This window comes from Passer montanus, unplaced genomic scaffold, assembly GCF_014805655.1.
Source record: "Passer montanus isolate IOZ18808 unplaced genomic scaffold, ASM1480565v1 scaffold236, whole genome shotgun sequence".
NCBI lineage: Eukaryota > Metazoa > Chordata > Aves > Passeriformes > Passeridae > Passer > Passer montanus.
Genome location: NW_024366993.1, coordinates 61,902 through 205,204, shown reverse-complemented (window position 1 = coordinate 205,204; position 143,303 = coordinate 61,902). Strand labels below are relative to the sequence as shown.

Genomic DNA, 143,303 nt, shown 5'->3' with positions numbered 1-143,303 from the left:
CAAACAAAAGCAATGGACAAGGGTGCATGTGGATGCTGAGGAACTCACCTCCACATCACAGAGTACTTTGAACTGGGAGAGCAGTGTTGCACTGTCAAGAGCATGTAAACAGGCTGTGAGGTCAGGATTTTCAGAATTATTTACAAAGTGCTGAGCTTGTACCTTCTGAGGGGGAGATCCCCTAAGATGCCATTTGGCACGATCTCCTAGGAAGGCGAAGCATCTCATTTTCCTCATCAGCAACCCCAAAATCTAGAGATGCTTACTTGCTAGAATCAGTGTGTCCCTCAGAGGAGGGAATGAGCTGGGTGCCAGATTTTTCCATGCTGTCTTTTTGACATTACCTACAAATCCCACAGTGTGCCTTGCTTCCAGGAACTGCCAAGCACTTTACAAGGAAATAGGATACATAATCCCTGGAGAGGTAGAACAGGAGCTACTTTGACCCCTCTATTGATGCTGGGCTACTGTCAACCCAAGATCATGAACGTCACAAGGCCAGAGAGCAAGAATAAGCATGACCTGTGACCCAGATTCCAGATCATCTAGTTCCATGTGATTTGTGGCTGGTCAGAGGAAGACTATAGCAAAGTTGAGACACAAGTCCTCCTGAATCATAGAATAGTTCACCACCCTCATTGTAAAAACCTTCTTCATTATATCTAATCTGAATTGATCCTCTTTTCTATGAATACTTATAGTTAAACATAGAGGGAAGAAAGAAGTATATCAATATAGGAAGAAAGAGGCCAAACAAGTTGAAATTACAATTATTTTAAAGCAAGCAAAGCAGAATGGCTAAGTTATTATTTAAAAATTCAAAATAAAGAAGTGATGACCAGATTTGACAGGTACTTAGGTACAATAATTATTCCCTTCCTTGGAAAGTCCAAATGACACAGAAAAAGTCCTCTCCACATTAGCTTCCTGGCTCAGGAGTCCCTACAGCCCCACCTCCTCTTTCAGTGGCCATCTCTGTTGTCTCTATTTCTCTTCTTCTTCTTTCTTAGCCTGCTACTCTCTTTGGCCTCAGTTCCCTTGTAGAAACTCTTGCAATCATGTTGTATCAGACCTCTTTGTGTCTGGGATGTCCACATCCTTTGGCCAAAGACTGAGATGGAATGGATTTCACATCTTGCTGACAGCATGTGTGCAACAGCACAGAGGTCAGAGCAGCCCTGGCACACCACGCTGATGATAACAGGCTCTGCCCTGCCAAACTTTAGGGCTGGAGCAGCAGGGAAGTTTAATCTTTGTTGAAAGCATTATTTGGGTAAGGAGGCCATCTACCACTTCACTTTCATTTGTATTGACCAGTGTAGAGCATTAGGAGTGTTAGAAGCATTAGAAGTAATGAAACCCAGTAACAAGCAATGCCACTGGACACTGGCGTCTGTTAAGAAGGAAGAAATATTCATCACTTTGGCAGGTCATGCTAAAAGTGGCCTCACGAAAGATCTTCTGAAGCCTATTAGCTAAGGCACATCCTGCAGGAAATCCTCTTAGAGCAGTGGAGGTGACAATGTAGCTGATATTACTGTTCCCAGGACTGCAGTCACAGAGAAACAGGGCTGCGAAGGGGTATTAAGAGGTCAGTGGGGGCATGCCCTTTATCTCAAGGCAGGATCAAGTCCATCCATGTCATATGTCACCAGGCAGATGTGATATTAACATGCCCCTGAAGACTTTCTATGATAAAGATGCCACAACCATCCCAGAGAATTTATACGTCATGCAAATTGTAACTCAAATTCTCAAGGATGTACTTTGGCTCATGGCTTTTACCCCCCATCCAGTATGTGAATGAAGATAAGGTTATCCCCTTCTCTGCCTGTCTTCCTGTTGTCATATATCATGTCTTCTCGATCCACAGTTTTTCAGGCCAAACCATGGCTAAACCATGTTTATTTTATGAGTTGGATCTACTAAAATCTCCATAATAATCACTATCAGAATGGTTGCTTGAGTGTACACAGACTTGTATATTTTGATGATCATCTCAACTTCTGGAATTGGACAACACAGGATTATGAGGATTTCCATGAGTCTGAAAGTACTCCAGCACAAAAGAGCTGATAGAAAATGACCGGTGAAAAGAGGAATTCCCTCCTTCCCATTTATACCTCAAAGCTGTTGATCTGGTTTTGGGTGTCCTCAAAACACTGGTCCATATTTGGCCAAGAAATTTCTCATGTGGCAGATCACTGAAAAGACCTGCAATGTGGTCTAGTTGAAAATATCTCTGCCCGTGGAAGAAAGGGGAGTTGGAATAGATGATATTTCAAGGTCCCTTCCAACCCAAACTATTCTCTGAATCTATAATAAACTTTTCTTAGAACATTCAAGAAATGCGGGATGAGATGAAGAGTCATTCAAAGGCTCTGTGGAGAATAAAGACAACCTCAGGTGAACTAGATTAGTTTTTTGTCCTTCAGCCCTAGGATGGCACCAAGAAGTACCACTCTTACTCTGCACTTCCTGGCCTGTTCCTGCAGCTGTGGAGTGCACAGGGAGCATCTGCAGAAACAGTCTGGTTGCAGTCAGCGTGACTCCCTGGTGAATAAAGGGTTGCAAGACTGAGTCTGGCTGGTGCCTACACATCCATGTGTGGAGCAACTCTATGGGGATTTGCAGGAGTTGTGAAATGAAGCTGGCACCTCTTCCTGCAGACTTTGTTAATTCTTAGGTTTTATAGTTTTATATTTGATTGTGATTTGATTTGATTGCAACCCCCTAAATTTAACATCACGGCTCACTCAGGCAGTTCTTGTCCATCACATGTAACCTCTACATCAATTCCTGCAGTAGCAGGGCTGTAAAAATATTATAGAAATTAAATGCTTTCCACACTTCAAGCTATTCTAACACAGTGGGGAGGTTCAGGATATTGCTCAGATTGGCTGGCCCAGGATGAATTAAGATTCAACCTTCCACAGGTTGTCCACAAACCCTTTCTGCCATGCAACATGCAAAGTGCAGTGGGGATGGTGTGTTAGCTTCCTTCCTGAGGGAAGGAAAGGAATTCCTATTGCAAGATCCTTTTTCATTTGTAATGAGGAGGTATTTTCAACCATGCATGGCTCTAGAGATGTGCTTTGAAATTCAAGAGCCAGCATAGATCTATCCAACCAAAATATCCAACCATGCATGAGTCAAAGACTCAAAGAAAAAGGTGTTTTGGCACCAGAGCTTGGTCAATGATATTTTCAACCATGCATGGCTCTAGAGATGTGCTTTGAAATTCAAGAGCCAGCATAGAATATCCAACCATGCATGAGTCAAAGAATAGTCTACCATGCAAGACCCAGAGAAAAAGGTGTTTTGGCACCAGAGCCAATCTGGTTCTTTTGGGTTCTTTTAGTAGCAAGGGGTGCTGGAGGGTGTCCAGAGAAGGAGCTGTGTAAGGAACTGGAGCACAGATCCTATGAGGAGTGTACAGAGGACCTAGTGGGGGGCTCAGCCTGGAGAAAAGGAGGCTCAGGGGGGACCATCTCGCTCTCTACAACTCCATGAAATGAGAGTGGAGCCAGGTGGAGGCTGGCTAACACAGTGGGGAGGTTCAGGATATTGCTCAGATTGGCTGGCCCAGGATGAATTAAGATTCAACCTTCCACAGGTTGTCCACAAACCCTTTCTGCCATGCAACATGCAAAGTGCAGTGGGGATGGTGTGTTAGCTTCCTTCCTGAGGGAAGGAAAGGAATTCCTATTGCAAGATCCTTTTTCATTTGTAATGAGGAGGTATTTTCAACCATGCATGGCTCTAGAGATGTGCTTTGAAATTCAAGAGCCAGCATAGAATATCCAACCATGCATGAGTCAAAGAATAGTCTACCATGCAAGACCCAGAGAAAAAGGTGTTTTGGCACCAGAGCCAATCTGGTTCTTTTGGGTTCTTTTAGTAGCAAGGGCTGCTGGAGGGTGTCCAGAGAAGGACAATGGAGCTGGGTAAGAAACTGGACCACAAGTCCTATGAGGAGTGTACGAAGGACCGAGTAGGGCTCAGCCTGGAGAAAAGGAGGCTCAGGAGGGACCACCTGGAGAAAAGGAGGCTCAGGGGGGACCATCTCGCTCTCTACAACTCCATGAAATGAGAGTGGAGCCAGGTGGAGGCTGGGCTCTTCTTCCATGGGACAAGTGACAGCACAAGAGAAAACAGTTTCAAGTTGTGGAGGTTGAGGTTGGATATCAGGCAAAATGTCTTCACCAAAAGGGCGGTCAGACATTGGAACAGGCCGTGGAATCACCATTCCTGAAACTGAAAGGTGTGTGGTTGTGGCACTTGGGGACATGGTTTAGTGTTGCACTTGGCAGTGCTAGGGGATTGGTTTGACTCAATAATCTTAGAGGGCTTTTCCAACCCAAAGGATTCTATAACTCTATGACTCTCTTCTAAGAAGAAACCAGGCTGCAGAAGGAATATCAGGAGAAAATCAGGTAGGTCCTGACACTTTGCTCTAAGAGTTCTATATTTTGTCTCTTTGCATCTGCATTTCCAATTTTGTAATTGAACATTTAATTTTTTTTTCTGTGCTAAAATAGCCCTCCATTTTAATTGGTGTGGTGGTTGCTGAGCATCCTTGCTCTAAAACAGCACACTAAAGCATTGCAAACAAGCCCTAAAACTTTTCTCCATCCATTTCTGTAGCATAAAGATGCAGCTTTTTGTAAATAGAGGTATACTTCAGGGCAAGAGCATTTGTGCCATTTGGGTCTCCCAGACCACCAACAGTGATGCTGTCCTGCATTCAGAGGAGAGAGCTCTGAAACAGGGTGAAAGGAGGCAAAATAATCCTTGCAAGGCATAATTAGCAAGCAGGGGTTTCATTGCAGCTGTTCTCAAAGGTGAAGGCTTCTAAATGAGCATCTGCAGCAGATCTGGGGCCTCTTTTGAATGTCCTGCTAAATTTCTCATATCATTATTATTGATTTGTATTGGTGGTCCAAGGAGTACCACAGTAAGTTTTGATTTGGTATCACAATTCTGTCTTGTAGCTGGAAGTTGCAGCCAGACTTAGCCAAGGGGGGAAATTGGTGAAAATACAGGGGGAAAAAGGTTAAATCTCTGGGAGAAATGGTGAAATCAGACTTCCAACATGCCTGGAGAGGAAGAGCATTCTTGAGAAGGAGACTCACTCAGACTGAGACCTTCCTGAGTCCCCTTGTTTTGCTTCCAGCCCCTCATCAGCAGAAACCATTTTATTCAAGACCCCAAAAGTCAGCTTGGACAAACTAATGTGGGCCTCTGCACCACCCATAAAGCACAGGTAGGTGGGTGACAGTGTGTTCCCAAGCCTGTGGTCAGACCCACATCTCACACAATGGGGAAAACGGTGCAGCAGATGGCCATGTATTTTTTCTCTTGCACCTTTCCCCAGCACAAAGCTCACAGAAGTTCTGGTCCTGCAGACCAAGGATGGGCTAGGGCAGGTCAGACTGGAAGTTTCAGCCTCAACATTTCAGGGCTAGGATCAAAGAATCATGGAATCATAGACTAGTTGACTTTAAATCTCATCTGACTCCACCCCCCTGACATGGGCAGGGACACTTTCCACTGTGGCGCGGGCTCGGGCAGCGCGTGGCAATGGTGGCTGGGCCCAATGGGAAGGGCTGGAGGAGAGGCCTTGATCCACAAACCCTGGGACAGCCGGTCCCGGTGCTGGAGGAGAGGCCTTGATCCACAAACCCTGGGGCAGTGATCCCAGTGCCCCAGCAGGACTCTGGGAAGCAGCAGGCTGGAACAGCAGGAATGAGCAGAAAATCCCGGGGTGGTGGACGTATCAGATGTATCAGAAGTTCCACAGCAAAGAGCTGGAACCAGCAGGATGTCCTGGCAGGGCAGGGGGCTGCGGGGCCCAGCAGCAGCAGAAAGGTTCCCCGCTGGGTTATGGTGGGGACAGCCAGCTCCTTTCCCCAGGCAGCAGGTCTGACCGTCCTCCTTCGAAACCTGGCAAAGAGAGAGCATTCCCAACTCTCCAGTCCTCATCTTTTTACCTGCCTCTATTCTTGCAGTATCTGTTCCCGCCCCATAGCCCCTTCCCCCTGAGAGAAACTCCCAAAAAACCCGAGGAGTTCTTCCTCCCTTCCCCCCTCTCCGCCTTCTCAAGCACCCAGCTATCAGTGCTTCTTAGCAACTCAAAGGGGAAAAAAAATTCCACAAGTAACAAGGAAAGAAAAGAAAAAACCCAACCCCCAACAAGTGGGAAGCCATTCCCTCTTGTCCTGTTACTCCAAGCCCTTGGCCAAAGTCCGTCTCCAGCTCTCTTGTAGGTCCCCTTTAGTATTGGAAGGCTGCTGGAAGATCTCCCCTATCCCTGTGCTCTCATGCGTATCCCCTTCCTCTTCTCCTTTGAGATCCACATGCTGCGGGTCATCCACGTCCAGTCTTCACCTCCTCTCCTCCCACTGAGGCAAATCCCTAGATGTAGATATGAACTTAACAACAAACCAATGTTTGTGTGAAAAATGTTTTTGTGATATGTGTCAATTGGTGATGGAATCAGCAAATGCTTGTATCTGCTGTGTCAAAAAAATATGCAAAGAACGGTTTTGAAACTTTCTGACAGAATAGCCAAATAAAGCTTCAAAATAAAAGAAGTCTCGTAAGGTAAAAGACCATGAGGTAGCAAGATGACTGATGCTTAGAATAAAATAGAGGAAGTTGTGGTAAAGCTAAGAGATATAGCAACAAAGCATCTAAATGTTTATGTATAATAAAAAGCTTGATGCACCTGATAAAATCATGTAGCAGACACCAGTGTAAGGCCTCCCTCCAGATGACCACAAGAAGGACAGGAAGCCAACGACCACCTGGAAAGATATCAAATTGCTGATCTCAGTTTATTGATATTTGCTGATTCAGACTAACCAAGCACACTGGAAAATGCTTTGTAGACTTAAAACCAGTATATACACTCAGGTGAACTTGTAGTGGTGTGTGCTGTTAGGGGAGCAGTGACTCCCCGGCCACCCAGTGCTGCTTGCTTGCTTTCTTTACAGTAAAAGATATAAAAATGAAATTCGGTTTGGCTATTGAAATTTTGTAGCAGTCTGTTGCCTCCAAACTACACCTTCCAGTTTGCAGTCCTAAGGACCCCTTCCTAACATCTTAAAAAGTCCACAAGCATCCTCCCCGTAGGAGGGATTGTTCTTTCTAAAAACCTACAGCTTTTCTTCAGTGAAGGGAAGAGCCAAGCAGCCGACAACATGGAGCAGAAATACACCAGCTTAAGGGAGACAGTCTCCTAAGAAACAACCCACAACCGTTTCTCATGGAGCAGACGTGCCCAAAACATGTTGTGCTACAACCTGGAGAAACCAAGTGCCTGTGAGCAGTGGGGAACTTGTCTCTCTGCCACCTAGCAAAGTGGTCTCTTCTCACCAGGCTGCTTTGCAAGGCTGGGGCACATCTTTCCTTCTTCCCTGCTTTAAGTCATCCTCTGCTCTGTGCATGGCTGAAACCTGCAGGGAGGAGGATTGCAGGAATCTGGAGCAAGGGGAGGGTTTCCCAGTCTCTGCTTTTCTCTGCAAAGGATGCTGGTGCTGCAGGGGCCTCAAAGCACTCAAAGAGGTTTGCTGCAATTGGTAAAATCCTTGGAAGCTGGAAGGCACAGGATGTGCTAATTCCATGAGGCAATTCTTGGATATGTCCTTGCAACCTGCAAGAGATCTGTGGGGTAAATTTCTACTTTTTTAAATCCTTTTTTTCCTTATGATCCTGGGACTGATGGATCCTCCACAGGGTTTGGGGCCACACCTGTCATGCCCAGGGTGGTGGAGAGCCCTTGAGAGGTGTGACTGGCTGAAAGGCCGGGGGGGAAGGACAGCCTTGGCTAATAGCTTCTTATTGGCCCTTGCTGTGCCCAGGGGATGGAGGGTGTATGATGTTTTTGCTAGGAATTTGTCTGGCTGAGAGCTGGGATGGAGGCAAGGAGGTGCAGAGGAGCACTTGCCTCGGCTTCACCAGAAATGCATGGTCTGTGTGTGGCTGGTCACCCTGCCAAGATTTATGCCTCAGTTTCCCCACCATGGCTATTTGGTTGCAAACACAGAAAAAAACCACAGAGGTTTGTGGAATTCTCAGGGAAGGCTTTAGGAAAATGCAACCTTCATCATGGGCAAGAGCTGAAAATGCTCATTTTTAAAGTATAGCAAGATGCTTCCTAAAAGATCATTAAAATCTCCCACCCTTCAATAATAACTTTTTTTTTCCTATTATATTTAACCACTTTCCAATGTCTCATTCTCCCACACCCCTCTTAGCAAAGAAAGCAAACCTATTTAAGAAAAACACTAAAATCACCTTTTTTGGTGTGTGTGTGCCAATTCTTGTTTTACAAAACACCCTGCAACTGGATTACAAGTGGAGCTGGTCAATTGTCCATTCGTAATTTTCCACCTGGTCTCTCTCCTGTGCTGAAGTAGTGCTCATTCAGCACAGGGACCAAAGTTCTTTGGACATACAGTTAATTTTTAGGTGCTCTAATTTTAGACTGCAGCTAGGCAGCTCTACCGTGACTTGCGGCCAACAGCCAAAATCTTTGCTCCCTGACTTGCATCAATCTTCCTATCTGTCTGCTGGGGAAAAGTGAGGGTGAGACTTAAAACAAAAAAAAAAAAATTAATGCCCTCTAATACAAAGTTCACTGTGAAGTATCTCTCTTGCAGTTTTGGCCTGAAGTTTGCTTCCACTTGTGAAAAAGAGGAGGTGTGAGTGCAGCTTGGAAGGGGAAGAAATGGCTACATTTCAAAGCCTCTGTAAATGTTAAATTACTTAACTACAAGAACAAAAAAGGCAAGTGCTATGAAAACAGCTGATGCCAGCTTTGGGCTTTGAAGCAGTTGTACCATTAACCAGTGAGTTGCAGAGGAAATACTCTTTGCTCCAGTACTACAAAAACAGTGGCTGTGTACACTGAGCATGGAGGTTTGCAGCGTTGGTGCTCCTACCCCAGACAGTACCTAATAGGTGGTGTGGCATCAGAAAAGATACAGAACCAGTATCCACCAGGTGGACAGAAGAAATGTGGCATTTCCTCCTGTGCTGGGCACTGCTGAGGACCTGGGGCAGTTCTGGGCCCCTCACTCCAACAAAGACATTGAGGGGTTGGAGAGTGCCCAGAGCAGGGAACAGAGCTGGAAAAGGGTCTGGAGCACCAGGAGCACCTGAGGGAGCTGGGGGGACCTTTTCACTCTCCCCAGCTTGCTCAGAGGAGGGTGGAGCCAGGTGGGGGTCAGACTGCTCCCAGGGAACAAGTGACAGGACGATAGGAAGCAGCTTCAATTTGCCCCAGGTGTGGTTTAGGTTGGATATAAGAGAATCTCTTCCCTGAGAGAGTTGTCTGGCATTATAGTAGGCTGCCCAGAGAAGTGGTGGAATCACCATCTCTGGAAGTGTTTGAAAGGCATGTGGATGTGGCACAGGGAACAGGGTTTCATGGTGGCCTTGGCAGTGCTGGTTTAACAGATGGATATGATGATGTTAGAGGCTTTCTTCATCCCAAATGATTCTGTGATTCCATGCTCATTGGGGTTTTACCCTCTGCTTGTCCCTTTCTTGCATCAGTGGTCTGCTCATCGGTCAATTTGCTTTTAACACAGTCTGGATAAATTCAGGCTTTGCCCCACTAGCTAAATAAATGCTTGCTCTTCCTTAGTTTCTTTCCTGAGGATGTCCTAAGATGCAAAAGTCCCAGGGGTGTGTTGGTAGGGGTTTTGAACAACCTGGTCTAGTGGAAAGTGTCCCTGTCCATGGCAGAGGGTTGGAACTGGATGATCTTTAAGGTCACGTCCAACCTAAACCATTCAGTGATTCTGTGATTTTGTGTGTCAGTGTACTCCTAAGGTGCCCATAGCTGCAGAAATCCCTCTAGAGAACAGGGTTTGCAAAGCTCTGTCATGCAAACATCCCTTTCCAAACAAAATCTGAACAAGAAGGGTGCAAAGCACAAATTGGCTGAAAATCAAGCCATGGGCTGGACAATTTTTTGCCATATGATGTGGATCCTCCATATGCAAAGGTCAACCAGTTCAATGATCATGGTGGTGCTCAGATGTCCACAGGTACCTCAGCATGGGCTCTGCTGAGGTCTCCTGAGGAGGGAGGCATTGCCCCCTCCTCATTCAGCTCTTTCTGGCTCTGGACATGGTAGTGGATGTCTTTGCACCCTGGCAAAACATAAGCCAATGTCACTGGACTATGCCAAGGACCTGGCACAGAATGACTTCATGCATCTGTAACATGTTGCCCTGTTATGCTCCTGTTAGAAAGTGTATGATGGCTTTAAACTGAAAAAGAACAGGTTTAGAGTAGAGATTAAGAAGAAATTCCCATGAGGCCTTGGCACAGTCTGTCCAGAGAGGCTGTGGCTGCCCCATCCCTGGAGGTGTTTAAAGCCAGGCTGGATGGGGTTTGGAACAACCTAGGAAGTTGCCCCTCTTTATAGCAAGGGGGCTGGGACTAGAAGATCTTTAATGTCCCTTCTAACTCAAACCATTCTGTGTTTTTATGATCCTGTATTTCTATGATCAGTGGTTGTCATTTGTACAGCAAAGAATGGCCATGCACAATTTGTTAATGGGTCCAGAGATACCCTGGTTGACACTTATTTTGCATGTCTGAAGTGTGGCTGGTTCCTGCTCATATGGCAGGCACTTCTCTGGTGATGGAGCATTGGAAAGTACCAGTCTGGGCTCCTAAAATCATAACACCTAGTTCAGATGAATGGACAGGTGATGATGTGAACCTGGGGTGATAGAACACTTCCACCCAGCCACAAGAACAAACAGGACTTGAAGGATCTTACCAGAAGCCACAGTCAGAAGCAGGAGAGACCAGGGAGAGCTTTGAAGCTCAGGAATTCAAGACTAAGGAACAGGGTGAAGGGCCAAGCGTGAAATTCTAACTACCTAAATCTGCATTGTTTTTTCAAACAGCTTAGTTTGAAAAAAAGCTTAGCTCCCCAGTAGGCTTGTGCCTCAGCTACCTCCATACCCTTGGGTTACACAGCTTTTGGGTTTATTTGAAGTTCTGTAGAGAAGCAGGTGACGTGTGGAGATGTGGAAACACATCTCTTCTCCCTTATCTCAATATATTTCTAATCTATTACTTATGACTGTTTGCTGATTTTCAGTGTGTGGGATGGGAGAGGAAAAAAGTTTCAGGACAAGTACTCTTCAAAGAAGTGAGATATTGCACTGCACTGCTCAAGTAGTGGGAGTCAAAGAATCTGAGAGTGGTTTGGGTTGGGAAGTTCCTTAAAGCTCATGTTGTTTCAACCCCCTGCCAAGGGCAGGGTCACCTTCCACTAGACCAGGTTGATCCAAGCCCCATCCTACCTGCCCTTAAACACTTCCAGGCATGGGGCAGCCTCACCACTCTCACAGAGAAGAATTCATTCTAACCCTGCCCTCTCTCAGTTTGAAGAGATTCCCCTGATTTTGTCACTACATGCCCTGGTGAAGGTAGAGGCTGTTCTGGGGCTCAGTTGTATCATCAGGTTGAGGCTTGTGTTTTCCTTCCTCACAAGAAACTTGGTGACACAATTTATGACTTCAGGTCAGAAAGCAGCTGCTGAGGCTGAGGCTGTCTATGGTGGTTGCATCTTTACTCCTGGCAGTTGTAACAATCCATGAAGCACTAAAGGATTTTATTATTATTAGTTTATTTATTTAAATTTTAATGCATCCATCTAGGCTGGGATACCATTGCAGCATATGGAGCAAGAAAAGCAGCCCTGAAAACCCCCATGTCCTGGGCTTGGGCTGATGCCACAGTTATTTATTTAAATTTTAATGCATCCATCTAGGCTGGGATACCATTGCATATGGAGCAAGAAAAGCCGGCCTGAAAACCTCCATGTCCTGAACCTGGGCACAGCCATGGGCAGCAGGGGAGCAGCTGATTCTGCCCCACTCAGGTGAGACCCCACCTGCAGAGCTGCCTCCAGCATCAGAAGGACGTGGAGCTACTGGAGACCTCAGAGCCTCTGCCAGTGCCTAAAGGGACTCCAAGAGAGCTGGAGAGAGATTTTGGACAAGGTTTTGGAGGGACAGGAAGGGAGAATGGATTCCCACTGCCAGAGGGCGGGGTTAGATGGGATATTGGGAGAAAATTTTTGGCTGTGAGGGTGCTGAGGCCCTGGCAGATGTTTCCCAGTGTAGCAGTGGCTGCCCCATGCCAGGAAATGTTTAAGGGCAGGTAGGATGCAGCTCAGAGCAACCTGGTCTGCTGGAGGGTGTCCCTGCCCCTGGCCGGGGGTTGGAAATGGATGAGCTTTAACTTCCTTACAACCCAGGCCATTTTGTGATTCTATAATCAGGATTCAGAGAATTTGCACCAAAATATATAAAAGGTGAATATATAAATAGAAAGGATCTGGACAGATAGTGATCTCAGCAATTCAGCTATTTTCCATTTGTCTGTCTCATGCCTATCATGACCTAGCAGTGTGATTTTTTTGCAGGCTTTTCTTTTACTTACAATAAGAAGAGATACCTCAGCCCTTCTTTGCTTGTAGGTAACTTTATTTAATTCAACAGGGAACACAGGCAGGCAGGAGAGCATTATCTTTTCACTCAGCAGGATGCTACAGTGATTTATTTGGGTTCTGGGCTCCCTTTTGGAGGTCTTAGCCAAGACCTGTTGGTCAAGACACTTTCTTCAGGCAGACTTTTGCAATTTTACATTATTGTGCAGATTTCCACAGGCCACTACAAGTGTTGGAACACAACCTTATGGCCTAATGGGGAGCAAACCAGTCCTGGTGCTATTTTGATTCATAAGGATAGGTGTGGGAATGCCTTGGGACCGAGAAGAAAAATAAACTGTTCTTTCACCTCTGAATCACAGATTTAAGCTCTCCACAGCAGAAAATATGACCTTTTTTTTTCAATGAAACACACTGCTAGACATGTCTGTCTGGGCCAAAAAGTGGATATTGCAGCAGCTTCTCCAGAAGCAACTGGAAAGAAAAAGTGGATATTGCAGCAGCTTCTCCAGAAGCAACTGGAAACTGCTGACTGCTGACACAGCTAGACATGATCCTGCTCCCACCCAAAAAACTAGTCAAAAGTTGAAGCATTTTCATATCTGTTTCAGTTATGATCCCAAAAAACTAGTCAAAAGTTGAAGCATTTTCATGTCTATTTCAGTTGTGATGCTACTTGTTCTCTGCACGTAAGAAGCTCTACATACTCAATGTTTTCCACTGGCTTTTCTTTGAGTGATGCTGAAGTGCTTCTTAAATACAGATTATTCCATTTTCTCCAAATTACAGAAGATGAAACTGAGATTAGGGAAGAGACAGGGGCCTGATCCTTTGTCCAGAGCTATAGCAAAGTCCCTCCTTTACCAACTTACCCAGACATGATATAGTTATAAAGGATCTGGTTTAATGTCACAGGAGCTGGGACAGACCCATCTGTCTTCAGAAATCTCAAGTGGCAAGTGCAGCTACATTAAAACTTTGGTGCAAACCTAAATAACATCTTGTTTCTTATGGATGAGTTGAATAGACCCTTAAACATGTTGTTAGAAGAAAATGAGGCTTGGTCAGTGATTTAGACATTACCTGTAGGTTATCTTAATGAAAATGATACTTAATGAAACCATTAGAGCTTCTGTTAAGTTTTAATGTTTTCATTAATTCCATTTTCATTAAAATTCCTTTTAAAATGCATCAAAGTGACTAAAATTTCCTCCTTTCTACCCTTTATCTTAATTTCGTTATTCTTTCAGGAACCCAGAACTCCCAAAGCCAACTGGGGAGGATAAAATCAGCCAAGAGTGGAGTGGGAGAGCATTTGATCAAGAAAGGGCCATGGTGTCTTAAACAGCCCATCATTAGTAGAGGAATGCGGTGATCCCCTCCCCACCAATGAGGGAGAAAATGGATTGAGAACAGCCCTGAAAATGAAGATTTGGATGTGCTGGTGGACAAGAAACTGAACATTCCCCAGCCATGTGCTTTGCCAGCCCAGAAGCCCCTGTGTGCTGGGCTGATCCCAGTGTGGGAAGCAGGAGAGGGGGATTCTGCCCCTCTGCCCCACTCAGGTGAGACCTCCCCTGCAGAGCTGCTTCCAGCCCTGGTGACCAACATCAGAGTGACATGGAGCAGCTGGAGTGCATCCAGAGGAGGTCATGGAGATGCTCCAAGGGCTGGAGCCCCTCTGCTCTGGAGACAAGGCTGGGAGAGCTGGGGGTGTTCACCCTGGAGAAGAGAAGGCTCTGGGGAGACCTCAGAGCCCCTGCAAGACCCTAAAGGGGCTGCAAGAGAGCTGGAGAAGGACTTTGGACAGGGACCTGGGCGTACAGGACAAAGAGGAATGGCTTCCCACTGTCACAGGGCAGGGTTAGATGGGATATTGGGAGGGAATTCTTGGCTGTGATGGTGGTGAGGCCCTGCACAGGTGGCTGCCTCACGCCTGGAAGTGCTCAAGGCCAGGTTGAGTGCGGCTCAGAGCCGGTTCTTGTCTTGTGGAAGGCGTCCCTGCCCACGGCAGGGGGCTGGAAACGGATGAGTCTTAACGCCTGTGCTAATCCAAATCGTTCTGTGATTCTGTAAAACATGAAACAGGGCATGAAACAGCCTGTACAGGGGGTGGGCCTCTGCTTGGTCTCCCCGCTCCTATCCCTATCCCGTGCAGAAATCGGCATCGCCGGGACCAAGCGCTCCCCCCACCTTCAGGCCTGGGCTGAGGGACCCGGCAACCCGGCCGGGCTGGGCCGGGCCCGCCCCTCCACCCTCCCTCCGTCTCCTCCTCCTCCTCCTCCCTGGGCTATATATGGATACACGGCTCCCGTCTCTCCTGCTCGCTGGCTGCACTGGGGCTGCGGAGCGTGGGGGGCTCCTCCATCCCATGGCCCTGCCCGAGTCCTGACCGCGCCCCCCGCCATGAAGACCATCATCGCCGCCTACTCCGGCGTGCTCCGAGGTACCGGCGGGGACGGGCGGCGGGAAGGAAGGGCAGGAGATGGGTGTTCGTGCCCGGAGGGGGATGCTGCGGTGCGGAGCAGCTTTCCGGTGGCTCAAGGGCTGGGGTGGGAGCAGCACCGAAACACTCGGCTTTATGATTTTCTTTTTTTTTTTTTTTTTTTTGGCCGCAGGAACGCAGGGGAATAAGGAGGGGGAAGAGCGATGTGCAATGGCGGGGAGGAGCTGTAGCTTTTCTTGGGTTGAGGATTACAGGTCTCTGCGCAGGTTTTGTGTTTCGGGGTGCGCTCCTGGGGCTGTTGGAAGCCGCTCTAGTCGGCCTTGTACACCTTTGCAAAATGTGGGCGTGGGGCACTTGCCTATAAACGAGTCTTCCCTTCCCCCCCAGCCCCCTCCTTCTGTCGTGCTAGGAAGACAAGTGTCGCTTTATCGCACTGATAGAGTTCAGTCTCGGCTTCGTGTTCGTACAATTTCATTTAGCTTGGAGAAGGCCTCGTTAGCGAGTCCAACCGTTTCGTAATACTGTGTTCCCCACACCTACATCAAGGGGAGAGGGGGAAAATAGCAACATGTTGCTATTTTTATAATGAGGTGGTGAGGATTGAGTGCTCAGCCGGAGTTTCGTGGTAGCCGGTTCTGCCGGGTTTCCTTTAGCAGCCCTCCGTGCTGGGAAGTGACTTGTTGGGAGAAGTGGGATGGGTGTCAGTGGCTGGCACCCATCGTGGACAGAGCTGCTGCAGACACCGAACACGGCCCTGCACGCCGGGACATGTTGGTTAAAGGCTTTGGAGAGAGCATAGGAAGTCCCAAACCACAAGCTACCTTGCCTGCTTGTAAAGGCATCTCAAAGGATCTTCTAGGAATAAATTCAGCAAGTCTAAATGTTTTGCTAGATAAGAGTTTTGTATCCCTTCTGCAGGGGTGCTTGTCTGGAGAAAGGTCAGGATTAGCAGGCGGGTGAGAATGCAGTTGGACAGCCTGTGATTTGTGGAGAATCCTTGAGCGATTGCTCTGTGTTGTGAAAGGCTTTTTGCCCTCAAAAAGCAAACTGCTAATACGTCCTGGGATGAAGAGACCTGTGAAATGTTTTATTGATTAAACAAATCATTAGCAGAGCTGTAAGGACACGAACCTGGTGAATTAACCTCTGAAGTCTTGATTTTGTGCTGTCCTGTCCGGTCCTGGGTGCAGAGCTGCTGGTGCTCACCTCTGCCAGGATATTAGATTGATCTGAAGGATCGGTTGTGAACTGACTGGGGAGAAGATCTGCATGTGTTTCCTGTGTTCAGATCTGTTTCCTAAAATAACTTCGCTTGCTTGCATGACTAACAGAGGACAAGTTATAATTTCAGTTGAGAGAGGTTATTGGAATTAGCATTATCTGAACTGTTGTATTGAGAGTTAACTGCAAACTAAGTGCAGAGACTAAATAATTCAGGAAACCTGTAAAATATGTAGGGTTGACCTGAGACCTCAGCAGCCACCTTGTTGGCACTGGCATGTTAATGATGGATCTAGGACACATGCATAATTCAAAATGGACTGTGGTTTAGGGACAGTGATTGGCCTCATCTCTAGATAATCCTGATTAGTGATGGAAAGCTGTCTTAACTCTCCTTAGGTCAGTTTTCCTTTGAGGCACCTCATGGGGATCCTGCAGTGATATTTGTGGTTTTTAATTTTATTTAACTGATTTCTGCCTGGGGAGACAAGGGATGTTGCCTTGGTGACTGCAACATCTACCAACCCCTTGCCAGTGCTGTAGCCTGCATGGGTAGGAGAGCACAGGATTGGCTTCAAAGCCGAATCCAGGTGCCTCCCAGAGGAGCTCTGGCTTGAACTGGGTATGGAGATAGTGGTGTGGGACCCTGCAGATCAAAACTGGCAGAGGTGATGTGGTGTGGAGGTTCATTCATGAGACCTTATGTACTGCTTGATCATGTTGGACAACTTAATCTCAGTACAGATGTGTAGAACAAACCCACTAGATTTTTCTTCCTATGTCCCTGAATATTTTTTTCCAGGCATCATGCTTCTGCAAAGGGCTGATGTTGAGGTGAGCATCTGAATGGCTCGTACTATCCTTTAGTCTTATTGTTTTCCTGGCATCTAATTTTGCTCTGGTGCTGGTAAAATTTGGCTGAATTAAGTCTGACCCTATTCAAAAATAAGCGAAAAAAAAATAGAAAAAAAAGAGGTGCAGGCATCTGCCTCTATATCCATCCCTGTATGTATGCTAAGGAATGTCCTTTGATACAAAAAAGAAAAAAAAAAAAAAAAATGTGCAGGCATCTGTCTCTATATCCATCCCTGGATATATGTATGTATGCAGAGGAATGTCCTTTGATATCAACCCAGTGCTGCAAAAATCAGAGCAGACCGTGGGCCTAGGGTTGGATGATGCTCTGATACACCTGGTTGGGTAGGAGGGGTTGTGGTCTCCTCATCTTGAGCTGCCCCACTTTGGCCATAGGATGCCCAGGAGGTTGTCTCCTCGTGTTTGGCAGAGCAGCAAGGAGGTCTGTCTCATCCCTCTCCCCTGAGGGAAGATACTGGTGTGGCTGGAACCTTGAAAGGCTGTGCTGTGCTGAAATGTCTTTTCTAATGTTACTTCATCAGCAAGAAGTTTGGGATGAGGAAGATGATCTCTCTCAGCTTTACCTTGGAGTTAGTCTTACACTGCATGTGAGGTTTACCAGAGCTGAGTTCTGCTCTGGGGCGGGCAGCCTGGGAGCTCCTGTTTTGGGAGAACAGCATCACAGCTGGCTGCAAGGAGCTGTTGTCTCTTGACAGAGTTCCTTGGGAGGTGGAGGTCTGGGCTTCCTCATATGAAACCCCTCTTTCAGAGTTCTCATGTGCTCTGGACACACTGATGAGCTGTAGTAGGCTGGGTCGTTTTCTCTTGTCCAGACCTGTTTCAGTGTTGCTAACTTAAATCTGAGCTTGTTGGCTGGGCTGGGACAGTGGGGTCTTGTGGTTACATCACTTTAACATACATACTGCTGTGAGTGTGGAGGCTGAGGGCTGAGTTTAGTGCTGTGAGTAAATCCAGAACTGACATAAGTCATCATGGCACATTTGTTTCTTGGGTCTGGAGAATCCCAGCTCCTTTCTAAAAGAGCTGGTAAAAATTTTTATTTGCACGTCCCTGTTCAAAATATTGTTGATCTCCAGTTTAGGCACACTGTACTGCAGATTATATGTAATTAAGTAGCTTCCTGGGACAGGAGCAAACTGTTCTAAAGCTGTGTATGTGGCAGGATAACTACTCTGCACTGATTACTCACTATTTTCTTAATAAATTGTTTACTCTATAGTGAATATGCTTGTGCTTGGGGCACCCAAGTAAACCCAAGACACAACCCAAAAACTTGTGTTGCTCAAGGGGTTTTACAGGTGCACCTGCATGCTGTGTGGGCTCCTGCTCTTGCATGGGTGGCTAAGTTCTCCTGAATATTCTGGTACTGGTCTGTTTTTCTTACCTATCTTTGTTCCAATTTCTGCTTCTCTGCAAAATATGTGGCTCAAAATGTCCACTTGTAGCTTATGCTTTGATGGATCTAATATGGTTTTCCTCTAAATAAGCCATGTGCAGCAGGTTAATTATTGGCCAAGAATTAACATGCTAATTGTGTGGAAAGGGTGGCAGATGAAGCTTGGCTTTAACAAGGTTTCAGTGTATTTTTAACTGTATGTAACACTTGTACTTTTTCTCGGTTAATTTCCTTTGCTGGCATTTAATTAAGTCATGTCGGTTGGGTTTTTCTGGTACCCATGTGTGAAGTCCTGTTTGCTTCCACTCTTGGGATCTTTGATTCTGCTTCCCTGCCTAGATAAATGTTGTTTGTGTAATTTATCTGAAATAAACAGTTGTAGAGGAGCACCGGATGCTGAGTCCGTAATGCAGCAGTCGAATGCTTCATCAAACCATTTGCTGATTCCAGGATCTCCTTGGTAGCAACCCCTGCATTTGATGTTAGATGAAACTAAATTATAAAAACATGCTGAGCCCATCACCAGTTGCATGATAGCAGGCTAATGTCCCTGCGCTTCCGTGGAAGGCTGCAGATGACTGCCATCTCTGAGCAGCAAGGAAGTCTCCTGGAGAAGTTGTTACTCTGTCCCTTGTGACAGGGAACGTCCTTGAGAGCCATGCATGGCTTAGTGCAGGGAGTATCCCATCAGTACTCCAGGGAATGGGCTGCAGTGTGAGCTGGAGACCAGCTTATCTGAGACCAGGAAAGCTTTGGTAAAGTATGTCTTGTGTAGATGTGGTGTGCCAAGGCTGACCCCGACAGTCATGAAATGGCTTGGGTTAGAAAGGATCCTAATGATCGTCTGGTTAAGGCTCCCCAGTCAGGCTTTCCCATTCTGGGAAAGGTACCCGGAAAATGCCCCAGGGGCTGTGCTGTGTGGCCAGCACAGGATAAGCTGCTGTCTTCAGTGGCAGAAGATAGGGGTTTGGCTTTCTTCAGGATCCAGGATATTTCCTTGGGGGAAGACTGATAGGAATGTATACAGATTATAGTTCTGTCTACTGGGCCCTTTTAAACTAGGTTACAAGGGTAATCTGTTCCCTGAAAGCTACAGAAAATGCATTGGGTTTTTAATATGTGAAAGGTGCTTGGAGTGGGCCTGCAGGTGAGCCATTAGGAGGAAGTGTTTTCTCTAATGGACTGAGCTCAAGTGTCAGTGTCGGATTTTTCTTCTGTGGCTGAGTGCCAACCCCCCCTTCTCCCCCATTTCAGCTGACTTGTCAAAACTCTTCCACTCTGTCACTAGTAACTGGCCTGGTTCTCCAGAGCATCAAGGGTCTTTCCAAAAATGCCTCCTGGCTACTGAAGCTGAAAGGAGATAAGGCTTGCCTGGGGGGTTGTGTGTCAGTCTGACATGATGAACAAGAAGCTCAGGACTGTCTGGAAAGGATTGTCTTGGCACTAAAGTCTGTAAATGCATGGTTGATGAAATGGGTTAATCTGGAGCCTGCAGGTTTGGTGCAAAGGTAGACCTGATGAACTTGCCAGGTTGACTGACCTTTCCCATGGTCCTTTCCTTTGCTACTGGGCATCTTTCATTTCTTAACTGGGAATTAAATGCTAATATTCAGGCCATGGTAACTACTGACTTTCCTGATGTCTTGGTTTGAAAAGACAAGTGTCTGCTGAGGCAGGCAGGAGCCTCCCCTGAAATGGAAACTGTAAACCCCCTCCCTCTGAATTTTTATAAATTTGAAATTAAGGGGGCTCTCAGGCAAAGATACGGGAGCAGGAATAAGTTCTTTATTAGGGAAGAAATTAAAAATAAAATAAACAATGCAGTAATACAAAACAACACTGACAGAGTCAGAATACAACCTGACCAACCCTGTTGGTCAGGGTGTTAGTAGCAGTTCAGTGGGAATTGTGGCTGCAGTCCTCCTGAAGTGGCAGATGTGGTTCTGTTGGAGCAGTGACCCTGTAGAGGGGTGTAGTCTTCCTCTGAAGATCCAGTGGAAAAGGCAGCTGTTGCTTTGGGAATCCAGTGGAAAGGCTGTTCTGGTATCCCAAAATCTCAGATTACATCCAGTTAGGAATGCTTGGCTCCTCCCTCTGGGTGGAGTATCTCACAATGGGATGCTGTAATTTTTATCAGCCACGCAGTGACACTCAATGGCCCATTAACAGCAGGTGTCTCTCCAGAGGGAGGATTGGTTTGTGGAAGAGATCAAGAAAACTGCCCAATTAACAGAAGAAACTGCCCCACCTCTACCAGATTGCAAATAGAGTACACATTGCCTTGCAATCTGGGACACCTGATCAGCAAATAACTGACCCAGGACGTTTGTCCAAGGGCAGGTGCTTAGAGCTGTCTGGCAAAGCCTTGTTTCCCTCTGCCTGCAGGAAGTGAATGTGAGTTTTATGTGGCTCGAAAAACGAGCTGACAGGTTGACTTGTGCCACTCAATATTGGTCTGTTTGCAGGGATGGCAGGCAATGCCTACAATTTGTTCGAACGTGTAGAAAATGCTGAAGTACAAATTCTCATCTAGAGGGATAAACAGCTGTTATCTTTGGTAAGAGGATAGGGATTTAGCTGATCCAAGGCTGGAGTGTTTGGTTTATGAAGCCACAGAGGTTTGGTAGTGTAAATGCAGGTGCTGAAGGAAAAAAATTACATGGAGCTGGGCTTTTATTGTGAGTCACAAATCATCTCTAAGATTTTTGGCTTCTTTTGGAGGACATAGACATTTGTCCAGTGACACCACTATTGCTAAATGCTTTCTCTAAACTGGTATCTAGTAATCCTCAGTCTATATCAAGTCTGTCCACATGCAATTTTGGAAGGTTTTTGGGATAGCAAATACCTGGAGCTGTGGCCCCTCAGCAAGAGTTGAGCAACCTGGTCTAGTGGAATGTATCCCTGCCCATGGCAGGGCATTGGATTGAGATGAGCTATAAAGGTCTCTTTTAATACAAATCATTCTAAACCCAAAGATTTCTTTTACACTTGAACAGGCAACTGGCTTTGTAAAAAAATACGGTGAAGTTTGTCCCTCACCCCAAATTTGGGGATTTGCTGCTAGATTTTACAACATGGGGTTTCTGAATCTCACTGCTTAGATACTCTAGTGTGGCAAATCAATGCACGGTGAAAGTTTAATTCAACATATTCTCCTGTCTTGCCTCAGAAACGAGAACTACTTGCTGGATTAATTCTTAATACTGCACTATATTATTTTGTAAAGAACTGCCTACAGCTCTAGCTGTTGTTTGAACCTGGATTAGTGCTGTAGGTTTCAGTTTACTTGCAGTTGTAGTGGTATGATCTATCCCAACCTAAAACTTGGTCTGCTTAGAGTAATTAATGCCCAATGCAGTACTGAGATTGTTCATGTAACAAGGACTAAGCAGAACCAAGAGTCTGAACTGGGTGGTCTGGCTCTAAATTTAGACTGCAGCCTTTGGTGTGGCTCCCCCCGAATGTTGCCAGGAATGAGGCATCTCTGGGTAACATGTGCCAGTGTTTTACCACCCTCATATAAAAAACTTCTTCCTTACCTAATTTAAATTGACCCTCATTCCTATGAAACAGTTGCTTTACATATTTAAAGGATTCACCAGTGAGAGTATATTTGTAGAAACTACCAAAAATCCTAGTGCCTGATTATACCTAGAGAAGCCATTTTCAGTTGTTTTCATTTGACTGTGTGTGAACACTTGCTATGCTGTTACCACTAAAAGGTAATATCTTGTCAGCAAGAACTGAACCTATTCAATGTAGCTTCTTTCATAGTCCTAATAACAGGCTGTTCCTTAAATACAAAAGAAAATATATAAATACACAAGTGATTTGTATTTTGGTCAGTTGTTACAGTGCTTGTAAATAAAGTAATGAAGAAAAGTGAAGGAAAACCCACTTGCAAGTGCTTCTTTCTGGAGGCTGTGTATACTGTCAGAAGCTGCAGTGGGTGGTTCTTTGTACAGAAAGCAAGTGTTTTCAGTGTTTTACCCAATTTTGGCTTTTTTCTCTGCTTGAGTATCTTAAGCTTCTACAAGAGTGGCTTTCAGCTCCTTCTTATTTACTGCTTTAGGAGTGCTGATAGCATTCCTTCCTCCTAGAGCTGTGGATCCTCAGGGTTGTGTGTTGAGGTGTTCAACCAGTACTTGGGCTGTGCTGGGGAAGGCTGGAGCACAGAGCTTTCCTTGAACAGCACCGGGAGTTGTGCAACACGCCTTGTGGAGGGTGGATGAGAATAGCTCAGACCACAGCCAGGTGTCTGCTTCCTGTGGTTGGAGGCAGCTGATCTTTATCTTACTGTGAGCTCGTGAGGTTCCTTCTTATCAAACACCACTTAGAGGAGCTGGCAGTGTGAGCTTGAGGGTATGTGTTAGGAACAAGCGTTAACACCCTCTGCATTTTTATGGTCAGGGTAACAGAGGCTTGCTCAGGTGGGTACTGATGATCACTCATTAATCCCCTCCAGTATTCTGAAAAAAGCTGGATGTTGGCAGATGGCAATCCTTCCTCTTCCAGGATGCCCAAACTCCATGGAAAATATTAGCTTTTAGCAAGCCGTGCTGTAAAAGCAAACCGGAGATTTATCTGAAACCTCTTACTAAAATAAGTTGGACTTAATGACCCTTCCTTTTATGATTCTGTTTCAAAGGAATAATATTGTTTGCTCAGTGTGCAAATGTAACTTTATTTCTTTTATTTTCTTTTCTTTAGGCACGGGATCGAACATTCTTTCTGCTCTGCAGGATTTGTTGTGGCTATTGAAATCCAAAGTAGAGAAACAACTCCAAATCATCTCTGTGCTGCAATGGGTTCTCACTTTCCTTGTCATGGGTAACATCTTTTGGACTAAAGCAAAGGGGTTTTGGCTGTAATTCGGGATGAATTTTAATGCAAAACGTTAACTTCTTCATAAGTGTTAATTAGTACTGCAGACGTGTAGTTCCTGGGATACATGGATATTGTAAACCAGTTACATTGACAATTTCAACTATAAATTACTTTTCCTGGCTCTAGAAAACCATAAGAGCTATAGAAAGACTGACTGATGTTTAGGTTGTGTCAGTGTCTACGATGCAAATGAGGCTGAAACAATTGGAAATGTCTTACTTGGCTGGCTCATGGGAATATCCACAGAGGTTTCTTAGGAGCAGCTGGTAACTGATGCAAGTGATTGCAACAGGAATGCCTTCCTCTTGGTTTGGTCTGCTTCCAGGAGGTATCAGAGATGAGCAAGAATTGTTTGTGTTAGACCAGTAAAAGAGTAAAACCTGTTTATCCCTCGGTACTTAGATTATGTAAAACCTCAGGCTGCTCTGCTCCATTGGATTGTTAATAATTAAGCTGGAGAATGACTGCTCTCAGCATCTGTCTCGCTCTACCTTCCCAATTCAGTTTGTGCTAAAATGACAATGTCATTTTTGGGTGGGATCCTTGGCACCCTGGTGGGATGGCTGATACATAACTGGTGTAACCTGTGGAAGATGTGTGTAGCTTGTGGGGGGAATGTGGGGGGAAAAAGCTCATTGGTGTGGGCCACAAAGAAATCTTCATGCTCATCAAGTCTGATGAAGCAGCTCCCTACCTGGAGATACAGGAGATGCCTGGAGACACCATTAAGGGGAGGTTGAGGTTTTCCAGAGCTCTAGAGGAAGCTGCCTCAGCCCTACATAAGGGGTTTTTGACCAAATCCAGTTTATTTGAGGATTAATGACATCAGACTGAGACTAAGATTTCAGCATAGAAGAATCAAAAGGCAAGGGGTGTAAATGGACATCAAAACCTGATGCAATCTTGTTTTCTTCTTTCTTGCACCTCTCCAGGTATTGCTTGCACTTTAATCCTCATGTATATACTGTGTACAGATTGCTGGGCGATTGCTGCTCTATATTTAGCCTGGCTGGTATTTGACTGGAATACACCAAAGAAAGGTAAGTCTTGCAGAACAGATACTTGTTGTTAAAGTGTCCCTGTCTCCATATTTGGACAAAGAAGCTCTTCCTTGTAATGCATGACTCTTCTTCTTAGTGGAACTTGGCTGAATCACTGACCAAAGGCATTATTCAGTGAAGCATTTAAATGTCAGCCCTCAGCATGAACAGTGACTGAAGGTTTCACTGATGCTGAGTGCAATACAAAATTAACATTCACTACTATTATGCCATTGCTGGCTTTTACTAACATTTATAAGGCCTAGGTTCTTTCTTTACTTCAGAAAGATCTAAAGATTCAAGACCTTTCTGTCCTCTCCAGCTCTTGCAAGGTTCAGATTGTGATGTGATTATCAAGGTGTGGCTCCTCTGTAGAGTCAGTGTTGCTACAAATTAAGCAGATGACTTTATTTCAGAAAAAAAAACCAAACCCCAAACCTATAGAAGCCAGCTCTGGGAACCTGCAGTGGTTACAAGCTCTGGCAACTACTTTTGTAGCCAGATGAGCACAGTTCTCCATTGCTGCAAGATAACTGAAACCATCCAGGATTTTGGCCTTTCCCAAAGGTTGAATTGGAGTGTTTCTAGTTGGAATTGTAGAGTTGTCTACTGTTAATTTGCAGTCAAGCCTTAATTTGCTTGAAGTACCTTGTATTCTAGAGTGTGCACTGATTTCAGTGAATGATGCAGGTCTCCCACTTGGAGGAATGAAAGTGTTGATTCCTCTAGTGAGATGGCAAATGCTGGAGTCCTTTAGGCTTTTTGATGGACATTCATGTGGAAAGAGCTGTAAAGACATGATTCATTTTTTTCAACAGGGGGAAGAAGATCCCAGTGGGTGAGAAACTGGGCTATATGGAGGTACTTCAGGGATTATTTTCCAATAAGAGTAAGTAAAAGTTTAACTCTGTACCCTGGGGTTTAACTGCTTTCGTGTCTTGTACTGGCACTAGTCTATCTATGACACTGAACTATAAGCAGGACATGGCTCAGTTACTATTGCCATACTAGTGCTTCTGGCAGCTGTGGTTTGAAAATCTGAAATGTATTACCAATGGTGGCAATGTGGTTGCCAGAAGCTGCTGTTTCTAGTGGTTGTACCAGATTCCTGGAGGCAGTCTGCAATCCTTGTTCATCTCTCCAGCTTCTCGAGACACTGGCACAGGTCGTTCCAACAAGTAGTTGCCTCATCCCTCAAAGTGTTCAAAGCCAGGCTGGATGGGTCTTGGAGCAGCCTGGTCTAGTAGAAAGTGTCCTTGCCCATGGGAGGGAATTGGAATAGGATGATCTTTAAGATTCTTTCCAATGCAGATCACTCTGTGATTCTCTTCTGTGCTGCAGCAGTCCTGTGTAGTGCCTGACCCTAACACTGTTCCCCTCTCATAAATCATAAAATCTAGCTCAGTTTTTGCCTGTTTTCCAGTAGCATTTCTGCTCTGGGATGTATTGGGACAGAATATCTGGGACCTCTGTGCACCAAAAGTCACAGCACTTCACAGGGAGCAGTGAAATTTTGCTTTGGAGAAGTGGATTTTCCAGCAGTGGGAATAGCTTGAGTTCTCCAGCTTGTAACTTGCTCACCACATACTTGTATTTTTCCTACTGATTCAGACATGTTGCAGAAAGAGGACAGGGCTGCCAGACTGCTCTGGGACCACAGAATTAGCTGGGTGACTTGGAAGGGAGCAGGGGTCAAATTCGGCTAGGAGGGAACTCGATCCTCTTTGGAAGGGCACACAGCTGAAAGGACTATTATGTAAGGTTGTTGGCAAGTTCTACTCAGCTTGAGCATGAGGGAGGGACCTTGATACAGCTTTTGAGCTACCTATCCCCAAGATAGTCTAGCCTCAGAAAGGAACAGGGAATCCAGTTCCAGCAGGATGCCAAAGCGGCTTAGACTGGATTCTTCCTTTGCAAAGACACTTGAACTCTCAGGGTGCCTGAATGTGCTGCTGGTGAACAAGCCTTTTGTTGTACTCTGAGAAGCATAGAAACATTTAGGTTGGAAAAGACCCTTAAGAGAGTCTGGCCATTAACCCAGCACTGCGCAGTTCACCTTTTGTTGTACTCCAAGAAGCATAGAAACATTTAGGTTGGAAAAGACCTTTAAGAGAAAGTCTGACCATTAACCTAGCACTGCCAGGTTCACATGAAACTTGCTGTTGTTAACAGGTAATTCTTGGCAAGTCTAAGTGTACATGGAAAAATTCACTATGCCTGGAAGTCAGCCTGGGTCCCATGGCTGACAGAGAGCTGAGCAGGCTCTGCTGTTGAAGATGGGTCTCAGATGTGTTGTGTTCTAGTACCGAGTCCTTAGTGCTGCGCTAAACACTGCTGCCTTGGATATTGCTGAAATGGGCTCTCTTATGCTGGGGCCTTGGTTCTAAAGGGTCACTTGTAGTGCTGGTTCTGCTGTTCCATCATTCCTTGGATGCGTTTATCCTTGTCTTCATGGAAATATGCTTTGCAGAAGCCCTGCAGATCAGATTCACTGTGGATGTTAAAAGTTTGTCAAAGAGCTGGGTTGTTTAGGTAGGTTTAGAGATGAGATGGGGTAGATAAACTAAACTTTGCAGCAGTTTTTAAGTAAACACTTGCTAGTTCACATATCTGTTTGTGGGAACTCCTTATGTGTGTAATTCCTTTGCTGCTAAGGGGGAGGAGTTGTGCAAGGTTTATGGATCCACTGGTATTTCACATGCAAAGGGCAGAACAGGAGGGCTGACAGCTGAGAGATGACTCCTGCACGTGTTTTGGGGGAACAGCCAGCTGGCTGCAGGGTTGGGAAAAGCTGCTGCAGGGATCTTAGGGTAAATAGATGCTAGAAGTGTTTTTCTGCAGTTACAGGACTGATGCATGAACAATGCATCAGTATAAACAATGAATAATGTCTCTGGATATTAAGAATGGTACCAAGAACCAGAATGCCTTGGGCTTGCTAAGAGCATGAGAATTCCTGGGTTAAACTAGTTACCTGTTCTTGTTCAAGAGGGAGACAGGTCTACAGAGAATCACTTGTTTAAATGTTCTCTCTGCAAAAATAATTTTTACTGGATTCTGATCTGTGTAATGGCTCAGGAGGATTTGGTTTGTGCCCCAGGCTTATGGTTTGTCAGGACAGTCCTCTCTGTTGCAACTTGTCCTGTGCAATGTGTCTGCTGAGCACTGCAAGGACAGACCACACCAGTGCCAGGCACACTGGTGGCACTTGTAATGCTGAACTTGCCTCCAGCAAAGTCTGCATATAGAGCTGTGGTAGCTGCATCCATAGCTGCACAGGTACCAGCTGTGTTGGGCTGTCAGCTCAGATTTAACTCATAGAATCACGCTACAGCTGGAAGGGACCTTAAAGCTAGTTTCGTTCCTCCCCTCTGTCATGGTCAGGGACATTTTCCATTAGACCAGCTTGCTTCAAGCAGGCTGTGTATCCTGGCCTTGAACACTTCCAGGGATGGGGCAGCTACAGCTTCTTTGGGCAACCTGTGCCAGGGCCTCACCACCCACACAGACAAGAATTTCTTCCTATTTGGTTTGCTCTGTTAGAGCAGCTGCATGAGAATCAAGCTCTGCTCCAATGTTTGTGCTGATTAGGCTGCTCTCACTAGAGTCAGCAGTGCCTCCCAGCCTGAAACACCAGGACTATTGTACCCATACCTGAAAATACGAGGTCATGTTTTGTAATCCCAGGTGGATTTGGAAAGCAGCCTGAATCTGGCTCAGTTACTCAGCATGAGCTGAGTTGGCCACATTCCCATGGACTTCATGCAGCTGCTCTGATAATAACCTATTTTAGGGCACTAGAAACTTAAGTTTGTCTGCTGGTTAATGGCTGGCCTTGTAAATAGTGCTTTAAGCTAAGCAGCACGTGAAGTGGCTGAGGAATGTTCCAGTGAACTGAGTCCTGGACCTGAAGTGGCAGGTGAAGCCCAAGCCCTTGCATGGGGCTGCACTGGAGCAGACATCACCTGCACACACAATCTCAGTCTCATGCTGTTGATCCCAGCAGCCTCCTAAGCACATGCTGATCTGAGGATGTCATGCTGGGAGTGCCATGACCTAAAGGTTTTGTTTAGGTAAGAAGAAGCTGTCACCTGAGCATGTGAACATCTCCACTAGAAGTAGGGCTCCAGGTAGCCAGGGCTTCACACCTTTGGCTTACCTTTGTCAGACTGTGAGCCCTTCAGGTGTCTGCAGGGAGATCTGCTCACTGCAGGGGGAGAGTGGGCATCTAGCCAGAGCAGGAATTGCTGCCAAAAGTGTCTTTTTTTTTCCCCTCAATTTGTCTTGTATGCTGTGTCTTGGCTAGCTTCCTGCAAAGCTCCTCCTTAGCTGTTGATTGTTGTACATGATTTACAGGTTGGAAATAGAAGGGTTTGATTGCTCTGTCCTAACCTAGTATAGTGGAAGGCATTCCAGCCCACAACAGGGAGTTAGAACAAGCTGAGCTTTAAGGGTTTTTTGGGTTGGTCCCTTCTAATCAAAGCCATTCTGTGAATTTGTGACATATATAATATTGGGAGCCTGGCGAGGGGTATCCAGGTCCTGGGTATTAAGGTGAGATAATTCCTTCCATTGTGCTGCTGGGTGTGATGTGGTTAAGTGCAGTTCTGGGGTTGTTTTGCAAGCTTACATGGTCATGAGACCTGCTGCTTGGATCCCGCAGGATGAGCTCTGGTTTTCTGCTCTCTGTGTGCTTCCAGTCAGTGCTGCTCAGCTCCCACCCAGACAACGGATTTTTTTCCTGCTCTTTGGCTCCTGGTGCTGAGCACCAGTGGTTCTGCAGTCCTCTTTCTCCACTGCTGAATGCGCCACTGTTCCTAAAATAAAATTGGCAATATGGTTCTTTAGCTGTATCTGGCATTCAAATATTAACACTCGTTTTCTTTACACTACTGCACTGGCTTAGTGCTTCTGTAGGCTGGCTTAGTTCTGTGTAAAGAAATCTGTTGTTATTAGACAGGTAGATGGACTTTGCTCCCAGAGAAACAGGTTTGGTCTCTTAACAGCAGCTGGGAACAGGTGTGTTAGTGCAATGGGGTCAAGGTTCATCTTCACTCCCAGTACTGATTATCCAGCTGAGGTGCAGCAGGGATGTGCTGACTTGGCCTCATCATGGGGACACTGAGGCTCCAAAGAGCTGTGTGGGAATGGAGAAGACTGTGGAGGAAAAAGGAAAAACCAGCTGGAGGCCCAGAACAGAGTTGCAGCGGTGTCGTTCAGTGACAGCTACAGCAATTCCTTGGGGCAACCTGATAACACTGTTTGCTTCTCAAAGGGGGGGTTCAAAGAACCAGCAGTGAGTGATCAGTCTCCTGAAGAGAGGGATGGTTTGGGCTGGAAGGGACCTTTAAATGCATTCTGGTTCCAAAGCCCTATCTTGTGCACTTCACTATCTTCACTCTTGCTTGAGACTAGAAATACATGATTTACACTACTTCAAAAATTCCTGCTTCTAGATTAAATTTAGGCAGAGATGAAGGTATTGGCAGGTCATACCCTCCCTGGGCTGAGTTTGTGGATTAGCAGATTCAAGACCTCTGCTTGCAGAGAAGTGCCCAGCCCTGTCTGATGTCTGTTGGTCTTAGGTTCCCTGGCATGACTTGGGTGGAAGAACACACAGAATCACCAAGAAAAAATTCCTGCTTCTAGATTAAATTTAGGCAGAGATGAAGGTATTGGCAGGTCATACCCTCCCTGGACTCAGTTTGTGTATTAGCACAAAAGACCTTTGCTTGCAGAGAAGCGCCCAACCCTGTCTGTCTGTTGGTCTTAGGTTCCCTGGCTTGACTTGGGTGGAAGAACACATAGAATTACCAAGGTTGGAAAAGACCTTGAAGATTGAGTCCAACTATTCCAGTGCCTTTTTCCTAATGTGTAATCTGAATCTCCCTTGGTGCTACTTGAGGCTGTGTCCTCCTGTCCTGTCACTCCTTATCTAGGAGAATAGACTGAACCTCAGCTGCACCCTCCTTGTTTACCTTCTGTGAGCCTCTGTGTTGTGGGACAGTTGTAGAGGGCAGTGGCAGCCTGCATGGGGCAAACAGGGGGAAAGCACACATGTATGAATATGAGGCTAAATCTCAGCCCTTCTCCCTTGCCTTTGTTTAGTTGGATCCCTGCATACCCCTTGCCCAGCTCCTGCAGTGCTGTGGGTGATTGATTGTCATGGGTGTTGCCAACTCTGTGGCTCCATAACAGGAGCTGTTGGAAAACAACCACGGCAATAAGGCTGCAGCTTGGCTGGGGCTCCTGTTAGGTATCCAAGCAATGGGCTACACTGGTATCTGGGTGTCCTTGCATGTGGTGGAGGGGCTGGAGGAGGAGAACAGCGTGTCTTCTGTATGTGTGGCTCTGCCAAGCTCAACATGCAGATGCCTCGTGCTCCAGAATGATAAGGACAAACCTTCCTTCAGCTGTCTTTCCTATTAAAGGAGCTGTGCTTGGTGCAGGTGAGAGATGAGGCGTGGAAATTGCTACCTTGTGCTGACAGGAGCTTTAAGGAAGGAGTGTCTGCTGCTTGTGCAGCCAAGCCACGTGTCTGTATCTGCCAGGCCTGTAGTCAAAAAGTCAGAATATTGTCTAGGTTGGAAAAGTCCCCCAAGATGATCAAGTCCAGCCATTCTGCTAGAAGTGCCAAGGTCACCACTAACCCATGTGCCCAGGTGCCACATCCACAAAGCTTTTAACTCCCTCTGGGCATGTGGGGTCCACCACTGCCCTGGATAGCCTGTTATAGAAGTCTCTCTGCACCTGAGCAAGAATTGATAGATGGAGGGGTTGCTTACCATATCATTACTTTTTTCCTGGAGGTAGGTTTTTGGTCTTTAGTGTGTGATCCGTGTTTCTTGTAACTGATCAAGGCTACAGCCTTTCTATCCTGGGAAGTGAAAGCAAAGCCATCTACTAATTAGGGAAGAATAGACAATGGGGCTCTGCAGAGCTGTTGCAACCAGAAGCCTCTGTACCCTCTTCCTGGAGTTCTACATGACCTCAAACAAGAGGAAGTTATGAAGAGGGCCAGTCAGCTTGCAGAACCTGCTGCTGCATCATGCTTTTATCACAGCCACTGTTTAAATAGCACAGGAGCTGTGGCTTCATCTGGGGGCAGGGCTGAGAACAGGGAGAAGGGAATCAAGTTTCTGGGCATGCTGCTTTAGTGTGTCGCAATGGTACTTCAGCTCCCTGCAGCATGATCCAACAGAATGAACTTGCATCGTGCCAAAACACTCCTTGCCCAAGGCAGTGGGGTGGGTAATGCTGGTGTGACATCTTGGAAATCTATGGGGTTTTTTTTCCTGTGGGAACTGATGGCCTTTGAATATACAGTTTGAGGGATGGGGTGCCAAAGCTTCAGCCTGTAGGTCTGAGAGCTGCTGGGGTGTTGTAGTTGGCAAAAAGTGGCACTGTTGCAGCCTGGAAAGAGGAGATGTTTAGATTAGATATCAGGAAGAGGTTATAGACTCTTAGGGTAGTGAGGTCCTGGCAAAGGTTGCCCGCAGAAGCTGTGGCTGCCCCATCTGTGGAAGTGTTCAAGGCCAGGATGGACAGGGCTTGGAGCAGCGTGGTCTAGAGAAAGGTGTCTCTGCCTGTGACAGAGGTTTGGAACTGGATGATCCTTAAGGTTTCTTCCAACACCAACTATTCTAGCATATGGAAAAAAATGAAATTTGGTCTCTATTTTTATAGGATGATGCAGCAGCCCTGCTGTGTTTTGTCCTGTGTGCTTCCTCAGACTGCATGTGTACTGCCTGGGAAAGATGCTCTGACACATGGGATGCTGCTGCTACCTATAGCATCAGAAAAGCCCCCTCTGGCAGTAGTGGTACCAGGGAATGGTTGTTCTGTGCTAGCTAAGACAGATGTGGAGAGTCCATGCTTTGCAAACAGTGGAGCAAATGGTTAGGAATATTGCACAGCCTGAAAACAATGTGATCAGGACTCCTAATGCATGCCCTGCAGGAATCAGAGGTGGCTTGAGGTCTTGTTGACCCTTTGGCATGTGGGCCAGGGCGGAACCTCTTACAAGGAGGGATAATTTCCAGTGGTTACCACCCTTCTGCACATTTTCCCACTTGGAAGGTGGCCAACAGGCCCATTAACTGTCTGGCTCTTTTTTCAGGCATTAGGTGAACTTGCTTCTGCTGTGAGACAGTGATGTTTATGTTCTTTTCCCCTCGTACTGGGATGTGAGCCACTAATGTGCTGAGAGGGCCTGGAGGAGGTAGCTGTGGCTACAGGACTGAAGAACTTGATTGGTTTGTGCAAGAGGTGTGTCAGAATATCTTAGGAAGGCAGAGAGAAGCAGAAGGCTGCAGCAACCCATGCCCTATTCCTGCCTGGCTGGCTGGCTTCTTGTGTCCGAGATCAGCCTGTTTATCTTGCTCCCTCTGCTCAGGAAACTGAGGTCTAAATGCTGGTCCTACCAGAGTCTCTGAAATCCAGGAGAGCCTATACATGAGCTCTTAGGCTGTTCTCCCTGATAGGAAGAGAGACAAAACCTGGGGGATATGAATTTTTTTTTTTGCTTCTCGCACTATCTGAAAATATCCATCTTCAATTGAGCTCTTTTTTCTTTCCTAGCTGGTTAAAACCCACAATCTGCTGACCACCAGGAATTACATTTTTGGGTACCATCCACATGGCATCATGGGCTTGGGTGCCTTTTGCAACTTCAGCACAGAGGCCACGGGTGTCGGCCAGAAATTCCCTGGGATCCGACCATACCTTGCTACCCTGGCTGGGAACTTCAGGATGCCAATATTGAGGGACTACTTAATGTCTGGTGGTAAGCACAATCACTCTGTGCCATTTCTGTTTATGTTCTTGGCTCTGAGCTGTCTTCACCTCTGTCAAGTGAAAAGCTGTGTTGGAAGCTCATGTAACCACTTCCTGCTGGTAGCATCACCCAAACATTGCTTTCATAGAGTTGTCAAGAGGAAGCTGTGAATAAATGTGAGAAATCCTGTCCAGTGGAAGGTGTCCCTGTCCCTGGCGTAGGGTTGGAACTGGGTGATCTTTAAGGTCCCTTCCAACCTAAATCATTCTGTGATTCTGTGAATATGACTAGTTCGGGCTGCAGGCACTGCTGTTCATCCTTAACTCTAGGATACTCCTGTCCAAAACCATAATAAAGATACCTGACAGCTGTAGTTGTGAAAGGTGGAGGCATGGAACCAAGTTGTGCTAGTTATTGTGTGAAGGTACAGGAAGAAGTTGCACTGGCTGAAAATACTGAGTAACCATGGCCAGCTCAGCTCCTGGGCTCACTGCTACATCACTTGTCACACATCTGTGTTTCGTGGTGGTGGTGGATGCTGTCTCCCCCAGTTTCACTGCTGGGTGCCTGCCAGGGGTAAAGAGTCTGAAGTATTGCATGATGCCAGCTGTTGACAGACCCCCTTCCCTGAATGTTTTCGTGTAGATGGATCCCACAGATTATGCAGTGATGTGAGTGTGCCAAATTACATGAATAGGTCTGTTTTAATGGAGCCCAGGATTTTAATGCTGGAGGATTTGTAAGTTATGACTGGGCAGAGGAAATGGTGTTTAAAATACCAATGAGGTGTTCTTGCATGGCATGAGCTTCCTTTTCGGAGTGAGGGCGCCTGTCAGTTAGATAGAGGTGAGGGAGTAACACTTAAAGGCTGTGAACTGAACAGTTCAGTAAGCTGTTTTCTGTTTCTGGAACTGATTAATCAATAAATGACTTTAAAGCAGATATCTTAATAAGTACCATGGCTGGGAAGACGATAGGAGTAGCTGTACCTGACTCTGACTTGTTAGAATTTACTATTTCTGAGATTACTGTCTTAATTGAGGAAGAGAAAAACTAACTGGATCTGATGCAGAGAAGGTGTTTGTCTCTATCTAGAAAGGGCATATATCAAGATGGTTTTTGTCTTCTGGTACTGATGTTAGTTGCTGTGTGAAGCCCATAATTTGGGAATTCCCAGGACAGCAGTCCATGAGAAGTTGGGATCTGCTTTCCAGTCTGTCACATTTGTAAATTTAGTTGTGTTGCTTAAGTTTCCATGCAGCCTTTTTATATTTTAAAAAAACATGTTTAATCTGTTCAGTATGACTGGCAGACAAGTCTTGTGGCCAGCCAGAGCTGCTTTCTCCTCTTTGGAAGGAATGTGGGAGTAGGCATTAGCAACATCATTGCTGGCTTGGCTATCCCTGAGCATTGTGCTTAAACCAGAGGAAAATGGTGCTTCTTTAGTTCCTAGGATCTAAGCAAGTTTAGAGGTGTCATGACATAAACCTTCTGAAAGCCATAATTTGTCTTCACTTTCCTATACTAGAACTTAAGGGTGCTGATACAAAGACTTTAACATCACTTGGAAAGTACTGATAATTCCCTCAATTCTTTTTTCTATGGATGAACTTCCAGGTGGAATTATAACAAATCCTAACACTGTACCAATACACATAGCTGGTTTACAAATAGTACTAATTCTTAATTTCACAGCCTACTAGAGGTTAAGGTACAACAGGGATCCTATAAGGCATGAGGGCATGACCAGAAAACCCTGTATCCTGTGTGAATGTGCTGAAGAGCAGAATTTTGTTTATTGCCACTTGTCTCTGTGTCTCATTGCACTTTCTGAAGGAACTATTTGGTGCTGTGAGCAGCAGTAATCTCCCTCTGCTAACAAGTGAAAGAGCTGAACATAAATCTGTTACCAGGCCTGTGTAGCCAGCATGAGCCTTTGTGTGGAGAACGGGACAAAGTTGAAGCAGTGAGTGTAGCCTGAGCCTTTCAGAGGAAAAACAGTCAGAGAGATGCAGTTGTGCTGAAAGAAACTAATTCTTCATCCTCAATTCCAGCTGATCTGTCTCGGGTGTGGTCTGCTCTGTTCTTACCTGGAGCTGGGATAGGTGATGACCCTGATGCCCAGATAGACATCAAGGCTGGCAGACTTGTCCTGTCTAAGTCCCCAGGGCCTGTTCATCATTTAGTTCTTGGCTCAAGCAATTAATACCATGAGTGTAATAGGGCATGACCCAAAGTACTCAGATCAGATGTGTTGTGTTATGGGAATGTAAGTGATGGCATCCCATTTTTCCTTGGCTTATTTTGGCCAAAAAAGTGAGGCAGGAGCGAGCTTGGACACCAAAGGGCCTGTTCATCATTTAGTTCTTGGCTCAAGCAATTAATACCATGAGTGTAATAGGGCATGACCCAAAGTACTCAGATCAGATGTGTTGTGTTATGGGAATGTAAGTGATGGCATCCCATTTTTTCCTTGGCTTATTCTGGCCAAAAAAGAGGCAGGAGTGAGCTTGGACACCAGTAGTAGGATAAAGGCAAGAGTTTATAGAGCAGACAGTCAAATTTCTTTACATGTTCTAAAGCAATACAGAGGAAATTAAAGGTGTTGTCTTTGGGTTTTTATTTTCCTGGAGTGGGGACTGGTGCCTTAGGGCAGAGATTGCTTACTAAAAGTGAAGGGAGGTCCTGCTGTTTCCAGTGTGAAATAGAGGGAAAGATCTTCATAGATATGGATTTATGATTTAATATGAATTTAAAATGAATTACATAAGCACAGAGTATGGATTTACATAAGCACCCTGTCCTGTAAATTGCAAGAGCTTGATATTATTTCAGATCTGTCTTAAATGTTTGTCCATTTATTCTTTGTATATTGCTAAATCTACTCCACTACCTAATTTTGCTGAGGAACTGGTCAATATCAGGCTCTCATTCATCAAAATAACACAACTGCTTTCTGCCTTTTTAAAGGTAAACCAAATCCTACTGTAAAGTTTACATGGAGGGAGGATGTCTGACACCAATGCCTTTGATATCACTAGATATAGAAAATCCTTGCTGAAGCCTTTTGATAAAGGAAAGAGAGCTGATGTTTGTGGAGTTTATAGCTAGGTCTGAACTGTTTGTTTATTTGAGGAATAGGTTGCCTGCTAATACTACCTGCTCTGACCAGAGGGAGGTTGGACAGCTCAACTTGCAACTGAGGCATAAACCTTGTGCTGCAAGTATGAGAAGATCCTGAAGTCACCAGTCAATCTTGTAGCGTGACCCTTGTGTCTGTCTGCTTAATCCAGGTATATGTCCTGTGAACCGTGACAGCATAGACTACATCTTGTCCAAGAATGGCAGTGGCAATGCCATCATCATCGTGGTGGGAGGGGCAGCAGAGTCCCTGAACTGCACTCCAGGGAAGAACTCCGTGACGCTGAAGAACCGGAAGGGATTTGTGAAACTGGCTCTACGGCATGGGTAAGGGGCAGCCTCAGGTACTGCTACACTGGAAGGTGCTTTTTCATTTGAACAACTTGGTCTAGGTGATGTCCCTGTTCAGTGCAAGGGTATAGGACTAGATGGCCTTTAAAGGTTCCCTCCAGCCGAAACCGCTCTGTGATTCTGTTCCCTGAAGCAGCTGACACCTTGGAGGGATTCTCCTTTCTGCAGTTCTGCTGTGTTGTGTGGGTGTTTGCCCAGAGCATCAGACATGAGTGTCCTTTGGCTTCTGCCCCTGAGCAAGGTGCAGGGGTTGGGGGATCCCTGGGACAGCAGGAGGCTTCTACAGCAAGGAGAGGCAGTGTCAGTATGGGGTGATGACCTGTGCAGTCCCCCTGATCCCCATGTGTCTGAAAGGAGATGGCCATCAAAAACAGGAGTCGAGTATATATGGAAGTGTGTCCCATACCTGACTGCACAGGCCCATTGTCAGTACAATTCTGTAGTATGCCTTCAAAGTATATCTATTATGTCATGCCAAGTCTGGCTGGCTTATGTCAGTACCTTGTGCTGCTAAAAAAGCTCTGGGCAATGGTAGCAGCACCTGTGCAGCCTGGCAGAAGTGTGTGGGGCTGCCATATTGAGCTGCAGTCCAGGGGCTGGGGGCCTGAATCTTTCTGTCTTTCTAGAGCGGACTTGGTTCCTGTCTACTCCTTTGGGGAAAATGAAGTGTACAAGCAGGTGATCTTTGAAGAGGGTTCCTGGGGAAGATGGGTTCAGAAGAAGTTCCAGAAGCACATTGGCTTTGCTCCATGCATCTTTCATGGCCGTGGCCTCTTCTCCTCCAACACCTGGGGGTTGTTACCCTACTCCAAGCCCATCACTACTGTTGGTAAGGTTTTGGTATAAACATGCTGTGTGCCTCTCTAGGTAGCAGAATATTTGAGTCTATGCTGTACACCTGCTGTAGTTTGGTATTGGAGTCTTGACTATAAAATGGCTTTCCCTTCTATATAAAAACCTTCCAGCAAAACTGAGAACGAGCTAGAAGAGTTTCCAGGGGTTACAATCCTTCAATCAATCTTCTCCTTCCAGGCAATTTTGCAAGAGTCCTCTTTTTTGGGGGAAAAGGCTGTAGCTGTACTTTCTTTGGCCTTGGGTAGCTAAAGTCAGAAGCATCCTGGCCCCCTATATTCCAGTGGGGTGCATGTCTGACAGTTGAGTATTTAAAGCCAACCGTAAAGCTTGCGTTTGAGTCTTCTAACCCAAAGCAGCAGGGCTTTAAGGGAGGAGGGAAAAAAGGTCAGCTTAGCTTTTGTGGTGTGTATAGGGGAATACCAAAGAAGAACTGACTCATAGCTCATGTTATTGAGGAGGGATTTATCACTCTGCTGTAAACAGAAGGGGGACTTTCTAGCCACCTTGAACAGTAGGCGCATTTGTATAGCCAAAGCAGATCTGGTGTAGCTGCAGATGTGGTGTGTGTACTTGTTGTGGGACAGTTGGGCTTCAGAGCCTGGCAAAACTGTGAGGAATTGGGCAAACCTCTGCTATAATGGCAAACTGTGCTGTGCCAGAATGGATGTGCTGAACTACCATAGCTGTGTCCATAGAGGACAAATACTTCAGGTTGTAGGAGCATTTAAGCTAATGTGGATTTGTCCCTTTTTTATCAGTTGGAGAGCCCATCACCATCCCCAAAATTGACAGTCCATCACAGAAGGATGTGGACTTCTACCATAGCATATATGTGGACTCACTGATCAAACTCTTCGACAAATACAAGAGCAAATTTGGCCTGCCGGAGACTGAGGTCTTGGAAGTCAACTGAAGGCACTGGCTGAGCAGCACCTCTTCTCTCAGAACCAACACATCGTTTCCAGGAGTCCAAGTTGTCACTGTGTACTTGAAAGCATGTGTGGGTGTATGTATTCTTCAAAGCAAGTGTTCAAAGTGTTGCTAAACCACTTTAAAAATAATAAAGGCTTTGCTTTAGAGAAATCCCATTACAAACATCTTTTTATACAAAAAATAAAGCACAAGTCCCCATTGCTGTGAGGATTTGGATAAATGATTGCCTTTGTAATCAGCTATATAATGCTGTTGGATCACCAGCAATGGATTAAAAAAATTCCTACAGCTACTGTACCCACTGGCACAAGCAATTTTGGGAGAGTAGGATTCATCTGGTTTTGAATTTAAAAAGCAGCAGGTTGATTTGAGCAGCATGGCAGTTTTACAGGTATGTTACACAAGAACCCTGTTGAGACATGCTTATGTAGTACAAAGGTATTTCTGCTTTGAAAAAGCCCTTTCTGGAAGTACAGTTGGGCTGCAACCCCTCTGGTGTGGCATCTATGCTGGATGGTGCAGAGAGAGTCCGGTGAAGCTTGATCCATAGTGTAGTGGATGATTTTGTGGCTGCAAATTCACCACTGTATTTAAGACGTCAGTTTAGAAGCAGGTACATCCCAGGTGCTGCTTGCACAGAGGCTTTTAGCTGGAAATATGAGACTTCTTCATAGCCACAAACCTCCAAGGATGAGCTCTAGGAGCAATGGGGTGGTGCAGTCGTGTAGCCCTGGTGTTGCAGACTTTTAGGGTAGACCTTAGGGGGAAAATGCAGTGGGGCTATTGATGCAAGTGCTTTGGATCCCAGAAGTATGTGGGGAAATCTAGAGGTTACTTCTGGCCTGAAGATGGCTTCTAATTACTCCATCCAGTGAATGTAAAGGAGTAGCCTTTGCACACATAGGATCTAAAGTGAGCTACTTTTATAAAAGTATTTATAAAATGTTTTATGTGGATGTTAACACTGCTTGTAGTGAGATTTCTTGAGAGTACAATTTGTTATGTATAAACCTGAAACTGCACTACTTGCATGTCTGACCTGCCTTTTCAACCATTCAGTTGAGTGTATCTTGAGCTGTAAAATGTGCCTTTCTTCCATGCAAGAGGATGGTACTTCACATTCCTGGAATCTTGCCTCTAAAGACAAATGTTCATCTGTCATATTTGATAGATTATTGTATTACAGAGTATCAATTTTTGTACAAATTTCTAGAAATAAACTTGGGCAAAAATAGTGGGCTGCTTTGGTCCCTTCGGTGTTGCAGGGTTTGTGGCTGGTATTACAGCAGTAATTTATATGATTGCAGTTGTGCCTTTTTTCCTATGGGGAAAAAATGGTTTGTCTGTACAAAAGCAGACTCTCACCAAAATCACCATCTCTGTAAGTGTGTAATGGTAGACCTAGAAGAGATAGGTTAAGGGTTGAACTTGACATTAAAAGTCTTTTCCAACCTTAATAATTCTGTTCTACCATCTGCGTGCTACCTGCATGGGGCAGCCAGGATAGTTTAAGCAAATCTTTGTGGTTTAAAGTTGGGGTTTTGCCTGGGACTGTACAAGGAGCTGAGGCAGCCTCCCTCTGTGGACCTCCACTGAGCAGATACAGAAAGCACATGCCCTATTGCCCCATACAGCAGATTACTTTGGGTTTTGTTCCTGCCTCAAACAAAAAATGCTGGATTGCATCCCTGCTCCTCAGGTGAAGAAATCCTTCCAGCCCCTTTCAGTACTTGAAAGGGAGCTTCATAAAAAAGAGTGATTTTCTATACAGAGTGCTTAGTGAGAGGACAAGGGCCAAATAATGACTTCTATAAATAGGCAATAAACCTAATAGAGAAGAGATTTATACTGGATATTGGGAAGAAATTCTTCCTTGTGAGAGTGGTGAGACCCTGGCACAGGCTGCCTGAAGGTCTTGCTGCCTCATCCTTGGAAGTGTTCCAGGCCAGCTACATGGTTCAGTGGAAGGTGTTCCTGCCCCATGGCAGGGGAGTTGGAATGAGATGAGCTTTAAGGTCACTTCCAACTCAAACCACTCTGTGATTGTTCTTGTCAGAGCCCCCAGACTTCTACTACTGGAGGTGCAAGGTGCTGCAGAAATAGCTCACAGTGCTGAAAAGTTCATGTGGGCTCTTCTAGTAAGAAGGGAGGTTTTGACCTGTTGTTTTTGGAGTGGGTTTGACCTGTGAACCATGGAAGTGATCAATCAGTGCTGGCTGACTTCCACAGCCTCACAATGCTGTTCTCCAAGGTGAAAGCCAAACTTACTCTTTGCCCTTTTCAGGTGTGGCAAATGGAATTTTAAGTCTCCTGCTCAGGAAGATAAACCTGGTGTGTTGCTTGCTTCCCCTTTTCCTCACCCCTAGTAGGATTGATTTGTATCTCTTGTGTTCTGCTAGCTGACATAAAGGTTGTGTTTCCCATGACTTCTCTGGAAATAAATAGCAAGAAAAACTCTGTCCAAACCACTTATAGCTACTTGTGACATGTCACTGGAATCCACCTTTGAGGATTCTATGAACTGGAGGAGGTCAGTTCTTGCAGATCTTTTTCCAAGCAGTGTTTTTGATTATCAGGATTAAGATCAAAGCATAGCTGTAGACTGAAAATCCCCCTAACACAGAGGAGGGAGAGAGATATTTCAAACAAGGCTCCGTTCTTGCAAAAAGGGATATACTACTGAATATCCTGTGATTTTCCATACTGTAAGGTTGGACCAGCTCTGCTGAATTCCTGGCTGTGCTAGGAGCGTAACAAGAGATTGACACTCAATATTGTTGTGCTATGACCAGTCTATGAAAGAGGAATTTTTGTCTGATCTCAGCTGTCCACTATAGACCAGCTCTGATAAAGCTGTTCTTACAATCTCTGTTGAGAAATGAGCATCTTTTCTTTCCTGTGGACCTGTCTTGCCTTCAGCTCAGTAACTTCCCCTTCCTCTGCTTTTGTTTAGCTTGATATATGAAGTAAATTTGTACTTCTCTGGTTCTTTAAGATCCCCTAACATTCCTCATTATACCTGCAAGAATCCTGATAAATCTGTCCCTCATTACAGGCTGGAAGAGGGGACTTTCCACTTTCACCAGTTTTTCCTCATGTGTTTATACATAGTTACTGTCCTATTTTGTCATCTTTGCCTCAAATCAGAGCTCTCCTTCTGGCAAACAGAACAAAAGGGTACATGACTCAATGGAAGTTTATGGAAAAGGCATGGCAGTTGGATGCAGGCCACTGCAGTGATTTATCCCTTCCTTGACTGCCAGCCATGGGCATCCTGAGCATGTTACATGAATCCTGGGTCCAGTTTTGAGCCCTTCATGACAAGAAGGTCATTGGGGGACAGAAGTATGTTCACAGAAGGGAATGCAGCTGGGGAAGGGGCTGGAGTGCCAGTAGTGGCTGGGGGAGCTGGTGGGGCTCAGTTTGGAGGAGAAGAAGCTTGGGGGTGGACTTCACTCTCTACAACTCCCTGACAGGAGAGTGAAGTCAGGTGAAGGTTGGGCTCTGCTCCCAGGGGACAAGGGACAGGACAAGAGAAAATGGCCTTAAGTTGCACCAGGGAAGGTTTACATAGCATATTAGGGAAAAATTATTCACTACAAGGGCAGTCAGGCATTAGAACAGGCTGCCAAGGGCAGTGGCAGTCTCCACCCCTGGAGGGATTTAACAGAAGTGTAGATGTGGTGTTTGGGGACATGGGTTAGTAGTGGGCTCGCTATGGAGTGGTTGGACTCAATGGTCTTAGGGGGCTTTCCCAATCTTTGTGATTCTGTGGGTTTGCTCAGCTGTTTTTTCCCTCTCTGTGAAGCAGGGCAGCATTATTTCCTGCAGCACCAGCTATAAAGGTGGGATATCACCAGCTTGCTTTGATCCCCTCGTTAATTAGCATAGCAGAAGCAGAATAATGCTGTTTGTAGTGTGTACACAGCTTTTTTTTTTTTTTTTTTTTTTCAGTGTGGAAGCGAATCCGGGTTATTTCCTGCAGCACCAGCTATAAAGGTGGGATATCACCAGCTTGCTTTGATCCCCTCGTTAATTAGCATAGCAGAAGCAGAATAATGCTGTTTGTAGTGTGTACGCAGCTTTTTTTTTTTTTTAATTCAGTGTGGAAGCAGACCTGGATCTAATGGAGATGGAAAAAACAAACAGAGAGGACGTGCTGCCCCCATAAGGTGCCTGTCAGTAACTCCATGATAATGTAACAAAGCCCCCAAGCATTTTGGGGAAACGCCAAGTAGCAATGCCAAGAAATCACTCACTGAGACTAGAACGACCTTCTTTGAGTAGGCAGAGACCAGAAATGGATGCATTACCCTCTAAATGAACTTCTTGCCAATTTAGCCCAAGCGCCAGTACCACAAGGAATAACAAATTCTTTTTCTACAGTGCACATTCTCAAAGCTTCGTGCTGTAAAATGATCCCCTTGAAAATGGTTCTGTTTGGCAACAGCTTAGATAATTGAAGTTTTTCCATTTAAAGAAAAATCCATATTATCACAAAAATAGGCTTTTTCTTGCCTGCTTCTACCAGGGATTCAAGGGACCACATTAGGCAGCTGAGAGGGCAGAAAAAATGCTAATGTAGGGATTTCTCTATTTTGCTTTGTGGTTATCTTTTTTTGTCTCAGATGGGGCTTTTGGAGTGAAGGTGTTTTAACAGGTTGTAAAAGGCCATAATGTAAGCCTGGTGGGAATTTGAACTCTACCCATAGTCTAATTATTTAATGGTTCCCTGATTCCTTTTGGATCTGGTCCACACTTCTAGCTAATCATACATTGGGAGCTTTTTCCCCCAGTAGTTTTTGTCTTTGCAGTGTGCTTTCTGCTGTGCTTTGATCAAGGTAGCACAGTGCAGGCACATTTGACTGAGCCAATATCAGCCCTTGTGCCAAAATGTCATACTGCCATTACGTGAAATCTTTGGAACGGTTGAGCTTGATGATATGAGAGGTCTTTTCTAACCTAAATGATTCTGTACTTCTATGCAAATAGGTTGTACAGCATCAGCAACAATAGAACCCATCCATTCTTCTTCCTTGTCACATCAGAAGGTCTGGATATCCCACATTCTTTTTAAATAGATGTAAAGGTTTCATCAATGAAGAGTCAGTCAGAATATTATGACCTACAGATGATACCTTATAAATATCAAAGATCAAGAAAGTCTTAGTGGTTTGGTATAATGGCATTATATTGTCTGGGAGATGCTTATAGCCAATGAAAGGACAAAGTTTTGGTGCAAATGCTGTCCTGGGGAGGCTTAAGAGCCAGTAGGCTTCAATTCTATGGGTATACTGATTTTTTTCTCTTCTTATGTATATTTAGCTTTCATCAATGCTTCCATCTGGCAGAAACTTTTCATTCAAAAGGCTTTAAAGGTCTCTATAAATATTCCAAAGAAGGATCTACTTTTCCTATAGATTAAATGCAACCACTTCTGGAGCGGAAAGCACCAATCATGACACATCAGATTAAGTGATAAAATCACATTACCACCTCTGCAAGATGAAAATGCAGGTGCAGTAAAGGGAGGGACTTTATTTCAAGAGAATTCAGAAATAAATTTCCTTCAGAGACTTAAGGTAATGTACCAGGAGATATTTCATGGTTGTACTAACATGGGAGCTTAGGAATTTTGCATCTTGTTTGGAAGACAGCTCTTGCAGCAGCCTGCAGTCCCAGTGCTTATTTGTTACATGGGGTCGGTGGGCAGAGACAGAGACAACACACACTTTCAGAGATCCATGCAACAACAATGAGTTTTATTGTGCAGATCCTCTTTATATAGGGGGTTTGAAACACCTTGGTCTGGTTTTAACACCACCCAGCTCTTTGACCAGTGTGATGTCTGTGGCTTAGACAGAACATGATTGGGTGAAGTCCCTGTTTGGGTTTGAATGTATCCTATCACTGTTCACCGAGGGACCGGTTTATGGAATTCTGCTGGATTTCTTATTTATAGCTGAATTAATTGCCGAGCCACAGACCAGCTGTGACACTTATTCAGTTGTGAACCACTAGCTTTTGGCCTTGATCTACCCACTGAAATCAGAAAGCATCTTCTGGCTGATTGACGTGGACTTTTAATGTAGTCCCCAGTGGTAGCAACCACTTTGAGGCTGGGGGGTGTGATGGACCCCATGTGCTGTTCTCCTTCATTTAATTGTCTTCTCATTTAAAATATATTTAGGTTTGTAGAATTACAGAATAATTTAAGTTCTAAAGCCTTTGAGACCAACTATTCCCCCAGCACCACCCAGCCCACCACTAATTCATGTCTCCACTGCCACATCCACATGCACTCATCTGTTAAATCCCGCCATGGATGTGGACTCTACCATGCCCTAGACAAACTGTTTCAGGGCTGGATGACCATTTCCATTAAATATTTTTCCAATATCTAACCTAAACCTCCCCTCACACAACTTGAGGCCATTTCCTCTTGTCCTGTCCCTTGTTCCCTGTGAGAAGAGCCTGACTCCCACCTGGCTCCATCCTCCTGTCATGGAGTTGTAGGGAGGGAGAAGGGCCCACCTGAGCCTCCTTTTCTCCAGGCTGAGCCCCCCAGCTTCCTCAGATGCTCCTTGTCACACTTGTGCTCTAGTTCTTTCACTACTTTCCCTATCTCATTCACAATATACATTTAAAATACATGTTTGAGTCTGAGAAGGAAGTTTTTTCCATGTAAACAATAGCCCTTCTAAGCACCAGGAGAGTAACAGATATTCTAAGCATCATTTGCCTTCCAAAGCACCAGGAGTCCTCTTCTGTGTCCTGCGTGGAAATTATCTAATGGTTATTAGCTGACTTGAAAATGTCTTCTACTGAAAGTGGATCTCCTCTGCGCACATAATGTGACCTAAACAGCTTGATGGTGTGTAAAAAAGACAGTGAAGTGTCTCTGTCTGAGGTGGGGTTTATCTATAATGGGACACTCAGGAAACTTATGATAAATTAATTAAATCCGTTTTAATAGCCCCATATTTATGTAGCTGATGGTGATGGTAAAGTGCAAACAATGGCCATTTGTAAATTAATACAGTCCCCCTTGGAGTTTATTGCATTAAAGACTTATATTACTATTAATTTAAAGCCAAGGGCCTCTACATTAAAAAGACCTGACCTTTACTGTGCTTTTCACTGTGAGCTTCTGATACATTGCCTAGGGATTACCAGAACACCTTAGGTATCTGCAAGTGTCTCAGCAGTTCAAAATAACCTCTGTGAAGGGAGCAAACATATTCAGCTGCAACTAGAAATACAGATCCTAAGAAATACCTCGGACACAGACAGGTGCAAAGTTCAATGCCCACAAAAGCAGTCGTTATTGCTCAAGATTGATCTCTCTCAAAGCAAAGCTAAACAAACTCTTTTAACCCCACATCTATAGCTGTAAATTACATTATTTAATACCCATTCAGTGCAGAATTTGTCCTTTTTTCTCTTTAAACAGTTTACAAACTTGAAGTATTTTGCTCTGCATTTGGAATGCTTCTGCCCATCAGTGAAGTATGTTGTCTCACTGGAGGGATTTTGCCATGATCTCATACCCCAAAGAGAAGCATATTTGACCTGATCTGTGGCACAAGTAGGAATTATTGTTAGCCACAAGGTCATTTCTTCCCTTCCCAAAGGTGCTACCCTGCCAAAATTTGCAATAAAGTCCATTAAATAATAACTTGCAGGTAGTATCTCTCCACCATATGTCATTTTGAAGGACATGAGTCCATGTATCTCAACTTCAGTGCAAAAAGACTACTGATAAAGTAGTGCTTCTAGAAATGGCAATTAAATATTCCAATGTAATTTCTGGCAGTTCCTCACTGGCACTTCATCCAGCTTTCTCCAGAGCTTTTTCAAAAATAGACTTCATTCTGCAGGAGTCTTTACCAGATTTTGTTAAAACTGCTTTTTGGAATTTTGTTAGTAGTAATTTTAATTATCTTCTGGTTTTGCTTAAAAAAAAAAATGTCCAGAAGAAATGCCCTCTGGTATTCCATAATGTCAACATGAGGAGCTGCCAGTATGAGTTTAGACAACACATAAACATGAGACAGAGTCAATAATCTGGTGATGTTTTTGACTGTTGAATTCATCTGAAGAAAACTGAAGATCACAGAACCACAGACTGGCTTAGATTGAAAGGGACCTTAAATCTCATCTTGTTCCAGCCCTCTGCTATGTGCAAAGACGCTTTCAAAGACACTTTCCACTAGACCAGGTTGTTCTAAGCCACATCCAGTCTGGCCTTGAATACTTTCAGGGATGGGGCAGTCACAGCTTCTCTGGGCAGCCTGTGCCAGAGCCTCACCACTCACAGGGAAAAATTAATTTGAAATATCCAATTTAACCTTGCTTTCTGTCAGTGTGAGGTCATTCCCCCTTGTCACAGACTCACAGAGTCACAGAATACTCTGAGTTGGAAAGGGCCCACTAGAGTTATTCTGTCATTCCAGGCCCTTGTCCAAAGTCCCTCTCCAGCTCTCTTGTAGCTCCTTTAGGCACTAGCACAGGGGGTCTCAGGTCTCCCTGAAGCCATCTCTTCTCCAGGCTGGACACCCCCAGCTCTCCCAGCCTGTCTCCAGAGCAGAGGGGCTCCAGCTCTCAGGCCACCTCTGTGGCCTCCTCTGAACACGCTCCAGCAGCTCCATGTCCTTCTGATGTTGGACTCCAGAGCTGGAAGCAGCTCTGCAGGTGGGGTGTCACCTAAGCAGGACAGAGGGACAGAAACCCTTCCCCTGCTGCCCTGGCCGTGGGATCAGCCCAGCACATGGGGGGTTCTGGGCTCTCAGCACACATGGTCAATCCTGTTCAACTTCTCACCCATCAATACTCTAAAATTCTTCTCCCCCTTGGCTGCTCCCTGCTCATTCTTTGCCCAGACTGTGGTTTGTGCTTGGGATTGCCCTGACCCATGTGCAGGACCTTGAAGGAATACAGCTGGAAAGTCAAGCTGGGAGCACTGTCCAGCTCATGACAGAAGTGGATACGTTAGCAGTAGTAGGCTGCCAGCCTTGGCAACAGAAAGCAGAACCTTGAGGAAGGAATGCAGAATTTAGCAGTGTGCTTGGTATGATCTTCTTGATAAGCATAACCTATATGAGATAACACATACCTGCACTAGTTAGTAGGAGGCTCTGAATTAAGCAATGTTACATAGTTACATAAAAGTTATAGTTGTGCTGTTTTTAGCAATTGCTGAAAAGGTATATAAGCTCAGCTTTGTGAATCAATAACAGCTTCATGCATGCAAACCATGGAGTCCGCATATCTTTCGTCAATTGCCACCAGGACCTTGGATGTGATCTGGTTGAACTTCACAAGGTTCACACAGACCCACTTCTCCAGCCCGTCCAGATCCCTCTTGACAGCATCCCTTCCCTCTACACAGCAGACACACCACTCAGGCTGGGTGGATGGGGAGGTTATAGATGTGGGATGCCCACAGTGCTCCCATGTCCATAACCTCCCCATCTGCCCACCCTCAGTGGTGTGTCTGCTGTACTTGCTGCAGCTGCAGGAACTTCATCTTGTATCATAACACACTGCAGGAACACCCATGGGGACATAACAAAGGTTGTACTGTGATCTTCAAAATGATGCAGACAGATAATGACAACCTTTTGATTTGGTTAAAAAATTCAAATGACAGTTTCCTAGGGCATCAGTAAATTACACAGGGCCCTATGCAATGCCATATACACGGATGAGTTGGGCAGGACTGCTCCAGCATTACTGCCTCCAGTGACTGCTCATAATTAGGGGCAACAGAAACCACTGTCCAGCTGAAACTTGCAAATACTCTGCTTAAAATTATCCAACAATCCTAATGAATGAATGAATTATTGTAGGCCCTATAATTCAGGAACAATCTGGGTTATTAAATGCCTGTCATCATGTTGAATGGTCACTGTGGTGAACTATACAAGGCAGGTACTAAACCTCTCAGAACCCATGAAAATCAGATGTAAATCTGAAACCTTATCCCTACAAACTTCTCATTTTATAATGCCCTTGGAAATGGTTCTTTTTCATGCTGACATAACAAAACCTAACAATAAATATGAAATTTAGAATAAGGCCAAAGCTTGAGCCAGTGTGAGCTGGAAATCTGCCAGGACTTTTTTGCAGCTGTACGAGTTCCACTGCTCCAAAATCAGCAATATATACACATGGATTTTGGGGTCATATCTGAATTTTTCTGTGAGCAATATTTTACTTTTTAGTCCCTGAATTGTGGGCTAGAGCTCTCAGTCTACATCAAGCAGCAAATGCAATCTCCATATACACATCAGGTGAACTGCTATGGTAAATAAATAATATGACTTTTCTAAACACCACTATTTTATCATCACAGTGTGGTCCTGTGGAAAAGAAGAAAAGTAGGAAAATCCCGCTATGGTAATGACATATGGACTTAAAATTCAGCAAATGTCACTATGTAAATTAGTGTCCTGGTGTTCTCTGGGATAGAGTTAATTTTCTCCCTAGCTAGTAGCTGGTATATGGTTGTGTTTTGGATTTAGGATGAGAATAAGGTTGATAACATGCTTTTTATAGAAGGAGAAGATGAAGAAGTGGGGGAAAATCAGTCACAGAAGCATCATGTTTCATCTGAGGATGGACTTATTTTTTTTAAACGATGCTTTGGGTTTTTTATATTTTGGGCAAACAAGCAGTGGCATCTTCACACTGCTTCCATAAATTGTTTTTAGTGCTTTATCTCAGGAAAGACTATTCTTATAGCTGTGATCATCTTTGATTTTATATCTAAGTCTAAGCTAGAATTAGTTTTGCTCTCTGGAGGAAACATATCAAGAGACTCAAAGGCAGAAAGCATTCTCAAAATTTCTTGATGTTTAGATAATTTTATCATTCTGAATGCATTTTTCACACCCTGAGCAAAGAAACCCCCAGAATTAATCCTAAAAAATCAAGTTTCAATCATTCAAGGTGAAGATGGAATGCTTAAAAGCAAGGAATGTCTTGTACTGAACCAGAAACCAGGAGGCGAATCAGATACAACAGGTCCACAATGACTGTGTTTGGACTTCCTGAGCTCAGCATGTCTCAGGAGTCTGGGTGCTTGAAAATAGAACACTGGCTGTAGAAAATACTGAAATAGAAGGTTTTTTTGTTTTTTTTAATCAGAAAGAAAAAAAAAATTGAGACGTGCTTTTTCCCAGAAGATATTCCAAAAAAGGCCACTGTTTTTAATTAATTTTCCTGATCAGAGACAGCAACATCCTGTACTCACACACGCCAGGCTCAACGGTGTCCAAAACTTAAGCTTGAGGTATTGAGTTTATTTGATACCTACATGTAGAATCAAACAATTTTGGAAAATAAGTCCATATAGATGTGTTACTATGGGATAAACCAGGGAATCACGCAGAATAAAAGTTTAGCATCTCCATTTCAACTAGGAAGCATTTTGGAGAAAAGCAGACAATGGTGAGCAGCTGCAAAGGAAGGAGCAGGATGGAAGATGACTTCATGCTACAAGGATGGCCATCACACCCCAGAAAACTTGACTTTCCATTCCAGTTTTAATTTTACTTCCTCTTTTTAACAAGTTCACTGTTGAATACCCTAGACCAAAATAAGTGCTGAAGACAGTGCTGTTGCAACACCTCATGGAATATTACAAACCGAGGAGCACTGCAGGTGAATGGAGGTTCCTGGGTTCCAGCAGGATGGTCTCCATGGTGTGAGAGATGCATGGTCTGCTGTGCTCAGGATGGATGCTGCCTGGGTGGGGTGGGATGGAGGTAGGTGCTGAGGGGATGGTTGCACTGGGCTTTGGTGTGTGTGGGCATCATGGCTGGTCTGGTGTGAGGCGAGCTGGCCTGATGTGGGATGGCTTGGCAAGGAATGGGGTGGGTCCACGTGCTGTGGGAAGGGTTTGTCTGATATGGGGTTGGTTGGCACAGTGAGGGGCAGGTTGGTCTGTTGTTGGGCAGGTTGGGGTGGATGTGCTGTGCAGAAGGCCGGTGTGATGCGAGGCAAGTGGATGTGATGTGGGGAAGTGTCACTGTAGGACACGAGATAACACGACGCGGACACGCCGCTGCTCTTAAGGCAGGAAAAAGGGAAGTTTATTTTCTGACTCTAATATTTATAGATTTTTAAAGGTGACAGTGGATTGGAGGGTGAAAGTGCCACCTCTCCAATGACACTGGATAAACCAACAGTCTGTCACATTTCTCTTTTTCTATAAAAGAATGCAAAACAATAAGTTGTTTACAGAAAGCGTGTGACAAAGTTTGCTACAAGAATGCAAACATCAAAAAGCTTAGAAAATCTTAAAAAATCAAAACAACAGGGAAGGTTCATAGAACCATAGAATCATAGAATAAGCTGAGTTGGAAGAGACTCATCAGGATCATCAACTCCAGTTCCTGGCCCTGTGTAGGACACCACAACAATCCCACTGTGTGCCTGAGAGCATTGCCCAAATGCTTCTTGAGCTCTGCCAGATTTGATGCTGTGACCACTTTCCTGGGGAGCCTATTCCAGTGCTGGACCACCCTCTCAGTGAAGAACCTTTTTCTAATATCCAACTCAAACCTTTCCCAGCTCAGCTTAGGCCATTCCTTCAGGCCCTGTCGCTGCCCGTGAGAGTTTGGAGACTGGTTTTGGACTCTGCTTCTCCTCCTGAGGACACTGAAGACCTCAGTGAGGCCTGCTCTTGTTGTTCAGTCTCTTCTCCAGGCTGAACAAAAGAAGTGACCTCAGTTGCTCCTTGTAAGGCTCTTCAGACCCTTTGCCATCCTCATGGCCCTCCTTTTGACCCTCTGCAACAGCTTAAAGCCTTTTTTATATTGACGCGACACAGATGGATGTGGCACTGTGCACAGGCGGGCCTGTTTCGGGGCAGGTGTCACACGGGGCAGGTGGATATGTGTGGGGCAGGTGGATATGTGTGGGGCAGGTGGATATGTGTGGGGCAGGTGGATATGTGTGGGGCAGGTGGATATGTGTGGGGCAGGTGGATATGTGTGGGGCAGGTGGATATGTGTGGGGCAGGTGGATATGGTGTGGGGCAGGTGAATATGGTGTGGGGCGGGTGGGTGTGGTGGGGGGGGGGTGGGTGTGGTGTGGGGCAGGTGGATGTGGTGTGGGGCAGGTGGATATGTGTGGGGCAGGTGGATATAGTGTGAGGCAGGTGGATGTGGTGTGGGGCAGGTAGATGTGGTGTGGGGCAGGTGTCACAGGTGGATGTGGTGTGGGGCGGGTGGATATGGTGTGGGGCAGGTGGATACGGTGTTGGGCGGGTGGATACAGTGTGGGGCAGGTGGACACGGTGTGGGGCAGGCGGCAGCCCTGAGGAGGGGCGCTGACAGTGACTCCGGCTCCTCGCTCAGAGCCGGGCCCAGCCCCGCAGCCCCTGGTTGCCATGGCGACCGCCCCCCCGCCCAACCATTTCCCGTCCCACCACGTGATGACAACAGCTCCCGCACACGTGACGGAGGGCACGCCGTCAATCAAACTCGATCTCCTCCAATCACCGCCCGCAGTCGGGGCGCCGTCCCGCCTGCCGGAAGCGGACCCTCTAATCGGCGCCGGCGCGCGTTCCAGCGGTTTGACAGGGCCGGCGCGGCGGGGCGTTGATTGGCGTCAGACTGAGCCAGTGGCGGCTCGGGAGGCCGCGCGGGCTCCCGCCCCTGCGGCGCCGGGACCAATGGGCGCGCGGGAGGCGGAGCCCCGCCCACCCCCCGGCACTGCGGTAATATGGCTCCGTAGCGGGCGGCCGGCTCGGCGCTGCCGCCGCCATTAACCCCTGCGCGCCCGGCGGCCTCGGGGGAGCCGAGCGGGCACCCTGCGTGAGGATGACCTCGGCTGCCGGTCCCGCCGCGCTGCCGCCCGGCTCCGCCGCCCGCGCCCTGCATGTGGAGCTGCCTTCGCAGCAGGTACGGCGGGGCCTCGGCGCGGCGCTCGGAGGGCGCTGAGGCGGTGGAGGTGAATCAGGGGTGTCCCCTGAGGTGCGGGGTGTTCCGAGGTGAAGGGGATGTGCTCTTTTAGGGTGGGATGCCCTGAGGTGAGCGCAGGGGCGTGCTCGCTGAGGTGTGGGCTGTTCTGGGGTGAAGGGAGGTGTTTCCTCGGGGAATGGCGTGCTCCCTGAGCTGAGGGGCTGGACACTCCATGGGGTGTCAGGAACCGGGTCTGGGGGTTCCTGAGGCGGAGTCCCCAGGCTGATGGAGTCCCTGGGGCGAGGGGCAGTGTGAGCAGCTTTCTCTTCGGCTGGCAGGAAGGCGAGGGAAGCACGGGGCAGGGGTCTGCGCCTTTCTCCCGGGGCAGTCCGGTGCTGTTTCCTCTCCCAGAACACTCCCCCTGTGCCTGCAAAGGATCTGGAGCAGCCTGAAGGTGGGAGTTGCAGCGGGAATAACACCGTGAAGATCGGTGTTAAATGTGGGCACCTCGTGGGGCCGGAGCAGCTGGGGTGTCCCCTCCTCCCTCCCTTGGCGGGGTGGGAAGCAAGTGTGCATATAACATGAGGTGTGTTGTGAAAAGTGGTGAAATGTTCTCTCCCCACTGCATCCTTCCTTCACCTCGCTCTGTTTTTCCTGTTTGCTGAGAGTTGGCTTTTGGTTTACTGGGCATTTGTCCCACACTTTCATTTTGGAGAGCAATGATTTTAAGTGAGGAAGGAAGACTCTGTTCTGCCTGAGCATTTAGCAATCCCTGTCAAACCGACCCTGTGCCCTTTCCCCTCGTGCATGTGGTGACCTTGATTGTACAGGAGCTGGAGTGGTGAAAGCAGGAGTAATTAGCAAAATTTTGCTTTTCTTTAGAAATAGTGTAAGATGTGAATGTTTTGGCTCATTGGCTCAGTGCAGTGGATATTATTATGAGATCTGTAATAGACAGATTAGACACACAATCTGTTTCACTTGACCTACATGTTACCAGGTGGGAATATAAAGAAAAAACCTAGAGAAAAAAATCAACAGATGTTAACTTGAAGTGGATCTGCAACTGCTCTTTTGTTAAACATGTTCTAGAAGACATCCACTCGGGGGCAAAGGGGGGGAAATGGAGGTGGCTGTTAGCCACCTGACCCTCATTTGCCAGCAAGTACTTATTCTGAAATGTGGGTCTCTCTGTGTTAATAAATGAACATGAATGCTGCTCTGTATGAACAGGAAACAATGCATTGTCCACGAGATCAAGTCCTTCTCCTTGCTGAATTTTTGGTTTTATTCTTTCTCAGGCTTGTGCAAGGACCGAGTGCAAGGATCAGCTGCAGGGAGAAGCCTGAGTTATTAGTCATTGGATTTCGTTTGTGAAAGTGAGACCAAAACACAGCCTTTTTCTTCTAGGAGCAGAAACTTTTATAGGAGTTCCTAGGAGCAGAAACTGAGTCATCAATTATAGGACGTTCCAGTCGAGTAAATATTTAGCGAGGATGCTTGTATGTTAACTGTAGCAAGTGTAAGGCTGTGACAGAGACTGAGGTATTCTGCTGTGTGCTCTGCTAGCACAAGGAGCGTGTGCTGAGGGACTGGGTCCTGTGTCTGCACTTGGAATCAAACTGAGAAGCTCAGCTGAACACGCTGACAGCAAATCACCCTCTTTCTTGGTATTATCTGAGCTCAAAAGTCTGTTACTGAAGTTCAGGATACCTTGAAGGGACTCAGCACTTTTTTTCACTGGAGCTATTTTACTGCAGAATTATGGAAAAGATAAGTCATTCCTAGTCTATTGTGCCACCTCTCTAATTGCATAGTCTGGTTGACCCAAGCTGTGTGATGCTACGTGAGGCAAGGTAATTGTTTGTTGTATGCTAGCACGAAATCAACTTAGTGATTTGTTTCAGTGGGCAGCTTTCTCTAGGACACCCAAAGCTACATTTCTTTGACTAAGAATTGAGAGCAGGATGGTCTGAGTCATGGCTATAAATCTCTCCAAAGACAAATTCTCAACTGTGAATTCAAAGTAAGTGTTTTTAATGACTGAAGTGACTTTTTAGGGGCAGAAGTACTGACAGTGTAATTTGGATTTAGTCTAGCTTTAATTGTTCCAGTGACATTCACATTGATTAGAAAACAACGTTCCTGCTGCTGACACTTTTGCAGGAGAGCAAAGTTAAGTCTGAAACCTTTTGCTACTGTGTTGACACTTACGTCAAAAGTGAGTGACCTCTTCTGTAACTTGTTTGTGTAGTGGGATGATTGGGGCAGAGAATGCTTTTTGCTGTTGTATTCTGTATTTTAAGAAAGAGAAATAGAGGATATGACTGTAAAGAAATGCATCTGATTATAAAATTCCTATTTGAATCCCTTAGTAATTGTGTCAGGATGTTGTTCTCTTTTGCTGTAAGTGTGCACAACAGAGCTGAAAATGTGAAATAATTGCACTTCAGGAGCAGAGATTCTTTAGTAATATCTCTTCACAGTTGCTCGAGGCAAGAAAACGGAGTGTCATAATAACTTAAGGATTTCTGAATGCTCAAAACAAACTTCAATCCTGTCATTATAAGCAGTTCAAAGCTGTGGAGGGGTTGGGTGACCCAAACCTTTCAGACTCTTGTATATCCTCAGTGGAAGGGATTGGACAGAAGAATGCAGCCTGAATGCAGAGAGGCAGTCATGCCACAGTCAAATGATCTGTTGAGTGCTGCTGTGCTAATTGCTGGCCAAAAGAGATTTCGTGTGTGGCTGTCTAGTGACAGGAAAGCACACAGTCATGGACTCCAGAACCAGTGCCTGGGAGGGTCTGTGTGAGGGCGGGAGATGGATGTGCTGAGTATGGATGTGCTGGTAAGGAGGGAAGGGGTAAATTGTGCCATTGTGCGGAGCCATCAATTGTGTCAGACCAGGTGACTCAATATTTTCTGTATCTTTCAGTTCACAACCATTCTTGATAGTGAAAGTTTCTGTGGAGAGGAGCTACAATGAGGTTTCAGCTACAGGTGTCAGAAGTGTATTTAAGATAGAGCAAAATAGGGCAACCAGTTAGTGAAACTTCTCAAGGATACTTTGTAGCCTCCATTAACATTCCTAGAGGTCCAGTTGGAGCTTTATGCACTTGTATGAGTCCACTGAGTCCAAGAGCAGTGCTCATCATGCATGGCTCCTGTGGCTTCCACACCAGCATCTCTACCCTCAGGATTTGACTGTCTAACCAACTCCTTATCCATGTAACAGTCCACTCATCAAATCCATCACTCCGATCTGGAGAGAAGGATGTTGTGGGAGACTGAGTCAAAGGCTTTACAGAAGTGCAGGTAAATGACATCTGTAACCCTTCCCTTGTCCACTGATGTAGCCACCCCATCACAGAAGGCCACTGGGTTGCTCTGGCAGGACTTTGCTTTGCTGAAACCGTGCTGGCTGTTGAATCACCTCCCTGTCTTCCATGTGCCTTAGCACAGCTTCTCAGAGGATCTGTTCTATGATCCCAGGCTATCACAGAGGTGAGGCTGACAGGGTGGCAGCTCCCAGGGTCCTCCTTTCTGGCCTTTTTAAAGATGGGTACTGTGCTTCCACTTTTCGATCACCTGGCACTTCATCTGACTTCCAGTATCACTTCCAACATCATGGAGAGTGGCTTGGCAATTAAATCAGCCAGTTCCCTCGAGACTCTGAGATGCCTCTCGTCAGGTCCCATGGACTTCTGCACGTTCAATTTCCTCAGATGGTCATGAAGCCAGTCCCAGTCCCCATCCTGCTATCTATCCATTCAGGATGTGCAGGAAGAGAGGTTGTCATTGGAGATGGAGGCACAAGAGTTGTTGAGCACCTCACCCTTCTCATCAGTTGTTACCAGTTTCCCAGCATTTTTTATCAGGGGGTAACACCTTGGCTTTCTTTTTCTGGGTAGCATACATGGAGAAGCCCTTCTTTTGTGTCCCCTGCCAGGTTCAGTTCCAGATTTGGCTTGTGTTTCTTTCTTTAAAGGTGTGCATCACTCATACACAATGTTTTGGGTAACATGGCAGAAAGGGATGATTCAAAGTGTGCTGGCAAATGTGTTTGAAGGGTCTTGTGTAGGAAAAGTGAAGAAAGTTACTGTATGGGCCCAGGGCTGCACCTGAATGAGACTTTAAGCTAAACAATAGTATCTTTTTAAACATGAGTTTTCTGTTCCTCTTGTTATATATTCTCCTGGGTTATATGGAAAATAAAATACCGATTCTTAAATATTTTACTTCCCATTTCCTACAAAATAGGGGGGGAGGGGGGCAATCATAATAATGGATGGAAAGAGTTGTATTAGAATATTGCTTTCACTTCTCTTTGGCACACACTGTCTTTAGATGCTGAGTGGGAGGGCAGTGCTGCTCCAGTGAAAGACCACAGTGTGAGTTGTGACCTGCTGATCTTACTCAGTTGTATCCATACCCAGCTCTATCAATGTTTAGTGTTTGTTAGAGATAAATTAGAAGGAATGGTTGTTAAAGTTACTGGAAAATTGTAATTTTAGCCTGGAAGACTGGCTGTTAAGCTGGGGCTAGAATTTTGCTATCTGCAGTGTATTTTCTGTATTCTGTAAGGGATGCAGGGGTGTTTTGCAAACCAAATGATCTGTTGATAAGTTAGACTGTTATGTCCAAAAGCTGTACTAAATCAGTTTTCATGCTTTATTTGGGATGTTTGTGGTGGGTTATGGAATGCTCTTAATTGAGCAACTTGCTAGCTAAAGACCGAAGTCTCATTTATGAAGGGAAACTGACTTTTTTGCTCTTGATTTATCAAGCAGCAACAAGATAAGCATAAATATGCTTCAGGTTATTAATCATCATATGCTGTTTGCTTGTGCAACCCAGAGTGTCCTTTAGTGCTTCTTTAAGGTCAAAATTGTCATTGTTTTGATTTTGTTGTTGGTTCTGTAAGGCCCTGTTTACTTTTTGGCTGCTTCCTTCTGAGTATCATCTTGATATTCCCTGGTTATTCCCACAGCAAATGTGGACCAATGCTCCCTTCCTCAAGGTCATGTTAAGAGGCTTAAGGGACTTCTCTCAACTACTGCAGTGTGTTATTAATGAGATGGGACTTGCTCCCTGATGTCCTTTCCTGTCTGGTGGGTTAGTTCCCATGCTGTGTCAAAGAAGCAGCTACAGATTCAGTCTATCATCTTGAGATTAAATACTTACTTAGCCTGTCTCAGAGAAAAGCATCAATAAGGAAAGACATTATTTCTAGCTACCTCTTCTAAAAGGTTTTGGTTAAAGATGGAAAGACTGTCTAGTTTCCTGTTATTTGCATCTTATGTAAACACCTATCAAGAAGAGCTTTATCTGGCCAGTGAGCAATGTTTGTAAGATTTTCTTAGCCATACTTTAGAGCAATTTTTTAGGGTGTGCTGACAAGTTCTTACTCTTTGGAGCTGTGCTGTTTGCCAGCTCACTGGATCTGTTGCTCTTGATGTTACAGTGACCAAAACCAAATACAGCTGTTGCAGCAATACCCAGAAAGAACTTTATTTGCCCAAGACCCTGCATAGGCACATGATTTGGCTTTTGAACCCTTCCGGCTAACATTATGTTTAAGTTAATTCTGTGTATTGAGTCTTCTTTTGCCACGCCTAAACGGCTATGTTTGTGTCCCAAGACTGAATGTGTCTTCTGTACCTGCCCCTACAAGATGTTTTAAATAACAGGCTTTTACAATCTTTCTTCAGAAATTAACACCAAAAAAAAAGATGCACAAGATTAGTGAGTCATTTGAACATCATGAGCTTACATCAGTTTTAGTCTTAATTTTTTCATTCATTTTGGACTCTAAGTGGTGTAGATTTTCTACATATGATTCTGGGGTACAAAGAGAAGATTTCTTGTGCCAGCTGAACAGTTACCCGCTGTTTACATCATTTTGTGGGGATAGAAGTTGAGTTCTGAGTTGCTTCTCAGTGAAAATGCAATTACTTAGTAAGGAAGTAGTTTAGAGGTTTAGCTAGTAGGAAAGGGTGCAGGGAAGGATAGACCAGAGAAAGCAGCTGTCTTTCAAGAGTAATACATAGTCTTAAGTTTTTTCAGTTATAGTTATCTGTTTTAATTGTTTTCTGGTGTGACTGTTGCTTTAGTTAGTATTAAAGGAGCAGATAATACCATAGATGAACATATTTTGTTAGCTCTAACACTGACTTCAGATGTTCATTCTTTAACTCCATACTGACCTTGCAAAGGGCCGTTTTACATTCAGGTAGCTGGAAAATAATTATACTTCTGCATGGACCATGTCAATTATTGAGATACTTCCTTATTCTTCCTGTTTCACTTTCTCTTTGTGTGAATTAGGGCAGACTTGATGTCTTTTGAACATCTTCCATTTGCTGACTGTTCCTGGTGAAGCTCTCCGTGCAGTACAGAAGCAGGAGTAGCCACAGCATGGGATATGGAAGATTAGAAAACTGTATTGACCCTTGATGTGTTCATGTGAAAGGTACATTGCTGTTTTCCTTCTTAAGGGAAACTTTCAAAAGCCTTTCAGATGTCCAGAAGTGCAAAGGAAAGGAGGCATTTTGATTGAAGGATCTGTAAACTAAAATTCACAGTTGTGCATCTTGGCTTAAGGGAAACTTTCAAAAGCCTTTCAGATGTCCAGAAATGCAAAGGAAAGGAGGCATTCTGATTTAAGGATCTGTAAACCAAAATCTTGAAAAACTTTGATCCCATGTTGATGAAATAGCTTTGATTTTTCTTGTGGTCATTTAAGCTTTAACTTTTCTTGTGGTCATTTAGTTTGGGTAAATCATTCTACACAGATTCATTGTATCTGGTTCCTTGCATAAGATCTTTGGGAATGTGAGGTATGTCATGTATGTGAGTGTGTTGCACCTTCACAGGAAAAAAAGTGTAGTTGTGTTCCTACAGTGCATCTTCCAACTGGTGTCCTCGGTTCTGATTCCTGGTAGAAATAGTTTTCTTAAAGGTACTTGCAAGAAAGTAGCTTAATCTTAAAAAGGGAAAGGAGTTCCTGGATGGCTGTTGATCACTTGACATGGGGAAATGGAGACAGGAAGGAGGCACAGTTATAAGAACTACAAATGATTCATTAAAATAATTATGGCTGTATATGAACTAATTATGGCTATGTAGCTTTGAGGGCCTTGCTGTCTTCAGGTGTGTGCTGGAAGACATTAAAGTAGAATTCCTTAAAATTCCTTATGGTGTCTCCCACAGAAATTGCATATCAAATGCTTCTGCTTTCCATCAGAAGTAGATCTGAAAGCCCATTTGATTCTCTTGACTCTGAACTGTGGAGAACTGTTAAGTTGCAAACCTCATAAGTCTTCCTAGCGAGTGTGTAAATTAGAGTACAAGCATTTCCTTGCCCTTCTTGTGGTTTTAAGTAGCCATACATCTGAGTAATGCCTAAACTTCCCATGTACTTGGAAGTTTAGGAAGTTTTCTTGGATATTTATGTTTTGCAGCAGAGGTGACCCAAACCTTCTGCGAGATATGCTCCACTTTAAAAAAAAAAAGGGTATTAAATTGGAAAATGGCATCTTGAAAACGTACGTAAAATTAAGTGTGAATTTTTCTCTACCACTTGACTTCCAAGAGATTGGATCATGTGATTGCTTCATAATATTCCAAGTGGTATGGAGAGGTAAAAGCAAAGAGTGCAAATCTGAGGAAATTGGAAGCTGCAATATTGAAGTGTAGAGCAGTGCTGTGATAATAAATGCTCATGTTGACTAAATATAAATCCTATTTTGATAACCTTTTTTTGTTTTAGGGCTGGAGGTTTTATACTTCTTAAGAAAAAGACCCAGCTCAACCTGTCTGCTATGAGCTACAAAGCACACAGAGCCCTCTGTTTTAATGTGACTTAATTCTGACAAATATCCAGACATCTAAATAGCTGACATTGCAAGCTCAGGTTGGTTCAGTTCAAAAACAGTGGATTTGCTGTAGTAACATTTGTGTTGCTAACTAATCTCTGCCTTCTGCTTTAATGCTAAAATAGTTGGAAGGATTTTGTTTAAATTCTTCCGCAGCTTCTGTGGGTCATAGAGCAAGGAACCAAGCTATGAAATTCATGTGAAAGCCAGGTAAAAACAGAGTGTGTGCCATGTCATACAGGGGTCAAAGCTGATCCTGATCTGAAAAGAATTCAGGGAATTTACTTCCTTGACAGAATTGTGAGGAATGCACCAGTCTGAAAACGGAGATGGTGCCTAGAGATGGAGACTGTCTTGGCATGTCTTGATTCAAAACTGTTTGATAAGCAGGGAGCTCTGTTAAAGGCTAAGGAAGTAGACCTGGTGCTGAAATTTTAGTTGGTGTTGAAAGTTCTTTGTTCTGGAAATACGATAATTGCTTTTCAGCTCATCAGGCCTCTGAGCAAGCCCTGAGTGGTGATATAATTTTGGTGAATTTGGGCTAAGTAATTTACATAAACTTCTGCTTTGCTTGTACAAGATGATTTCCCAGCTTTCTTTATGCTGGTTTTACCATTGTATTTACATTTCAGGCAAAAGTTAGTTTCTGGTTACATGGGTTGTAGGGAAAGTCATCAGGAATGGGATGGGTGGGGCAGCCTTTTTCAAATTCAGTCACAGATATATAAAACCTTCTCCTTGGGCAATTGAATTTAGGCTTCATTCTGGAAAATGTATTTCCATTTGTAAAATTCTTTAAAAATCTGCCTGATGGAATTTCTAAAACTTGCTTATGGCCATGGGTGCAGTGAGCCCACTGTCCCTTAGTAACATCTGGAAGTTTTCAGCCAAACCCTCCATTCACAGAGGGGGGTGTTTGATGGCACCTTGGACGGTTCTTGCTGGGAGAAACCAAACTGCCTGCCTTGCTTAAGTTCAGATACTCCCTTGACACCTTTGCAAATTTATTCAGCATGTCAAAGGGCCTGCTGAGAGTAGAATTCATGAACAGCACTGCTAAAAGAACCAGTGCTAAAGAGGGAAGACCGTGCTACTGGGAGAAGGCAGATGTGGGACAAGGAGAAGACAGACCTCCCCTTTTCCCGGCTGTGAGCCATTAGATCATCCCAGCTGCCGACAGCATGATAGACTCCATGTGATTAGAATGGGCTTTGCTGTTGCCCATATTAGTGACCTGAGCTTCACAATTGAGACCTGGAGCTGGAGTCGGTGTGATGGCTGAGTACCAGAAATAGAAAACGGTGTTTGGCTGTGTTCTCATCCCGCCTGGATATACTGACTTTTTTTTTTTTTTTTTTTCCTGAGGGTCATCAAATTCTTGTAAGGGAATAATGAAGTGGTTAAGATGGAAGAGGAATCACAACTCTCCGACTTTTTTTTTTTTTCCTGAGGGTCATCAGACTCTTGTAAGGGAATAATGAAGTAGTCAAGATGGAAGAGGAATCATAACTCTCCATGCTTGCTTTTGCTACCCATTATATGACCTTGAACAAATAATTCTGAAATTCCATGAATACTTGAGGCTGTTGTAGGTAGTCCTGTTCTCCTGCCATGAGCAGTCCAGGCCTTATGTTAACAACAGTGCACTTCTCTCTCATTTGACTAATTCCCTTTTCTTACCTCCCTACTGTGTCATCTCTACAGTGATTTTTATTAATTATACCAGATTATTAGACAAAAACCAGTGAATAGCTTTATCACTTTTCTTTCTCAGGCCTGGAGGAAAGCAAAGAGTGGTATCTGGATAAGCTTAAGCCATAAAGAAACTTAAGTGATGACGTCTGCCTCCTCTGTCCTCTTCGGTGGTGGGCACATCTGTAGCTGTAGGGAGCTGAATTGGAGGAATTTAGCCAGATGTTACCCTTACTAACCCAGTTAGTTACCCTTACTGACTTTTGGTTTTGGCAGCTTTACCTTGGTTTAATTTTTTGGTCCTCACTATAAGACTGCACAAAACACATTGTGCAAAATGGGAAGATGCTGAGGGTGGCATTCTAGGCAGAGGTAGTGAAAGATTGTGGTATCTTTGTGTTGAGGGAATAAAAGCATGAAGGGACCAGACAGTTTCAGTCCTTTAGGCCTCAAAAGATGTGGCAGACTGTCTAGAATCATCTGATGAAAATACTTGATTCTGGAGCAGTCTGATTTGAGTGAAGCTGATCATTGCTGAGCAGGGATGGTGTTGCTGTGCTCCACAGCAGCTCTGTTTGTTAAGATGCTGTTGTAGTATTCTGGGAAGATGCTGTTCTGCCTCTGCAGGCATGAGGGATGAAACTTGATGGTAGATTCTGCTCTTCAGATCTCTCCTACAGCTTTCCTGATCAGACTTTCTGTGTATCTTTGGGATAGCTGTCTGCTTATGACCTGTGCTATCTTTACATGCAGCAGTGTTTTTAAAATACAAGCTACTCAGGATTTCTCCTAATGGGAAATAAGTGTATCTCTTCTCCTGCTTTGTAGTCATTTATCTTCAACATAGAAGGAAGCACTAATTTCTTTCATATCAATCAACATGTAGTTTCTATATAACAGTTGCTTTTAATCAAATGCAACTTAGAATGGCCATTAAAGCAAAGGATGACCAGGCCTCTAATGTAATTTCACTGCTCCATTGGCTTTCTTGGGAATTGCAAAGGTCTAGGACAATTGTTACCAAAATAACTTGTGTCACAACCCCCTGAGAATGACCTGTTGTACTACTGAGCTATGCACCGATCCAGATATGCCCCTTTTAAGGCTGCATGTGCTGAATTGAGAACTCTTGGAAAGGTTAAACAACCTTTTCCATGGTATTAATTCTGCAAAAATAACTTTTTTTTTGCTGTAGGGTATCTCATTGAGATACTTGCTGTAGATGCCTCTCTGAAGTCTTCCGTCCTGTATTGCTGGTAACCTGTAAACTCTTTGAGGAGATAGCAGTGATAGTGAGCTATATTCATTGCATATTTTGCTCTTTTTTTTAAAAATGAAAACAGGTCTTTCACTGTCATCTTGCACTCACGCTGGCCTTTTTGAAGTTAAGTGACTCATGAGGCTGCCAAGGTGCTTAGATTATTTTTTAGCCCCTTGTATTTTGAATTTTAAGGTGGGCTTTTTAGAATGACTGTTCTGGCTGCAGAGTGTCTTATCCTGGGGGAATCCTCCCTCACGGTGAAGAATTTCTTGACACTTTTACAGAAAAAGCAAAATAGCTGAAACTTGTAGCTAAAAAAATAGGGAGCCTTTTTAGCACTTCACCTAGAAGGAGGAGGAAATGAAAGAATTGTGTATTATCTGCAGCTGCTGTATTCAACACAGAGTGCACTGGTTTATTCTCTAAAAAGAGTTGCTTTTGGAGTTTGAAATGCTCTGGTACCTCATTGTGAAGTGCATTCTCCTTGGCTCGTGGCAGTGCCAGGCTCTTTTGCTCCACGTGCACTTCAAGCTGGTGGTTTCATTCCAGCCATTCCCTGCCTTCAGCCTCTTGCTGCTGCATTGTCCCCTGCTTGTCCAGCTGTACCGAGGAACTGAGCTGGTGAAACTAACCCAGGAAAAGGGAGAGGTGGTTCGTGTCCATCCAGAGTGGTTCCCAGATATGATTCTGTGAGCAGCTGCACAAGTGCTTATTTATGGTGTAACGAATAAAGGGTGATGCAGTGCTGGGGGTTGGCAGTGTTTGGCTGATGCTGGTGCTAGCTGAGCTGCAGCACACTGGGGTTTTTGTTTTGTGTATTCCAACGTCTCCAGCACAAAACGATATGACATGCATAGGAGGTAACACTAGATATTTAAAACTTCCCTCAAAATAAATATTTACTTTGTCACAAAACAAAGCCCTTGATGAGGTATTCTAGAACCTATTTCAGTTGTCTTTGGTATGTCTTTGTAGCTGATAGTCTCCTGGTTTAAGGTAATTATTTTTGATCAGAGTTAATTAACTTTGAATGTTGCCTGTGTAGAGTTCTGTTGAATGTCTGTTGACATTTTGGATAGAATTTTCTAAGAAAATAAGACCATATCGTCTCACAGAACTTTTTTTTTTTTTTTTGAATTTTGTAGTTTCTGTATATACTAGAGGTACCTGGGCATCCCATCTCAGGCTCTGTTTATAGTCTAAATTGTACACAGACTTTGAATGGAATGACTCCATGAGTGATTTTTGGGCTGTCAAACAAAAATTGAATATTCCTCATACCTTTCCATAAAGGAAAACGAATATATTACTGGAGTGGTGTTAAGTGATATAAAGTGTCATGCTATGATTCTAAAACAGATTATGCCCTTTCAACTTTTGTTAAAAGCCTTTTAAGACAAGCAACAAACAGGAAAATTGTCTTTTGGCTTCAAAAGTTTTTAAAATGTGCTTTTGGTCAATCAGCTTTTAAGGTGGATTCAGCCTTACAAATAAAGACGCTTTTGGGAAAAATGGTGTAAGATGAACTCTGAGGTAAAAGTATGCACTAAAGTAGTTGTTTGAGGCTTATTGGTGTATTGTGGTGACCCACAAAATATGTGGAGCCATTTGTCAACGTCCCCATGGTAGTGGATGAGACACTGGTGAGTTGAGGGATTGATTGGGAAAATATGACCCTGAAGGATTTGGTGAGAACTTTATGTATTTGAAGTGGCAGTTCACTGAGTGCTGCATTCATGGGAGGCTGTTTGAAGCATGGGTCTTCGAAGTTTCAACAGAAACAACAGCTAAGCATTGATTTAAGTATGATAGTCCTGCAAAATTGCTTTGTTAACTAGTTAAATTTTATAAGATGTTAATAATGTTAAATATTTGTCAAGGATTAAGGGTGTGATGTGCCTTGAAGTTAAGACCTTAGCCACAGCTATTAAAGCTGTTGGGCACAGAGTGGTGGGAAAGAGAGATTGATTTGATCTGATGATTTTAATTCAAGGTGCAGTATTGTAGTAAACCAAGATAATGTTGGAGTTGGATAACATAACTTAAACTAAATATTTTAGTGACCTGTCCTACTGTATTCATTCCAAGGGAAAAGGACTCTCTCATCACAGCAGATGGTAACTGACAGTGAAAATCTCAGATTTCACTGTGCCCTTAATTTTCCCCGAAAATCTTGATATGTCTTCCTGATACATTTTACTTTTATTTAAGGTTGTTAGAGCAGTTTCCAGGATTACCGTGAAATCAGGGAGCTTTGTTCAGCCAGTTCCTTATGACTCTGAATTATGTTTGTTTGAGCTATTTGTCCATTAATGCTTGTTGAAAACAGCTTTGGCTGGGAAGTGTTTCCAGTGAGATGATGCAAAACATCTGGGTGATGCTGCTGCTGTGTTTGAAGCTGATAGTCACATTGCTTGAAACTGCTCGAAGAGTTGGGGTGATTTAGTCATGTGGGATAAAAACAACATACAGTATATGAATAAGAACAGCTTCTCTTGAGTATCAGTGTAGCTTAATCCAGTCTTGTAGGTGCTTGTTGCTTGTCCTGCGGCTTTGCTGAATCCTGGCTGTTTACGTTTGCTGTCTGACAGAGAAAACTGAGTGTTTGGTGGGATTTTTTTTTTTTTACAACACTGCTTTGGGAATCATTAAAATGCTTTGAAAAAAGAGAGAGCGTTAATTTTCAACCTAAGAAAATTCTTTGAATTTTTTTTTCTTATTTTTAGCGCCGTCTTCGTCACCTTCGGAACATTGCTGCACGTAACATTATTAATAAGAATGGTCATCGCCTCTTGGACACATACTTCACTCTTCACTTGTGTGATAACACCAAGATCTACAAAGGTAAACCAGGCTTGCTATCAACCTTTTGCTAGTTAATCTTTAAATTCTTATTGTATGAATTCTCTTCTTTTTTTTTTATCTTGACAACTTTGAGCCATTAGTTGCATCACCTTTGCTAACACTGGAAAAGAGTTCTTTAATTTCCTTGATTTCATGAAAGCTTTCAGTGTTAGCAGCCAAGGAGGCAAAACAGATGACAGGTTTTGTAGTCTTTTAAATCAGCCTGGTTTTGTCATTGTTCTTCCCTGAGTGATGATGTAAGAAATTGGGAACCTCCAATAAAAGTTAAAGCTTTTAGAGCTTTGGTTGCCTTTGTGGGGAAGAGTGTCCCACTCTGCATACCAGTTGTTTTACAGAGCATACATCAGCACATACTGTTACCAAAATTTTCAAAAAATAGAATTGTCATCCAGTGACATGAAGCATCCAGGCACCTGTTCCAGTTTAGATAACTGTGTTTGAACATTACATCTCCTCTCTTTCTTGCTTTTCTTTCCCACTACGGTATATAGTTCATTGTGGAGAGATGTTATTAAAAATATGTTTTCATGCTCCTTTTGGTGTGATTGGATATGAATTTTGATTTTCTCTTAATTTTTATTTTCGTCTGGCATAGTGACACATCTGGCATCTTGCCTTGCTTTTTTTTTACCTTGGTTGGTGTTAGAAGGATAAGAATACAAAACTTCAGTTTGCTGCCTGGACTTCGTTGTGGTGGTTGGTTAAACCTGTCACTGATGACTGTTTCTGCAGTGTTTGGTGTTAGGCACTCTATTGCACTTTATCAAAGCTTTATCCCTGGTCTCCAGTGGCCTGGGATATTGTACAAAATCTGTATTCCTGCCTCTAGAGCTGTCTGAAGTCTTCTAAGCTCTTGCTTTGACTGGGAAAGCCAAGGTTCATGTGCCAGCATTTAAATACAGGGTTGTTGGCACCTTTGTCAGGTAACTTGGCTGTTTCCTCTCTGAGCACCTGGAATGGGTCACCATTGCTCTTCAGGAAAGTGCTGTAATTAATTTATCCAAGCTGCTGTGTTCCAAGATGATGTGTAGCAAACCAGTAATTTTTGCAAATATCAGCTAAATTCTGTTAATTAGTGTGCCATGTTCTTTCCTCAGAAATCGAAGCCTTGTAAAACTTGAGGATTATCATGGGTATAAAGATGAAATACTGAATTTAAGTAATGACTGGTAATAAGTAAGTGTGAAGGAGTAATTTTAGTCAAAAGCATGACTGCATTTCAAAGTCTATCTTATTAATTGGTTACTAATAAACTGGACCTGCTAACATTTATCTTTTTTGATTGTTACTTATTTGTTTTTTTCTGTTTCAGATACTAAGATTTGTATCACTGTTTAAGCTAATCTAAATGTGCTTTTTTACTATTTTTCTTTAGAATTTTATAAGAGTGAGGTGATCAAGAATTCTCTGGTAAGTTACTTTAATGTGGAAAAACTTTGTTTTAAAAATTGTGTATTTAGTGCAGTATATCGAGTTCTCTGCTGAATACCAGAACTGTTTAATGTGTCTTTCCACTGGTTGGTTCTGTTAGGAGCATTGTGTTCTTCTCCTCCTTTTCAGATTCTTTTCATGAGGGTTAGAATAGGGCGCTGCTGAGTAGAAATGCTGATTTCTATTGACATCTTCATGTTGTGTAGGAAAACAGCAAAGAACGCATGTACCTGTCAGATACATACATATGTTCTTTAAAGAGCTAATAGCTGAGCTGTAAGAAACTGAAGTTTGAAAACATGTTAGATTTTCTGAATTTTTCAGTTTAGATGAATGAAGGGGCCAGAACTGAACAGTTTATTACAAATGAGGAAGGGTAATAATAGGGTAGGAGTAGGATGTTGCAAATGTTGGCTAAGGGAGTTTGAAAATCTGCTGAAGAATTTTTAATGCCTGCATTAACAAAGTAGAACTGCTCCTTTTATAGCACCCTGGGTAAATGCTTTGAAACCCTGAATGAAGAGCTGTCTGCTTAGTCAAGGCTGCTAACTTCTCTAGTTTCTCTCTTTAAGCTGTTAGGATTTTTAGTTCTGTCTATTCTAAATTAGGAAAAGGAGAAACAAAAAGGGAAACTAGCCACAGGATATAAGATGTGGAATAATAAAAATCTAAATAAAAGATGTCTTGAGGACATCCTCTATATAACCTATAGGTATTGAGTGACCTGGAATTCTTGTACTTAAATAGCTATGAAATATTTCTTCTTGTTAGGAGGATTTGATTAATGCGTTTATTCTGTAATTCTTAGTGGGTAATTTTGCATCTGCCTTCTTTTCAGAGGCATTCTATTGCAAATTGACTCATTCCAGTCAGGGATGCCTTTTCCAAGCTGCTTCAGCACTAAAAGGGAAGGCAAGTTCTTTTATGGGGTGGTGGGTTCCTGCCTTTTGTTTTGCAGGAGCTAGTGTTTCTGTGTTCAGCAGAGGAGGGAGAGAAATAAATATATATAAAAGCACTTTCCCAGTTCTGCTTTTGGACACCCTCTTGTCTCTTGGCACTAGTAATGTTGGATTGACTTGTTTTTGTTAGAGCTTGGGTCAGTTCTTTAGATGTTGTTAGAGACCAGTGGAAATTCTTGGAATGCATCATCTTTGAAAATCAGAGTTCTGGTGGAATTTGCAGTTTAGCTTAATGTGTGCTGGTTCTGAAAAGCTCCAGGTGCAAGTCTGATCTCGTAGAGTAAAGCTGAGCTTTTAGTGACAGCATTTGAGATTGAGCATCAGTCAAGAGGAGAAGAATGTGAACAAATATGTCAGCAAGTTCTGCAAATTTAATAATTGGGGAATATATCAGCATTTAACTTTGGGAATACATGCCATACTGTGGTTTTCAGAAGCTGAATTATAACTGTGAAAGGAATATTACTTCCATTTTGAAAGTTCCTGATTTGGTTAAACTGAATTAGTAATTTCTGAAATAAATTCTTTGATGTCTTTTAGTGAAAGGAAGCAAAACCCATGCAATTTCTGAAGTACTTTACAGCATGTACCTTTTAACTGAGGAATTCTCTCTAGCAAACCATGTAAGGAAGCAGCAGAGCTTGAAATGGCTGTTGTTCCTAATTCTTAAGATTTAAAAAAATCTTTGAGATGGGCTTTGCTGCTTTCTGAACTGTCAATTTATGGACTAGTTTCAGCTTGTTTAAACTGTATTTCTCTTTCTTTGAATACTTAGAATCCAACATGGAGGAGTCTGGACTTTGGAATAATGCCTGATCATCTTGATACCTCTGTCTCTTGTTTTGTTGTGAGGATCTGGGGTGGCAAGAAGGAACACTTTCAGCTTTTGATTGAGTGGAAGGTCAATTTAGATGGGTTAAAGTACTTGGGCCAGCAGGTAATGTGAAAATATTTTTTTCTCAACTTTTTTTCTTCAGAAAACAAAACATCTGGATAAATTAATATATAGAATATTGAGAAAGAAAATTAGTGTGTTTAAAGACTGTATTTTAAAGTTTGGTTACAGATATTCATGTTAGTTTACATCAGAGCTTTAAATCCTAAAATCATATAGTTGTTGGGGTTGGAAGAAACCTTAAACATCATCCAGTTCCAACCCCCTACCATGGGTGGGGACACCCTCCACTAGACCAGATTGCTCTAAGCCCTGTCCGTCATGGCTCACTTGCAGGCATGGGGCAGTCACATCTTCTGTGGGCACCCTGTGCCAGGGCTTCACCACCCTCAGAGCCAAGAATTCCTTCCCAGTATCACATCTAACCCTGCCCTCTGGCAGTGAGAAGCCATTCCCCCTTGTCCAAAGTCCCTCTCCAGCTCTCTTGGAGTGCCTTGAGCCACTGGCAGGGACTATAAGGTCTCCCTGGATCCTTCTGTTCTCCACACCAAACTCTTGAGTCTTACCTCTGTTTAGTTTCCAGCTATTTTAATTTATTTTTGTCACCTGGAAATGCAATAACAGGAAAGATGCTCTGTCTAGTGTTCCTGATTTCAAAGCAGAATGGCTGAACATGGTGACTCCTGCTAAAGCTGTGAAGCAAACTGTTTTCCATGTTAAATTCTGTTTTCTGTGAGTTTTTGTGTACTTCTAGAATTACAGGTGATGAAAAATTGCTTTAAACTCTTGGAGCCGTTTGTGCTCATTTGGTGTGAAAATTTGCAGTAAGCTGGCTGTAAACTGATTTGTTTTCTTCCTTCCCTACAGATCCATGCAAGAAACCCAAATGAGATTATTTTTGGTCTCAATGATGGTTATTATGGAGCTTCATTTGAACAGAAGGTAAGGGTGTATTTGTTCTGGTTTGTTGGTACTGGGGACAAACTGAAATAGAACCTGTGAGATTGATTTTTCACATTTGGATGCTCAGAACATGAAAATGCTTTGTTTTGAGAAGTAATAGATTTTTGTATGACAGATATAAATTAATATCTTGCCTTGGTTGCATCTGTGATGTTTTGAAAAGACTTGAAGTGTAGCATTTAGGGTCCAAAAACCCTCTAGTTACTGAAAATACGCTTTGGCTGTATTCTTTGAAGCAGACATTTCATTCAAACACAGGACATATTGAAAGTGATGGGGCTGTTAAGACTCATTTTCATGGGCATATATAAAACCACAAAGTTTTGGTTATCAGTCTGAAACCTAGAGTTTGTAGGTCTTTAATGGGAAGCCATTTATTTGGTCATGCTGCACCTGTTTTATCCCATGGGTTTTTTTCCTCAAGGACCCACTGTAGTATTTGTGCCTGTCTGTCCAGTGTTGTCTCTGATTATTACCTCATTGATGATGAAGAAGTTTAAACTTACCTGTTGTAAATAGTGCCTCTGACAGTTTTTTTTTAAATCTCAAATTGATGGTGGCAGTACTTAGATAGGTTGTGTTAAGGAGTCCCTGGTTGGAGAGGAAATGACTCCTTGACACACAGCTGCAGTTTCTGCATTCAGTTTTCCTGAAGCAGGATGCAGTTGTTTTTCAAGATTTCAGTACTAACAGCCTGTGCCTGAATTCAAAGATGGGAACGTTATCATCTTTTTCTGATTGTTGTCAGGACTTGTTCTCTAGTTCATAAGATTTAAAGGTACGTCTTGGTTATAGTTATAGAATCATATCCTGGAATCATTTGGGTTGCAAAGGGACTTCAAGACCTTTTCATTTAAAGGTACGTCTTGGTTATAGTTATAGAATCATATCCTGGAATCATTTGGGTTGCAAGGGGTCTTCAAGACCATTTCATTCCAGCTCCCTGCTGTGGGCAGGGACACCTCCCACTAGACCAGGTTGCTCCAAGCCCCATCCAACCTGGCCTAGAACACTTCCAGAGATGGGGCATGTCATTCCAGCTCCCTGCTGTGGGCAGGGACACCTCCCACTAGACCAGGTTGCTCCAAGCCCCATCCAACCTGGCCAAAACACTTCCAGAGATGGGGCATCCATGCTTCTGTAGGCAACCTGTGCCAGGGCCTCAACACCCTCACAGGGAGGAATTTCTTTGAAACATCTGATCTAACCCTGCACTCTGTCAGTGTGAAGTCATTCCCCCTTGTCACAGAGTCACAGAATATTCTGAGTTGGAAAGGACCCACTAGGATTATTCTGTCATTCCAGGCCCTTGTCCAAAGCCCATCTCCAGCTCTCTTGCAGCTCCTTTAGGTACTGGCAGGGGGTGGTCTAAGGTTTCTCTGGAGCTTTCTCTTCTTTAGGCTGGACATCCCCAGCAGTCTCCAGAGCAGAGGGGCTTCAGCCCTCAGAGCCCTTTTGTGGCTTCCTCTGGACTTGCTCCAGCAGCTCCATGTCCTCCTTGTGTTGGAGATTGCAGAGCTGGAGGCAGCACTCAGGTGGGGTCTCTCACCCTGCAGGTTCCTCATTCTGTGTTTTGGTTGCAAATAGAGTTGCAGCCTGTCATGTAGAGGAACAAAGTAGGAAACTCCTGTAGCATTACTGATGGAGAAATTCTAAGTAACCCAGACAATTATAGTCTAATAATCGTCTTACTTGAATAAAAGAACCACATCCAGAGCCTCTTTATTGTTATTGTCACTGATTCTTCACTTTTTCCTGGAGATGCCATAAAACTTCTAAATTCTGTATCCTTGACAATGTATAGGTATGAGGAGCTTTACCTTTCTTCCACCTCTTCTATCCAGCAGCAACTTGGCTGTTGCTGAGATGCTCAAAAAGTTTTCTTTGAGTCATGTTCTTACTCGAGGTGCAGGTTTTTTACTGCCATGGATACTTAGCTCATGGCAAGGAAAAAGGTTGGATTTCAAGGGTTTAAAAAACCTTTGTGGGTGCCTTCTGAACACTCAAGGGTACTCTTTCTTTACTATTGATGTCTGACAGTAACTCTTATAGTATTTACAGCTTTTCTTCTCAGTGTAAGTACAGAAGTGTGCTGCCGATATAGCTGCTTTTTTCTTGATTACATTTGACTTTCACATGATGGTGCCTCCAACTTCTAGACTTCAAGTTTATTATTATTTTGCAGCAGTAATTTTGCTGGAATATTTCAGCAGGATTCTGGTAATTTCATCAGAACCATGTCTAATATATTTTCCTTTCTGACACTGGACCACTGAAGTGCTCTGTTCCTCTCTCTTTCACCATCTCTACTAATCATGCACCCAACCTTTGTTTGGAGTTGCTTAAACTGGACCAATGTTTAAAGATAGATGTGTGCTTCAGGGATTTATTTTGAAGCTGTTAACTTGGATATAAAGTATTCCTGATCCTTGAGCAGCTGAGTCTGGTTTTGGCTGAGGATTCATGCCTGTGTATAAAACCAGTATTTACCCAGTTTCAATATAATCAATTATGGAGGCTATACTAGCTCTCCTAAAGCCAGGCTTCTTGTCCTCTGGTTTCCTCAGTACCTTCCTGACTTACAGATTGCCTTTCAACTGTTTTATGCTTGCTGCTTCCAACTGATAGAGCTCACCCTTCTCTTGCAGAGATACCTTTTCAGAAAGTGTATTGAGGGAAACAAGTGTAGCTTCTAGTTAATGACTAGCTTTCTGATTTCTCTTTAAAGAAGTAAAAGCAGAACTAGTCAATACAGCTCTCCATAGTTCAAAAGTTGTCAGAGGCATGGGGAAAGAAACATAAATTGTATTTTTTTCAGGGATGCTGAATTGTAGCTTCATTTTCAACCATCAAGAAGGAAAGACTCTCATCTTTGGAAATCTGCATCTCTCTCTTTTTTCAGTGTGGTTTGCATCAATGTAGGTAGAGTCTTCCCCACATATGCATATTCTTAAAGTATTTTTTAGCAGCTAGATCCTGGCCACTTTGCACAAGCAAAGCCTTTTTGTGTGTTTATTACTACATGTGCCTATATGTAGTAAATGTGGCAGAGAAAAAGACACACTCCTCTTTCAGAGGGTAAACTTCCTAATAGCTAAGTCTGAAACCCTTATGTTACATGTTCTGCAAATTTACTCAGGGTAAAACAGTTTGCATTAAAATAAAGGCTGAAATAGGTTGCTGCTGCAAATTCTTTCACTCCTGAAACCAGTTATTCTAGGTCAGTCCTCTTGCTCTCTGAGAAACGTTGCACTTTGCTTTCTGAAGGCAGTGTTTGTTGAAACACCATCAACTTCATGCTGTAAAATTCTAGAATGATTTGGATAGGAAGGGACCTTAGAGCTCACCCAGTTCTACCCCCTGCCATGGGCAGGGATACCTTGCACTGGATCAGGTTGCTCCAAGCCCCATCCAACATGGCCTTGAACACTTCCAGGGATAGGGCATGGTAATGATGGGAACTTGTGCATTTTCAGTTTTGCACCATCCTAGTTCTTTCAGACAGACATTAAGATTTTTTTAAATTGGGTATTTTTTTAATGCAGAGATGTCTGGATTTCAGCATTTAGCATCCAGTGTTTTAGGTATGAAAATGGGGAGCTGAGAGAGCTGCTGGGATGCTGCCTCTGTTGCAATATGATGTGCTGCAGTGTGTGTAGATCTCAGGATTATTTAGATGGAACCATATTTTTGGTGGAAAGGAATGTCTGCATGTGCTGCAGTGTGTGTAGATCTCAGGATTATTTAGATGGAACCATATTTTTGGTGGAAATGTCTGTTTCTGCTCTGTGGCCTATGGTTCACAGTTGTGTCAGGAGATGTTGACGTTTACCTCTGAATTTCAACATCTTCTGCATGGTGACAGACTCTTGTTGGGGCAGGAAAGACTCTTTAGGCAGGGATTGTGGTACTCAGAATCCATCTCTATCTGTTGGAAAGCTGGCTGATCAGAGGTACAAGTTGGGGCTGCTTTATACACTAAAGTAAGTGCCTTTTTTCCCTGTAATCCATAATCTTTCTGACAGTGCTGATGGTGGCTTGACCTGCTTAAAATGTACTCTATCATGTAAAGCAACACTTCTAAGTATGCAACTTTTCTAGGAATTTGTGTGACTGTGCCTGATACGGAAAAGCTCAGTATCTGACATTTGTAACATGAGGAATTGCTGGTTTTCTGTTACTGTTTTGATACCTTCTGAGCAGAACAGATACTCTAGTCTTTTAAAAGAACAATCTTAGCTTATTCTTATTTTGTAACCTCCAGAAACTTGTTCACTCAAAACTGAGATTACTTTGATCTTTTAATGTATTACAGCACGGGTAAAGGATGAAGCTTTATCTCATATTGATGTAGTTCTCTTGCACATGACTGAGTGGGCTCTCAGGTCTGAAGCTGAAGAATGGCAGTGTTGTCAGTTGCACTTTTCAGTGTTTCTGTGCATAAAATTCAGACAGTTATGGATTGTAAAGTTCAAGAAAACACACTATGTATCTAGAACATAGATAAACTGATAGGTCTTTTATACCTTTTTAGGTAAGTGGTGTTATTGCCACCTTAAATTGTTTCTACCTACCTTAGACAAAACATGTAAAGACAGATTTAAAATACATTAAATGTAGGATCATTTATTCTACTAAAAATGCATGCTCTTACTCAAGATTTTTTTTCTTAATTTTTAAAGTAATATTCCTTTTTCTCAAGGATCACTCAGGTACCCTGAAGAACAGTCTTCTCCAGGTGGATCAGAACTGTGTTCGTAACTCTTACGATGTCTTCTCTTTGCTTAGGTAAGGTTTTTGATAATATTTTCTGTAGTGATTGTAACTTCTATAGTGTCTGTGTGGGAGGAATCTTTCCAAATATTAAAAAACCCCAAACATTCTGGTATGTAATGTGAGGGGAGATCCAGGTTGTGCCAATATACTCATGTAGTGAGGAGCTGGGCTGTGGTGTATGTGTGTTCAGTGGTGGTTGCTGGGCTTCTGATGAGGTGTAGATGCTTGAATGCTCAGAACTAGGACTGGCTGTGGAGCTGGACATGCCTTGTGGATATCAAAATCATGGAGCTTCTTTGTTGGAAAGTTTCTGTGGAAGGCCTCTACTCTGTTCTCAACAGCAATAAATTTTTTTAAAATACACAAGAACACAGTCAAGACCCAGTTACTCCAACGCAGATGTGGTCTAAGAAAGGTAGGGTGTATTTTTTGCTTTTGGGTGGCTAATTAAATGTCTGTAGTGGTAAAAAACATGAAGTGCTAGTATTAAGTTAAACAAGATGTCTTTTTTCAGATCTGCTTTAATTATAATAGTTCAAAAATACTAGTTATGAAAAATTATAATTGTGGTCCACCACAATCAGTAAGTTGGTTTTGAGGACTCTCTATTTAAATGGCAATTTACAAGACAGGTTAATAACTTTGTTTCTGCAGTAAAGGCAGTAGATGGGCTATGAAGGAAACCTTGAATAGGAAATGTTTAATATGCTTTCAAAAGTCTATGTAAACTTTTGACTTTTTAAATCAGTTGTACAAGTTAAATCCATTTGACAGTGTTGACAGTAGGTGTCAGTGTTGCCTGTCTGTAGAGGGAGGAACAGTCAGCATAGGTTGCCTATTGCATGTCCTTATTTAAGCTCTCTTAAAATTTCACTGTACTCTTCCTTGATTCTGTAAAGCATATTTAAACTGAAGGCTGCTTTCTAAATGTTTGCTTTCTGTGCTTTTAGTGGGAAACAGCCAGGGGGCATATTAGGAAGTTCTGATTACATTCTGGCACAGTCCACTAGAAGAGAACTTGTACTACCTAATGTTAACTCTTTGTTAGACAGAAAAAGGAAAGCATGTGTTGTGTACCCTGATTACTTCATTCATGAGGGTTTTTCACATTTTGTGTACACATCTATGTAGTATGAGGCATGTTCTGGAAAAAAGACTCACTGTGGTCATGAACTTGACTAGCTGGACCCCTGTCTAGCTCTGTGTAATTGATCTGTAATCCTTCTTCTGAACTTGCCTGATTGTTTTTCCTCAAGCTCATAAGAAATTAAGATGTCAACTGTGATAAAGTTCACCTTGTTGAGTGACCAGTGCCGTTTTGAACCCTGACTACTTGAGCTTTTCTCTGTTTTGGGGATGTGAAAGTCCAGGCTCAAGTCTCTCACAGTCCCTAGGCATGCTGTTGGGTTTAATTTCTATTAAGTTTTGTGTCTGAGCGGAGACATTCTCCTTTTTTTTTATTTTGTCCCAAAAGGAACAGTGTTTTCCAAGCCTCAGAACCCGGCCTGCTGCATATTGTATTTTAGTGGATTGTGCATACCGTATCAAGGGGTTTATACTGCATTTAGTTACAGCAGAAGTTAGAAGCTGTAATTTGTGACTCTTCCTGGGTGTCATACTTGTCTGATCTCATTGTAGTTAGGAAAGTTCATCAGGAACTAAGGCAGAGTCCTCTGTGTAGTTTAGAATCCTTTATATTGCCTCTCACATTAACTCTCCTTTTTTACAAGTGCATTTTCTATACTGCTGCTTAGCTTTGATATGAAGCTGAAAAGCCTGGTGATGGTGTTTGTTTTAAAATAATGTCTAGTCACTTTTTGTCCTTTTTCTCCTAAGCAATTTGGTTTGCCACCTCCTCCAGGAGTCCATGCTTGAATAACCAGCCCATGAACTCTTCCCAAAGATAGTTTGTATGAGCGTGTTCCTCTTTGAACAAAAGAGAGAGGTGGGCATAATTTGAGTTATGATTCATTAGACAGGATGTACTTAGGGAGTTGTCTTGGTTTGAAAAGACAGGTGTCTGCTAAGGAAGGCAGGAGCCTCCCTTGAAACAGAAAATGCAAACCTCCTCCCTCTGAATTATTAGAATTTTGAAATTAAGGGGGGCTCTCAGGCAAAGATATGGGAATAGGAATAACAGTTATTTATTAGGAAAAAATTAAAAATGAAAAGAAAAATATAAAAATAAAAATGCAGTAATACAAACCAACACTGACAGAGTCAGAATGTGACCTGACACCCTGTTGGTCAGGGTGTTGGTAGCAGTCCAATTGGAATTGTGGCTGCAGTCCTCCTGGAGTGGCAGATGTGAATCTGTTGGAGCAGGGATCCTGTAGAAGGGTGGAATTTTCCTCTGAAGGTCCAGTGATGGTATAGATGGGTCTGGTCTTCCTCTGGGAATCCAGTGGAAAAAAAAACCCGTTCCTCTGGAAAATCCAGTGGGAAAAGTCTGCCTGTGGTGTTCCAAATCTCAGATTATATCCGGTTAGGAATGCTTGGCTCCTCCTCCTGCGTGGAGCATCTCACAATTGGATGCTGTAATTTTATCAGTCATACAGTGCCATTCAATAGCCCATTAATAGAAGGTATTTCCCAGAGGGAGGATTGGTTTGTGAAAGAGATAAAGAAAACTGTTCCACCTGGTATTAACAGAAGAAACTGCCCCAGTCTAACAGATGGCAATAGAATCCACACCCCCAGCCACATCCTGCATTTGCACCTAAAACAGGAGGAAATTGGCTGCTGTCTTCCTTCTTCTGTCCATTGGCTGTTAAGAGAATACTGAGTGTCCATACCATAAAGATGTGCATCTGGTCACATAAATCCCATATTTTGATGAGCTTCTCATGATAATATATTTGTTTGTAATAAACTTCACAGGCTGCACATGTGGTTTCCTAATGTTTTCACAATAAATGTGGATATGAAGAACAGCTTGTACTGACTTTATATAAACTTTTACAAAAGGAAGCAAATCCTGGTGACAGTGGGATCTGAGTCCAAGTTGTGGTGGTACTGTGCTGCCAGATGTGGCAAAGCCACTGATAGCCAAAATGGAGAGAACTGGTTCTACCTCATCCCCTAACTCTTGGCTGCACAGTGAGAACTTCTGTGGTTGATCTGTGTTTCAAAACTGCTTTTGGGGGAAGAAGTGATGTAGTTTTTTTCCTCAGAAGTGAATAGTTAAAATTTATGGAGCTTGTAAATTGACCTTAATGAAAAGTGTATGCTTGGCTCAAATTATCTTGATTAATAAAATTAATTGGGAATGACAGAGTGTGTGAACAATAGAAATCTTTTTGTGCTGGATTAAAATAGCACTTATGTTCTGATGCTAAGTGGCTTTATAAGTTAGTTAAACAGGAGGAAAAAGTTAAATGATCAGCCAACTCCTCTTTACACAATGAATGTTTCAGGACCTCTGCAGCTCATGACCCTTCTTCTTGGTCCAGGGACAAGATCCTCAGGCAAACATGGTGCTGCTTGTAAGTTGTTTGTGCCATATGGAAGTGACAAATGTCCAGCCATTTGCTTTAAAAGGACTAACTAACAAAAATTCACCACATCAGCTGGAAAGCTCGGTTTCTGAGGTTTTTGTTCCTCATCATATTTCCCGAAAACAGATAATTTAAAGACTTTCTAAACAATATGTTGCTGGTAGTAATAGGTTATATAGTAACACCTTTCACACAGCACTTGGGCCAAATTCATCTGAGGTCATGTTCTGGACTTGTCTCAATAATCAAGTTCTGAGCACGTTTGCAGCACTAATGGGAATAGGTTTATATTTAGTATTCTCTTGGTTTTCTAGCCTTTCTTTTCCTAAAGCTTTGAGAAATAGACATTTAGTATTAATTAGTGTTGGGAAGATGAGAAAGGGCTTAAAATGCTATGTAATAAAATTTTACTTCAATTGCTCAATACAAAAATTAATACAGTGTATTCGGCAACAACTTTTTGTGTTGTTATGACACAGAGCAATTGGCTTGTGCCTCTGAGAATGTGAATGCCTGAAATCCACCCATATTCCTCCTGGATACAAAAAGTACTGTAAGAACTAATGAAAATCTGCCCCTTGGAAGTTTTGCTTCCAGTAGTTTTTATTACTCCATTCAGAACTGCCATCTCTATGGCTTAACTGTTCTTCAGCAGACGGCATGGTGTGTTTGTGGTGTTTGTCAGTTAGTGCAGATTGAAGACATTTTGCTTGTGTTTTTGCTTTAAAAAAATGTTCTTTTACAACAAAACAACAGAATCCGACATTGGCATCATCTGAGTGCTAGGCGGGGTAAAAAGACTAGCTCCAGGCAGCTGCTTAATATTATTAGTGTCAAATCTGGTAGCATTTGATTTGATTAATGCTTCTGGGTATTAATCTCTCATGGGCAGGGGTATGCTTCAAGTGACCGAGTTTGCTTTAGGGTTTGCCATCTGTAATAGAACTGTTCATTTAAAGAAGAATGCATCTCTTCATTGAAGAGATTATTTAAGAGTACAAATGTTGCTAGTGGTTGTGATCTGAAACTGAGATATTCATAAAATCACCTTCTAGTGACCATAGCTGAAACATGTTGACATGATATAAAATCGGCTTTTGTTTAGCTCTGCTTATTTTAGGGAAGATGCTTTTAAATAGCTATTTTGCTTTTGTTTAAAATCTTCCTTCTTTATTAACAGTTTTATTGAACAAACAGAACTTGATCTTTGAAACTAGAAATGAAGACAAAATTACATGTCTGGTGTATGTAGGCTGCTGTGGAGCCGAAAAACTTATTAGTAGCTCCTCAGTGTAGTTTCTCTGAGACTACAGTCACTGGAATTGCATATGCCAAATCTATATGAAATAGCTTTGTGCAGCTATTTTTAACACATGGAAATAACACTGAAACTGTTTTTCATAAGCTCTGAGTAGGGAATAGTAGAGCAGCATAAGGGCTTTGTGGGCTTAAGCTGCTCAGTGCTAAGGTGTATCTCAGGTACATTGACTTGTCTTCTGTAAATTGGTCCATCTTGAACAGTGTCATTGTCCTGTCTGACAGGAGCTCAGCCAGACTTTGCTATTGTATGGTTGATTTAAGTAGCAGTTCCAAACTTCAGACTTCCAGTTGTTTAGTGGGGTGAAAAGGAGGGAAAGCAGGCAGAAGACATGTTCTCATCACCAGCTGTCTGACTTGAGAGAGTTGCACAGCATCTGATAAATCCAGACATGAGCCATACAAAGCTGCACTGTCTTTTGAACTTCCCTGAAGTTCCTCTATTTCTATCTTCATCTCCATGAAAGAAGTGAACCCAGTGGAGCTAGGAAGTAGATGGGACTACATGGAAAAGAGTTGCTTTTTGCTACTCTATTCTTTGTGGCATGCTCTTAGCTGCGTAGAGGTAAGGACAGGCAGAAAAGATCAAGTTAAATTTTAGAAGATGCACTGATAAGTAAGTCTCCTGTTTCTAGCTTTTCTCTTTTACTCGGAGAAGGGTCTCAACTCAGCCGTGACCAAAACCTCTCTAAACGTTGCATGTTCACGGCGGTGGAACAGTCACCATCTTTTTGTAGCATGTGAATGGATCAGAAAATGATCACTAATAAATAACCTGATACTCTTGCAGTGCTTTGCTCTAGCTTTTTCTGAGAGTATCTTGGCAATCACATTGCAGACTTTTGGACTTCAACGTTGCTACTGCTGCTGCCGTCATCTTCTCCTAGTTGATGCAGAAATGCACCATTTTAAGTGTGAAGAGGTTATAGGATTCCTCTTACCTGCTCTTAAATCACCAAGTTCCTCTGCTAAAACGTCCTTTTGCTAGTGATCAGCATCAGGGGGATTTTGTCATGGCCAGGTTTGATGTTTCTAAACAGGAAAGATTTGCACCTGGAAGACTTGGCACTTTGTGCCCAATAGGCAGCCAAGACAAGGCAGGCATCCCCCCTTGGCTTTGGACAGACAAATTCAGGTGGCCTAAGGCCAAGACAAATAAATAGGAGCTGGAATCAGACCTCTAGAGTCCCTCTGTGTGCTTAATTAAGCAGTACTGAAATGGATGAACAGTTTAACAAGTGTCATCCTTCTTGGCCTGAAAACTTTGTGGGTTGGAATTGTGCTGTGATGGCTTCCTAAGAAGTAGCGATGGAGATGAAAGCTCAGAGCTGATTTATTTTTCTATTTTGAGAGGTTCTTTAGGCATTTTTATTAGTGGCATCAGACTTTGGGACAAGTCTCTTCCCAGGTATTTTACCTCTATGGTGCTGAGCTGTATGGGAACTGAGGCTATTCAGTCATTAGAACACTAAACTTACAAGCCTGCCTTTTGCCAAAATCTGTAGCAGAGAAGTAGCATGGGTCATAGCATGCTGAAACAGTCCATGAAGCATGAGAGCAGTATGTGTTTGTTAACTGCTGGATTAGTAGTCTACTGCTGCTCTGATCTTCAGTTTTCCTAATATGCCATATGCAATAAGCTACCCCTGCAGTGGGACATTTTTAGTTTTGATATATTGCTAGCTCTTGGTCAAATTTTGTTTCAAAGCACTTTTGAGAGGAATTACACAAAGCTGTGCAGGGCTTAAAAAGTAGCTTTATTCTGCCTCTTTATTTGTGAGAATGTGTAAAAGATGGTATTAATAAAGCAATACTGATAAGTCAGAACCCAGTCCTCCTCCTTTTTTTGGCTCTATGAAATGGATGAAAACCAGCATGCTGTAGAATTGTACAATAGTTTGGGTTCAGAGGGACCTTTAAAGATCATCCAGTTCCACCTGCCTGCCATGGCAGACCAGGTGCTGCAAGTCCCATCCAACCTGGCCTTGAACACTTCCAGGGAGGGGGCACCTGCTACCACCTTGAACAACCTGTGCCAGTGTTTCATCATCCTCATTGTAGAAAATGCCTTCCTTATCTTTAATCTAAATAGCAAAGTGTCACCAAAGGAGAATCTAAGTAATTTACCTGGATACCTGAAAAATTTTAAGGAGGATTTTGTGAACGTCAGGACTATTTATTTTTTTTACACCTTTGTTCTGGATATGGCCGTGAGAATGGTGCTGTTAGTTGCTTTCTCTCTCAGCCTGGGCAAAGATTTTGGTGAATGCAATCATGTCTCTAAAATCCTCAGAACTATCCAACCACACCAGGGAAAGTCAAGGCAAAATTTTGACGGAGAACAAATAAAACAGATTGAAGATCTTGTCGTGGGGAAAATGCTCTAATAAATTTGCTCATTAAAGCAGGGGAGGACAGGACAGGAAGTGCATGGATGTCCAAGAAGCTGCAGAGCACTCCTGAGAGCATTATGACCATCCCTGTTAGGTGGGAGTTTTCACTACTATAGCTGCAGAATTCTGCTTCCCCTTGGAAGAAGACACAGATTTCAATTTGCGGGTGGCTTCCCGGAGGCAAGTGCAGCAGTATACAGCTTTGAAACATCAGTCACCTGAACACTGGGTAGTGTTCCACCACCTTCCTCCATTGCACAAGCTTGTGCACAAGCTTGTGCTCTGCTGTCACAAGCACTTTATCAGTTGTGTGGCCTTGAGTGGAAGAACACAATCAAGTGGAGAGCACCTGGTCTCTTTTTGAGTGGAGCCTGGAACACATTCAGTCTGAATTTGTGCATCTTCCTTTTCAGTTGTTCAGTGAATCCCAGTCTTAGACTTGCTCACTGGCTCAGAGTGAGAATTGGAACTTCTATGAAGACTTGTTAGGAAATGCCTGTTGAATTCTACTAGTGTTACTGTCCACCTGGCTGGCGTTATCTTGACATGTTTATGCACTTTAAAAATTTGATTTGCATCTAATTTACCTTTTTTACTAAATACAGTGTCTTGAATATGATTCTGTGTGCCCTGGCAGCAAGGTTTCTGTAGTCACAAACTGGAAAACATCAAAAAGAAGCTTCCTTTGTAATTTGCCACATTTGTTTTTTGAATTAAAAAACATAACCATTTAACTGGATGGATCTGTGAACTGGAGTAAGAGAATTGGAGACATCTCACATTTTGTTGCTTAATTTCTAAAAAAACCTGAATTTCACTTTAAGGCTCTTTTCTTCCATTCATGCCCTGTGAGTGTTGAAGGTGATCTGTATCCTAGCTAGCTTCCTTAAATATTCCTCAAACTGGAGGCTGGAACCTGCCCATTTGAAAGACGTGTTTTTTCCTTTTCTTCTCTGTTTCCAAATAGTGCAGAGCATTCACTGTTGCAGTCCACAAATCCACATGGACTTGATTATTTTAAAGCTTAATTTGAGTTTTAAATGTGTAAGGCTTAAATGTAGACTCTCCAATGTAAACATAAGGCTTACATATAAGTGATTTAATTTGTAGGACTCAGAACTGTTTGAAAGAATGATGGAAAGTTATCTGTGCTGCATGAGCACTGTCTTGTGTGAGTGTGAGAAATGATACTCACTTTCAAAAACTTTAAAAGGTTTATTAAAGCCTTATCAAAAATACAACAGAAGACTGAATAGAAAAAACATTACAGCACCAGAGCAGAGGATCTCTCCCACCATGTGCTTGCCCACACAATGGAGGTTTTGCCTTTTAACCCTTTAGTCCCTCCCAAAGTTCTGTCCATCAACTCCTTCGCTGTCCAATGGTGGAGTTTACTTCCTTAAATCTGGATTGGAGGTCAGGTGCTGCCATAGTAACAAGCTGACCCACCCAACTGTCTGGAACCCAGGCCACCCCCTGATAATATCACAGAGGGAGATAAAACATAACTATAAATCTATAAAACTTCTCTTAACATATATACATAATATTTGTCTTTTAATCGTGAGAGTCAGCCATCGCCTTACATGAGTTTCTTACAGCATTGGCTCTTGTAGAGGTTTGATGTCACAAATTAGTAAGTCAGACTTGTGTTTTATTGTTTTCTTACTCCCTACTGTCTTTTCTTGCCCTACATCTGCTTTTGATAAATTGTAGGTATAGGTATCTTAAGAAATTGGAAAGGGAATATATGATTATAAATTAGGAATTTTTTCTTGTGGGAAAGCAGATGTAGCAAATGATGGTTTAAGAGATTATGAAAAAATCTCGCAGCTGGCTGGCACTCTACAGAATCTAAATTTGTGGACTGATAGAAAGTAGTGTGAAATCTAGTTTCTTAATTTAATAGGAAAATATTTAATTTTTTTTTCCTTTGATAATAGATTTGGGTACTTTACTTCCAGGATCCTACATGTCACTTATTGCTGGAAGTGTTCAATTTATTTTCTAAACCCCATGTAGTAATTCTCAGTTTAAATTTAGTCTTGCTGTAAACTAAGGTTGTTCTGGCAAATATGACCAGAGGCATTTATTTCTCTCGTGAGAAGGAGCTGTGGTATGTGACTACTATAATTGATTGAGGTATTTATGGCTTAAAGGTCTATACATGAAAAATCCAGATGTGTCCAATAGAAAATAGGCATTGGGAATGTATGATAGAACTGCAAAATCATGTATGAATTGTCTGATAAAGCTGAGAGTTTCATTAATGTAAATACAAGCATATGTTACCTTAATGTTGGGGGTTATGATTTTTTCCTTTTGTTTCTCTCACGGTATTTCGTCCCATCTGTTGCTAAGAGACAATAATGCCCAGTACTTAAAAGAGACAAAATATGTAGCCAGGGGGAGGAGTGCAGCTGGCTGGACTGTCCTAGCTGAGGGGCATTCTCATGGGAAGGGCAGAGACACTGCCAGATGACACCACAGAGACAAGTCCAGGCACGTCGGAGCTCCGGTGCTTGCGGGATGGAGCTTCCTCTCGCAGAGGCTCTTCTCCCCAGTTTTCCCTGTGTGGAGAAGCTTTAAGGCGATGGTGAAGGAAGGAGTTGGTTCTGATGGAGGGGTTTAATCCAGAGTTCTTATTCTGGGCCCTGAATCTAGTAACAGCTCCAACAGAAAGGGTGGGTGAAGGGCTGGGCTCGGCTCCTCTTGTGCTCTCGCTCTCAGCCTTGGAGAAGGGACAGCTGGTCTGAAGTTGCTGCCCAAAGGATTTGCCGCCACTGCGGAGCCTTTGTCCTCTCACTGCGCCTTCTGCCAAGGGTGAGCCTTTGCTCGTTAGAGCAGCCCTTTAACTGGGACCTTAGTAACACGTGATCTGACTGGAAAGGACCCTCATCACCTATTGGGATGCCTCAGGGGAAAACCCGGGAGCCTGAGCCCCTCCTCACTCCTGGAGGGCGTCTTCCTGGTTGCGCTGCAGCCCAGCCCCACTTGGTTCTGCCGCTGCCTCAGGCTTTATCACTACGCTCTGACTCAGCATCCCGAGTGCACCTGACACCTGTGGCTCCTGCTGAGGCTGTGGAGTTTTCATGTTACCGCGGGGTGAAGTGGCAGGGTGTGTGTGCCTGCCTCTGCCATCCGAGCTGCTGCTCCGAGGTTCCTATTTTTGCTGTGGGCTGTTTTTGCCATCCAGCCCGCCCGCGTTACCATGGGAGGGCAATGCAACTGACCTCGTGCCACAGCACCCCCTGCAGCCGTGGAGGAATCACTGCGCCTGCCCTGCCTGGCCGGGAGCTAGCAGCGCCCCTGCTGGCCGCGAGCAGAACTGCACCGGGGGGAACGCGCTCAACGGCCAGGAGAAGGGGGTTTTTACTGTTGGGCTTCTTTTTGTTCTTGCTGCCATTGTTGTTTGCTTGTCTTGTTGTACAAGTAACTACTAGTAAAGCCCTGTTATTCCTTTTCCCATATCTTTGCCTGAAAGCCCCTTAATTTCCAGGTTATAATAATTTGGAGTGAAGGTGGTAATTTTTCCAGTTCAAGGGAAGTTCCGCCTTCCTTGACAGATCCCTGTCTTTCAAAGCAAGACACTTAATAGGCATAACTCTCACTACACTCCAGCTTTCAGTTTTTTAGAGATTGCAATAAGAAATGAACTTGTATACTAACTAGTAAATCACTGGACTATTCCATGACCAAGAGAGACTAGGATACTGCAGCATATTGAAAAGGAAAGTACTCCAGCTGAACATTCAAACTTACTGCAGGCTTAAAGAAAGAGAATGTGTTGTTACAGCACATTCTGAAGTTGTAAAGTCAAGTTATGTTGGGCCACAGCACTGTTCAGTCCTGGGAAGTAAGGAAAACTGATTGATCTTGCAAACAAGACAAGAACATTTTGTCAAAGAAATCCTCTAATGAGGATGAAGTCTAAAATATGCTAACCATTTTTTCCTCCTGTCCCCATCCAACCCAGTAACCAAACTGGATTGATTGGTGGAACACTAGAATGGTTTCAAATCTTATAGCCAAGGTAGAAAGTGGGTTTTGGGCTTTTTTTGGGGGGGGAGGGAAGGGGGCAGTAGTTGTTGGGGAAAGCAATTAGATGTAAGACTTGAAAAGCCTTGAGAAAATAACCCAAATAGCCTGTATTTCAGGAACTTGGGATCTAGAAAGCATAGAGGAGAGATATTGAAATTTTATGTGCTGGTCCTTTGTAGACCAAGTAGGGATGCAGCTTGTGTTAGTCTTAACTTACAATACATGGATTGCAGTTTTAATATATCCAACTGTTTTCTAAACTGTCAAAGGAAGGGAAAGTGTTTTGGGTCTTCTTAATCTCCCCCATCTCAGAAAGCTGGTGCTACAGGAATGGAAGTAGAACAGCAGCCTTGTGGAGTTCCACTTTCAATCAGTCAGGATGCTCAAGACTTTAAATGTCTGCTTTGCTTTCCGGTTCTTTCCCAGGCATCAGCATGGAACTGGCCTGATGTTGGACAATTGCAGAGCAGCTCTCAGGGCCCCAAGCAACAGCAGTAAATCTGTCAGTCATCACGTTCCAGTTGCTCTGCTTCTGGCTGACAGTGGCTGGGAGCTGCTGCACACACTGAGTGACAACACTGTTGGCTAAACTATCCCTTCAAAAAGGCTGGAGTTTCTGCTGTAAGTGGCTTGGCTTTCCCAAGTGCTGGAGGAAATTTGGTAGCAGGCCAGTGGCCTCTTCAAGTCCTCAATTAGCTTTTAAAGCACTATGGAAGTGCTATTTTTAATAAAGTACTTTAAAAAATGAAGTTTTGGGCAATGTAGGAAGAATCCCACGTTGGCTGATGGCATGTAGGTGATGTAATCAGTTGGCTTACTGTTGACTGTTATTAAACCAAGCAGGATTGTACTCAAAGGACAGCTTGTGCTGACTAAGCTGTAGCATTGGACCTGCATTTAGCCTAGAAATGGAAACAAGATGTGGTCAGTCAGGGTTGAAGTTTCTCTTTGTTTATTCTGTATATGTTTTAATCCAGATTTATGGCCTCAGCTTGCTGATCTCCATTGTGCAATCATAATTGCTTCCACCAAAGTCTGCTTGTGCTGAAGTGATACTCAAAATTTCCATGTTGGCATTCTTAATAGCTTAGTTTGTATTCCCCTTGTTGGATGACCAAAGATTTCCACACGGGGGCTTTTTTTTTTGGCTGAGAAGAAAATTCTGTTGATGGTTGCTACTTTTGTGACATGAAGTCCCTACCATTTTAAATTTCTTAGAACAACAGTGGATGTACTGGGATTGAGTCAATCAATATCAGTAGTTTTTCTGTCTTGCAGTGTAAATGGCCCTATTTGGCATCAAGGCAGCAAAGTTTAACTGTGCAAGGAATGAGTGGATGATGCTTGGCTTAAAAAGAAATAAATTTCTTACTAAAACCAGATTTTATTGCTGAATTATTTTGTATAGCAGTTTTTATATGTCAGAAATTTATATTTAGATACTGATTCACCCAATTGAACAAATATTTTACTAAATGTCTTGTTTTGAGAAGTCAGTCTCTGTAGATGTTTGTTCCTTATCCTTTGAGCATGCATAGGAGAACTTGGTTACTACACAGCTTGTAGGTTGTTAATGAGTGTTGATCAAATCACTGTGAGGAACTCACATGACAAATGACCTTTGTAATAATTTCTCCATTATGTAAGTACTCTTTCAGTGAGCAGAACACATTCCAGGAGGTTTTGCTGCCTAAATGGAATGTTGTGAAAACTTGTAAGACTGTCTCGTGATCACCTAAGGGACTAAATCAAGAATGTTCTTCCAGTGTTAAACTACATAAAGAGGAAGGGGAAATGTCATTCATTTATTACTTTTTACCAAAAAGTTTCATCTTGGATAAGGCTTTCTAATATGTAGAAGGAAAACATTCCAGATTTCTCTTTTTGGAAGGAGACAACTTGGAAAGTGTGGAAGTGGATGACATGACAGCAGAGCTCTGAGTGGTGTTCAGGATGGTCAGCAAACCTTGGCTTTGACCTGTGTAACCATGTGTTCTGTAGCCAACAGCCTCAGGGTGCATTCACAAAGGCGGGAGGTGTAAGAAATAGTTCCCAGTAGGATCAGGGTTTCCAGGAGGTCTCAGTTCTTCATTAGGTATGTTTACACCAAGCCCTTGGGAGATGCAGGACTGTTGCTCTCAGCAGTCTTGGCCCACCCCCTCAGCAGCCAGCAGAGCAGTGTTTCTTCATATGGGGTGGCCCCTGACCAGCTCTGCAGCTGCTGGTGCTATGAGCAGTTTGAGAAACTCAAGAGAAACCAAAGAAATTGCTTAGACTTTTGCTTTAAATTATGCTATTGCTGGTGTTTAGGAAAAGCAACAGTATGAAGGAACTAAAGGCATCTGGTGACTTAAGTGTATTCATTTAGAACTGTAACATGTAAAAGTTCTAAACCACAAGACCTTGTGTATTAATATTATTAGCACTGTTTGCTTCCATGTACAACTCCTCTTTTTCTAATAAATACAGTAATTTCTACTCTGTGTTAATTTTAAGAAAGATGTTAATGTCTCTCTTAGACCTGTTTTTGCCATCTTTTTCCTCTGCCTGTTTTTGTTCCAATAAATACAGCAAATAATTGGTTTTCTCTCTTCACCCTGAAGCCAGGGCTGACAATCAGTAATGCATAATCATAATCTTTTAATATTTTCCAATGTGATTCAATTAAGAAACCTATGTTTTTGCTACAGAAGGACCCATAGCATAGTGGGAGATACTGAAGAATGTTTCATGTTCTTGGCTGGGTAGCTGTGTATTAGCTAAAGGATACTTGCACTTTTTCTAAAGCTGCCCTGTGTTAACCATGCTTGTGTGTGTCTATTTTCACGTTAATGGTGATTTAACTTAAGTGAGGTACCTGTAATTATCTGCTCTCTCGCCTGCAGCCTGGTCAGTATTTGTTGAATTCAAAAATTGAAGAGGAGATTTTGTTACTTGGTTGAATTGAAAGACTTAGCAGTTTTCTTCGTACACTCTGCAAGTTATCACAGAATGATTTGGGGTTGTGGGGCCTTAAACTCATCCAGTTCCAACCCCCTGCCATGGGCAGGGGCAGCTTGCACTAGACCAGGTTGCTCCAAACCCCATCCAACCTGGCCTTGAACACTTCCAAGGATGGGGCAGCCACAGCTTCTCTGGACAACCTGTGCCAGGGCCTCACCACTCTCACAGGGAGCAATTTCTGCTCAATGTCCCATCTAGCTGTGCCTTCCTTATGCTTCCTCATTTGATATTTTGAAATGGAAGCTGACAGTCTGAGTTTGCATTCCTGTTGCTGGTTTTGAGGTGTTTGCACATGTGGGGAACCTTTATCACAGCTGTAACTTTCTCCTTTTAGGCTCCACAGAGCTCAGTGTGCAATTAAACAGACTCAGGTAACTGTTCAGAAAATAGGAAGGGAGATTGAAGAAAAGCTGAGATGTACATCTACAAGGAATGAACTGGTATGTTTGATTTATTAAAACCTTATTTTGTGGGCTTGCTGAAGCATCTGACTGATGTCTTGACTGTAAGCTTTTTTTTTTTTTATAATACTTGAACTTGGAGTCTTTCTTTACACCTGTCATTTTAAATGGGAACTCATCTGAGAGCTGTATAATAGCTCCACACAACCCAGTTTGAGTTGTGTGAGTTACTCAGATGCATTGATAAATTGGTTATCCTATTTTTACCTGTATTTTGTATAATCATGCTATCGAAGCATAAACATTGCACAGTGCACAAAAGAGGTCTTTCAGGAAAAAGAAACTTCTAATGATTTATATGAAACTTGACAGGAACCTGTGCTGGATTTAGAGTGAGGTGAGTCTATTGGCTGTATCTTCTTGCACCCTGACTCTCTTTGGATGAACAGAATTCATACAAATGCTGTCATTCAAGTGACATATTTGTTTTAAACAGACATTTTACTAGATCTTACAATGGCATTTGACATTTGGTTTTGCCTGCTCTCCTCCCCTCCCCTCCCCAGAGAAGTCTGTTGACATTAGTTTCTGCTTTCTGCCCAGAAAAGCTGATCTTGGTTCAAAGATGAGTTGACAGAATAGCAGTGGTTTGTGGTGACTTCATTATGTTGGTACTCAGTGGTATGTGTCTGGTGCCTTGTAAAGGACACATTTGCAGTGTGAAGTTAATTTATTGCTGTAAAGCAGATTCTGAATTGAGAGTACTCAGCTAAGTTCCAAAAGCGTCAAACTGGTTCAAGGATTTGACAAAGTGGGAAAAATGGGAGCTTTTTTGCCCTCTGTAATTACAGGGGTTACGTTGTAGATGAAGAGGTGAAGAAGTCACCTTCCATACGGGGTAATATAAAATCTCTTGTGAGTCATTCCAACCCAGAGCTTCTTTGCCTTCTGGTATCTTGACCGTTTAACCATTACCTTTTCAGTTATGGATATGTTTGTTCCTCCTTGCAAAGGCCTTTGATTTTTAATATCTGAGAGCAAAACTATATCATACAATACTAGTATGTTTTTGGTTGGAAGGGGCCTTAAAGCTCATCCAGTTCCAAGCCTCTGCTATAGGCATGCACACCTTCCATTAGACTAGGCTGTTCCGAGCCCTGTCCAACCTGGCCTTGACCACTTCCAGGCATGGGGCAGCCGCAGTTTCTATGGGCAACCTGTGCCAGGGCCTCCTCACCCTCACAGCCAATAATTTAGTTCCCAACATCCCATCTCATGCTACTCTCTGGCAATGGGAAGCCATTTCCCCTTGTCCTGTCATTTCAGGCCCTTGTCCAAACTCCCTCTCTGGCTCTCTTGGACAACTGAGGCTCTAAGGTCTCCCTGGAGCCTTTTCTCCAGGCTGAACACTCTCTCAGCTTTTTCTTTGTATCCTCTTATTCTCATAATCCTGAAGCTGGGAATTGAATCTGATAGCGCAGCTTGAATATTGCCAGCCTTTTTCCAGCTCCTGCCTTCACTTTGTATAGACTTCTTACTGCTCACCTTCCCTCTTGCTGGTGAGCCCTTTGCTAGGGAATGAATGCTCATCCTGCTGCGAGTGCTGTGCTGTCAGTTTTGATGTCCTGGTAAAGCACTATTCTTAATTTTTGGTCTGGGCTAAAGAGAGATGCATCCCACAGGAGGATCAAGCACTGTGACACACAGCTGCATTTCTTTCCTTCCAAAGCAGCAAAATTATTAGTCTTTGGGAATCTGTTGCCTGTGGTAATCTATGAACTCCATTCCTAAGCAGGTGCTAGTTTTGTCCTGTTTTTTCCTTCTCTCCTACCACCTCTTTATGCAACTGCTTCTGTGCGGAGAAATAAATTTATTTATTTATTTATTTATTTTAAAATCTGTATTTCTTCCCTTAGAAAAAGGAGAGTGAATGTTTACAGTTGAAGATCCTGGTGCTGCGTAATGAACTGGAGCGACAGAAGAAGGCCCTTGGTCAAGAAGTAGCCTTGTTGCATAAGCAAAAAAGTACTTTGCTTGACAGAGGTATGTGTAGAAGCCTTAGCCTAGTTTATGACCAGAATGAAAGTGCTGGTTTCTTCTCTGTTTTCATTGTCTGGCTGCTGCTTGTGTTTTTTCTTTACCTGAAATTTGCAGCCAGGTGTAATTTCTTCACTCTATATCATACTGAGTTTTAGACAGCAGTTTCTGGTATCTTGTCTCTAAATAGTTTCTTACTCTGACACCTCTCCAAAGCAATCTTAAATCTGTGTTTAATTGACATTTTATGAGAACATCAGAAGAACTGCAGTATAGTACAGTAAACATTGCCGTCATAAAGGGACTTCATGTCACAAGGGATGTTGCTGTACCTGTGATTTGGATTCAGTTTTAAGTATTAGAAGACAAATATCACTCTTAATCTTTTAATATGTGACAGATGAAACACTCGGTCATCTTGGTATCATCCTTTACAAGGAGGATATCATCCTGGGCAAGTCTCCTATAGTGAAATGCTGTATCACTGCCTCTTCAGAGTTCACCAAGACCAAACTATACACATACTTGATTTTGTTGGAGGATTTTTTTGTTGTTTTCAACGCTTAGTTGAGTCTAAAGTAATTAATTACTGCTAAAAAGGATGTTTTTTACCATGTATTTTATTCTGGCTGTGCAAGTAATGGGATCCCATAATTGGATTACTGCACTGTGTGGTTGTGAGAGGAATAGGTATTAAAGGAAGGTGAAATATGATGGGTTGTATTTGGCTGGTGAATGGTGTGTAGTGCATGAAGACAGGTGTTCCTCCTGTGCTGTCTGACATTCTCTAGTTTGGGAGCATAATATAGAAAATGGGAGAGTAAGAATAAGTGGAGGATTGTTGCCAACATTTTGTCAGTATCTACTTTTAAAACTTTGGATAACTAAGAAAATATTTATATTATTTTTTTTTCCTAATTCCTCCTGTTGCTTAGCAAATGCATTTGAGACTGAATACCAGAAACTTGAAGAGCATAATGAATCTTTATATGAATCAAGAAAGGAATGCACTGCTAAGAGGTAAAAGGACCTATGTTTGTTCTGTAACTGGAAAAAAAAGATAAGCTTGAGAGCAAGCATTTGAAAATGGGACTTCTGGCACCAAATTCTTCCTCATGTTGCCCTAAAACTTCTGTTGAGATATCCCTGCTACAATTCCTAGATATCTAAAGTGATTACCAGTGGCAAGTCTAGAAGAGAAGAAAACTAATGCTTGGTTGTATGTGTAGACTCTGATAGGAATTTCAGGTGTGTTTTAGTGTAAGACAGCTTTGTAATACCTGATTCTTGTAGTCAAAATATGTCTATAATGTTTGGTATGCCTGAAGACAAACATTAGCTTTGTGTACTGTATTTTTTTTGGGTGGATTTACCTAACTTTTTGGAGGATAAGAGGTGATAATTGGAAAGCTGCAGAAGGGGTATGACAGCTTGATACCTTTATTTTGAGCTTTTGAAGAAAATAATAGTTTTGGAATCTCTTTCCCCAAAGAGAACAGTTTTTGAAGATAAATGCCCAGCAGACTATTCGATGCAAGCAGTTGCTGTCGGAGCTGTCCTACATCTACCCTATTGATTTGGTATGTTTTCAACATCCTGACAATCTGCTCAATGTGAAATGTAGTTCCTATTTATTACACTGAAAACAAATATTATGCTTTACTTGTGACAGAATCTGCTCTTTGCTCATTTTGTTTATTTCAGCTTTTTCTTACATTTGGTCTTTAGATTACAAACTTTACAGGGAGGGAACTTAGGCCAGCACCTCATACACAAGTGCCCTCTATGAAAATAGAATAGCTATAATTTAATGGATGTTTTCCATTTTGTGTACCATTGCATAAAGTAATCCTAACAGTAGGCTGAGTGCATAGAAACATGTTAAAAAGTTGAGATATAAAATCTTTTATATAATGAATTAATATAAAGTTCTTTACTCTTTAAAAAAGTTGCATTTATTTTCCGAACTATGTGAGATGTGGATTAAAACACTGTGTCACTCACTCTAAGTTTAGTTGAATATTTAATGTTTTAAATTTTATTTTATTGTTTGTTAGCTTTGTTGTCATGTTTTATGCAGGTTTTGGTGTTCTGGATGTTATTGTTTCATGCTCACTTTCCACTGTTGATGTTAAATTTACAGAACAACCAAAAGGATTACTTTGTGTGTGGAGTCAAGCTTCCTAATTCTGAAGACTTTCAAGGTAGCTGCATATTCTTAATGTAGTTGTTACAGTTAACACTGCTTCTAAACTTTGTAGAATTAAGAAAACTGGTAGCAATAGCTTGGGGTCCAAATTTTTGACCAGAAAGATATAGACTAGAAAAAAACAGACAAATTATTTGTTGGTACTTCCTAGCTAAAGCAAAGGAGGTTCCTTTTGACTCTCAATAAAGTACCTCTGTGTTCTAAGACTGCATATTGAAACACTGGAACAGGCTACCCAGAGAGGCAGCGAAGTCTCCATTCTTGGGGATGCTCAGAACCCAGCTGAACACAGTCCTGGGGACAACCTGCTCTGAGCCAGGGGTGAAGTGCCTTTTAAACTCAGTGGTTCTGGAAAATATTGGTGTCTGACTTAGAATTCCATTGGGGCTACTTTTAGTCCATAAATCTCGGTAGGGCAACAGGCATGAATCTCCGTTTGGTTTACTGTCATTGCTGGTGAACTTGCCAGAAAAATACCTTGCAAAAAAAGCATTTGAACATCTCTGACAGTATGGAGTACTTTACAAGTGACCTTCTACTTCAACTGTCATCCCTCATCCTATTCCAGGAGCAAATATATCATGTGCCTGTGTGTATAACAGTTGTACAGGTAACTGCATGCATTCATGTACAAATGTTTGATGTGAACTGGAAATTCATTAAAATCTCCTTGAGGATTTTTTGCCCCCAGTACGTGTTCGCTCTTAAGCCTTAAGGAAAAACCTCCATCAATTGTCTGACTCTTTAAAGCCACCCCATAGTAATTAACTTATACTAATAATATGTATATTGGATGCTCGAATATTGGAGGAATAATCTTTAAAACGAACTAATTTGTCAGCAGGACAAAAATCAGTCTATTGCTTTGTTTCCTTGATTTCACTAAATGTGGTAATGAACTCAGTTTGCTGACTCCTGAGGAATGAGTGGTGTGCCATCTTCTGACCCATTTTCAGTTTCCTGGTATTAATTCATTGCAAAAGAATTACTAATTCTTTATCCAAGTCTTTAGAAGAATTGTATTGTGGGGAAGAAGTACTAAACATTCAATTTAGTGAAACAGGCAGTTAAATTTGAAACCCAGCTGTCTGGCATGGATCTTATCGCAGACTCAGTAGATAGTATCTTTTAAAAAACTAGGTGTCAAAAAAAATCCCTAGAAAACCAGTTTGGTTGCAAATTTTGAACCTTTTTTACAAAATCCATTTTGACAGGGATGTAACTTAAATACATACATCATGACAGGCTCTGATAGAGCTCAGTATGGTTGTTGAATATCATTATAAGCTTTGTTGAAGGTCCTCTGTTCAGCTGGTTTCATGGATGCATCAGAAGGGATGACTATAATGCTGTCTATATCCTTTAAAAAGAATTAAAAATAGAGAAAAGAGAAAGGAAAAGCCTTTATATGGCTAAAAGATGTAGTTTCAATTGCAAGATCTATGTGTATTCTTGGCAGGTGAAGCTTTAAGGTTGAAACTTTAAATGTCAAATTGAAAATTATACTTTTAAAAAATGGGTTAATCTTAAGTTTTTCTGGCTATTGGCAGAGAACAGAGTTCATAGCCTGGGGTCAATGTCTCTCCAACTGATCTCACTTGTGAATAAAGTTGAGGAGGAATGCAGCTTTCTCCTGATCCCACTCACACGGGAGTGTCAACTCCATCTAGAGAAACGCAGAAATCTTAATACTTGAGTTTTATCTTGTGAATTTTGTTTCACTTTTCCCATCTCTTCTTCACCCTCCCCCATCCTGGCAGTATAGCTTTGAAAGTAAAATTTGCAGAAGAACAAGCCATCATTTTTCTGTGCCTCATCGCAAGAGGCAAACACAATACAGTGCAAACACGTGTAAAGCTCTCCAAAACGACACCAGGTCTCCTTCTGTCCTCGAGTTCTGACTTCTGAGAGCTACAGTAATTGTTGTTCTCTGAGCAATAAAGATGAATATTAGGATTTGGTGGATACAATTAATGATATAATCTTTTTGTCATTGACAGCAAAAGATGATGGAAGCATTGCTGTGGCCCTGGGCTATACTGCTCACCTAATTTCCATGATATCCTTCTTCTTGCAAGTGCCACTCAGGTATCCCATAATTCACAAGGGCTCCCGGTCTACAATCAAAGACAATATAAATGACAAGCTGACGGAAAAAGAGCGAGAGTGAGTATATTGTAAATTCACTGATCTACTGTCTTCAACAAATCAACACCAAAAAGCCCATCTTAAACAGTTTTGCGCAGTCTGAGGTGAATAAGGAATCTAAAGTTACTGGTTACTGCTTTCAGTAGCTGTGGAATAGTCGTTGAGTGTCTCTTGTTGGAATTTTGGGATAGAATAGAGTAACTCAGCTTTGTTATTCTGGGTTTGTTGGCGCATATATGGCTTTGATTTGGCATCCAGTAATGCTAGAAAAACTTAAATAGTGTTTCTTAGTGTTTCATGAGTTTTGGGTTCTATTTGGAAAACTTGCCTTTTATGTTTTGCCACTGGCTATGGGAATAAACTGCAGATAGCAGGTGTAGTTTCACTGGGAGGCTGCTGCCAGTGCCAGGATAGTGGTTGATAAATGGGAGAAAACAAATAGCTTTGTTTTAACATAGAGTTTTTTAATCAATTGAAAAAGCACAGTAACCTGCCACCTACTATAAATCAACTGAATATTCAGTGTAGAGCTTTTCATTTGTTCTGTAACATTGTCTTTGAATATGTAGCTATAATGTTACTGTTTTCCTTCTAGGAAACTGTCTTGCTGTCTTTAAATTCACTCTCTGAATGTCTTCTCCTGCATTTTGGAACTTTGCTTATTTTCCCACTGTCTTGGCACCTGTGTGCTCTAACATGAAATTAGTGGCAATTACTGGTTAAGGTTCCCTTTGTAGCCTGAAGCCACTGAACTGCCAGGAATGCAACACTGACCATTGGTGCAAGCCCATCTTCTCTGTTCAGATTCTGGGCAAAGTTTGCCCAGAGACTTTATGGACTACCCATCCCTGGAAATTTTCATGGCCAAGTTGGATGGGGCTTGGAGCAGCCTGGTCTAACTGAAGGTGTCCCTGCCCTGGCAGGTGGTTGGGATGTGATGAGCTTGAAGTCCCTTACAGCTCAGGAATTCTGCGATCCTGTATGTGTGTATGGATGGCTGCAGTCAGGCTTGCAGCATCAGTAACTTCATTTTTCCACAAAAGTTTGAAAAAGAAGCAAAGGAAATGACAGGGGAATGAACTTGTGGAAAATAGCTGACAGGAAGCTCTATTGACAGGAAGCTCTATTGACAGGAAGCTGTGAAAAAACAAATTCTTCTCTTTGAAATATGCAGTCAAAGTATTAGAATATTTTAACACTAATTCCTCACAATTCAAATAAAGATGGAAGGGTTTTGTTGTGCCTAGTTGACAGAATTTGGATGCTTGGAAGTGTCTGATTTCTCTCTGAAGGTTAGTGACTTTTGGCATGACAGGCAAGGTAATTTGCCTTAATATTTAAACTTGTCTTCCTGTTGTGACACCATAAAACACAACTATATAATTATGTCTTGCAAAGTATATTTGATACCATTTAATAACTTGTCTGAACACACTTCTGGGTACCTTAATAGAACATTGACCTGTTTTGCTTCAGTGTAGTTCTTGCAGCAGATGATCATGCTCCTTCTGGTACATCACTTTGAGAAGGGTTGCAAACTACAACATTTGTATCTAGAAAACAAATTTCTGAGTAGTAGAGCTCCTTGTGTGTGGGTGTGTAAAGATTACTTCAATTTCCTGTTCTCTCATACAGCTTAGAAGGTTTAGTCCTTTGTGCTATAGCCTTCCAAACTCTTGTGGCTTAATACTTGATTTCACAACAGATTTCTGAAGGGGAGAGTTTTTAGCTAAGCAAATGAATCCCTGTTGGGCTATTTACCTGTGTTGTGCAAGATTTTTTCTGAATTAGCTCCGGCTGGAGATCTTCTCTTCCCAGCTATTGGAGAAACAATCCTACCAGCTCCAAGGTTTTATGTCAAATGTCTTAAATTGCTGGGATCATGTTTCTCCCTTGCTCCTAATTGTGTTGAGCACAGCAGTTAACATACATTATTAGATTTCTTTATTTCAGTTACCTGTGTTTTAGCAGCTTTTTAAGCTCCAACATAAATTGTTGAGTAATTGCAGTGATGTAATCCCATTATTTGATTTTTACTATAACATATAGTATCCTCATTATTGACTGTCTTATACTTACATACTTGGCTTTTATTTTATTTTTTTTTCATTGCAGGCTGTTGGAGATTAGGATTTTTCCTTTTTTTTTTTTTTTTTTTTTTCCTTTCTCAGGAAATTTTTCTCCCATTTGTTGTCTAAGATGACAGATACTTAAGACGAAAGACATGGCCAGGGCTGGGACGGGGCACAGTTTGCTTCTGTCTCTTACCTGGGAGGTTTTCTCTTGGAAAATGCAGTGGTACTGAGAGACCTGGCTGGGAGCTAGGGGCTGGGCTCCATTCTCTTTGTCTCTCTCAAGATCAGACTTTGGTTTTGGTGGTTTTGTGCCGGGAGCCGCCAGTGCCCCTGTGGGCTGTGACCATAACTGCACCGAAGGGGAAAGTGCTTGGCGGCCAAGAGGAGGCTGTGGTTGTGTTTCTGTTTTTGGTTTGTTCTTGCTGCTGCTGTTGTTTATTTGTCGTTATACATATATATATACTAGTAAAGCCCTGTTATTCCTTTTTCCATATCTTTGCTGGAAAGCCCTGTAATTTCAAATTTACAGTAATTTGGAGGGAAGGGGTTCATGTTTTGCATCCCAGTAAGGTTCCCATCTTCCTTGGCAGGCACTTGTCCTTTAAGCCAAGACACAGGGTTTCTCTGAGTTCCTTATTAGGAATTTCTAGAAATTGTTCGTTGAGGGAAATAGCTGAGGTTTTCGCTCAAGAGCAAATTCCTAAGTACAGGAGTTTGTTTTTAAAGTCATACTGTATAAAGGTGTTACTACACTTTCAAGTTTCTTTACTGACTTTTCTAAGCCCTCCTATTGAGCTGGTTAAATATTTTGAGAGCTTTTAGAATGTAACTTCTGGGAAATGCTTCTTCAGATTGGTTTACTTGGATGATCCAGGTCACTTCTATGAGGACCTTGAGAATTTACAATTTTTCTCTGTTACATTGGGACTTTGAAGTAGGAAGTTGTGGTGAGAACTTAGCTCTTGTCTGGCCATAGTACTGAACTTAGAATGAAGTACAGAGTGACTACCAGTAGCATATAGTATATGGTCAGCTTTGTAATTGTAGAGATATTAGTGTTTGTAATCTGCTTAATAACTGTTCCTCTCTTGTATTCCAAAACCTGGTTTTGGTACTACCAAAATGCTCTTAAGTTTTCTCCTATGATGTCTACTTGTATGAATTTTTGAATTACCATGTTAAGACAAGAATCTGATTTTGACAAAATTTCTCATTAACTCACTTCTTCAGTGGTCTCTTTCAGCATCTCCAGAGTGCATGCAATATGTAGGAAGAAAGAATTCTCAGAAGTTCTGGAGTCTGAAAGATTTCAAAGCAATGAGTGCACTTTGAGTCAGTTTGCAGAGAACACCATGTTTGACAGGAGCATTGACCTGCTGGAGGGGGCAGGAACACTCTGCAGAAGGATCTGGACAGGCTGCACTGGTGGGACAAGGCCAGTTGTATGAGCTTCAACAAGGCCAAGGGTTGTATCCACCCTTGGGTCACCACAATCCTATGAAACACTGCAGGTTTGGGGCAAAGTGGCTGGAGAGCTGGGAAGGGCCCTGGGTATGCTGATAACTGTGGCTGAACATGAGCACAGGTGAGCAAGAGGCCAATGGCACCTGGCCTGTGCCAGCAATGATATGGCATCAGGCCCAGGGCAGTGGCTGTCCCCCTGTGCTGGGCACTGGTGAGGCACTTCCAATCCTCCCTGTCTCCCAGAAAGACAGACACTGAGGAGCTGGAGCATGCCCAGAGATGGGGATGGTGTTGGGGGAGGGTCTGGAGTACCAGGAGAGGCTGAAAGAGTTGGCGGAGCTCAGGCTGGAGAAGAGGAGGCTGAGGGGGGACCTTTTCGCTTTCTACAACTCCACAGGAGGGTGGAGCCAGGTGGGGGGGTTGCTGTTCCCAGGTAGGAAGTGACAGGGTGAGACGAAACAGCCTCAAATTGTGCCAGAGAAGTTTTAGGTTGGATATTAGGGAACATTTCTTCCCTGAAAATGTTGTCCAGCCTTGGTCCTCTCTGGTACAGTGGTGGAGTCAACATCCCTGGAGTGATTTAAAAGCCATGTGGATGTGGCACTTGAAACATGGGTTAGTGGTGGCCTTGGGAGTGCTGGGCAAGTGGTTGGATTTGGGATGTTCTTAAAGATCTAAGAACCTTAATGATTCTGTGATTCTATGGATATGTAATTCCCAAATTAAAGCTACTTAGACAGCAGCGTGTTCCTCTCTCCAGTGATGAACAAGTTTGCTTGCAGAATAAATCACCTAAATTCTTTGGCAGTGTTCTGGTGGAACTGAAACCTAACACTTCATCACATGCTCAACAACAGAGTGCGAATGCTAAGATGAAACTATTTCTGATATGTTCTGAGACTGTGTTTCTCAAGCCCTGTATTTTATGCTTCTGTTAGTCTGCTCCCAGATTTTAATAAAGAATGACTCCCAGCTTAGGGCAAAATAAAGATTGTTGTGTCTGGAGTGAGACATACATTGTGACATTCCCTATGCTGGTGTTGCTGCTCATGTTACAGTGTTTTTGAGTGTAAACAGGTTGGAAAAATATATATATATTCCTCTAAAAGGAAAAATAGGGTTTTTTAAGTTTCATCACTTTTCTGGTTTGCTTTGTATATCTCGACGAGTGAAATGCACATTCAAACGAATTCTTTATGTTGAATTTTTGAGCTATCACTCCTACTATGTCTCTTCAAGATTTTCAAGAGCTCTTACTTCCATGCTAGGTAATTTGGAGCTGGAAACTATTTCAAGAAGTAGTTTTACTAACATTATTTCTCTGTAATAATAGTACAGAGAAATCAAATAGTACATACAATCTGATGAATGCTACACCTTCTTCCCAACAAAATGTGTTAAGGGTGGACTAGTAGGAGCAGTAGGAAGAAAGTTGCCACTTCAGTGTCATACTTCAGGTTGGGGAAAAAATGAAGGGGTAGAAAATGGCAACTGTAAAGGTTTCCTTGGTATTTTGTAATTTAGAGAAAGACTATTTTTTTCCTTTCACTGTGTGTGACAAGCACAGGCAGCAAAGGCCAAAGGATTCAAACAGCTACTGTGCAAGTCTTGGGCATGTACATTGAGGCATCTGGCATATTTTCAGTTGTTTTATGACTTTGATGTACCTCAGGAACCAAAAGATGTATGAAATGGTGTAAGGGGGAGTGAAATTAAGGATGCTACTACCATGGGTTGCTTGTCCTGTCTAAATTCCTTTTGTTGTCATTAAAGTAGGAAACATCTGTCTATTGTAATACTGGGCCCTCATAGAAAACTAACAATATAGCTAAAAGGGATAGGTTTGCTCTTGAAATAATTTCCTGAAAACTATTTTTTTGAGTTGGAGTTACACCTCAAATTTGTCTTTTTATGCAGCTCACCTTGAACATTATTGAAAACCTTAAGCATGCCAGAAGATTGCAGTGATTAGTCCATTTTTGTCTTGATGTTTGATTTCTCTAGGTGCTGATACTTTGAAGGCCAGTTTGAATTCATTGCTGTAGCCCTTGTGGGAAGGGCAAATGTATAAATAAAAAAATCAGGTCACCCTTCCCTGGGATGGTGCAGACTTGTTGCAACTGAAGAGTGCATAAAGCATGAATCAGAGGTGCTCTTCTTGGGTCTTCAAAGTGGTTCTGGATTCCTTAAGGAGGGAAAGCATTGAGTAAGTTTATTTTAGTTGATGTGCAAGGTCTGCAGCACCTTTGCCATGTGGGGAGTGTTTATGTATCTCCACAGTTTGTTGACTGAACCTTGAACTCAAACCCCAGCAGACTGGATTAGTCCAGTTTGGGGTGCTTTTCATTTTTTTAGGAAACCAAATTTCAGAGAAGATTAAATAAATCAGGCAGGACATATTTAGAATCCGCACATACTCAATCAATTATTTTGGTGTATTGTGTTGTATTTTAGACCTACTCATTTTCACTGCTCAGAAAAACTGGTATGTTGTGTGTGTTTCGTGCAGTGTTAAATCATGGAAAGTGAGTTACTGACAGTGGAAGTTCTGATGTAAAAAAATTCAGGATAAAATATGAATAAAGCATACATATGGGATTCCTTTCCAGTTCTGCTCCAAAAATGCTTCCAAATTATCTTTCTCAATGTATTATCTTTAATTTCTTTGAAGTGTGGCAAACTAGATTTGCAAGTAAGTGGAGATAAGTGTTGCTGAATTGGCCTATGGATAATTTTGGAGCATTTGCAATCCACTTGTTGAATGAGCATAATCTGTAAGTGATCCCCCTTATTGTGGCTGAACGCCAGTTTGGAAGAATGGGAAAATAAGGATTTCAGCTGCAGTAGACTTAGTACAACACCACTAAAGTTGTTATTGCTCTGTGCCTAGTAACAGATAAGTCACTTGCAAACAAAGCAGTCTGAAAAATCAGAATACAAGCATGTGAAGAATAACTTTTCACTGACGTTAAGATTTTCCAACTCAATTGACACGTCTTTAATCATATTTGGTACTTCGGCTGAGGTAATGAAATGGCAGCTTTGGGAAGAAATCTTGGCAAACTTAGATGGAGGGAGATGGTTGCTTGAGAAATCTAATAGCTATCAAAGAAAAGTTGATTCTTTGGGGCAGATTGAGTGTGTGTTAAGGGTTCAACTGTATTGCTCAAAGAAAGCTTTTTGCCATGAACTTATCTTGAACTGTATTTTTACATTATACAATTCTTTAGGATATTTAGCTAGAATCCTGGCTTATTTGATTCTTGATTAGCAAAACAATACTTTTGCCTTCATTGAGTCAGCAGATATTGCTGTGGATAGATAAAGAATTAGATCAGGTGTTGTTTAATGAATTTAGATAATGTTAGCACCGTTTCTGGGAACTGGAAGTTTTAACATGCTCCTGGCCAGTCTGAGAAAGCAGATTTTGTTTACTGCAGTATATGAGACCACTGACCCCAGACATCTGAGACCAGCTGAGAAATGTTTCTGTGAAGACATACTAGTCTTAATTTACTCCCATTGGAACACTGTACTCCTGTTGAGATTTTTTTTTCCAAAACATTACTTCATTTTTTAAAATAAGCAGGGACTTGACCTCTATAGAGTGTCTTCTGGTTAAAAATGATTCTTCAGTGGCAGTGAGATTTAAAGTTCTGATAGCGAGGTTGTCTGCTCTGTCCTTGCAGATAGTCCATGTATTGTGACATTCATCATGGCTTGTATGGTGCAAGCCTTGAATCCAAGCTGAACTATGTCATGGAAATGTCCAATTTACAAAAAGCCATCAGTGTCACTGGCTCCATAGATTCTTTGCTGTGATTTTGAGATGTTTGAAATCATTTGCTGAAGCAATAGAATGATACCCTTTTGTACAAAGTGGGGACTGTCTTGTCAGGAGCTGCCTGACTTTCATCATATGGATCTTTGCTTTTATTTTCTTTCTACAGTCTGTACATATTGAAGCTATCATGCATTCCCCAAGAGCAAGGTCACAACAGTTACACTTATCACAGAAAGATGCTTCTGCTTTTGATTATCATCATCTGAACAGTTCAGAAAAGCATTTTGAAAAAACATTTCATAGGGTTTAATGTTTTATTTCCCCAGTAAACAAATTATTTATTTATTGTATAAAGCTTGAATGGGGATATGCTTTTTCCTCATGGCAGTCTGTATTTTTGTCATCAAATTTGTTTTACAAGCATAGCTTTTTCTGTTAAGTAGGAACTCAAAACCATATAGTAATCCAGTCTGAATTTGCTTGCGATTGGTAACTCATATTTCTGTCTTAATCTGTAATTAAAAGCAAAATGCATGCTTGTAATCCTTTCTTATGTATTTTCATTTAATTTTGGATCTTCTGCAGGGGATCTGTGCAGTCTGCTCTGAAGCTGATAGAGTTGTGGTGCAGCTTATCTGAGACGGAAGCAGGTTTTAAAGGTGTGCAGCCAAAGCTTCTTGTGCCTTGATCTTCAGGTGGAGTGCTAAGATGTTAGGAATGCTGGATATTTTGCTGCTTGTGGCTCTTGAGCAGTTTATTTGTCCTAATATTTGATTTGAAATGTCCTGAGAAATTGTGATTTCAAGTGGGCTGTCTGGACAGTGGTCCTTCTGACTTAAAAGGCTTTCAGGGTTTAATTTCTTCTGGTTTAGGGAAGCCCCAGGACTTTTAAATAACACAAGATTCCTTCTCTGTATGCGACATTCCATTACAGTGAGCAAACAAGGTGTGGTAAGGTTGGAGGGAAAACACTTGTTCTTTCCTCCCCTGCCTGCCCCCCTTGCAGACCCCAAAAGGGGGTGAAGCTGAAATAAGTCAAACGTCAGTAAATATTTGAACCTTTTCTTCTGCACTCCTCATACTTCAGCCAAGAACTTGTGGCTTTTTCAGGCCATTATCTTACCTAGATTGTGCTATTTAGTCCTATCCTTGTATAGAGTGTCCTATCCATGGCCTAAAGCTTAAAACTAATTTTTTTCTTAACTGACCCATTTTTAGTAGTGTTGTGTGAGACACAGTTGTTCCTCCAGATCTGATAGATGACTCTGCTATGACATGAGTGACTTACAGTCACAGAAATTACATCAGTTCTTTATCTGTATGGTAATGAATAACTGGGTTTCAGCTGCATTTTGCCAAGTCTGTGCTGCAGCAACCTCTCTGCAGTCATTCTGCTTACTGTCCTTGATAATGAGAAATGAAAGAAAAAGCTAGGTTGAGTTTGTTCTCTGATAAATTTGACACAATTGGGCAGGAAGTATCAAAGATAGTATAAATATAGTCATGTGAAAATGCAGTGGTGTCAGCTTCATTTAATCTTTGGATTAAGATTCCAGTCTGCACTTAACTACTGGGTAATGTCTTGATGTCGAAATGGACAGCAGTGATGATTGGTATTCTCATGATTTGGAATTGTGACCAGCACTGTTTAACTTCTAAGTCAATGACATGGACAGTGAGATGGAGTTTGCCAGTGACACCAAGCTGTATGGTGCTAGAAGGAAGGGGTGGCAGAGGGACCTGGACAGGCTGAAGGGTTGGGCTGTGCCAGTCTTGTGAAGTTCAAGCAGGCCTGGTGCAAGGTGCTGCACTGGGATCGTAGCAATCCCAAGCACTAGTTCAGGCTGGGTAGAGAATGGATCGAGAGCAGCTCTGAGGAGAAGGACAGCTTGGGAAAATGGCTGGATGAGAAGCTGGACATACCCTGGCCATGTGTGCTGGCACCCAGAAGTGCCCGTGTGCTGCGCTGATCCCACGGCACGGGCAGCAGTGAAGGGGGAAATTCTGCTCCTCTGTCCTGCTCTGGTGAGACCCCACCTGCAGAGCTGCCTCCAGCTCTGGGGTCCAACATCAGAAGGATGTGGAGCTGCTGGAATGAATCCAGAGAAGGCCAGAGAGGTGCTCCAAGGGCTGGAGCCCCTCTGTTCTGGAGGCAGCCTCAAAAACAGAACGCTCCAAGGAGACCTGAGAACTCTTTCCAGTGCATAAAGGGGCTACAAGAGAGCTCACAGGCATTTTAGGCAAGGGCCTGGAGTGATGGGACAAAGAGGGATGGCTTCCCACTGCCAGATATCAGGGTTAGATGGAATATTGGGAAGAAATTCTTCCCTTTGATGTGGGGAGGCCCTGGCAGAGGTTGCCCAGAGAAGCTGAGAAACCCCATCCCTAGAAACATGCAGGGGCAGGTAGGACAGGGCTTGGAGAAACCTGGTCTAGTGGGAGGTGTCCCTGCTCATGGTAGGAGGTTGGAACAAGATTGGTTTTCAGGTCCCTTCCAACGCAAACCATTTTGTGATAATTAAGTGTTCCTAAAACATAAGTGTCCTAATTTAGCTTATAAAGCTGCAAATATTACTGGTCCTTAAAGTCCTGAATCACTTGGAAAGTTAAGGCTATGTAACATGATTCCAAACTAGATTTGGAATTTAGATTTGCCAAATGAGATGTAATACGATATTTAAATTGTGCCAGACTTTAGTCTGTGCAAGACAGTTGGATGTGATGTGTAAAAACCATTATTTTACTGACTTCTTCCCTTAAGAGCTTTCTGAAGTACAGATTAAACTTTGAGACTTTAATGTAATTTGGGCTATGGCAGAGGTCTGAACCGAAGAGAGAGTAAAAGATCTAAAACATATGGTGTATTACCAAAGTAGAAGCAGGTGAAAGCAGTTAAAAATGAAGCAATTTCATAAGTATTAAAAATAGTTTGTGTTAAAGGCAGGTGGTTATAGACAATAAAAGTGGGCCATCAGTATATTGGTACATATGTGATATTTCTGGAGGCAGAATTCATAAATCACAGAACACAACAGTAAATTTATTTGGACTTGAATTCTTAAGAGATGCTTGAGGTCTGAAATAAATGTATGGAATAAGGATTCTTTCAACTTTTCCTAACATTTGCCATCTGCCTGAGCCAGGAATCCTGCAGTGATTTCCTTGAGTGTTCATCAAGCACCAAAGTGACTATTTGAAACAGCTAAAGATGAGCTAAAGATATGAAATTAAATGAGAGCCTGATGGCTGATGAGTACTTGTTGAGGGTCAGCTGGAAAAAGTAGGACAATGAAGAGTTTTTAGTGATTAGAGTAGAATACTTAGCACAATTTATTTGAGTTGTAAGAATGGTCTAATGCTTACAACACCACAAGTAGTCTAATCATCGTTGTAGTTTTGAAACAGGCCTCTGGTTTTCCAGAATAATATCTGTGAGCAGCTTTAAAAGATCTCTTTTTCTGTAGTCAGTTATCTGGATTTTAAATACGTCAGTACTAGTTAGCAGTTTTGGTTCAAGACACTATATTAGGAAATTGTTGCTTATGTTCTTACCAAAGCCAGGGGTTTTAAAAGTCAGTAAGGGAAGGGTTGCAATCCTTTCTTTTGTTAAGAAGTCATTGGTGCTCCTCATAAGGAAAAAACCCCACCAGAATAGATTATGGATATGAACTGCAGGCATCACACCTCAAATCGTAAATATGAAAATGAAAAATCCTTGCTTTTTCTCTGTCTGCACCTGAAATTTCTTGGTTTTACTTTCAGCAGCACATGAGCACAGTCTTCATTACATCTTGAATCATGGAAAAGATTTAAATTAACAATGGAAGGTGACTTAAACAACCTTCTGTTCAGCTGTTTGCATGAGTCAACTGGAGTGGAAATGCTCACAACCAGCCACCATTGGTTTTTCATATTGACTGGAAACACCATCTGGTTCAAATCAGTCTAGTGTGCAGCTTGGATCACTCTTATCCAGAGTTCTCCACCTTCTGAATTCAGAGTGGGGCTTGTTTAATTTCAGCATCTTTGGCACAATTCTCTTAGATCCTAAACCCACCTTTACGCATGCCTGCTGGCTGATTATTCCCTTAATCACTCCTGTTTCTTATTGCTTCTCCCCAGTACAGGCTCCTACCTTGCTGACATGTCTTGAAAGCAGTGGGAATACCAGGTACAGAAACAGCTCCAAATGGAGTAAACCTGTTACAAGTTACTAAACATGGTGGATTTTTTCTTGCATCAGGTTAATTTTCTCTAAATCAGGATCTTCTTTACAAATCACTATTAAAACTACCATGGCTGCATTGCCTGTCTCTTTATATACAGAAATAGATCATCTCGTGTAAACTCAGGGTGTGTTAGCACTGTATTTTAACAAGTCTGCATGCTATTGAAATGTCATATTCTGTAGCTGTATGTAAATGACAGCATATTTTTACAAAGGCACATGCTGACCCTCGCTGAGCAGAAGCTATCTCGTGTAAACTCAGGGTGTGTTAGCACTGTATTTTAAGAAGTCTGCATGCTATTGAAATGTCATATTCTGTAGCTGTATGTAAATGACAGCATATTTTTACATGCTGACCCTCACTGGGCAGAAGCAGTTTTGTTCATATTCCTGACTGTTCACATGGCAGGTGCATGGTTGCATGGTTTCCTAGAGTGTGTAAGTACTACTCCGAGGAGGACCAGAGCTCAACTCCTGAGCTCTGTTCTGAACTGAGAACAAATTTCCAACACTTGATAACTTCTCTCAGGTAATATTTTCTATTGATTATAGAAAGTATACCTGTAGCTTGTGGTTTTTGGTTTTTTCTACTAAACATATCACACTTGTTCAAATTTTTTTATCTCAGAATAAGTATCTGTGTTTTGCTTTAAAGGAACTTAGTGATTTTTTCCCCAAATATATCAGCAAGAATGGAAAGAAGGAAGGTGCACTTCGGAGTAGAATAGATGGGCGGATGCCATTTTGAATTTTATTATGCATTTTGTGATTATAAAAACACTGAAATAGTGTTTTTGAAAAGTATTTTGTATAACTAAATCCTTACACAGCAGACTCAGCTTTGCAGCATGACAAAAGGAGAGATTAAGCTTACAGTCAATGCTTTTCTGTGGAGTGGGCAAGAAGAATTTCACACAGGGAGGCAGCAGTTCAAGTTGGGTTCAGTTACACTCACTGAAGCACTATATACAATATTTGGGTTCCTCTCCCTTTAGTGTAATGCTTGTGATCAGGCTTAATGGGCAAGCAAGATAAAACAAAAAGAGAGAGGTGTAAAACCTAGTAATATTTTTCTCTTGAGTCATAAATATGTATATGCAGAGACATCCACTGGCAGTGTCAAGACTTCAATTTAAGAGATTATGTTGTGAAAGCTGACCTGAGGATGTACGTGGTTTAAAGCCTTTCAAGATTAATTAGTGGAGGTGAGAGGATAGAAATCTGAATATTGGCAAAGAAGCAGGATCAATGTGATAAGCAGAAAAGCCCGATTTTCCCCTTTAAAAGAATCTCTGTGTGGGAGATGTCAGTGAGCACTATATACCATTTTCACCCCCTTTCTGTACTGCATGGATCAGAGAGCTCTATGTCTAATAATAGAATGCATGGTTCCTGTTACCAGTGACTTCATGAAATGCTGCCTTCTAGGGAAACATGATTTGTATTCCTAATGGTGCTTTTATTGTAAAAAAATTGGTTAGTTTTAGACTGTTAATTGTAAAGTTATTCCTTAAATCTAACCCTTGCTCTGTTTGGGTAGTGTAATTTGAGATACTGAAATGAATTCCTCTTGCTTTGTATTTTGCACTTAGAATAATGTGTTGCAGAATTTTTGTAGCATTTAGGAAAGTTTCATTTCCTTGCATGGGGAACTAGTTGGATTTATAGATCTATTAAGTAAGGTTAGCTCTGTGAATATATAGTATTCACAGAGATTTTAATGTTCCTTGGCTTAAAGAGACCTAGCAAGTTTGAAAGTAGCAGAAAACCTGAAGCTGACATCTCAATATTTGATCTGCTGTAATCATGACTTGTTAACCTTTAGCTTTAATGATACTATGTAATTCTTAAAATTACAAATGTACTCTCCTATGGGGCTGATGGATGATAAAATTCACTTTGCCTAATCACCTCTCCAGAATATGTGTTGTTTCTAGTAGATATTGATCTCCTGTATTTGTTATCTTATATTTGAGAGAGACCTTAGTTTCTGCTGTGGGTAATTCCTTCAGCATCTTGATGAGGAGCTGCAGGACATGGTTCATGAAAAGGCAGAAACTTGATTCATGCTGTAGTTCCCATAAAAAATAAATTTTAGTTTGTTCTAAGGTTGCTGAATTGACCATGATGACCTCAGAATCTCTGGTGCTGAGGAGGAGGCAAAAGACAGTCCTTAGAAGTACAGTGTGCAGCTGTTAAAGCTGTTTGAGAACTACTTCACTTAAGCAGAGATTCTTTAAGCAGATGTATAAAACTATATTCTTTAAAGCAGAAACTGTCAAAGAGTTTCAGTATTTAAGGGACTAATGTTTTAGTTCTCTTGTCTCATGCAGCAGTGCCATGCTATGTTCTTACAAGCTATTTGATACATTTGGGCATTTTAAATGGTGAGCAATATTTATTATGTAGAAAAAATAAAGATTGGTAATAATATGTTTGCAAGGGCTATAGTGACCTATGATGCTGTGACTCAAGCCTTTGGTGCATGTGTGAAGTTTGTTGAAAGGAATCACTTCTATTCTGAATGTTGTTTTGGTAAGTGAGCCTGCAGATTTCTTCTCTGTGTAAAGGGCTTTGTGCTCTGTCAATCACAGGATAATGATCAAAAGAGAACAACTTTTTGAAAATATTCTTTCTGTTTGGAAATGAGCTAACCAAGTGTGACTGACTGAATGCAGAGGGATAACGTGGGATCTGAAATTGTGCTGTGTGCTTCTGAAATTACACTTTGATTAGTGAGAGGGATGTTGCAGCCCTGGGAGATTCATAAAGTGTCTTTTAAAAACCTGTAATACTTTAAAAAATGGAATTCCATAGCTGGGTTTTGGCATCAGTTGTTAAATGCTGATTGACTGGAGTTGCAGAGGTTTCCTAAATACATCCTATGGAGGGGTTCCTGGGAGACATCAGCAAAGGAAGCTTTTTAAATTTTTACCTTCTCAGAAAAGGAATCTGGGGCTTTTTGAAGTTTACATAAGCATCTGAATAATTTCATCTTAAATACTTCCCCCCACCTTTTTTTCCCACCAGATTTCCTTTATATGCAAAAGGAGGGGAGAAGCTTCAGTTTGAATATGGAGTTTACCTTCTCAACAAAAATATAGCACAGGTTAGTACACCTGAGATTATTTTTTATTATTATTTATATGTATTCTCTGCTTGGTGTCAGTATGATGTAAATGTGCATGTGCTGTCCTGTGATGCTGCTCTCTGTAATGAAAGTCTGTGAACTAAGAAAAATATCCTTGAAAACATAATTTTCACTTATCTTCAGCACTGTGCTTGAGATTTTGTTCTGTGGTGCTTAAAGAAGCACTTACCAGATAATAATGAATCTTTTTCTTTTCAAATAGTACATTCTGTGAATCTATAGATGCCACACTGTTTTGAAAACTGTAAATATTCTCAGATTTTTTTTATTCTGTCACACTTGAAGATCTGTTTGTGTAATTCTTGCTCATGTGTCTTTAATTTTGCTGTATTATTACTTCAGCTAGTACTCTACCCTTACAAGAAAACACAATACATGTAAAATATGAAATATCGCAAATGTGTGACTTTTATTTAAAAAGTTCTGTAATCAACCTTCCTTCTTTTTAATTTATTTTTAAAAAACATCCTTTACTCTGAAAATTGCAAGAGACTTTGCAAAGTTGTATTTGAGATGACAGTAATACCTGCAGCTAACACATTTGGTATTGGAATTCAGAGAATGTTCAGAAAGCTGGTCTGAAAGAGGCCGGGCTGTTTCTATTGGTATGTAGTGCTAGGACAGGGTCAGCTGCTTTTATGCTGTCCCTGGTGATGTTCTGTAAAGAAAAACCTGTGATGTAAGTACTGCTTAGTTCCAGTGCTTGATTGTCTTGGCCACTGAAGACAGCTAATTTCTGACATTGAGTTGAAAGCTGTCTTGCCTTTGTTTATATATTACAATAATCTAATCAATTTAAGTCTCTTCCTCTTTGCAAACTTTCATGCATTGAAAAACCATTTTTCAACACTTCTCTTGCCTCAGATTCTCCATCTGAATTCATATTTTTCTTGAAATGAAATGCTGAAAGTTGGATACAGTGAGCAACTGTTGCTTTCAAAACATGGAGTAGGATGGGAGATATGCTTCCCAAATCTTGTCCTTTTATTTCCAGTTCATTGGTTCCAATGGGTTTGTACTCTTAAAAGCCTAGCAGAGTAAATCTTACGATTCTGTGCAACTAACAGCCCCAGGTATCTTCTGCACAGCAGCACAACAGTCTATTCTGAATTTGTGCAGGTTGTTATGTTTGTTGCAGTTCTGGAGACAGGCACACGACTGAACGCACTGAGTTCAAGTGACAACAGCCAATGTTTATTGATGGACTCCTCCTTTTATAGGGGATTCAGATTTCCCATGCTTGAACACCTGAGTGGTCGAGGTCTCAACACCACCCAGCTCACTGGCCAGCTAACTGTCTGCATTCAGGATTGAATGGGGTTGGCTGGGCTGCCCTGTTTGAGATCAAATCCAACGTTGTCTTCCCAGGGACTTGTTTGCTTCTACTCTTTAACGAACTAGGCTGGTCAAGTTGGGGTTCTGTAATGGCCAAATTTATCTGTGCACCTTCAGACCAGCTGCAGCTGTCACAGCAGGTGATTTGTTTAATTCACATTTTATATGCTGTATCTTGAATGTATTGTTAAATATGAACTTTCTTGTTCTTAATCATGTTTCTGCTTTGGTGGCAAAAAAAAAAAAGAGCTGAGAACTCAGTCTCAGCTTTATGCTGGCTGCATCTGAGCCTATGCCATATCCAGATTACCTAATTAAAATATTGGATAGAACTGGGGTTCTGTTATTCCAGGTGGAGTCCCATTTTGACAGCACTTCAGTTGTAGTCATGAACCATTCTTTATTACACCCAAAGAGTATTTTCTCTGTATTCACTTGTACTTCATCAATATCCCATTTCCCCAGCATGCTTGTGAGCATATTATAGCAGAAAATGCCAAGAGATTTAAATTCCAAGAGAAATATGACATTTCTGTTTCTAACCTGTTTGAAATCACATTAGTCTCACAGTTTTATTCTTGAAAAATCTGACCTTTTAATGCATAGTTTCTACTAATCTTGTTTGTTTTTCCAGTTTTCTCTTCCATCACTTTTTTTGCCATTCCTTATCCCAGACTGAAGTAAAGTTTCGGAGTCTTTCTGTGTTGTTTGTTTTTTAATCTTGGATTGCATTTACCACTTTCCAGACTTGCCCATGCTTAGTGTATTTTGGACAATAACCTCTGAAATTACTTAAAGTCTAAAATATCCTAAGACAAAGTAAATCGAGCCCTACTAATCTTGGAAATGGGTTTAGCCAGGCTGTTAATGTATCTTAGACTCTACCTCCTTGTTGGTGGTATCACTAATGGCAGCCAGCTGTTCACACTTGACCTCCAGAGGGGAGATTAGTGAGAAAAAGGGATTAGTCTTTCCCTCAAATGCTTTGATAGACCTCTCTCTTCATTACTATCAAAACAATGCTTTCCTTAATCTCTGCTTACTAGTTAATTTTGTAACTTGTGAGTCATGATGCTGCTTGCCTTTCAGCCCTTCGTTGTCTTTACCTTATTCTGGAGTTTGCCATTCAGTTATGTGATGCAAGCTGGAAACTCTCATTTTTTTCATCAAAATGATGAATTCTTCATTGAGCCCAGGGTGGTTTTCTTTCCTGTTTGTGTAATTTGGGTTACTTGACACTTGTGCCTGTGGTATTTTTTAATAGAAGCTGTCACCACTTCACTTGTTTTCCTGTTTATCTCTTTTACTTGTCACCTCTGAGTTGTTACCACTCAAACCTACTGAAACCTCTCATTTTCTGATTTTTCTTGTTCTGTTTCCAAAGGACTCTGGGTGGTTGAACACATCGTCACTCACCCATGTTACCTTCCAATTCCTTGCAGTTGGTTTCTGAAATCACTGGCATATGTTTAAACTTACAAAAGTAAATGAAGGCTTTAAGTATGTTTTGGTACAAAAAGAATTTCCAGCTCTACTTGGAGTCATTGGTGCTGGTGCAGGCTAGTCAATGGCCAGACTTTGAAGTGGTTAGTAGGACACTAGTGGTTCACATGTTAATCTTGAGATTGTATGCTGTTGGATATAAAAACATAATAAAAGTAAATTGGAATTTCTGGGGGTGCCTCTACTACTTGTTTAATCATGAAAGTGTTACAATGTCCACATAAACTGTGGTAGTCACCTCTGTTTTGATGTCCTTGGTCAAATATTGCTGCTTTATATAGTTCTGCCAAGGGGAAATTCCACTGTGAAAGCAGAGCAGGTAAATAAAGTGCAGAAATGCATCACAAAACCTCTGTGCTCTGGGACTGACTTGACCTAGAAACCCAGGATTGTCTGAGTTCTGGTATGTTTCCTGGGATGCTGAAACTGTTGAATTTACATGGCTTTTAGCAGACCTTATGGCTGCTTTCAGAGAAGTGCCCAGATATGCTTAGTTCTTGTGAACGTGTGAAAAATTAAATTTGGACAGAGAATTAGCAGCTGCCTCTCTCTTATCTCCAGACCATCACCCAAAGGTGTTTACCTTAATTCAGAGAACCAGTCCTCTTTGGCAGGAATAAATGTAAATCAGTTGCTTAATTCCCTTTGTGCTGTGGGAAGGTTGGAGGTGCCCGGGAAGAATAGTAGTGACTTCACTGGAGCATGAAAACAGGAGCCTGGGTCTTTATCACCTCACTTGAATCATTCATGCAAGTTTTGAACACTGTGACAAATAAAGAGCCCAGAAAAGTTCAATCAACTTGAAGAAATACTTTGAAATTATTTGTATAAGCTTTCCTGATTTCACAAATTTTTTTTCCTTTTACAATTACCTAGAATTCTGGCAGCAAGGATAAATGTGAGTGTGGAAGAAGTGAGATTGGATTGATATTAAATAAAATTACTGACATAAAAACTCTTCTAGAGATAAAGGGGTACTGTTTTGTAAAACAGCAGGATAATAACACTGGAAACCACATCTTGCACTCAGGAGAATTCAGCTGGAATTAGAAGCAGCCTAGTGCTGGCTTGGTAGAGTTTTTTTTGGAGAAACTTGCTTTGCTGTTACATTCCAAAGTTGAAACAATGTGTGTTAATTCTGAGAGTTCATAATAACTTCCATCTGTATGTGAGCACGAATTGTTTCAATACCCGTATTTTCTGTTTGTAAAATTGCATCCCTCACAAAGTTCACAAAGGGGCTTTTTGAGTTGGATAACATTATCTAAAGCTGTAAATTTCCATTTAAGATTTCAGCTGTTTGACTCTCACTAGCATAGAAACGCAGGGTTTTTTTCAAAGATAAATTAGTCACTTATGTCTAATAACACCTACAAAAATTCACTATAATTATCAAAGGCGAAGTACAATAGAGTGGCTAAAGTGGGGGTGAATTGCACAGCTCTCCAAAGCATTAGACATTGGGAGAGCATTCAGCAAGTGCTAGCCCCATAAACTCGGTAGCTCCTAAGTTAGAGATGTGTATGGAGTATCTGAGGAAGCTGAAGCTTTAGTAGGAGAAAGAAGTGAACTCTTGTCCTGCTATTCACAGCAGAGTAATTGAGATTACACCATTAAAACCTCTTGTTATGGTGGATGAATATTAGGAAATCCCTGAAGCTGGTGAGGTTTTTTGTGGGTGATAAGTGAACACAGAACAGGGTCAAAATGGCATCTCTCAGAGTTCTTTTTGTTCTGAACATACAATGTGGGTGTCACCCAGTTCTGCTGGGGCAGAGACATGGACCTTGTGGAACTGAGCTCTCACAAGTGCTTGAGCAGTGGTCTTGCTGCTATAGGCTTTTTTCATCTCAATAATTTAATTAATTTTTAAACTTTGAAGTAGGGGTTATTGAGAGAGCAGTGGCTTTGAGTTTTGAGTCACAGGCCTGTAAAAAGAAAGCATCTTTATTGCTGCTTTTACTGGGTGCTTTGCTGTCTCTTTCCTTCATTCCCAGAGCCTTAATGGCTTTGGCCTGACTTCAGTGTAGGTTCTTCATTACATATGATGAGTTGATCTTAATTTAGTGACCATCCTCCCTGAGGTGAGTGAGTCCCTAGTGAGCACACACTGTGTTACTGTGGGAGAATAACTTGCCCAAAATTGTATGCCCAGAAAGTTGAGGGTGGTGAGGCCCTGGCCCAGGGTGCCCAGAGAAGCTGTGGCTGCCCCATCCCTGGAAGTGTTCAAGGCCAGGTTGGATGGGGCTTGGAGCAGCCTGGTCTAGTGGAAGGCGTCCCTGTCCATGGCAGGGGGTTGAAATGGGATGAGCTTGATGGTCCCTTCCAACCCAAAAAATTCTATGATTCTATATTAAATTATTTCTGTCCTGTATTGGTTGTTATATCTAATGCATGCATTTATGATGTGTAGCCATTGAGGAGAGCATGTCCATCTTGTTCATCAAAGTCCTAATTTCTTTTGGTATTCAAGAGCTTGTCTCTTGCATGAGGCATTATTTCTTGTCCAGTTCCCAGATTGCTTGTAGAGGACATAATTTCAATAGAGCTGTAAAACTGGTTTCTTTAGGTACCAGTAAGAAGGGAGTTTACTGCAGCTGTTTCCTTGCATGGGGCAATGAAGTTACTTACACTCTAAGTGTCAAATGATTTTGCTATTTAAGTCAGCCACTGAAGGACTTCAAATTAATTTGCCTCTTAATCTTCTGGATTTCTTATTCTAAGTCTTGTCTCAGCTTTACCACAGAACCAGAGGTAATCTGTGTGACTGTTGTGAGACCTCTTTTATTCTTTTGCTGTGACCTTGGTCACTATCTCCATCTGGCTTTATTTGACATGTCCTCAGGAGTGGTGGTGTTCTGTCTTTGTCTAAATTAATGGCTCTTGAAAACCAGGTGTCAAATAATTTGGACCATTTTACAATTCTTTGTTTTCCTACAGCCAACCCAAAGAGTCAATGTGTCTAGTTTTACCTCAGTTCGTAGAATCATACAGCAGTTTGAGTTGGAAGGGAACTTGAAGACCATCTTATTTATGGCCAGGTATGCGTTCCCTAGACCAACATCCTCCTTACACCAGCCCTAGACCAGGTTGCTCCAAGCCCTGTCCAACCTGGCCTTGAACACTTCCAGGGATGGGGCAGCCACAGCTTCTCTGGGCACCCTGTGCCAGGGCCTCACCACCTTCTGAGTAAAGAATTTATTTCTAGTATCTAATTTAAATCTGCCCTCTTAGTTTAAATCTCTTGCCCTTTTCCTATTCCTATCTACCCATGTAAAAAGTTCATAGCTGGTGTTTGTTAGCAGAGTCTCTGCATATGGTGTCAGACAGAGCATCATCTTCCAGGCATCACTTCCAAGTTCAGTGAAACCTGTGGAATTTGTTACACTGTATGAAAAAATGGTATTTTTTCTTCTGTTCAGCCTGAATGCCGTGCTCAGGATTGTTTCACATGGAAGGCTTCTTTTCTCATCCTCATTTGTTTTGTCAGACCATTATTGTGTTGTGTTGGACTGATACTCCTATTCGCATTGGCATCACTTGCTCAGCCCTGGCCAAAGAATAGTTCTGCTTTCATCTGACAGTCATTAGCAACACATGAACTTTGCTATTTGATATGAAAAAAAAAAAAAAATCTCTTGTCAGCTCCCCAAGGTTCTTTTTTCATCAATAGAGTACAGATCCAGGTAAGTAACTAATGTCTAGCCCTCCTCTTGTGTGTTCATGGCCACCGTGTCCACATGGTGGCAGGTGGCGTTTATGTGCTTTGTGTAATCTGCTTCAGAAGCTGAGCAGCCAATGCTGCTTTCCTGGGAATGCTGCTTTGTCAGGGAGTTGCTTTTCTAATGCATAAAGTAATATTCACAGAACCACAGAAGAAAACCAAAATTCTTGCTATATTGTAGGTGTAGTTAAAGTGCCATCTTCCTAATACCTGCATGGAATTAAAGTTGAATGCTTATGTGCTAGTGCCATTGTAAGTGGCTGAACTGAAACTCAGCTGTTAAACATGAAATGAAGCAAGAGGTTCAGTTTCTGGTTCTGTTAGACTATCAAACATGAGAGAAAATCAGCTCTATAATAGAAACTAAAAGCTTTTCCATGGGAAGTTGAACAGCAGAAATGTTAGGCCTAGAAATTTGTTTTGGCAATAAACACTAAGGAGCAGAAGTGTCTTTTCAGAATTCTGTAGGTAATGGTGTATATGCAGTGGTTATGGCCCTTTGAGTGCAGGATACTGTGACTTGCACACTACATCTTTTATGAGGCCCCTAAACTAAGATCATAAAACATACAGTTCAGAAGGAATGCACTGTCTAAATCCAAGGCCAATTTAGCTACATACGGAAAAGTGTTCTTGAAAGAGCATAGGCTGAAGCCAGAGTCTAGTCCTTGTCTTGTGAAGTGCCAGGCTTTCATTTCAGTATTAAGAGAAAGGGACTGCACCTGAAACATCACAAAGTACCTTCTCCAGATGTGTAGAGCCAAGAGCTCTTAGGAGAGGTTTCATTCCCGAAACTTTCCTGGGGTAACAGTGAGCTGATACTTGCCCAGATCATTTAGAATTGGGGAATTTATATATGTTTTTTGCAAACTTTTTGGAAAGGCTTTCTTTTTTCCTTTCCTATCACCCATGCCAAGAAAAAAATAGGTTGAAATGAGACTGGATTAGCTGTAACTGAAGTCCTGGCTTTCATTCAGCTGAAAGCCTGCCTATCCTTGTCTGTAGGCAAAGGCCAACATTAACTTGCTCTGTGAAGGAGCTGATCTTGGGTGTTGAACCTGTACAGATCCCAGCACTTGCAACCTAAGCCCAGGCAGTGCTGGAGGCTCCTCTAGCTGCGATGGGATGACCAGTGTGGTTGGATGACTGGAGGGATGATGCACTTCTCATTTATGGACAGGCTGGGACAGCTTGGGTTTTTCAGACTGGAGAAGAGACAGCTTTAGGAAGACCTCAGAGCTCCTTCCAATGGCTGAAGGGGCTCCAAGACAGCTGAAGAGGGACTTTGGAGAAGAGCCTGGAGTTACAGGATAAGGGAGAATGGCTTCCCAATGCCAGAGGGTTGGATTTTTTATATACTGGGGTTGAAGTTTAGAACAAGTTGTTCTCTTGCAAATGGAATCAAAGGGTCTGATATGTATGGGCTCATTCCATTCATTTTTTGGTCAGTCCAGAATGTTTGGAAATCCAGAGCTTTAAAGTATTTTATTTTCAAGAGACTAGAAATACTGAAGGGGTTATTGCATCTCTCTTTGCTGGCCTTGTGTGTAATTCATTTGAATATTTGTGAAGTTAATATTATGTAATTAGGCAAAACCCAAGCTCTGCTTAATTTTAGCACGTATAAGTTGATGTTTTCAGGAAGACCAGTGCTGAGCTGTCCTTGGCTTAATGCCTTCTGACCTCAGCTTTTAAGTTTGAAATACCATCCATCATATGGGAAACTATTTCCTGTGTTGGTGTGTCTTACTGACAAGTGGAGTTCGCTGAGTGCTGGTGTTATCCTGATAGGAAGCAAGCCTTTCATAGGTTAAACTGTTCATTCTGTACTCCTCAAATGAGAGGGCTTCCTATTTGATTCACAAGCTAATCTTTTTTTAGAAGTCAGTCTCTTTTGTTTGCTGACAGTAACATAATAGATACCTGGAAAGCAGTTCAGCTGAAATGCAAGATGTGGCTGGGAGCAAAGAATCCCCAAATTCTTCTTCCATTTAAGCTCTGTGTCATGGGCTGAATCACTTGCTCTTTGAGTAAATCTTTCTTGAAGCAAAAGCGTTTTCACCTGAAAGAGCAGGGTTCACAAACCTGGATGAATTAATGGCCAGAAGTTCAATTTCACCCATTTTAAAACCAGGGCTTTCTCAACACAACATGAAAGAGCAAATAGCTGAAAGATTATACAATATCTAATGGAGCTCATTGTTTGCCCACTGAAATAATTCTGTGGGTTCCTTTCCTGTAACATCTTAAGGTAGAAGGTAGAGCTGGATTGATGTAATATGTGAAAATTACCTGGTTTTGGAGAGGATTTATTAAAATGTGGAAGTAACAGAGAAATGGAGGAGGAGTGTGTAGCACTATAACCCTAACCATACATTTTCTCTGACTTCCATCCAGGACAGGGTAGGAGAGTTCTCTGTACATACCTTTATATTCCCTGAGAATATTGCCCTTCTGGTATTCCTAGGTTCATATATAGGTAAAAAGCAAACTTCAGGTATGCAGATTACACTTGGGGAGCTAAACACACAGAGAAAATGTCATGTTTATGATGGAGGCACAGAATGTTCCTTATCTTTCCCCTTTTGACTTTTCTTGTCCGACTTCTTGTTCTGTGCCTGATGTAATGATTTTTAGTACAAAGGTTCAGGATGAATGAAGTTACAGGATATAAGTGTACCCATTTCCTATAATCCAGTGAACATCAATTAGTGATACTGAACCCTTTTGAGAAGCTCTAACCTGAATCTGTAAAGGTTATGTGCTGTGTAGTTTCATCTCATCAAGCTATAAATGCAGCAAGACTGCAGTAAACATGGTTTTAGTTATTTGAGTGCTTCACTGGGGAATGGGGGAAGCTTTTTGGAGGCTCGTAACTGCTCTATCTTCTAAATTGCCTTTTAAAATGTTCTTTTATGAAACAGTCATGGCATATGAGGTGTACCTTTATGGGCATGGGGGCCCATATATGTGGCTTTTGTAACAAGCCCAGTAACTGCTGAGTTTTACAGGAATGCTTATATGAGTGGCTATTTCTCCCAGCCTGTCTTTGACAATGGTTCCCCTTACTGGACACCAGACTGTAACCATGAAGGCTGATGTTTGAGACCTCTCTGGAGGGGTGTTGTGTTTACTCTCAAGAAGAGTTTCATATACAGCAGTGGGAGAGTTCTTGAGGAAATGCAGCTTTTTGGCTTATCTAAATGTTTAGTTCTACAGTGTGTTCTACATGTACTCAAACACATATTCCTATTTCCTTATTTTCTTGAGGTCTATCTCCAATAAACATTATTGCTATGAAACCAAAATCCAGTATTAAATATTGCTGAAGTTTTAAAAATAAGAAGAAAACTGCTTCATAAATGTTTGGTAGAATAGTGTAAGTTGCTGTGCATTTAGAATTGAGGCTGCTGCTGTCTTTGAATACAGATCAGACTTTATGTTTTGGTGAATGCAAGAGGAAGAATCAGTTTAATGTAATTCCAGGACAAATCAAAGAAGGTAAAAGGTAATTAGGTCTGTTACCAGATGAGAATATAGTTTCCCTGATCACTTCTGAACCATTCCTGTATATAGATTTATGCATGAATTTCTCCTGCCCTTCAGATGGAAGTGAATTAAAATTCTCCAGGTGACAGGAGAGGAAGGGAGACAGGCTCTTCTTGGGGTAGGAAGAACCAGTTGTGAGAAAAAGTTTCCATCTCAATTTGATGCAGTTTGTGAGAACTGAATCAGCCAGAGCTCTGTGAGGATGTTTTGCTCTAATGTAGAAGTGAACGTTTCTGAATTGTACTAGTGACTGTCTTGGTCCAGGGACTGTGTAGCATCTCCAGTGTTAGTTATCCCTGTTAGAGGTCAAAGTAAGAAAGTGAGGGGCTCTCATCATCAGAAGGACATGGACCTATTAGAGCGAGTCCAGTGGAGGCCACGGAGATGCCTCAGAGGCTGGAGTCCCTTTGCTCTGGAGACAGCCAGGAGAGTTGGGGGTTCAGCATGGAGAAGAGAATGCTTCCATTGCCTAAAGGGGCTCCAAGAGACCAGGAGAGGGACTGGAATGACAGGACAAGGGAGAATGTCTTCCCACTGCCAAGGGCAGGTTTAGATGGAATATTGGGCAGAAACTCTTGGCTGTGAGAGGGGTGAGGCCCTGGCACAGGCTGTCCACAGAAGCTGTGGCTGCCCCACCCCTGGAAGTATTCGAGGCCAGGCTGGACAGGTCTTGGAGCAGTCTGGTCTAGTGGAAGGTGTCTAGGCCCATGGTGGCGGGGTTAGGACTGGATGAGCTAAAAAGTCCTTTCTAACTCAAACCATTCTGTTTTGTGATAACAGGAAATTATCTTACTGACATCAGCATCTCCCTTGTAAATGTGGGACAAACCAGGTTAGTTCAGACTAAGCAGGCTTTAAAAATAGCTGATTGTAAGTATCCTTCAGCGGTATAGCATAAAATGCAGTTATCTTCTCTTACTGCTTTGGTTGCTTTTTGTGTGCCTTATTTGCTATTGCTAAATCAAAATTGTGGTGGGAGTCTTTTAAGATGGTTTTAGTGAAGGCTTTAGGCATGCTGGGTTGGCTTGAGGAACTTGAAAGAGTATGCTCCATGGATTAATGAAGGACAGGGGTCTTCAAGGATGTGGATGTAACTTGCTTTCTTGGTAGTTTAATACTCCTGAATGAGTTGCAAAGTAAACATCTGCTTTTCAGGTACAACTCTGGGAGACGGACACAGGCATATAAAGATAAGTCAAAATATCTGTTGAGAGAGCTGTTATATTTGAGCACTTCCTCTTGCTTGGATGAGGGCTGTCACTACTGTAGCAGTCCTCTATTTGCTCCTTCGGGAAACAAAATTGAGAACTTCAAGACTTGTTATAATCACAGTGGTTAATTTTCTTTTTTCGGCTCCTACTTCCCCAAGAATCTTAAAAAAGTTTTAAAAACCCTTTTGTTATGTTTACTTCCAGACTGTAATTGATGCTTGCTGGTAGTCTTTTTAAGTATGAAAAATGAAAATTCTTTTTAGATGCTTAGTTTGGAGGTACATTATCTAAAGAGCTATTGATACCACAACATGTTTCACTAATGTTGTAGCTTAAGGGTTTTTCAGTAAACCCACACAGGCGTTCAGAGCTAGAACTAGCCAGATTCAGTAAAACAAAGGCAAGCAAAAAATTTCATAATTGCTCCCAAAAGATATAAACACACACAACTGTTTATATAGCAGCAGGCCTTATTTCACTGATCCCCCATAGTTGTTTATATAGCAACAGGCATTATAACAACACTTCCCATTTTCTTTATTGCAGTGCTTAGTAATCTGAATCTCTGCCAGTGTTCTGTTATACTCTGACAAAGTCACCCAGGATCTTGTAAAACAATTAACTATGTCATTTTAATAAAACTTCTAAAATTTAATATTTCTGTTTGACATTCTTAGTATTTCAGTGTTTGACATTCTCTGAAAACCTTATGCAAATGCTTGGCTTGTGACCAGCTCTGCAAATTTGATTGAAACAATAGTTTTGTTTCTATTTTTCTCTGTAGGTTTTCACATTTGTGGAGCAGATGTTTTTATTTTTTAAAATTCTTGATGCTATCAAGATAAACTCCTCATATAGCTGAAAATAATTTGAAATTGATTTTGACTGCCTTATTATTTCAAGATCTTTGCACAGTGTGATAATGGGTTGAGTTCACCTATTGTGTAGGTACAGGTACTGCTTCAACATCAAGAACCAGTTGCCTGCAGTAGAGACTAAGAGAAGTCCAAAATATAGCAGATTTTGGCATAGACTTGAATATTATGCACAATATGTACTAAAGTGGTGGCTATTTTAAGCTTTAATAAGATATTCTGCCTGTTAGACTGCTTCCACATGGCTTAGAACAAGATGAATATGGCTGGAGAAACAATGTGAGAAATGATGAACAGATGAGGGTAGAATTGGAGTCATTCTGCATTCCCCACAAAAAAAAAAAAAAGGATAATTGAGCCCAGGTACTCTGTGGTTTCTGGCTGGAAGCAAATGTATATGCTTGTATACCATTAGTTATTAAATACTGCTGCAGGAAGTGGACAGTTGTTTTTTGCACATAAATGCAGGATATCGTTGGTTTTGTTAAGAGCAGGAATAGAGTGGCAAACCTCCTAATTTTGATCTTGAATGCAACCTGCAATTACCCACAAATAGAAAGATAACTAAATGGTTTCTTTTAAAGCAAACGTGATGGAAAAACTGTAGTAGACTTGTACCTCTTACAGACTTTATAGGAAAGTAACAGAAGTTTTGCAGGTTTGTATTTTAGTTAGTTAACAAATTATGTATCTCTACTGGTAGATTTGATAAATGAACATTTTGCTGTGGATTACCTTTAGGAAGGCAGTAATCTTTTCTGTTGTCTAACATGATTTTAGGTCAGGATTTTTAAGTCTAACAATCCAGTTCATGAAATGAATCCTTGCTGTTTGGAAGCTGTTTGGTTGGCAGTGGAGATGCTCAGATTGGAGCTGTTCACTGCTGGTTCACTCACTGACCTTCCAGTGTAAGTTCTGACCATTGCAGAGAAGGAAATACAGGTGGAAACTGGAGCAGCTGAATATTATTTTTTCTCATTTTAGAGTGCAAAATAATTATGCCTATTTTGTTACAATTTTACTTCAGTTTGTCATGCCTCATCTACAGCTAATGCTGTGGTTTTGTTGGTATTAGTCTTTTAAGGAAATTTAGTCTTTAAACACTTAGAAAGCTAATGCAAGTTTTTAAAGAATGAATCTGCCTTTTGCTCTGAGAACCACTGTTTTAAATGCAGCGTATTTTAACATTTATGGTTTTCTGTAATGTTGGGATATATAATAGAAAATACCCACTGGTATAATTAGCTGGTTTTCTGTAGAGAAGTTTGCCTTAAAGTAAATGTATTATCCTATTTCTCGAGGTTTCTCTGCACAGATAATTCTTTAAATTCTTCTGCCTTGAACTGTTCATAAAATGTGATGCATCTTGTCTCCTATATGTTGTTTCTGTGGAATAAGTGTTGCTAGTGACAAATATGAGAGCAGCACTTGGGAAAACAAAGCTGTGCATAGGAGCTAAATATTGGTATAGAAATCAGAATTAATACTTTATCACTGGAACATTATTAATGATTTATTCAAAGTTCTGTGGAGAATACATGGTCTTCTATGTGAACACAAGTCTTGGACATCTCTTCACTCCAATTAAAACAGACACATTGTCTTTGGATGGCTGGGTCTGTAATATCCTGAAGAAACCATCTGATCTTCAAAATCCTATATAAAATGCTGCTTTTGAAAATTATTGCATTGGAAATGTAGTGTGGAGATGGGTGACTTTTAATAGCAACAATTGAAATTTGAACAGTTTCTTAGGAGAATCAAGACAGCACATGGTTACCTCTGCCTGCTCTTATTTTCCTGCCCTCTTAATTCTTATGAGCAAAGCAGCTTCTCCCTACAGTTTTCTCTTCTCAAAATTGATTTTGATGTTAAGAAGTACTTGTGTAAATGCTACTATAACAAGTCACAGGGAATCATAGAATGGTTTGGACTGGAACAGACCTTAAAGATCACCCAATTCCACCCTCCTGCCATGGGCAGGGAAACCCCCTCTAGATCAGGTTGCTCCAAGCTCTATCCAACCTGGCCTTGGGGCCCCATCCTTCCAAATCTGGGGCAGCCCCAGCTTCTCTGGGCAACCTGTGCCAGGGCCTCACCAACCTCACAGCCAAGAATTTCTTCTCAGTATTCCATCTAACCCTGTCCTTTGTTAGTTTGAAGTCATTCCCCCTTGTCCTGTCATTTCAAGCCCTTGTCCAAAGTCCTTCTCCAGCTCTTGGAGCCCTTTTAGGCACTGGAAGGGACTCTGAGGTCTCCCTAACGCCTTCTCTACTCCAAGCTGAACACCCCCAGCTCTCCCAGCCTGTCTTCAAAGCAGAGGGGCTCCAGCAACCTTTGGTGTATCTCCATGACCTCCTCTGGATTCAGTCCTTATGAGTGTAGTTCAGTGCCTTACTATTTATTGGATGAGGTGGATTAACTAGCCCTGCATATGTGGTGTTGGATGTTAAAAAGATTAAACTTAAGGGAAGGTGTATGAGAAATGCTTTATGGATTGGGGAAAAAAAACCAGTCCTACTAATATTTGTTATTTTATATTGTCAGAGGTTAAGGAGAGGAGGAAGAGGAATTCTGATCTTTAAAGTAAAAAAAGTTGGTTTTAAGCTCCCTCCACCTCCTAGTTTGCATTTGTTTGGTGTTGTACCTGTAGTGGCCTGCATCATGCAGCAAAGCAGAGATTTCCTTGTCAAGATATGTGAGACTACTACAGAATTATGTGAAGCAGGAGTTAACCTTTGCTGCATTAATGGAGTGATAATTTTGAATCCAGACTAAAACCTGATTCATCAGCTGATTTTTGAATTGATTTTTTCTATTCCTAGAAGGCAGATAAGTTTTTCAGCGATTTCTGGATTTGTAAATACATCAGCAGCAGCTTGTACTGATGCAGACACAAGGCAGTATTGCTTTGCTTTTAATTAATTACAAAGCCAAATAGTATGCAGTCTATGAAGTTAAATAATAACTTTTTCTAGGGGTTTCATGAAACTTGCATCCTAACTTTACTTAATATGCATTTCTACTATTGGAAATACGAAAATGTCTTTTAGTAGAAGCAGTGGTTTTGCCCATGTTTGGATACTGGGGTCTCCCATGAATTCTTCTGATCTTGGCTGCTGGAGAGATCCCTTAACCCACCTTATTTTCATGCTCTGAAACCTTAAAATGTAAAAATGACTATAAAAAGGGATATTCCATGAACTTTTCATTGTGGGAGGAGGAACAAATGTAAAGTTTTTGAGTTGGTGGGTTTTTTCTTCTTTATTTCTTTTGCTCCAGGCTAGTTCTCCAGTTAATGAATTCCACCATAATCCCATCAGGAGAATGTGGTGATGGTTTTGTAATTTATATTGTATGGTTGTCTTAATCCAGGTTCTGTCATTGTAGCAGAAAATATGAATCCAAGCCCACCATATGATTTGGCTTTGTCCATATGGAAATAATAAACTGTAATAAATGGCCAGCTGTTGTACAACGCAGTACTGAGGGTGATTTTCTTCCAGAGTAATTATTCTTTCTGAAACTCAGACAAGCATAAAAATGATTCCCAATTTCAGGAGACTTTTTCTCTGAAAAACTGATTGTTTGGGAGAAATCAAAAATTTTTGAAACGTAAGATACTTTCTTGCATCTTGCTGTCAGGAATTGTGGAAACAGGTGTGTGATTCTAAACAAAAGAAATTTAACTTTGAGTGGGACTGTTCCATGTTTCAGCAAGTAGCTCTATCAGCACTAAATTTGTGCAATTACTGTGTGAGCCTGTGTTGGAGTCCAGCAGAGACTTCTAAAGAGTGTTAATGGATGCTGAGAACTGCTTATTTAATTTAGAGATACTGGAATGTAGGGTGATGGGGTCTTTCTTCATATTTTAACCACACAAGGGATACATTTCTCTGTAAAGTTTCCCTGAAATTTTGAGATTCAAACTTGAAAGACAAACTTTTTCCCTTCCATGTGCTGTCTTCAGAGGTATTTTTAATTTGGTGACTTGTTAAGCACAGAGTTTATAATTCTCACCAGTGACAGTTATGTCATGTGGACGACGTAAGAACAACTTGTAGGAGTCAATATTCAGGTTAAAGTGTGTCAGTGTTTAAAGCCTTTCCCTTTGCTAAGTAGCATCTGATTTGAGTACTGGATTTAATTATGACACTAATAACAGGTGTTTAAATGCTGATATAAACTGTGTAAGGAGCACAGATATTGATCAGTTGTGTGACAATATATATTGTCACTCATTGATGTTACTATAATAATTCCATTACTGATTCCAGTATACACTGTTACACTCAGACTTGAGAAGTACACACAAATAAATATTTGGAATTCATGAATACAGAACATTGTGATGGAATTTGGTGTCTTCCCATAATGGACATGTTTTTATTAAGCTGTGAACCTGCTCTCCTGTTGCAGATAGTAAATGGAGAAAGTGTAAGGAGGTTTAAGAGTCAGGTTGACCGATTATTTTGTCCCTGTTCTTGGGTGGGTTTTCTAATACAAGCAGTAAATAGACCATTTTCTTATAGGGGAATAAATATCTTGGAACTGCTGGATAATCATCCTAAACTTTATAAAAACCTAGTGACTTAACTGACCATGATGTTATATTCTTTGGGATTCGGAAAGCTGTGCTAATTTTAGGATTTTTTTTTTTATTTTATTTTGTAGCTTAGATACCAGCATGGGCTGAGTACTCCAGATCTGAGGCAAACTCTTCCTAACCTGAAAAACTTCATGGAGCTTGGACTGATGGTTAGGTGGTAAGTATTTTTTGTAATTTATAAGAAGAGGTGGGTGCTACAAGAAAATTGAAGGTAAGGATTTGTCTTAGACAAGCAGCTCCTCTCCACAAGCTGAAAATGCTTGGTGAGATTATGACCTTCCCAAAATAAAGGCTCTGTAACTGTCCACAACATTCTACTGTTTTCTTACACTCTTACAAGTTCTTCCATATGATGGGCCCACAACCCTTCTCAGAGGCTGATGTAGCAAGGGAATCCTGTTTAAAAAACAATGTTCTTCACTAGAGGGAGGTGAATTAATTGTTGTCTTAAGACTGTATTTTATGTTTGGTAACAGGTGCACCTTCTGTATCAAACTGCTTAAGCAGAACAAGTCATAACCTGGGCAGTCCCTGACTGTGTAATTCAAGTGAGCTGCATAGGAATCTGAATGATAAACAACACAACCTCTCTGTAGTATAATTGCTGCTAATGAAAATTGCTGTTGCATGTTCAGTGTTGTTGCTAAATGAGAAGCTACATTAATAAATAACTGAAGGTTATAGTATCTTCCGGGGAAATCCTGTGTACTTCCGTTCTAATTCATTTTGGAGGATTCAGACTCACCTTCCACTGTCTGCAGAAAATCAAAGCAGACAGATTTCTATGTTTTAAGACTAAAGTTAGTTTAGGTTTATCTTGCAGCAGTTGTTTGAGCAGGAGGCTTAACCAGTTCACCTTAAACAGAGGTGAACTTTACTAAATATGAAGAACAGTTTACTACTCAGTGGATTTCAGCAAGCGATGGTTTGTATTCATATGGTTTTAGTTTACGCTCTTTGAATTGTGTGCATTCATGCAGTCTCTTTGCCATTTTAGGTTAAAAGCAAACCCAAAAAAATCCTCCATGGTTTTTGTAGAAGAGCTCACTTATTTCATACATCCATTAGAGCAAATTTGTCTGTAAAGTCTCTGCTTCAGTCTTTTATGAGTTCCCCTGTTTTGCCTTGAGCTCTGGGCTAGCCTTTGGCCCTTTGGAAGGTCTGCAGAGTTTAGTGTTTGTCCGTCAAAGTTTAGTGGCTGGTTCCCTGAGCCTGGTGAGATTTGTGTTGTTTTGGTTTCTCAGGCATTACACTTAAATGATTAATACATGTTTTCACATCCCAGCTTGTGTGATTTATTGCAGCAAGCTTGCAGGTCTGCAAGCTCTGCTTCCATCTTCATACCTCTCCTGGTACCAATATTCTACTGTGTTTACTTTTGTCCCCGAATCTTTTCTGTTTCCTTTTGGGAATACTTGTCTCTGTGTCCAGTTTTTTAGTCCTGGAGTTTCACTGGCCTCCATAAAAGTAGCTCAGTTTTTTAGGTTAGCTTTTGTGGATGCAAAAGGCCCTATGCAGGTTTTGTCTTAAATCCTTTTTCTTGTGAGCAGGGAGTTTCTTCCAGCATTTGAGACCGAATCGTAGAAATATTTGGATGGGAAGGGACCTTAAAGGCATGTTGTTCCACTCCCCGATCATGGGCAGGACATCTTCCACTAGAGCAAGTTGCTCCAAGCCCTGTCCAGCCTGGCCTTGAACAATTCCAGGGATGGGGCAGCCATGCTTCCGTGAGCAACCTGTGGCAGGGCCTCACCATCCTCACAGCCAATAATTTCTTCCTAATCTCTAATCTAAATCTCCCCTCTTTTAGTTTAAAACTGTTCCCTCTTGCCCTGTCCCTCTCTCCCTCTTTAAAAAGTTGCTCTCCCTGTTTTTCATAAGTCCCCTTCAAATCCCCACTTTCGTGTAACCTGTCCATTTTTAACATTTTTAGTTAAAATAGTTTTTTTTCTTTTTGCATGTTCAGATTTACCTTTCCCAAGTTTAGGCTCTTTAGATTATGGATGCATTAAATCAAGAGACTCTGACTCATTTTCTCTCCTATTCTTCAGCTTTTTGCCTTTTTTTTTTCACTCTGTAACTTATGAGGGATAGTATGTGTGATTAATAGAAAGTAAAGAACATGCTGCAAACCTGAGCAGTCCAGCAAGATTTTTTCTTAGTGAATAGACAGTAGACTGCAAATACACGATACTCCTTTTCAATGGCTTGTCTGTAGGCAGGGAGATGCCCTTTGGAGCTGCATTTAAGGGCTTTCCTCAAAAATGCTTGAGTACCAAGGCCTTAATTTGTGTTTTGAAGCTATGTCTTGATTAATATACTGCAAGAATCAAGAGGAGCCCAAAACATCTTAGTTATGAAAACTCTGGTGGCTTGATTTATGAAGATTTCATTTTTTAAAAATGTGTTGCCGAATTTCTTAGCTGCCAAAAGATACAGTTTCATCTTAGCTTCATATTGGCAGCCTTCCTATTGCTATTGTACATTATTTTACCACTAATCTCTAAGAAGGTGAAAAACTATTACTGCTTTTTAGCACAGTTGACATGACATTGGCTCTGAACTGCTCATGGAGCTTCAAGCGTTTCAGATAGCTATAAACCAACTAAACCACCTTCATTTAGTATTCTTACTGCCATGAGGTCATAGTTGACAACACAAAAAGATCAAATGGTGTTTAGGTTTTTGTGGGGTTTTTTTTAAAGCATTCTCATAGCAAAGAGCTGTAGCTGTGGATTTTGGCTTTTGGCCAGGCAATCAAAATTTAGTATTTTGTCCAGCTGTGATCCAGTAATGTTCCTCACAGGAAACATTTTGTGTGGAGGAAAAGATACATATTTGAGCCTGTAAATTGTATTTTGTCCCTCATATTGCTTTACGGTTTCTCTGAGCCACTTGCAGGCAGCTTGAATAATCACAGGTGAATCTGACCGAAGAAACATTTTTATAAAAACTGCAACCAGAATGTGTTCACTAAGAAAATAATTTCAGAAATGTTTGTGGCTTACTTCAGTGACAGTTTATCTCACCTGTTTACAGTGGGGAGTCTTCCAGCTTAGGGCTAAGAATGTTCAAACTGACTGTTTGTTAACTAGCACAAATTAATATTTTGGGAGAAAATAGCTACTTTGTAAATTTGCTGCCAGAGAAACTTAGAGCTGAAGTCAGACTGTTAGAATTGACTTTTGAGGTTTGGATACAATTGGCTCTGAGCAGGGCAGGGAGAGGCAAAATTCAGGATTCCTGGGACACAGGAGCAGATGGTGATGGGTCCCTCAGGGCTGAGCTCCAGCAGTGCCGGTGAATTCTCCCCGCAGTAAACGACAGCCTGGCTGTCCTCTAATGCCAGAGACAGAGAAAGAGAGCACAGCTGCCCCCAACCCCATTTTTTACCTGTCCCCAAAACTTGTGGTGTCTCTGTTTCTCTGGAAGAAACTTCCCGGAAATAAAAAAAGAAGTATAGCCAGATGCTCTATTCCTTTCCTGACTTCAGCTACCTTCTTTTGTCTTTCTTAAGTACCCATAAGTATCCAGAAGTACCCAGTAGTTAGTTTCTTAGCAACTTATGGGAAAAAAATTCTATATGTAAAAGAAAAAAAAAGAAAGAACCCAACCCCCAACAGTGGCTCTTACCTCTCTATTTCATTGTCTGCAACTGTGTATTCTGTAAAACAGCTTCTCCTTAAGGTGATTTGAAGGTTTTGTGGAAGAGACAGAAGCCCTACAGATGCATTTAGGGGTAGCCTAGGAGGAGGTAATACTGGAGAGGAAATTCAACAGGAGTAGTACTACTCACTGCCCTCCCATGGGGACACATTCCTCACAGAGGGACTTGTTGTAATCTACTTTATTCTATTTATAAAAGGGAGCAAAGCAAGAAAAGTAATGTGGAAAAGGATCTACACTAGAGACCACTCGTAACTGCTGTTACAAGATGTGGTTTCAGTTTGAACAATTTTGTGTAGTGGTTTTGGTTCGCCAGTCTGAGTTTCCCAGCCAACGCACCAATTAATGTAGTGGGTGCAAACGTCAGTGCACCCACTAGAATTATTTAATCATTTTCTGCTGCAAGATAAGGGTTAGGAGGAGAGCAAAGCAGGATCAAAACTTTAAAGGGTATAAAGAAAATGTTATTAACGGGGCTAAAAGAAAAAAAACAACTCAGAATGAACCTTCAGAACACTTTTCTTCCCCCCACACCCTCTTTTCTTTCCCACTGACAACGTAAAGAGATGAAACCTGGGACTTTTAGTCAGTTTGCCACCTTCAAAATAATCTTTCTTCAGTTCTCTTAGGGAGAGGAGTCTCTCTTGCTATGCCATGGAGACTTCTCCACAAGAAACAGTTCTCATGGCTTCAATGTCACAGTGAATTATCCAGCTGGGAAAGGAAAAACTGTTCACAGTGTGAAAGTTCCTTCCATGCCTTGCAGTTTTCCCACAGCTGCTTTCATGGGCCATATCAACTTATAGGGTACTAATTTAAAGGTGAGCTGCTATAGCATAAAAGCAAAAGTTCTCTTCAGCCATCTCTAGGAAACAGAGGTTTTCGTCTTCTACTCCTGGGGTAAGGTTTCTCATCTCTCTCATTTCTTTGTGTTCAACTTACTTCAACATCTGCTTACTTAAACATGGGTGCTTCTGCTCACAGGTGTGGCTAGAATGGGACATCCCCCCAATGCATTCCATGAGTTACAGGGGGAAAGAAAAAGTCTGGTGTATCAATTATATCTTAACCATAGCCTTACAAGAGAATTTCTGCCCAAGACTAAGGCATCTCCTCAATCTCCTCCCATCTAGGATTTGACTTCTTCACTGACCTCACTGTCCCATGTTGTTTTCTCTACGTGTCTTCATCCTTTCCTTTTTCCTGATTAAGGAGAGAATTGGTGTTCGTAGGTTCATTTGTTCTCAAGCTTTATCAATTGAAACGGTTTTGTATAGAGTTCTGCAGGGCTGGGAGGTGGATCTCATCCAGGCTTTGCATCGGGGAAATCACTCGCTGTGCCTCTCTGTTGGTGACGTGCTTTTCGCCGATGCCGTGCAAGTCGTGCTGGCTGCTGGTGCCACCCTGTGTCTTCTCCTCATGCAGGGCACCAGAAAAAAAAGAAAATAAAAGCTGCTGCTGCTGCTTTTGTCATTTGGATGGCAGCATGGCTGGCTAAAAGCAGCCAAGCAAACAAAGTTCACTGCAAGCCATGCTGAGATAGCCACGCTGCGCGGCGCTGCCCCAGCACGCCGATTTCGGCCAAGCGGTTCCAGCCATGTGGCCACTCCTGGCCTTGGGGCCATTCCTGGTGCTGGTCCCGGCCACATGGTTGCTCCCGGCATTGGGATAGGCCCCGAGGGCATGTCCCAGCAGTGCTGGCAGAAAAAAGGACTGGTGGGCTTTCCAGGAAGTGGCTTGGTCCTGCTGGGAAGGGGCCCCAGCCAGCCCACTGGGATGGGGTCTGCATCGCAGCAGAGCCCAGCCTGGCCAGCGCTCAGTTATCTGTTCCAAGGCCAGAAGTAACAGAGCTTTCCATGGGCTTACCTGTCCTTAAATATGTTTTCACAGCCCTTTTAAGTGGTTTAACTGGGTGTCAATCTTCAACACTAGCCATCTGATTGGGTGCACCACAGGGAACCCCCACAGGGAACCACCCTCACAGTCCATGGACTCCCTCCCCCCCTGAAAACCAAACAATCTGTTAAACCACAACACAAGATTTTCCCGTGCCAGACAAAACATATCAGGCCTTGAGCAGAAGGAGTTTCTTTTAAATGGTGTTCATGAAGGAGTTTCATACTGACAGTGGTTGAATCTTGGAATTGTATATTCAGTAGATCAGTAATAGCTTGTTTTTTACTATTTTTTTTTTAATTTGGAAGGAAAATGAACCAGCTGCTTATGTTAATGTATAGCATGCTATTTATATATAGGGTGGTGGTTATAGTTGGATAAATATTGAGCTGATGAAGGAAAGTTCTCATAACACACCTGAGATGATGTAAAGTGGACTTTCCAAATTATAGAGCTTGAGACAGTGAAAGCGGTTTGTAGAACTCTGTTACAGTAAAATTAGACTTGTAAATTAGGCTTGATTGGTTCATGTTCCTTAAGAATTAGAGGTTGGCATTTGTCCAAAAAGTTTTGGAATGACTGGCACAGAAAAGCAGAAGATCTGGCAAGAATAATCCTCTGCAAATAGTGAAGTTGGTGTGGTTTTTCTCCTTTGTGCAGCTGTTATTACTCACTTTTGAAGAGTTTATGATGACCCAGTACGGGCCATAAATACATAAATATATGGTCTATAGTAATATTCCATAAGTGCAACTTGGTCCTATAAAATGGTGTTAACAGTGCAAATTAGCATAATGTGATGGTTTCTTGGATGATTGGCTTGCCAAACCATAGAGCTGTGTAAGTGTTCCTACAAGACCTCACTGTTTTTCACTACAGCTGTCCTCTGGGCTGTCTTCTGTGGTTCATGCAGCACTAAACGTGTTTGGGGTTTTAGCACTTTGGGATAGAAGTTGTTGGCCAAACAGAGCCTGGAGTTGTGATAAAACAGTTGCTTCAGCCTTTGATTAAACATCTGTATTGCTCATGAGCGTGCCTGATGGGTGTGATCTATTCTTTCCTTCTTTTATAGTGATCGACACCATACATCCAGTGCAATTCCTGTTCCAAAGAGACAGACCTCTAGCTTCGGCAGATTGGATATTGGTTTTTCCAGTGGGCTTCCTTCTCCAGATAAAGGACTCCGAAAACGAGCCAGCACAGGAACCGAGAGACTACAGTACAAAACTCCTCCTCCTAGTTACAACTCTGCTTTAACACAGCCTGTTGCTGTCACAGCCTGTGTGGGAGAGCTGGATAAAAAACCTGGACCCATATGTTCTTCCTTGGACACCTCCATGGACTCCTCCAAAAGAAATACCAAAAAAGGCCAGGACTTGTGCAGTAGTTTGAATGGAGAAAACGGAAGCCTAAACAATACCCAAGACAGGCAGGAATCTTTCCTAGGACATTCTAGTGCAATAAATGGGGCGTTTCTGCCTGGCAAGTGCTCTGGCACCATGAACAACGAGCAGCCCTGTGCGTTTCAGCCCTCACTCAACCCCGTGCTTTGCTGCACTGTGGAGCAGGCAGAGGAGATCATGGGTATGGAAGCGACAGGATTCAGCGCGGGAGATCAGCTGGAAGACTTTACCTCCATCCCAGTGGAACATGCTGTAGCGGTTGAGTGTGACGAACAAGTCCTAGGGGAGTTTGAGGAGTTCTCTCGAAGGATCTGTGCACTGAATGAGAACATGTCCAGCTTCCGCAGACCTCGTAAAAGTTCGGACAAGTGAGCTCGGACGGAGATTTGATAGCAGACATTGAGGTGAAATCAGTGGTCTGGAATAGAAATAAAATTGCACTTATTCTTTATATTAATTATGAAAATAAAAAAAGCTAAAGTTGTTCCTATGGTGTTAGACAAATGGACTTGAGCACAATAACACAGGATCATGGTGTATTCACAGCCCAGGTAACTTCATTCTGCTTTAAGTCCTTTTCTCTCTGGTATTTATAATCTGTTGGAGGTTTTGTGGGATTTTTTTCTTAGGGCATTGGAATCCATTTATAAAGGCTTTTCTGAAAACAACTTCTAGTGCTGATCAGCCCCTTCTATGAATGTTTGTTATGTTCTTAATTATTATTTAGAGTTAAATTTATTTTAATCTTTTCAGAAGAAAAACCCTTTAATTTAATATATTTTTACGGTAAGATGTCTTGACATTCTCCCATGTACTCCTGTGTTTGCTTGAGCAATGTAGTCAGTATTAGAGAAATACCATGAATTTGCTACAATTGGACAACTTTATTTTGGCTGTGCTCTGTAGCCTTTGAAGTTGTAGTTTGCACTGAGGAGTCTTCACTTGGCAGTGTGAACTTGCCAGAGAATGAGCACCTGTGTGATTTTTTTGCAGTTTCCTTGCACCTGGTTAATCAGAAATGACATTTGGGGGTTTTTCCACCCCTCTTTTCCTCCAAACTTGCTCTTCCTACCAGTGGAAACCTTGAGAAGTTTTGTGTAATAATCTCAACCTGACCATTCCCCACTTAGGGTGGGCACAGATCTCATTAGAGACTTAATGAACCCAGTACCAACATGGGGTTCAGCCGCCACCCTCCAAGGTGTGCAGTGGGGACAGTGTGCCCTGAGACACTTCAGACATCTTCCAAAAAACCCAGACTGGGAATGAAGCACTTTGGAATCAGGTGAATGTGTGGAATTGCTCCATCCTCTGTAAAAAGGAGGCACTTAACATTATTCATCTGAATTTTTATTTTTTTAACCATCTATACTTTGAGGGAAGAAACTTCCAGTGGTTTGCTGGAGGTGCAGTTTGCTGTTGGGTAGGTTACCACTGTCACATGTGTTCAGCTGCACTAATGAGAAAGTAATTTGCAGCCTGCTTTGTGATTCCTGGTATGTATTTCAATTTGGATTTCATTGCTCTTGCTTTCTATATTGTATACCCAAGAATCTGAGCTCAGTTGTGAGCTCTGAAATATAAAAGTATATAGCAGTAAAAATACTTCATCTTGTCTGGCTTTTTTTTCCTCTCCCTGGTTTATGTTTTCTTATGAACCCACAACCTAGTCTTTTCCTAACTTCACTGTAAGGCTAGCTGAAATTAACTTTTTAAAAATATGGATATGTATAATCTCAGCTTTCTGTTATCAAAACAAGATGTGTTTGTGAGAACCGGTATACATAATAGCACTGTTCTAGAATATGCATTTTTCCAGGTAACGTCTTAATGATTGCATTAAAACTATATTCACATTTTTTCGGTTAGCTTTTAATGGTTGTGTCCACAGTTGAGTGGTTGGATAGAGCCTCTCTTTGCTGTCTTCAGTCTGTCCCAGGATGAAGTGCTAGGTGGGAACACTTGGATACCTTGATTTTGAGACACCGAGCATGGTTTCAGGTACACAGTTGGACACATCCATGAGTATCTTCTCCCCCATATTAGCTCCTCTGTTCAAACCCCATGAAAACTTCCCCAAAGAAAGTGCTGCAGAAGCTTAAAGCGCTGCTATCATCTTTGGAAAGAACAGGTAGGAAGCCCTTGCTGTCCTTTGGCCTAGAGAGGGAGAAATGAACACCTGAAAGAACAGCACTTCGTGGTGATGAGCATAAGATACTCTGTCCTGGGCCCTGTACCATCTTCTGATACCAGTATAATTTCAGGTGGAGTTCAGTAACTTTAGGTCAGTTTTGCACTGTGTGGGATGGGATCTGGCATACTCGAGGCAGCACAGGCCTGTTTGTGCACACACTCATGTTCCTATATAGCAGAAAAGCATTAGCTTGTGTGTGATGGTGACTTTTCAAAGCAACCCAAAGAGTAGTTGTGAAGTCACTGTGTTTCGTAGGTGAACATGGAGTGTCTCAGAGCAATTTAGCAACGTGTGAAATTAGGTTTGTACAGCATCAGTGGGACTTTTTTTTCCATTAGTTTTTATTTCTCAGGTTGCACAAACCAAATGAAGTCTAGTTCTCCTCCCCAATGTTGTGTTGCTGTTCCTGTTTAACCCTTGCAATTGGTAATGTTCTAAACACTACGGTTGATTTTTGCATCTGTTGCAGAAAGCTGCTCAGATGGGCTTTTTATGGATGTATCTTTAGTTAGCCTTAAATTATCCCTGTGTTTCTCTTCCACTCCTGCCACTTTCCATGTAGCAGGTGGTGTGAGGTGGGACAGCATCACAGGGCTGATGAAGCATTGACCAGCTCCTTGTGGCTGTGAGGAGGGGGCTTGTACAGACTGCAGCTGTGTCATAGCTTTCTCCTTTTGGTGTTTATTTTTTTTTAACCCCCTGTAAATTACTTTGGAAATAGTGTAGTGGAAGAGAAACAAACAGGAGGTTTGAGGGTGAGATAATGGATCACAGTGTATGTTCACTTTTCAAGAGCCTTTCAGTTCCTGCACAGCTGTGGCACTTAAAAGTCTGCAACTGTCTGCAAATTGAGAAAACATTTCATTGCAATCTCAATCTAATCCCTCATTAGAAATCCTTAAGATTTTTGAGCATATTAGTTTTGGAATATCAGATCCCACTATATTTTTATAGCAAGCACAACAGCATTGGTTTATCCTTGCTTGACCAGGTATTTAAAATAAGCAAGACCAGAATATCGCATAATAAATGACACATTAAAATTATGTTGACAATTGCAGGAAAGCTCATCTGTCTTTATAAAATAAAATTGATTTGTATCTCTCAACTTGTGTGTGTTCTTCAATGGCTCCTTAGTGTTTGTTTTCTTTATGAGCCTGGTTTAAACCCCAGTAACGTTCCCAGCCCCAAAACTCCTTGGCTTATTGTTCATCAATTCAATATTGCTTCCAGTGTGAATGGTTGGGCATCAAGATTTGCCTGAAGAGCTGATTGCCTTGATGGCTCCAAATCCTGTCTCAGAAGAGCTGGTACTGCACTTCTTTTTCATGCTTCTCCTCAAAAGATGGCATGCAGCTAGAAAAATAGCTCCAGCCTACATTGGATTAAGCTGGATTTGTAGATGTTTATGGGTAGTGGAAATACTGTGTTCCTGCATCAGGGAAGCACTGCTACTCATCCAGCACCTTCTGTGATTCCAGCTAATAATCAACATATGTCTGCCCAAAATGCTGGTGTGTGCCTTGAGGAGGAGTCGGCTGCATGAGTCTTGGCAGGAGTCTGTCCACAGCTCATGAGTCTGGTGGGAAGCAGTGAAATGTGAAGAGCTACAGGGACTCTCCAGGCATCCTTAGGAGGTTTTTTTGGGTTAGTTCTTTTTCCTCCTACCCAGTCTGTCAGCAGAGAGTAAAAACCCAGGGCATCATCTGTATAGTCCAGGAGCTGAAGTGGGAAGATACAGGAGGGAAATTTACTTTAAACTATCTTACAATGTTGAACAGCATTATTGAAATGTAGTTGCCTGAAAGCGAAGAATTGGAAAGAATCAGATGGAGGTGCTGCTGGAAGAGTGGACTTAATTTAGGTAAACCTTAGGTTCTTCTGTGCTTTATTCTGTCACCTTCAAATGGCCAGAGAAGGTATGTCTAATTGCTGTCTGGATTTTGACCTTTTTCAGGTGGAAGTGTTTTAATGTGCTCTGTCTGCTCTGAAATGATGTGGCATAGCTGGTATCTCTGGGCAGCCATGAGCACCTCCAGTCGGCAGGCAGGCTGTTCTTAATGCCAGGTGAAAAAATACTTTCCAGGGGAAAAAACACTCATGATTCAAATATTTTAATTGCTCGTTATTTTAATATTAGTTTATTTTGTATATGGTAAATTGCAACATTGGTTTACAATTTTTCATTAAATATTATGAAAGGTTTTTTTGCCCTACATAACTGTGAGATGTCATGTCTGCTGCTGCTCAATTTAGTGTTGAATGTATTGCATTGACTGGCTCAACATATAATCTGCAGGACTCTTCAATTTTGCAATCTAGGTTACTTCATTAGAATCATAGAATAGGCTTAGAAGGGATGTTCATAATCATCCAGTTCCACCTCCTGCCATGGGCAGGGCACCTCCCACTAGACTTGGTTGCTCAGAGCCCAGTCCATCCCGGTCTGGAGCACTTCCAGGGATGGGGCAACCCCAGCTTTCCTAGACAACCTGTGCCAGGGCTCCACCACCTTCACAGGGAAGGATTTTTTTCCCAATATTTCGTCTAACAATCTCTGACAGTGGAAAGCCATTTGCTCTGGTCCTGTCATTCCAGGCCCTTGTTCAAAGTTCCTCTCCAACTCTTTTGCAGCACCTTTAGGCAGTGGCAAGGGCACTAAGGTCTCCCTGGAGCCTTCTCCAGGATGAAAAATTCTATTTCTCTTGTTTTTTTCTCATGGCAGAGCTGCTCCAGCCCTCAGAGCATCTTTTGCTGACGGTGCTCGAACTGTGAGCTGAGCCTGGACTTCCATGAGTCCATCTGTCCAGCTGCCTTACCTAGTGTGTTTCTTAAGTCTCTGTTAAAAAGGAGTTTGCAAATCATGTTGTCTGGTCTTGTCTCAGGTGTTAAGTGAAACCATGGATGAGAAGCAGTTACAGAATCACAGAATCGCAGAATCACAGAACAATTTTGGCAACCCCTGAACTGCCATAGCACACTTAGGTTTATGTAAAACAGATGTACAAACATAGAACACTCTTACCTGCCTCAAAATTAAATGCAAAATGTATTTATTTTGAAATACAGCAATAAGGTAGCTCAGTCAGTTAAGCTGCACAAAAATCTGTAAACCTTGAACATGCAGAGTTGGTACACGTAGAAAACCTGCCTGCCCAGCCATTGTGTTTCTGCCAGGCACAAGATGTGAGATTTACCTTGTGGACAGGGCAGGCAGAGGAACTCCTCCTGTTGGGGAGGTGTTTCTCTCTTCATGCTTCATACAGAAGGTGGCAAAATGGTGACATCACGATGGATGGCTGGGTTACCTATCCCTACTGAAACCTGAATCCCAGCAGTATCTCTTGTTGACTGTTCTACTGATGAGTCTTTTAGGACTTCTCCTTTCACAATGGCACTATCTAGCTGGCCAGATTGCTGCCAACACTGCCAATGCCACCGCTGCTAAGTGCATTTATTTTTGTCTGAGATCTATACATGCTACAAGCAAGGCATTTTTTGGGAAGTAAATCTCCTTTTTCTTACAGGGTGTCTCCAAAGGAGGATGTACACAGAATTCCTTGTCCTCCCTTGACGGAGGTCTGCTGCAGAAAACAATCTGTCTTTTTTTCAGCCCTTGCTTTTCTGATTTTTCTTTCAGGAGTCTGGTTTCTCCAGCACCAGTTGTGTTGTGTACTCAAGCAGGACACCATCAGTTCCTGTGCAAGAGAAGGACAAAAGCAATTGTATGGTGGTTTTTCTGCAGTCTGGGAACACCTTCTTTAAAACCCTCTGGGCAGGCTGAAAGTTACCTGGAATTCTCTAAAAACATTCCTTATTTTCTGTTTCTCTGTTACATTTGCAACCGCAAAAAAAATTACTTGTTTTGGAAAGAAATTGATAACTTCACATATTTTTCAGATGGCCTTGAAAGGCAAGTGCCCTATGGATTCTGTATGGCTTCTCTACCTATTGATGTCTGTCACATCTCCCTTTGTCCTGTGTGGGTCTTGGTCTCTTCTCTCAGTGAATAAATGATAGGACAAGACAAAACAGGCTCAAGATGTGCCACAGGAGATTTAAATTTGATACCAGGGAAGCTTTTTTCCCCAAAAGTTGATGTCCATCACCAGCACAGGCTGCCCAGGGCAGTGGTGTAGTCCCCATTCCTGGAGGGGTTTAACAGATATGTGTATGTGGCACTTGGGAACTTGGGTCAGTGATGGCCTTGGCAGAACTTGGAGAACAGTTGGACTTGTATCATGGGGAGCTTTTCCCACCTTAATGATTCTGTGATTCTGTGTTTATTCAGAATGTTGACTTGGGCAGCTAAAAACTCTTGAAACTACAGCATCTTCTCATTTAATTGCTTGGTGAATTTAAGCACGTTCAGCCATGTTCCTGCTGAACATTTTTACCATCTACCTGGTTTTGTTCTAGCATCTCACCTTTGGATTTCATATTCCTCATCTACCAGATGGACCCCTCCTTTCACAGATCACCTTTCTTGAACTTTGAACACTGATACAAGGCAAGTGCAGGTCCACAGACTGTGGCAGCACTCTTTACCTTTGCCTCCAAGTGTGCCTTTAATAGCCTTTTCCCCTGAGCTAGCAGGAAATGTTCTCATGCTGGAGTAAGTGGAGGGCTCTGGCTGGCTTGGCTCAGTGTTTTTATAGTGATAACTTTGTCAATAATGCATGGTGTGACAACAAAAGTGGTTTGGCTACCCTATTGTCCATTGAGGAGGCTTGCTAAATTGGGGTAGGATTTGTCCTGGGTGATAATTCCAAGATGATGTCAGCTTTGCTGGGAACTTAAAGAGCCAAAGAGGGAAGCTTTAATCCTCCCTGATGTTAGCCAGATATCAGGTGCTGGAGCGTGTGGGTTCCTCTGTGCAGCAAAGCTTCCAGCCTTAATGAAAAGTGTTGTTGTCTTGAGCAGAATTTGTCTAGCTGAGGAGCAGTGGAGTAGAGGAACATTTTTCATGCTCTTTGGCTAAGCATCTTGGAACTTGTGCCTCAGCTGTGATTTTCAGCATAAGATAAACAAGCAAAACAGACACCATTGATCATTCCCTGCCTGCCAAAACAAATGAGTCCCAAAGCTTTTCATCATTTTCATTACGAGCCTGTTCAGCCCCAGAACAGGCTGCCCAGGGCAGTAGTGCAGTCCCCATTCCAGGAGAGATTTAAAAGCTGTGTGGATATGGCATTTGGGAACAAGGTTAAGTGCTGGGTTTTGCGTGCCGTAGGAATGGTTGGAGTCGATCACGTTAATGATCTTTTCCGACCAAAATGATTCTGTGAACTACCTTCTTCCCTGACAAAACCACTGTGAAACAGGCGTGACTTTAGTTTGACCTAATGTCCTTCACTTTAATTTTGGTGCTAGGGTAGTTAGTGAAAGTAGAGCAAATTAGAGGCTCTGGAATCTGAATAACACAAGCAGTCACTGGAACGGAGGTGCATGAAGTTTCCAAGGGTGATTTTTAATGACTTGGCTAGGACAAATGCTTCTAGCCTGAGATTGTTCCCAGTGATTGGAAGCCAGAAGGAGGAGTGGACAAAGGATGGAGATGACCAGCTTCTCATGCCCCTGAGTGTTTGCAGGGAAGAAAAGAGGCTGCAAGTGCATGGAAATGCCATTCCCAACTTTGGTAATTCACGGGGGTGCATGGCCATGGTCTGCCAGATGATAGCATTGTGCATGTGCAAGGCAGAGGAAGTTCAGTGCTCCCTCAAAGCAAATGAAGTTTTGATCTTATCCCCAGATTCACCATAAACAGGTTAGAGAATTATGGGGTAGAGTTCTGAATAAAGGTTTATGTTTGTTTTATTTAAATTTTTTTAAGACTTCAGTCCTATGATCTTTGGTTGGAGGAACCAAACTTCATCTTCCTTTTCTCCAAGTATTTTCTCCATCCAGATAACTACAAAATGTTACGAGTCTCTGTGAGAAGAATTTAGGAGGAAACTTTGGGGAATATGACATTAATTAAGGAGAATACCAAGAATAATAACATTAGCAACTACTGAATAGAAACTTCAACAGAACCATTCATTTAGAGATGGTGTGTATTTGGACAACACTCTTGCACTCTTGGTTGGTCTTAATGATCCTTGTGGGCCCCTTCCAGCTGAGGATATCCTGTGATTTGTATTGGATTCTTCTCATGTAGCTTGAAATTATTTTAAAATCTGGCATGTGGCTTGTACCTGGGATTTCAGCTTCTTCTGAGCATCCCTTGGTAGGATACCTCTCCCCACCCCTGTGTGATGGTGTGACCCCTCTGTGGATGTGAGCATGTGCTTCCTGCACTGTGTACCCCCGGGGTGCTGCTGTGTGGGTGCAGTGAGTAATGAGCAGCAGAAGAGAATTAGCTCCCACTTCCAACTGCTTAGGATGGAGCATAAGAAATGAATGGAGTTCCCCAGTTTTCCAGTCCAGCCTCCCTGTTTCCACATGAATTCAGGTCGATGCAGGAGTGTGGATGAAATCCCAGGCACAGGCTGTCAGCAGCCCTTGAACAGGGGCAACATCCTGGCAATGTGCCTGGAAAAGA

General features: G+C 42.3%; 2 protein-coding genes across 7 annotated transcripts; both read left to right on the top strand.

Moving 5' to 3' along the window:
* The first annotated feature begins 14,648 nt into the window (after nucleotides 1-14,648).
* Nucleotides 14,649-39,646, top strand: DGAT2 (diacylglycerol O-acyltransferase 2). Of its 3 annotated transcripts, none has more exons than XM_039710866.1 (8): nucleotides 14,649-14,972; nucleotides 23,140-23,259; nucleotides 24,249-24,356; nucleotides 25,175-25,245; nucleotides 32,937-33,141; nucleotides 36,426-36,600; nucleotides 37,251-37,453; nucleotides 38,238-39,646. In XM_039710866.1, exons 1-8 carry the CDS (start codon nucleotides 14,894-14,896, stop codon nucleotides 38,390-38,392), a joined length of 1,116 nt encoding a protein of 371 aa, XP_039566800.1. In that variant the 5' UTR covers nucleotides 14,649-14,893; the 3' UTR covers nucleotides 38,393-39,646. The 3 variants fall into 3 exon arrangements, with proteins under 3 accessions (XP_039566800.1, XP_039566801.1, XP_039566799.1); XM_039710867.1 differs by having other exon boundaries at nucleotides 14,779-14,933; XM_039710865.1 differs by lacking the exon at nucleotides 14,649-14,972 and having other exon boundaries at nucleotides 23,031-23,259.
* Nucleotides 39,647-52,118: 12,472 nt separating this feature from the next.
* On the top strand, nucleotides 52,119-137,867 carry UVRAG (UV radiation resistance associated). 4 transcript variants are annotated; one of them, XM_039710871.1, is made up of 17 exons: nucleotides 52,201-52,325; nucleotides 60,099-60,242; nucleotides 65,884-66,001; nucleotides 67,398-67,432; nucleotides 69,188-69,349; nucleotides 70,175-70,249; nucleotides 74,973-75,058; nucleotides 89,632-89,737; nucleotides 91,615-91,741; nucleotides 92,671-92,755; nucleotides 93,228-93,315; nucleotides 93,879-93,939; nucleotides 94,513-94,554; nucleotides 95,945-96,110; nucleotides 110,674-110,752; nucleotides 127,666-127,757; nucleotides 134,235-137,867. In XM_039710871.1, the coding sequence occupies exons 5-17, from the start codon at nucleotides 69,221-69,223 to the stop codon at nucleotides 134,935-134,937; spliced, it is 1,839 nt and encodes a 612-aa protein (XP_039566805.1). In that variant the 5' UTR covers nucleotides 52,201-52,325; nucleotides 60,099-60,242; nucleotides 65,884-66,001; nucleotides 67,398-67,432; nucleotides 69,188-69,220; the 3' UTR covers nucleotides 134,938-137,867. The 4 variants fall into 4 exon arrangements, with proteins under 4 accessions (XP_039566802.1, XP_039566804.1, XP_039566803.1 ...); XM_039710868.1 differs by lacking the exon at nucleotides 60,099-60,242 and having other exon boundaries at nucleotides 52,119-52,325; XM_039710869.1 differs by lacking the exon at nucleotides 60,099-60,242 and having other exon boundaries at nucleotides 52,130-52,374.
* Nucleotides 137,868-143,303: the final 5,436 nt, after the last annotated feature.

Excerpts from the sequence above, each read along its gene's own strand:
- DGAT2 (XM_039710865.1), top strand. The coding sequence starts at position 23,046 with ATGACCCTTCCTTTTATGATTCTGTTTCAAAGGAATAATATTGTTTGC. Across the intron at positions 23,260-24,248 it reads TCTCACTTTCCTTGTCATGG|GTATTGCTTGCACTTTAATC; the intron begins GTAACATCTTTT and ends GCACCTCTCCAG. Across the intron at positions 24,357-25,174 it reads CTGGAATACACCAAAGAAAG|GGGGAAGAAGATCCCAGTGG; the intron begins GTAAGTCTTGCA and ends TTTTTTCAACAG.
- UVRAG (XM_039710868.1), top strand. The coding sequence starts at position 52,245 with ATGACCTCGGCTGCCGGTCCCGCCGCGCTGCCGCCCGGCTCCGCCGCC. Across the intron at positions 66,002-67,397 it reads TAACACCAAGATCTACAAAG|AATTTTATAAGAGTGAGGTG; the intron begins GTAAACCAGGCT and ends ATTTTTCTTTAG. Across the intron at positions 67,433-69,187 it reads AGGTGATCAAGAATTCTCTG|AATCCAACATGGAGGAGTCT; the intron begins GTAAGTTACTTT and ends TTGAATACTTAG.